The sequence below is a fragment of the Drosophila sulfurigaster genome, chromosome 4, assembly GCF_023558435.1.
Source record: "Drosophila sulfurigaster albostrigata strain 15112-1811.04 chromosome 4, ASM2355843v2, whole genome shotgun sequence".
In the NCBI taxonomy this organism is placed as follows: domain Eukaryota; kingdom Metazoa; phylum Arthropoda; class Insecta; order Diptera; family Drosophilidae; genus Drosophila; species Drosophila sulfurigaster.
The window spans coordinates 1,470,909-1,615,087 of NC_084884.1; the positions used below are offsets into that span (position 1 = coordinate 1,470,909).

The 144,179-nt window shown below is 34.6% G+C and overlaps 11 protein-coding genes and 3 long non-coding RNA genes across 18 annotated transcripts in view; 6 read left to right on the forward strand and 8 right to left on the reverse strand.

The window, feature by feature from the left end:
* The first annotated feature begins 11,499 nt into the window (after positions 1–11,499).
* Positions 11,500–12,619, forward strand: LOC133846989 (ADP-ribosylation factor 2). Its single transcript, XM_062281696.1, is given in 6 exon segments — positions 11,500–11,672; positions 11,674–11,696; positions 11,905–12,167; positions 12,242–12,275; positions 12,278–12,366; positions 12,431–12,619. Coding segments are annotated over 6 exon segments (537 nt in total). The 5' UTR covers positions 11,500–11,631; the 3' UTR covers positions 12,518–12,619.
* Positions 12,620–17,352: 4,733 nt separating this feature from the next.
* LOC133846981 (transcription factor E3-like) lies at positions 17,353–38,719 on the reverse strand. 2 transcript variants are annotated; one of them, XM_062281686.1, is made up of 6 exons: positions 38,408–38,719; positions 23,727–23,747; positions 21,304–21,463; positions 20,235–20,476; positions 19,977–20,174; positions 17,353–18,447 (listed from the first exon to the last, which is right to left on the reverse strand). In XM_062281686.1, exons 1-6 carry the CDS (start codon positions 38,717–38,719, stop codon positions 18,274–18,276), a joined length of 1,107 nt encoding a protein of 368 aa, XP_062137670.1. In that variant the 3' UTR covers positions 17,353–18,273. The 2 variants fall into 2 exon arrangements, with proteins under 2 accessions (XP_062137670.1, XP_062137671.1); XM_062281687.1 differs by lacking the exon at positions 23,727–23,747.
* LOC133847002 (uncharacterized) lies at positions 29,394–29,781 on the reverse strand. Its single transcript, XR_009895109.1, has 3 exons — positions 29,719–29,781; positions 29,541–29,673; positions 29,394–29,439 (listed from the first exon to the last, which is right to left on the reverse strand). It is a non-coding gene; the product is annotated as an uncharacterized LOC133847002 (long non-coding RNA).
* Positions 38,720–38,903: 184 nt separating the features above from the next.
* On the reverse strand, positions 38,904–43,216 carry LOC133846988 (uncharacterized). 3 transcript variants are annotated; one of them, XM_062281693.1, is made up of 3 exons: positions 42,686–43,216; positions 39,434–39,755; positions 38,904–39,021 (listed from the first exon to the last, which is right to left on the reverse strand). In XM_062281693.1, the coding sequence occupies exons 1-3, from the start codon at positions 42,859–42,861 to the stop codon at positions 38,947–38,949; spliced, it is 573 nt and encodes a 190-aa protein (XP_062137677.1). In that variant the 5' UTR covers positions 42,862–43,216; the 3' UTR covers positions 38,904–38,946. The 3 variants fall into 3 exon arrangements, with proteins under 3 accessions (XP_062137677.1, XP_062137678.1, XP_062137679.1); XM_062281694.1 differs by lacking the exon at positions 42,686–43,216 and adding an exon at positions 39,868–40,511; XM_062281695.1 differs by lacking the exon at positions 42,686–43,216 and adding an exon at positions 39,872–40,508.
* Positions 43,217–43,386: 170 nt separating this feature from the next.
* On the forward strand, positions 43,387–47,576 carry LOC133846980 (phosphatidylinositol 5-phosphate 4-kinase type-2 beta). 2 transcript variants are annotated; one of them, XM_062281684.1, is made up of 10 exons: positions 43,387–43,566; positions 43,920–44,070; positions 44,172–44,269; positions 44,526–44,775; positions 44,835–44,965; positions 45,019–45,187; positions 46,893–47,044; positions 47,105–47,199; positions 47,264–47,328; positions 47,389–47,576. In XM_062281684.1, the coding sequence occupies exons 2-10, from the start codon at positions 43,933–43,935 to the stop codon at positions 47,503–47,505; spliced, it is 1,215 nt and encodes a 404-aa protein (XP_062137668.1). In that variant the 5' UTR covers positions 43,387–43,566; positions 43,920–43,932; the 3' UTR covers positions 47,506–47,576. The 2 variants fall into 2 exon arrangements, with proteins under 2 accessions (XP_062137668.1, XP_062137669.1); XM_062281685.1 differs by lacking the exon at positions 43,387–43,566 and having other exon boundaries at positions 47,268–47,328.
* Positions 46,675–57,130, reverse strand: LOC133846933 (uncharacterized). The gene is given in 14 exon segments (XM_062281645.1): positions 46,675–48,001; positions 48,087–48,168; positions 48,232–48,377; positions 48,606–49,082; positions 49,513–49,632; positions 49,634–50,004; positions 50,007–50,126; positions 50,189–50,298; positions 51,365–51,421; positions 51,487–51,538; positions 51,541–51,628; positions 56,848–56,940; positions 57,015–57,065; positions 57,119–57,130. Coding segments are annotated over 14 exon segments (1,833 nt in total). The 3' UTR covers positions 46,675–47,947.
* Positions 57,131–62,239: 5,109 nt separating this feature from the next.
* Positions 62,240–67,018, reverse strand: LOC133846903 (dual specificity tyrosine-phosphorylation-regulated kinase 2). The gene is given in 6 exon segments (XM_062281616.1): positions 62,240–62,776; positions 63,000–63,356; positions 63,613–64,255; positions 64,322–64,395; positions 64,398–65,156; positions 66,062–67,018. Coding segments are annotated over 6 exon segments (2,442 nt in total). The 5' UTR covers positions 66,357–67,018; the 3' UTR covers positions 62,240–62,462.
* Positions 67,019–67,641: 623 nt separating this feature from the next.
* LOC133846891 (calcium-dependent secretion activator) lies at positions 67,642–100,842 on the forward strand. Its single transcript, XM_062281601.1, is given in 33 exon segments — positions 67,642–67,864; positions 73,948–74,259; positions 74,262–74,301; positions 74,752–74,872; positions 74,943–75,110; positions 76,012–76,087; positions 76,090–76,186; positions 76,260–76,491; positions 78,312–78,384; positions 78,387–78,467; positions 78,470–78,560; positions 78,733–78,963; positions 79,021–79,145; positions 79,148–79,164; positions 79,220–79,244; positions 79,247–79,325; positions 79,559–79,734; positions 79,814–79,852; positions 79,855–80,019; positions 82,550–82,686; positions 82,763–82,950; positions 83,015–83,242; positions 83,244–83,302; positions 84,130–84,242; positions 87,792–87,843; positions 87,846–87,908; positions 87,911–87,946; positions 88,018–88,159; positions 94,063–94,236; positions 97,409–97,718; positions 98,212–98,592; positions 99,043–99,182; positions 99,251–100,842. Coding segments are annotated over 32 exon segments (4,344 nt in total). The 5' UTR covers positions 67,642–67,864; positions 73,948–73,985; the 3' UTR covers positions 99,462–100,842.
* Positions 100,843–104,238: 3,396 nt separating this feature from the next.
* On the reverse strand, positions 104,239–109,636 carry LOC133846979 (NADH-ubiquinone oxidoreductase 49 kDa subunit). Its single transcript, XM_062281683.1, is given in 8 exon segments — positions 104,239–104,396; positions 104,399–105,005; positions 105,062–105,156; positions 105,159–105,248; positions 108,807–109,008; positions 109,071–109,180; positions 109,250–109,371; positions 109,443–109,636. Coding segments are annotated over 8 exon segments (1,401 nt in total). The 5' UTR covers positions 109,538–109,636; the 3' UTR covers positions 104,239–104,316.
* Positions 109,637–110,221: 585 nt separating this feature from the next.
* LOC133846978 (uncharacterized) lies at positions 110,222–118,808 on the forward strand. The gene is given in 7 exon segments (XM_062281682.1): positions 110,222–110,582; positions 111,094–112,079; positions 113,860–113,897; positions 113,900–114,169; positions 114,243–114,803; positions 114,806–114,907; positions 117,283–118,808. Coding segments are annotated over 6 exon segments (1,623 nt in total). The 5' UTR covers positions 110,222–110,582; positions 111,094–111,699; the 3' UTR covers positions 117,555–118,808.
* Positions 118,809–119,208: 400 nt separating this feature from the next.
* On the reverse strand, positions 119,209–121,290 carry LOC133847001 (uncharacterized). The gene is made up of 3 exons (XR_009895108.1): positions 121,234–121,290; positions 121,001–121,175; positions 119,209–120,923 (listed from the first exon to the last, which is right to left on the reverse strand). It is a non-coding gene; the product is annotated as an uncharacterized LOC133847001 (long non-coding RNA).
* A 1,386-nt stretch (positions 121,291–122,676) lies between these two features.
* Positions 122,677–123,546, reverse strand: LOC133846949 (uncharacterized). The gene is made up of 3 exons (XR_009895079.1): positions 123,381–123,546; positions 123,096–123,311; positions 122,677–122,975 (listed from the first exon to the last, which is right to left on the reverse strand). It is a non-coding gene; the product is annotated as an uncharacterized LOC133846949 (long non-coding RNA).
* A 947-nt stretch (positions 123,547–124,493) lies between these two features.
* On the forward strand, positions 124,494–137,896 carry LOC133846948 (43 kDa receptor-associated protein of the synapse homolog). The gene is given in 10 exon segments (XM_062281658.1): positions 124,494–124,710; positions 124,788–124,870; positions 126,040–126,098; positions 126,101–126,232; positions 132,808–133,458; positions 133,585–133,663; positions 133,666–133,682; positions 135,166–135,357; positions 135,429–135,628; positions 136,444–137,896. Coding segments are annotated over 10 exon segments (1,878 nt in total). The 5' UTR covers positions 124,494–124,672; the 3' UTR covers positions 136,871–137,896.
* Positions 137,897–139,059: 1,163 nt separating this feature from the next.
* Positions 139,060–144,179, forward strand: part of LOC133846997 (homeobox protein onecut) — a 7,843-nt gene continuing 2,723 nt past the window's right edge. The window contains 3 exon segments of the mRNA XM_062281706.1: positions 139,060–139,495; positions 140,713–142,659; positions 142,662–143,497. Coding sequence (XP_062137690.1) covers positions 140,822–142,659; positions 142,662–143,497 — 2,674 coding nt within the window. The 5' untranslated portion in view covers positions 139,060–139,495; positions 140,713–140,821.

Genomic DNA, 144,179 nt, shown 5'->3' on the forward strand with positions numbered 1-144,179 from the left:
GGCCTCGTCTGCTGTCTTTGAATTAAGATGGAAGAGTTTGTCAAGTAATGGAAAGGAGCCGGCAACTGGAGGGAGCCGGCAGCCGGGAATACACAGGAGGCGCGGATGCATCACTCATGACTCGCCCGGATACTTGGGTGATTTGCCCTTATGTACTTATGCTATATAACGTATATATAAGAGGCAATGGCGCGAACTTAGAAAAATATATATAAAAATCGGTATTGCCGGGGTCGAGAGTGGAGATGAACCAATGAGTGTGGTCGACTAAGTAAGTAAAACACTTTTTTAGAATATTTTCTTTTTTTAAATCACGTTTATTTAATACTTAGCGAAAACACGTGGAATTGCAGAAAACACTAAAAATAGCAGGGAGACCAACACGAGGTAAAAGCTAGATCAGTGTGACTGCGCGTGTCACAAAGTCATACGCACAGTATACCAACATATGACAAGCAATGTTAGTAGTTCTTCGTGGAAAGAGAAGAGGAAGAAAATTCCTAGTGATCCTAACCGGAACCGCAAAACTAATTTGACTTAACAGCTCCAAAAGTATTTAGTCTCTGAATGAAAACGGTACCTTGCATGCTTCTACGCTCATTAAGAGAATGAAAATTTAGTAAAAAAGTCTACTACGGTAAGGTGGTAATCTAATATTAGAGTTCCAATTTAAACTACGAAGAGCACGTATAAAAAATTGTTTCTGCACCGACTCAATCCTATCTTGATAAACCCTATAATGGGGCTTCCAGACAAGAGATCCATACTCAAGTATAGGACGAACCTGTGAGGATCGCTGAATTCTTTCGACCAGTGTTTTATGTTTATCAAATTTTAGTTTTGCATTTTAGTTTTGCATAAAGCAGAACACCTAAGTCATTCACGGATTCTATTCTCTCTAGAGGAGTATCATCTAGAACATAGTTATTTACCTGGGGAGATCCCCTAAAGAAGGTCATAAGCTTACATTTATTGCAACTAAGATTTAACATATTTATTCTGCACCAATATTCTAGACGATTAAGGTCACATTGTAACAGTGAGCTCGCAATACTATCATTAAATGTCAGGCAAGGCTTAACATCTGAAATGCTCTCTAACCAAAGGAAGATCATTTATGAATAAAGTAAACAATAGAGGACCCAATTGACTACCCTGGGGCACACCAGAAGTAACTTGGATAAATGTAGAACCAAAGAATCGTTATCATATAATAAACATACTGGACAACAGCTTTACTAAAATCGGTGTAAATGACATCCGTTTGCATTTTATTTTCGAATCTTTTAATTACAATAGAAGGAACTCCAATTAAGCCTAGATTTCACAAACCCATGTTGGTAAGGTGAAATTATAAATTTAAACAGATGTTTCAGTTGAGAAGTTATAATTTTTCAAATGCTTTCGGAATCGCAGACAAATTAGATATACCACGGTAATTTTGCACATTTCATTTGGTCCCTTTTTTAGAATAGGTATAATTTATAATTTTTTCAGATTTTTGGAAAATAGTACGAGTTAACGGATCATTTAAGCAATTTATGAAGCGGTTTACAGATACTACAAGCGCAATACTTTACCACATACAACTAGGCACTTCAAACGGGCCTGCCTTAAAACAGGTTTTATTCCCAATAGTTCAGCTAAAATATAGCTTTCTGTAATTAAAGGACCAAAAATACAATTAGATGAATTTTATCTGATGAGGATAAGAGAAATAATTTTGAAAACATGGAACAGAATATGTCGTTTGGGAAAAGTCCGCAAATAAATCGGCAACATCATGACATAAATGCTGGCGATGATGCGGATCTACGCTTCGAGCTAACGAAATCATAAAATCGTTTTGGATTGCGCTGAAATGTTATTAGTTCAAAGTAGTATAATGTTCCTAGAAAAAGAAAGTTGCGACCAGTCAGTTTGTGATATAAGCACGGCTAATTTCTCAAAATCGGTTTTCCGAAAGCAACGAGAACGTTCATCAAAACGTACACAAGACTCTGATGAGTTATATGGCAGCTTGAGCAAAATCTCTAAAGTGGTATGGCAACGATCTTTAGGAGAGGATATTGGAGAGGCTCTCGATAGAGTACAAATAGATAAAGTGGGATTGTATCGATCTTCAGGAGAGGATATTGGAGAGGCTATCGATAGAGTACAGGTTTAGGTCAAATCTAAAAATAAAATAATAATAAAAATAATATCATTACTCGGATACAATGATACTCCTAAAGGACTATCAATAAAAACATGAGATGTAGAGGGGCACACTCCATTAAAATTCTTGTTGAACTACCATGAGATACCTGCAATATTAAAGTCCCCAAGGGCTATAAAATAATCACGATCAGAAAACATGTTAGAAATGTAAGTAATGGCGGGATACAGATATTAAATTAAAACTTTTAATACTTACACGTTGGAAGCACTTTAGCAAGGCATAACGAGTCTTGCTAATGTTACCAAATCGAGTCCCTCGCTTCTGATTGTCATTAAGTTTAACCAATAACACTAACAATAACACCCACGTCGAAACGTGCTTCCGGAAATTAGTCCCTTGGAAAGTGCCTTCTGTATAGCATCCATATATCCGTAGTTGAAGTTAAATATTATATTTACTTGCAGTAAATGCAATGACGGATTAAAGGCAGTACAGGGACTATTCAGATATTGAGAACAAGTAACAATTTACAGTCGAGTGTGATCGTGTGGGCGTGGCAAAAATTTGAAACAAACTTAATCTGCGTACAACCATAACAAATGCTGTCGAAAAAAATTATTGCTCTATTTCTTATAGTCTCTGAGATCTATATGTTCATTCGAACGGACAGACAGACGGACATGGCTAGATCGTCTCGATGTTGATGATGCTGATCAAGAATATATATACTTTTTAGGGTCGGAGATGCCTCCTTCTACCTGTTACATACATTTCCTGCCGGCACAAAGTTATAATACCTTCTACCCTATGGGTAGCGGGTATAAAAATGTGTTGCAAAGTGAATAATATATACAGTAGATTCCGGTTATAGCGACTTTCAAGAGACCGACGATTTTACGTTCGGAATACCTGGAAGACGCACTAACCGAAAGGAGCAAATTTTGTTTTGTTTTTTTATGGTTGCCATTAAATAGCATGGTTTTTCCATAATATATCGTATACCTGCATGTTCCTTAGCATAAGCTAAGGCGTCAGCTAAAACTAACAGAGAGTAGTGAGAATGTAAGAACCTTCGTGTCGCTCCTACGCACACAAGCAAGAGTGCCGATCACTGATAAATGCATACATTTCTAACAGCGTCGTTTGATACTTCAATCTGTTGGCATTATTTCGCTGTATTTTTTCGTCCCAATATCCGGTTGAATTGTGAAAATTATATATATATATATATATATATATATATAATTTTCAGTATATAGTAGTATATAATAGTATAGTATATATATATATATACTAAGCGGAGGCCCTTTCATATAAGGTTGTATGGGGACCAACCAAGCCATCGACTTTTCGTCACAATAACTGGACGGACACTATAAGCGGAGCCGTTACTGTATGTGGGAAGACACGATTGTTGCGCAGGAGATTTCTGTGAATCTTTCTCTTCCATGATCTAACGTATTGAGCTGCACGCAGCAAGTCGCCTGTGTGATGTTTACTGTTGTGTCTTCAGAAACTGACTGGCTTCAAGCCGTTGCTCTCCTTCTCTATTTCGTCATTCCGCACATCTATTTCACCATTCAGCAGAGCTATTTCATTATGATCCTGTATTACGCAAATCAGCTGAACAACACCTGGCGTCATGCTCAAAAGAGCTGTACTCTAATGATGCTCACTTAATTTAACAGGATGTCAACATACATCTTTATTTAACATCAGGTTCTTAATATAATTTCTCTACCACACGGCCTTCCTAAATTTCACGCATCCGCGCGTTTCGTATATCGCAATATTTCTAAACATAACAGTGATTTTCATTCATTATTCTCTTGATTTTTTTTTGTCTTAACTTAACATTTAATTACATATCGTCTTATTCATCTAACATTTAATTTCATTTCATCTTATTCATCTGTTATAAATCAAGAACGGCACTTATAGTAATGAATAACAGTAGTAGGCAGTGAGCGTAACTTATCATACATTTATGTACGATATTATGTATTTATACATTTATCTACAGTCAGCAATGCCGCGAGCAAGACGATCGAATCTTTCCCGACAAAGCCGTTATGCAAGAATAATACGAAATACTCGACTTCGTGCCACACGAGAAGCGAACAACAGAGATCAACAAATATATAATTTGCTACGCAGACCAAATATCTAGTGCTTTATCGAGCAGCAGCGTTTCGATACGATAGCAGCAAGGATTTCAGCTTGCATTCTAGCGTTGGCATTGGGCAAATGGACGTTGTTTGTGAGTATTGTGGTGAATTAGTTTTCCGGAGAAACGGCTGGATTATGCTGCCTTAATGGTAAAGTGAAATTGCCGTTGTTGACTCCGCCACATGAGCCATTGTATTCATTGCTTTGTGGCGAAATACAAGAACCTCGCCAGTTTCTTGCAAACACTCAAAAATACAATATTTCTTTCCAAATGACGTCACTTGGGACAAATATTATCAAAGAACTAGGATTTAATCCGACATTTGAGGTATTTATCCCACTCAAAAATATTTGCTAATTCGGAACTCTACCGATATGCCGTTTGAATTTAAAAGAATTAAATTTCCGATATGTCTTGCATTTGCCATGACCATCAACAAATCACAAGGCCAATCCTTAAAAGTTTGTAAATCTAGCACATTCATATTTTTCCCATGGTCAATTACGTGGCATGTTCACGGGTCGGAAGACCATCTGCATAGTTTGTTTTGCGCCTGATAATAAAACAAAAATGTCGTCTATCACAAGGTACTTAGGTGAAGAGCAACCTATGTACTAAAATACAGAAATGATAATGAATGATATAATACAAAAGCACAATCCTTATTGTCATAAGGGCAGAAAAAAGTTCGCCGGGTCAACTAGTATCAAATAAACATTACTTTTAATTTAAACATAGAAATTCAAATCAAATTACTTTTCTTTTAAAGTTAGAAACTTAAATCAAATTATCTGTCTTTTTTTTACTTGTCACATCACTCTTCATTGTCATTCTCTTCTCGTAACTCTTACTCGATATGTTTCCATCAATGTATACTCTCAGGCAATTGCTGCACACCATGCAACGCTCACACGTGCCTCCTGTGTTACGGTCCCTCTGCACCCACATAGCCCCCGCCATGCAGCTACTGCGCAGATAGCTACATGGTAGACTTATAAATGATTTAACTCGAGTCCATGGTACCTACGGCGGTCTCTTTCATTGATCTACATCAGTCTCATCAGGCATCGCACTTAGCTGTTCGTGGGCATACTTATACGTTCGTTTACTTGACAGAGATCTCCAAACATATCGGTCACCCTCAAGCTTTCACATGATGACAAAGGGTCCTTTATATTTCGGATATTTTGTTTGGTGTTGTTCTTCATTTTTTATCTGTTTTCCAATTAATATATCTAACAGACTAACTTTGGTTACCCTATGGCCGTGCAATTCATTGCCAACTGCATCTATTTTAAAGATTCTTGCCAAGGCCGCTCACTCATTTCTACCGCTGCACATTGGGATGCCTTTATTTTGGCCATAACCATAATTTTAAAGCTAGAAAGTTGAAACTTGGAGAATTTGCTGCTTATATTATTTATGAATTTCGGATTTTCTTATTTTTTATTTATTTTTTTTTTTTAGTTTTTATTAATTTTTTTTTTTGTTTTTAATCACCTCTAAATTGTTTTCCGGAAAATCATTTGGAATTACCCAGTCAAAAGAGGCCTTGACATTGCGATTTGTATCCAGCCAAATTTTTAGTTAGTCACCCCGACGAAGAGAAACCTTGCTTGTATCTATTGAAATATTTAACCCCCCGCAAATTCCCGCAAATTATTTAAATGCTACCTGAATATACACATAATAACTCATACTACCACATAAGTTGTTATTTGAATCCTGTTGTATCTTGCTAGATTATGCTCCACGAAACACAAATATTTTAAGGTTAGAACCAACAAAACTACTGCTTACGTATTTCATTAAAAACATGACAACACAAAAACACATATAATTAAAAACTTATACAAATATTTTCTACATACCATGAAGAACATTTTCCAATTTAAGGTATTTTAATAAGTCAAACTGTTAAAAATACGACAACGCCAAAATTAAGAAACTTGACTAGTCAGCAAGCTTGCACGCACCACGTGGCAAGAACAGCTGACTTTAAACAGCTGGTGCAAGACGAGGACTGCGCAATAAAATTCAAATTAAATATTTTCGATGTCTAGGGACATTTCTAAGCTTGAAATAATTGCAACGTTATTAATATATTAACATGAACTTTTTAGGTTTTGCCAAAATAAAGGCATTTCATCCCAATGTGCGCTGTCAACATTGCCTTCATGGTTCTATGACACGCTCTACTTGACCATTCGCGCGGCTAGCACCTGTTGCTATTAAATGTAAATCGATTTTTAGTGATGAGCAGAACTATTTAAAATCAATACTGGCAAAGCTACGGCCTTGGTCGGCAATCACTCGACTAGGTATTCCAAGCATGCATATGGTAGATTTTAGTGCCGCAATGCAGCTATTTGAGTTAAGGCGAAGTGTGTGATGCAAATGAACGAATTTAGTTAAAGCATCTATCTGCACTATCACGTACTCCATTATGTAATTTTTACCACTTGCCACTGATAACTACCATGATCGACATTGATTTCGTCCATTTCTCGCAAGAGAGAAAATTAACATGAGCCCTGCTATTTCCCTTCCTATACTCAACCTAAAACTCAAAGGTCTGTAACGATGGACCCTAAAACTCAAAGGACCAACGATGGACCCTCGCCGAATTCGTATTGGTCTTCTGTCGTAACAAATGATGTACCACTCACCATGTCAAGACTTGAGAAATACTTGCCGCCGAGCAGTCTATCAATTTGGTCTGATATTAGGGGCACGGGTATTTATCTGAGACGATATTAGCATCAAGTTCTCGATAATCGATACACAAGCGATCACTACCACCCTTCTTTTTACTGGTAACATCGTACTCGAAAAGGGATGCTAAGAGTTCCTGTATTTTGTCCCTCACTACTAATTTTTCTTCTATGCTCAATCTATGTATATGGGCGCCTCATTACCGTTTTATTGGCATCAATCAGACGGAGTCTTTGCCTATTATGCTGTTGCTTTGTCTTCGTCTTTCGTGGTTTATGTTTTTGCAAAACTTTTAATTTGTAAAATTAATTTTTTTATTTTTCCCTTTTGAATCATATTTGATTTTGGTAGGTACTTGGCAAAAGTGAGTGTTTCCACGTCTCTTTATTTTTAGTATGGGGTGCGCAGGTAATGGAGCCAACGCAGAAAATTTTTTGATAATATGTATAATTATGAAAATATCCTCCATTCTTTCTTAATATATTACTTTTACGTATATAAATATTAAAATCTTAATAAATTACATTAAACAAATATGGTTTTTAATTTTGTATCGATTGTTCTATGGGAGCTATAGGATATAGCCGTTCGATATGTCAAATTTTTATTGTTATATTTGTTATAAATTTCAGCACACTATGGTCATTATTAGTATTTTTGGCCGCTGTTTTATACAGGCGGATCCACAGTGAGACGTTGCCCTAGTGTTGGTGGCACCTTACTTTTACAATATTTGAGAATCATTTTTTAGCTCTTATTGAGGTGGAAAAATGTGATGCTCTATCGATTTATAACGCCATCATAGTGTTCTTTTTGACAACCAAATACCTCTTAAAAATCTAAACGGCTTGGCAACAGATGGTGCTAATGTTATGGCTGGAGGCCTTAATAGCCTTAAAACTTTAATTAAGTGGAGACACCAATGTTTTTTTTAAATGTACCTGTCATTCCTTACACATTTGCTTAGGATGCGCCTGTAAAAATTAACGTCCGAAATTGAAATGCTGTGCCGCAAAATATATTCATATTTTTCGTTTACTCCAAAAAGAACATCGGGACTAAAATAATTTCAAGAATATTGTAATATAAAGCCCCATACAATTTTAGGAGTAGCCATGACACGTTGGTTAGCTTTAGAGAAGGTCATTTCGCGAATTCTGGAGCAATGGGATGCTTTTTAACTCTTTTCTTGTCCCAGGTAATGAAAGTTAATAACATTAGGCCAAAAAAATTGCTCAATTAAATATTTCTGATATAGAAATATATTTTTTGCCTGTTGAAGAAATATTCTTATGGTTTAGTGCACAACAGTGCATCTCTGTCTTTAGTTGACTAGAAGAACAATCTAATAGCATAAGTAATAATAAGACAATTTTATTTGGAACTTATTGACCAAATAACACATTTGACTTCTCAAGAAAGGTCAAACGAAATTTGGTTTTAATAACTCCTGCCAAAGTTCTTTCCGCTGAGGAGTGGAACATTGTTCCACAGCTAAAAATTTGGAATACCTCTGCGAATCCGAGTTTGACAAAATAATAAATCAGTGGAAAATGCTGAAATTATCAAACGATACATTAAAAAAAGAAACTGATATAATTTTATTATGGGATAACATTTTAATGATTACAAATGGATTAAATGAAAGTGTGTTTAATCATCTCATTAAGTTTGTACACAACTTATTATCACTCCCACACAGCTCTGCTACTGCAGAGCGACCACTTTTTGCATTTAGCCTAATAAAAACAAAATTAAGAAATAAATTAGAATTTAATACCGTTAGCATCATAATGCTATGTAAGGAATTAATTTTAAATATTTGTCGCACAAAGATTTAAATTAAGTTAAGATAAGATGCTCATGATATGTCTGACAAAGACTTAAAAAAGACTGAATATGTTTGGTCTCAGAATGACTTAAATTACCAAGTAAGCCTTAGCTGTTAAACTGTTTTATTGCAGAAAAATGTTTTGTTATGTTTTTGTTGATGTTTTTATGTTACTTTGACAAAAAAATTTTAAAAATCAAATTAAATAATAAATAAAAATTTGGCTCTAAATTAGCTCATTTTTAATGCAATATTTTGATTTAAATAAGAATATAAAATTGTGTATATTTAATAATTACAATATTAAATAGAATATTAAAATGTAATATAAACTTTTATTTATAGCTTAGTTGATTAAGTTAGTTATTTTCTACAAGTATTTAAAGTAAGGGTGTTTATTTTACACTAACGTGATCCGCTTTGGGTCAGCTCTGGCCTGACTGGTTCCGCGCTGGTTCCAGTAACTCGATGCGCTTGCGAAATGAACTTGTTTTGGCGGGTTAACAAAAGATCAATTTTCTGAAAAACTTTTCTAAGGATTTCAACCAACACTACTATTCTTCTACTATATTCGACATCTTCCTTATATATGCATCTACAAACCCATAATGCGCGCTATGGCCAACAAGACAGTCAAAAAAGCTAATTATACTTTTCCGAAACATCTCGAAAACATATCTTCATAGAAATTTATGATTTGTTGAGTGTATATTCACAAAACTATACTCTATAACTTGTCATAAGCCGATTTGGCCGACAACTCGTCCAATCCGATATATTGGCAAAAATGTTGCATTTGAACTTTTTAAATTTAAGACTAAATATCACGTAAAAAGCAAAAATAAAAATTTTTTATCCGATATTTTTTATCGATATGTGACGCTAAAGTTACAGAGCTATCTTGACGTAAATTTGAAAACATATATTTTTATATTTCTTTTAAAAGCGCGGGTAAAAACTTTCTTTACCCCTTCAGAAATGTCGATCTATCAAGGATTTCTTTACCCAAAATATAGGAAACATCAGTGTTATAGCCTATTACCACTGCACTCAGTTTTACGTTTTTCAAAGTCCCATTTTGGGGTTTTCATTGGCACGATCCGAAAAATATGAGCAACGGTAAATTTCTCAATATGGCCGCTCTAAAATGTGAGCTGTTGAAATATAAACACGAGTTGGCGAACAATTCAAAAACAGCACGCGCATTTCTAAAATGGAAAATTTTCTTAAATTGCAAGATTTTGATGAGGATTTTAACGAAGTGGAGGAAGTATAGGTCATTGCCAATAGTAAAGAAATCGCCATAAGTTTGGGTCTATGTAAGTTGAATTGCTGGCAGCAATGTAATATTTACATAAATACATTTACTTTTAGCATCGCCATGGGTGTTTTTGGGAGCGCAATATTCCTGGAAACAGCGAATTTTTTTTTAGATAATTTTCAAATTAATAGGCGGGAGCGGCAACAAAGCCTCGTGGATGCCACTCTACGATATCGACGGTTTGGCTCATCTAAATTATAAAAATTTGCTTTAAAAGCAAAATAAAATTTTTATTTTTATGTTTCCATACCTTGGCGCACTTGAATGTCAGCTGTTTGTTTAGTGGTGAGCTCTTTTTCGTTGTCACATCGATAAAATATCGCGTAATTACCCAAAAAGTGCGTTCGCTATTTCTACGTAGCTCGCGAACGTAGAAAAACCGATTTTTCTTATGGGTTTTACATGGGGCGAACGTAACATTCGACCTGTACGGAAAAAATATTTTAAGTCAGTTTCTGCGTTGTAAATGGACCTCGGTATATTGTGTTCTATCGTGGACGGTATCTAACGCGCCCACTTTTGGAGTACTTTATAAGCTTCCAAAATTACAACATAATTTATAAAATATATTAGTGAATTAAATATTACATTTTGAATACATTCTACAGCTTTTGCGATTGTGTAGAGAGAAGGACGTCTAATTGAGCCGCATCGTTGATCATGCAGCAATGATTCAGAAAATGTGACGTTATTTTGGCTCAGATTTTGGTATACTTATTGACCAAAGTGCGATATCGATGGAAATTAGCTGATTATTTCACTTGCAAATTTTCGCGACTCAAAATTATTTCAAATTTTTTGCAATTATTTATAAAACAATAATCAAAATCCAAAAAAAAAAAGCATAGAAATTTACTTTTTCACCCCTTAATAGCTGTTCGCGTGATGCAACTTTGGTGTAAGCACTTGCGTCATAGAATGGCATGATTGAAGTAAAAAGAAGAATTGACACATTCTCTTATTAAATAAATGAAAATATGCTTTGCCGATATTAGTGTGAAGAAATGGGAAACTATTTTGTGTTTGTCGAATAGACAATTTTATATATGTTGTACTGGGAACTGCGGAAGATATTTTTAGTGTTTTTATATGGAGTTTTGCGGAAAAACTCGATTTCGTTCATTAGGGAACAGCACTTAACTAAAAAGTTTTTTTCTCTGAACGCTCCCATTAATGGGGAAAAGTTGGGCAATTAAATAAGGATATGCCTTTATATGTATTAATCGATCTTAAATGCTTGAACTCTTATGGAAATTTAAATTTCAATTGTGCGATTAATATAAACAAACATCGATATTTTCAGTATTATCGCTTATTCGATTGGCATTTAGCTGCAGGTGTAACACGTCAATTTTTGGTGACAAAGTTTATGTTGTATTCCTGAGTCTTGTGAGGTTTTAATAGCTAGTTGTGATTAAGGGAAACTTAGTGCAATGGGATTAACAATATCAAGTTTACTGACGCGGCTTTTGGTAAAAACAAATGCGCATATTAATGGGTATGTTGCTATGTAAATTTAATATACATATGTACACGATTATCGTGTGTATGTGATGAGCAAGCAAGAACTTCTTTTATAGGAGTTACAACTCATAACTTCACATACATTTGTATACATGTACATTACACATATTCATTCAAACGTAAGTCTTCATGTAATGCAGTTTGTTAATGTGGAAAGCAATGTTTTTAAATTATTTGCATAGTTGGTCTGGACGCAGCTGGAAAAACAACCATACTCTACAAATTAAAGCTGGGTGAAATTGTAACAACAATTCCAACTATCGGTTTCAACGTGGAGACCGTCGAGTACAAAAATATTTGTTTCACGGTGTGGGATGTTGGCGGTCAAGACAAAATTCGACCTCTATGGCGTCATTACTTCCAAAACACACAGGGGCTTATTTTTGTTGTCGACTCTAATGACCGTGATCGAATTAATGAGGCTGAAAAAGAACTTCAAAATATGGTATAACTTTTTTATATAGCAAATTACTTGAATGCCTAATTAAATAATTTACTTTTAATTTTTGTTTGCTGAAGCTCCAAGAGGATGAGTTGAGGGATGCTGTGCTGTTGGTTTTGCTAACAAACAAGATCTTCCGAATGCCATGAGTGCTGCCGAGTTAACAGACAAGTTGCATTTAAATCAATTAAGAAACCGACATGTAAGCAATAAGAAACATTTACTTTTTCAGTATTTTTACATTAAGTTTAATATTCGTTATACAGTGGTTTATTCAGTCGACTTGCGCTACCCAGGGTCACGGCTTGTACGAGGGACTTGATTGGCTATCAGCTGAACTGGCCAAGAAATGAGTATTTATCAAAACGTCAATGTTATCCGACCAAACGCAAAGAAAAAAAAAGAAGAAATTAAATAATCATTAGATTTTAAATAAATACATATGTGTAAATTAATTTTTTAAACCATGAGCTATTTATTTTAACCTACATTATTTAAATTAATTTAATGAATATACAAATGCATTCACAGTTCACTCTTATTATACCTAACTACTAGCCAGCTTTCCCGTAATTTATCTTCATTTCATTAACCGACTTAAATTGCGACTCCAGCTCCTGGGTTTGCTATTTCATTGCTTGTTTAAAATGCAGCAAAACGCAAATAAACGTCACCCGCAGGGTAGAAGGACATATGGAACTACGTTGACGAGAAATGCACGTAATGCCCCATTTCCACAGCCAATCAGTTTTTAAAATTTGATCGAACCCCGTTTTCACATAAAAAAAATTAAAACAAAATGGGCAACGGTAAATGTCCAATATTTTGGCATCTTCAAAATTTTTGTTTGTTCCATATTACCAAATTGACCTTATTTTCTGAATTAGAATTGTTAAAGAACTCTAAAGTTTATTTTTTTAAATTTTTGGACTTCGCTGGTAATTTGTTATTTCTCAAAATTTAAAGGCTACTATTACATGTCCAATTAAAAAAAGTTAGTTTTATCTTGAAATTATAAACAACACAAAAATTAATTACAATTAAACCTGGATTATTTGCACTAAATGTTTAGACGATGTAATATAGTGTCCAATCGTACAATGTGTTGTTGGTATGTTTTAGGTCCCTGCTAACAAATGTATCTGTGTTTCTGTGGAGTGTAGCTTGTATATCAAGGCAATTTTAAAACTAAATGTTATTAACTAAACTGTTAACAATGAAATAGTGGATAACATTTTTCCGATTTTCTACAATAATCGCTGTTACAGTTGTTTTGACGTCATTCAACGTTGCTTGATATTTGTAGTAACCACAACCGCCAACGAGCTGCTGTGAAACAATAAAATGAAAAGTTAAGCTTAAACAGCTTTTGTATTAATAAACAGTAACTCGCCAAAATGCAACAGAAAAGCATGCGCAATGACTTGCATCCTCGTTAAAAATTGAGTTTCCAAAAATGAAGTTCAACGCAAATGGGGAAAAGTTTGGCAATTAAATAAGGATATGCCTTAATATGTATTAACCGATCTTAAATGCTTGAACTCATATGGAAATTTCAACACTGAAGCTGAACTAGTCAATGAAACAGAATATGCAATGCCGCTGTTGTTGCATACCGTTTTGCAATTCTTTTTGTAGAATTTATATAGCTATAGTACATATTGTGAGTATAAGGTATGTCCATCAAAACTTAAAGTATGTCGGAGAGTGAGTAAAGCAGCATCTCGTGTCGGCACATTGACACTGCGTAGTTGTAGGTGCGTATCGACACATAAACACTGCGTAATTAAGAGTGTGCATGTTAGATTGCATCATTCTTTATTTGCGCTTTGTTGGTTGTCCGCATTTTGTCGCTTTGACAAGTACAGTTATTGCGGGGCAACAGCGACGACGCTGTCGCTGATTATGGTTCGATGGCTATGGCGTAGGCAGTAAAAGGATCGAGCGGGCAGTGTGCTCATGCAATCGCCTGTGAAAGCATCGAAACTCGCTTCGCGATAATGAGTAAACAGACTTCGGTAGAACAGACAAGTATATACCTTATATATTTATACATACGAATATACCTTAAGTAAGTTATAGCTCTTTTTGAATCTTCTGATATGAGCATTCAAGAAAATGGGCATGCAATGACAAAAAATGCGGATATGATAGATACCTCAGAGTTGGAGGAAGATTTTTGGGATGTTTTAATCATGAACTGGGCATCAAAGTGTGGAGTAAAAACTTAATAACTAACGCTCTAACTAATGAGTGATTTAAGTTTGCAGTTCCAAATCAACTTTTAAATGTGAATTTGCTAAAAATACATATATTACAATACATTTCAAGAACATTTCCTTAATATGTATATTACATTAAAATATTTTAAAACATAATTGTAGAAAAAATTCGAAAACCCTGTGATAAGGTGGACAGGAAAGAAGACGTGGTCTACTTGGAAAAACAAATAAATCTGAAATTATATCAAAAGTCGTTGTAATGTCAAGAAAACTGTCCCTATAGAGTATGGCCGCTTAGATGCAAAACAATGTAAACAAACTTTAGCCACCAAATTATAGACAAGTGAGTTATTTTACAATTGTGTGCGATACTTTCACATAGCTCACGAAAGTGAAAAACCGAGCGGAAACGAGCATAAAAATCAGAAGTCTATTGCCCCATTTCCACAATATATAGTATGTTAATAACATTCGTGAGCTACGTGAAAATATCGGACACTAATTTTCGGAATACTTTTTCAATCACGCGATATTTTATCGAGTTGAAATTGAAACGGAGACCACCATAGCAAAAATTAATAATAAAAATGCGCGAAGCCATACAAATTACACTAATTTTTGAAAATCATTCTGTTTCTAGTGTTCGATGATTTCAATCGCTTACTTATCAAATTTGAAAAAAACTGAGTTGCAGTGGAACTCACATAAAAAATGTATGACGTTTTCCTAAAAAAAAAAACAAAATAATAGTGTATTTATTACGTTTGCGGGTTTGACGACTGCAAATTTGTCAAAACATATGTGTGTAATAACTTTAGCATAGACTTAAATTAAATATTTCAAACAAAATATATGTATATGTAAAACTAAACTAGTTCGCAATTATTTTGAACCATGATTTTTTTTGTTTTAGATCAAATTATAATGATTTGGCAGCTTCCTAGTCATCGATGTGATCAATATCTAACGTATCTGGCGTTAAGAGCATGGGCTCGCTGTGGGTTGACTCATCCACCAATGAAGATAGTGAACATTTCATTTTTGAGCCTGCTAAGTTCACCTGCTGCTCGTCATATCCACCCCTTCACCATGCGACCGTTGCGATGATGAAAGTAACGGGTCGTGTCCACCAGAAGAATCACACTCATTGAGCATATTAAATGGAGACGCTGGTGCTCTCCTCACCTTGATTGATGACTAGAGTGTTTTCGACACCGTCAAATCACTCCATTATTCAATTGTTCACAACTAAGCTGCTGAATAGCTGTTGCCTTTGGTCCAAAGCTATTACAACACTGTTGTAACTGTGTTGAAATAGGGAATGCGGTGTCGATAGCAAATGGCTGCTATGAGATGAGAGCATTGGATCTCATCCCTGTACAGGATGTTTACAATCTTCCATCATCAGCTCATCAATTTGATTTAAGCCCATGTTACGAACGTTACTAATAATGGAATCTAATGAAATCTGTAAAAATATAGGCAAATTTGTATTATTACATGTTACCATTATTATTATTAATTCGCAGTTTCGCCCGCGTTACATTTTAATACAAACACATTTTTGTGGTTAAAGATAATAAGTTATGCGTTTACTATATATTATATCGTGAACCTAATAATTGGCTTCGGTTTGGATGTCTCTTATTGTTACACGTCTGAAGACTATTTTAATCCTTTAAATATAAAATAAAAATATAAGTAATAAAAAAATTGTTTGAACTAGATAAGTTAACATTTAAAATTGATTATAACAAGTAAGAAAGTTACAGCCGAGTGTGCTCGACTGTGAGATACCCGCTACCCATTTTAAATAAAAGCAAAATAATGCGCTATTATTTTCAAAATATACCGAAAATATTACAACGATGCTAAAATATACCGAATTGTGTATATGTTATATCGATATAGTACCACATTCAAAATATACGATAGACGGCATAATATACCAGATTGTCGGCCAAAGCAACTAAAACCCCTAGTAAGTAGGCGTTTTTGACCATGCAAAACTATTTGTTTAATAACTTCCACAATTTTTGTCTGATCGCAACCAGGAATCACAATTACTATAGTTATTATTGTACATACCAAAAATCGCAGCTCTAGCTCTAAAGTTACGCTTGTTATTTCGCTTTGATTTGCGGGGGCTGAAGTGGGTGTGGCAAAATTTGAAACAAACTTGATCTGCGTGCAAACATGACAAATGCTGTCGAAAATTATAGCTCTATCTCTTATAGTCTCTGAGATCCAGTGTTTCATACGGACAGACGGACATGGCTAAATCGTCTCGGTTATTGATGCTGATCAAGAATATATATATTTTATAGAGCGGATGTCGCACCTTCTACATACATTTCCTGCCCTATGGGTAAGGGGTATAAAAACTGAGTGTCTGTGGAAACAGGGCATAATAAAATAGTGATTAAGTTTTGTTTACACTCTGGGCACCTGTTTTTCGTCGAAGCCACCTCAGTCAAACTAACCGTTTCTAATTTTTTGCGGTGGATCAACAGGAAATAGGTCATTAAATGTACTCTATGGTTATCGATATATTTTAATATTTTTAAGAATTGGGTCGAATTGTTTTTCTTTTAATAAATAACGGGTATCTTACAGTCTTCCAGTGTGCTCGACTTGTTGGTTTTATTTATTATATTTTTGATGTGAGTTGACATGTCTTTTTGGCATATTGTAAAATGCTACTTGATTTGAAAACTAACGTTCTTTTTAACTTTAATGAGCGGTTTAGGACAGGTAGAGACATTTTTAAAAACTTAGCCTATTTGCACGATGAAAAAGTACTGTCTTGTATAAAAATCTCTAGTGCATATATCACGAAAATGTGAGGAAAACCAGATTCCGACGATGCATTAGAGGATCTAGTGAATTCAGGAAATATTTCGAAAGATGCATTTGATTCATTATATTAATGATTTAGTCCCAATTAATAAAAAAAAATAATCGCATAAATTGGCTAACATTTTATTTTCTTTTAACAATCAACAGTATCCAACTACGCATAAAAACAGCAAAAAATATACGTAGCATTGGTTGCTTAACAAATGTATGACTTTTCACTAAAAAAAACAATAGTGTATTTATTGCATGGGTGGCTTTGAGGACTGCAACATGTAATATCTTTAACATAGATTTAAATTAAATATTGCAACAAAATATATATATATATATATATAAATATATATTTACATAAATATATATTAATGACAAGCATATTTATAAAGTATATCTGGCTATTTTGATTCAATATTGGAATGCAATAGTATGGGCTGGTAAATATGTATGATTGATTAATTGATTTGAAATGTGATCTCTCTTGTCTTTGTAAAGTAACATCATATAGGTAATACAAAAGATAAAACATAAAATGTTTTCATAATACTTATGCCAATATATACACCTAATTCATGCAACACTCTAGGATGCAAGTGATATAATACTAAACTAGTTCGCATTTGTTTTAGTTCAAATTATAATGATTTGGCAGCTTCCTAGTCTCCGAGGTGATTAATATCTAACGTATCTGGCGTTAAGAGCATGGGCTCGCTGTGGGTTGACTCATCCACCAATGAAGATAATGAACCATTCATTATTGAGCCTGCTAAGTCAACCTGCTGTTCGTCATCATCTACCCTCCACCATGCGACCGTTGCGATGATGAAAGTAACGGGTCGTGTCCACCAGAAGAATCACACTCATTAAGCATATTAAATGGAGCACCATTATGCTCGCCGTGATGATGGCGTAGACGCTGGTGCTCTCCTCGCCTTGATTGATGACTAGAGTGTTTTTCAACACCGTCAAATTGCACTCCATCATTCAATTGTTCACAACTAAGCTGCTGAATAGCTGTTGTCTTCGCTCCAAAGCTATTGCAACACTGTTGCAACTGTGTTGAAATAGGGAATGCGGTGACGATAGCAAATGACTGCTATGAGAGGAGAGCATTGGATCTCCTCCTGTACAGGATGTTTACAATCTTCCATCATCAGCTCATCAATTTGATTTAAGCCAATGTTACGATCGTTACTAATTAATGGAATCTGTAAAAATATAGGCAAATTTGTATTATTAAATGTTATTATTAACCATCATTATTATTAACTCGCAGCTTTTTTTGCTTAAAGATAATTTGTTATGCATTTACTCTATATGTTATATGGTAGTATTGTGATCCTAATAATAGGCTTCGTTATGGATGTCTGTTACTGTTATTTGTCTAAAGATCTTTAATCTTTAAAATATAACTAAATTATAATAAACAATTCAAAAATTGTTACAACGAGATACGTCAACATTTAAATAGATCAGCAAATATGCGAAAAAATTTTCCTTAAAGAGTTTTAACTTTTTTTTATGATTATTAAAACTATTGTTTTTGTTATGCCAAAAGTCGAGACTAACATTTATAATAATCGTGACAAAAATCTAAAACAATTAGACATATCGTCAACATGTTCGGTAGTCGTAGCTTTAATTGTCGCTGCGTCAAGTTCTCACAAACAGAACGAGAGACGGTAATATTAATATGTGTAGTAATTGGTATGGAAATTTTTACCATATTAAAATTGTTTTTACTGTAAATAAAAAATTGTTTGTTTGCTGAAAAATTGTCAATAACAGATTACTGCATCTTTCTTTTCTTCTTCAATTCAGCAATGTTTGTTGGCTTTGTATCAATCTGTACATTGTAATTAAGCTGTGTGCTTACGGCTGATCTCATTTCCAAAAGAACTGGACTTGAGTCATGTCAATAAGACTTGTAGAATGGGAAATTCAATAAGTTAAGAAAATATACCAAATGGTATATTTTTTATTTTGATATAGTACCACATTCAAAATATACCAAAGACGGCACAATATACCAGATTGTCAGCCCAGCACTAAAACCCCCAGTAATTAAGCGTTTTTGCTCATACAAAAGTATTTCTTTATAACTTCCACAATTGTTATCTGATCGCAGCCAAATTTTCAGGTATCATAATTACTATTGTTATTATCGTATACACCAGCTGTAGCTTTAAAATCACGCTTGTTATTCGATTTTATTAATTTTCGGGTGAAGTGGGCGGGCAAAATTTGAAACAAACTTGATCTGCGTGCAAACATAACAAATGCTCTCGAAAAATGATAGCTCTATCTCTTGTAGTCTCTGAGATCCAGTGTTAACCAGTGTTAAAGTCAACTTTTAACTCTTGTGATTCAACTCATGAATGTAGTAGTAATGTGTAGTCTCCTCTCTTTACTAAAAAGTAATCCAAAACAATCTGTTTTTATATATCAAACATTATTTTTAGATTCCTTATTAAAAACTTTAATATTAACGCACGCATATTAAGGTAAGTATTTAATTTGCAAATATTGTAACCTTCTTGTATTCATTTCAAATTTAAGTCTTTACTATTTCCAAGCTCCTATCTTCTATTCACGTTGTATTATTTTTTGCATTGCCGAATCTATCTTTTCGCTAGCCTCGCGACGACGTCCGTCGGTTGCTTTGAAGGGAAGAATCATTTTCAGTATAAATAAAAATGTTATAATTTCCTTTTTTGTTAACAACTAAGAAACATACCGTACTCTCGATGACATCCTCCATTTGACCAGCAGTGGAGTGGCGGTTTTGCAACATGGAAGTTGACAAGGGTGAAGGAATGGAGCGCGAGCCCTTAAGATACGCCATGGAGATGGCTGATGATGTTGGCGCCGATGCTGATGTCAGATTGTGTTCAGACATAGGGATGCCATGGGATTTGGCCTGCATTTCCAATTCCTTCGAATGAAATGTTTTTTTAAATGAATTAAAGAGGTAATTGAATTACTATAAAATTACCCGTATGCGTGAAGTAAGTTTTCGGTTTTGAAGTTCCATTTGGCGTTGTCTGGATTCATTTTGTCTTAAACGGGATACTTCGTGCTTTAAGCATTTGATGTAATCGACAGAGGATTTGAGAATCGTACCCTTATTTGGGCGAATATCACGTACAACTTCGTAGAAAGCTTCACTGCCCTTGGGCAGTAGTGTGCCTAGCTCTTTGATCCTATCATTTATGTTAAAGCGACGCCGTCGTTCGACTTGTATAGAGAATACAAATATGAATTTCAGTTTAAAGATAAATATATATTCAGGGGTGCCACAGAAATCACTAGTGATTTGGGAAATAACATAACGTAAAATTACTGAAGAATGTTCGTCATGCTACAGAACTCCCAGGGATTTGCGTAGCAAAAACCTTTGTGATGTGAGTTTCAAAAACTGTTACATTGCATAATCAAAAATCCCTTTACGACCATTATCAAATTAGGACGGTGTAAATATTTTGTAAAGATACAGACGTCAGTGTGCTTTTCATGAAGTTGAGGAATCAGATTGTTGAGGCGTGCAATGTGTTGCCCTGCATAAAATATACAAAATGATCACATAATCTTAACAATTGCTGCAAATGTTTTTTCAAATTGCACAACCTATTTTAAATAAATTAAATGTTTCTTTACTTATTTTTAATAAAATGTACCATAACTTTGTTTAAAAGAATTTTTGCAAACACTTGTGTTCCGGAATCGGATTTAAAAAATGCGTCATTAGTAATCAAAATCAGCGTCAGAACACTGAAGTCGCGACTTACATAAGTGATGTTACTAGGGATTTACAAAAATTTTAATTTACTCCACAGAATATAATAATATTTAAACACAGTTTAATCAATTGAACACTTTATGAATCAATGCCATTTTTCGTAAAAGTCAGGCTTCATTACTGATTTTAGCAAAAGCACTAATAAAATAATCAATGTTTTTGAATCCACTGAAAAAGGGGTCTGTGGCATCTACAAGAGAAATTCGAGCTGAAGTGTTCTCTGTGGTACCCCTGATTGGGGCCGTTTTCAAATTAATTTACTCACTCATATTATGATTATCTTTTTTCTGCCGATCCTTAGCCAACGCGTTGATTTCGGCGTCTGTCAAATTTTGTGGCTCCTGTTTAATTGATAACTCAGAACTAAAATTTTTATCAAAATTGAAAGAATCGTTTTGCAGAATGTCGTCAAAGAGATCCTCTGCCTATATATAAAATAATAGAACAGCAACAATCGAATCATTAATACTATGAATATAAATATATACACTTGGCCCTGGCTTAACACGGGGGTTACGTTCCTAGAAATCCTCGTGTTAAGCGAAATAGTAATAAGCGAAACATGGATTCAGTAGAAAATAAGGGGTTACGTTCGCAAAATTGAAAATTGGTAGCAACAAAATTTTTGTATTGTTCAAATCTGGTCTTTTTTTTATTAAAAATTCATACATTTGTTCAAAATTAACCAAAAGCCTTTAATAAATGTATAACATTCATATTTTCAAAATTATAAGTTTGTATTAAATCAAAAAAGTTGCTTCATATAATTAATTAACAGGTTAAACTTTAGAGAAACTTAAAAATGTTAAAAAATAAGGAGATCATATGTTTCTATTCGTGTAAGAACGAGGTATTTAGCGTGTGGATGGCAGCAAATTTGTAACCGTGTAAGACCGAGTTCGTGCTAAAAAAGAGTCCATGTTTATTAGCGAGGCCCAAGTGTATATATATACATATATATATATTTTAAATTTATGTATGGGATTGGGCCAAGCTGGATGTGGTGGACAGTAATAACATTCCGCCCATGCCGAATGCATAGGTCCTGTTCCCTATAGCCGTACATAATCCTTCGAGAGGATTTGCTGTACAAGCGCAACGGGAAGATGGCATGGGTCTTCGGGAGTGTGTACCTTCCCTCAAAGAACTTATTCAGACCGACAAGGACGCGACGGAGGCGGTAGGAGCGGACGGGTCCACCGTTTTGGACTAGGAACCGTGGATAGTGAAGGGCAACACCGTCGCCAGGCTGAAGCTGCCTAACTACAACCTATACGTCCCGACTACGGAAGTGTTTACAAGCTTATATACTACCTAATTTTAGCACTGACGATCTAACCGTGATGGTACTGGAGAGCTGTGAATGATCCTAGGATTCTGCTACATGGCCCACGACGGACCCGCTCCACTGGAAGAACTGTGGTGATTGGTGGACATGGTCTGCTTCTCTAATAAATAACTAATAATCGGTACGGACGCCAACGCTCACCATAGCGTTTGGGGAAGTACAGACGTTAATGAAAGGGGTGAGTCAGTAGTTGGGCTTATCCTAAACTACAAACTGAGGCTAGCCAACAGAGGTAAGGAATCTACATATATAATTCCCACCTTAAGAAACGTGCTAGACCTAACTCGATACTGAATGCACCCGTGTAAGAGAGTGGAGAGTCCTGATTAGACTCTCCTTCTCTGACCATAAGTACATTCAGTTTAAAATTCTTTTATTTTTTTAATCCCCCGTAACACCCACTGGCTAAAGTTCTCCAGACTTGTCACTAACTCTCTAAGTCCGCGGAATACAATCAACTAGGTGCAGGACTTTGAAACATCTGTAAACGCTCTCTCAGCACGGCTAATTTCCGCGTTTCGCCAATCCTGCAGGCTCTCTAGACCGACGAGAAGATCAAAGCTACCCTGGTGGAATGCAGATCTCTTATCGCTTCATAGTGAGCTTACTAGCATTGCTTGCTTATAAGGCGGGCAACGTCTATGTCTGGGTCAAGTATAAGTTTCTTCTGTAGACCTGCAAGAAGATGATTCGGTCATCTAAAAGTTCCTAATGGCGAGCCTTCTGCTCAATCCTGGACAACATTAAAGACACCTCCATACTGAGGAAGCTGCTGTCCAAGCAGGCTTTTATTCACAGTACAAACTGTAACAAACTTGATCTGAGTGAATATCTAATGCTGTCGAATATAGCTCTATCTCCTATAGTCTCTGAGATACAGTCTTTCATACGAACATGGCTTGATCGTCTTGGCTGTTGATGCTGATCAAGAATAAATATACTTTATAGGGTCGGAGATGCCTCATTCTACCTATGGGTATTTGATCTGCCAGCAAAAAAAAAAAGTGCTGTCAAAAAAATTACATCTCTATATCATATAGTATTTGAGATCAAGGTGTTCATATGGACAGACGGATGGACAAACGGACATGGCTATATCGTCTCAACTTTTGATGCGGATCAAGAATATATATACTCCATGAGCCCAGATATGCCTCCTTCTAGCTGTTAAATACATTTCGTACATTCACAAGGTTGTAATACCCTTTACCCTATGGGTACCAGGTAAAAAATGTATAAAAATCCTGACAATGAGATTCTGATAGCTCAGCATTCTCGAAAAGAATGTTCGTATACGTTATTTTATTTTATCGGTATTAAAGATTTTCAAATGCACTTACGTCGCTATCAAATGAGGGCAGCTGAAAGAAAAAGATATACATTTTAATAATTATTTAACTACATGGTTACTTTAAGTAATCAAATGTAAAACCTTTTTAAATACCGTTACGAAATCTAGAATAGCAACAATTTTTCCTTGTTTGGTTTACTTAATAACTAATGCATACGGTAGAAAATGTTTCAAAACTTAATTTTATACCCGCTACCCATAGGGTAGAAGGGTATTATAACTTTGTGCCGGCAGTAAATGTATGTAACAGGTAGAAGGAGGCATCTCCGACCCTATAAAGTACATATATTCTTGATCAGCGTCAACAGCAGAGACGATCTAGCCATGTCCGTCTGTGTGTCTGTCCGTGTGAAACACTGGATCTCAGAGACTATAAGAGATAGAGCTATAATTTTTTCGACAGCATTTGTTATGTTTGCAGATCAAGTTTTTTTCAAATTTTTGCCACGCCCACTTCCGCCCCTCAAATCAAAAAATCAAATAACAAGCGTAACTTTAAAGCTAGAGCTACAGCGAATTTTGGTATATACAATAATAACTATAGTAGTTATGATTCCTGAAAATTTCATTGCGATTAGATAAAAATTGTGGAAGTTATTAAAGAAATACTTTTGTTTGAGCAAAAACGCCTATTTACTGGGGGTCTTACTTGCTTTGGCTGACAATCTGTTATATTGTGCCGTCTATGGTATATTTTGAATGCGGTACTATATCGATATACCAAATATACCGTTTGGATTTTTTAGTATTTTTGTAGTATATTCGGTATATTTTGAGAAAATATTCAAAATTGGTAGTGGTATCTCACAGTCGAGTACACTCGACTGTAGCTTTCTTACTTTTTTATACTTTAGTTTTCCTCTATCGTATTAAAACTTTAACTTATTTTTAATTCACAATATTCTCGTCATTTTCAGTTTCGAAACTAAAAACATGGACTTTGTGCATTCATACTAATTAAAATATATTCAACTAAGAAACAAATATCCAAGCAACCAAATTACATAAAATAAATGAAAACTATCATTGGGATAAAGGATAATGTCTTCATGAAAAAATGTAAATAATCAAATATCACTAAAAAGTAATAACTTCGTCTGTCAAATTCGTGAGCTACAACAATTTTTAGCCTACTTAAGGTGATATAGTTAACCTGGAAGACTAAAAAGTCATCTTTAAAGGCTGCTCTATAGCTCAAAAATAACTCTCACATGTCTCCGAAACGCAAATTACATTACAAATGCATTAAAACCAAATTTTCAGAAATCACGAAGACCTATAGTCTTACCAAAATTCGTTGTGGAAGTGGGCGTGGCATAAATTTGAAACAAACTTGATCTGCGTGCAAACATAACAAAACAATTATAGCTCTATCTTTACAGTCTCCACTTCCGCCCCGGCATTCGCGATCGACCTCTTGCTGAGTGCAGACGTGCCTACTCAAGCATTGTCTTCTGTTCAAAGTCTTTTCGAATACAACAACAACTTTTCTTATCAGCAGCGCGCTGCTGCTATTGGTTAATAAAATCGCGTGACTCTGCGCAAGCAACTAAATAACTGTTCTGGTGCGCATGCGCAAAACAAGTGGCTTTTCTTAAAGCACCTTTTGGTGTCTCACCACCGGGTGAGATGTGTGACGAAGGCGTGGCGTGTGTCTCTGACACAAACCCAGTGTCATGGCAAGTAGTTTCATCCAAACGGAAAGAAAGAAGCCCATCGATTAACGAAAGAAGAAAACTAGCCAGACGTTATAGAAGCCGCTCATCAACGATCTCGATAACGGACAGTGACGATAAATTCATCCAATAGCTTTGCTATGCTGGCTACTCAGGACATCGACCCGGATCAAGCTGCCTCTCCATCAAATCAAGCGCCAGTCGTTCCGCCAATACCCAAGCCGCCACCGATATTTATACCAGCTGTTGCCAACATAACTGATATGGAAAATAGCATAACCAATCTTGTTAGTAGCGATGGCTATATCTACAAAGCTGGTCGGGACGGTCAAGTCCGCATAATGGCTAACAGTGAAGCAAACTATAGAAGCATAGTCAGAATGCTTACGCTAAAGAAGGAGTTTCACACTTATCAGCTTAAGCAAGAAAGAGCTTATAGAGCAGTCATAAGAAACCTCCATCACAGCACACCACTTGATCACATCAAACACGCACTGAGTAAAATTGGCCACTCTGTCCGCCACATAACCAACGCCAAAAATCACATCACCAAGGCCCCGATTGCTATGTTCCTCGTCGATTTGAAACCCGCCACCAACAACAAATCTATATTCGATGTCAAAAGACTGTGCAACGCAATTGTCAGCATTGAACCCCCAAAGAAGTTCAACGACATCATGCAATGCCACAGGTGTCAAGAGTTCGGCCACACTCAAAGCTATTGCCGCAAGTCATACCGTTGCGTCAAATGTGGTAGCAACCACAAAATCTCTGACTGCACGAAACCTCGCGAAGATCCAGCTAAATGTGTCCACTGCGGAGACAACCATACCGCCTCCTATAGAGGTTGCAGGATTTACAAAGCTGCTGTACAAATGCGGGAACAGGGAAAACCTAGGCAAACAGTACGTAATTACGACGCTCGGCCTGCTCCTTCAGGCATGACATATACGAACACTAACACAGAAACCAATAATGAATCCTACAGCTACGCTACTATAGCAGGTGGGCATGGTAACAAATCAAAGCACGCTTCAAATGAGTCAGATCAATCATTAGTTGCCCAGATACAGTCAATGATGCAACTTATGCAAGCACAATTTGCGCAGATGACGCAAATGATGAGCGCGATTCTTGCTTCTCTATGCAAATAGGTCTTAAGCTGGTACTCTGGAATGCTAACGGCCTATGTAAGAGTAGGCCTGAAGTTAAAATGTATATAAAAGAAACAACATTGATGTATTACTAGTCTCAGAAACTCACTTCACTGACAGATCTTACTTTAAAATCAACGGTTATAACACAATTCACGCCAACCATCCCAGTGGCAACGCGAGAGGTGGTGCAGCAGTACTCATTAAATGTAACATCAAATACTCAGAGCGTGCCCCATTCTTGAGCACTGGTTTCAAGCAGCCGTGATGTCGATCGACACTTCAACTGGAAGTCTGGTACTGGCAGCAGCTTACGCACCACCAAGGCATAACATAACGACAGATATGTTTACCCAAATTTTCACACAAATGGGACGCAGGTTCATAATTGAAGGGGATTTCAATGCAAAACACACATGGTGGGGATCTAGACAATGTAATCCGAAAGGAAATGCACTTCTATCCTGTATTCATTCAATGCACCTCAACACACTTTCGTCTGAAATCCCACCTACTGGCCAACGGACCCAAGCAAAGTGCCTGACGTTTTAGATTTTGCAGTGACTTGCGGAGTAAACAGAAATCTAGTACATATTGAGAACGATCCAGACCTGCGATCACTGTGCTGTACTACTGAAAATGAACGTACCCATACTGAAGCAGAATCGAACAACTAGGCTGCTTAGAATTAGCTCGAACGTTGAAATCTTCAAAGAAACTTTAGAGGAAAGGCTGAATCTCAATCTCATACTGAATTCGGGTGAAGACATTGAAGAAGCTGTGGAAATATTCACGCGCAGCATCCATGATGCAGCAAACCTCTGCACTGCTCCGCATCACATTAGCTCAGCGCATCCACAGAGACCAAGAGGAGACAGACACCTGCACTCTGATGAAATCACAGAGCAACTAACACTAAAACGTCGTTTACGAAGAGTTTGGCAGCTAAGTCGAAATCCAAGAGACAAGGCTGCTCTTAACCGTGCAAGCAAAGACTTGAAAACCCTCATCTATGAACTGCGAAATGAAGCTCTAGCAGAATACCTTCGACACGCTGAGCCTAATGGGTTGGAGCACAATCTCTGGAACAACACCAAATATCTCAAGAGACCAACCAAACGGATTCCAGCTATTCTAAGTTCAACCGGCTCTTGGTGTCGCTCTAACGAAGAAAAAGCAGAGACTTTTGCTCTTCATCTGCAGAAAACATTCACGTCCTTCAACTTATGCTCTGCCACGGATGTCATCAACACACAAGCATTCATAGAGTCGCCTTGTCAAATGGATCTCCCGATTTGAGCAATTCAGGAAGATGAAGTTATAGGCATAGTGTCCAGCTTAAAAACAACTAAAAGTCCCGGTTACGACGCTATCGATGCTGCAACTTTAAAATGTCTACCTCCATCTGCAATTGTGTTTCTTACGGTGATCTATAATGGCATCATTAGGCTCCATCACTTCCCTCACAATGGAAGTGCGCGGAGATCATAATGATACCAAAACCTGGGAAGCCTGAACAGGATCCTGCCTCCTACCGTCCCATCAGCTTACTGGCTATTCTGTCCAAAATATTCGAAAGAATATTTTTGGCCAGGCTAATGCCGGTGCTGGAAGACGGCAATCTAATCCCAGAGCACCAATTTGGTTTTGGGAGTCATCATGGAACCCTGAGCAATGTCACAGAGTCTCACAAACGATTGTAAGTTCATTTGAAGACAGGAAGTACTGCTCCGCAGCGTTTCTAGACGTAAAACAGGCGTTCGATCGAGTCTGGCATTTAGGCTTGCTTTACAAGCTCAAGTCGCTGCTACCAGCTCCATTCTTCCTGCTGCTGAAATCTTACCTGCATAGGCGCCTATTCTTTGTTAGATGCGAATGGGCTGAGTCCGAAATTTTTGAAATAAAAGCAGGTGTACCCCAGGGAAGCGTGTTAGGACCTATTTTGTATACCCTCTTCACTGCAGACCTTCCAGTGCTTGAAAGAGATGATCTCGTTATTGCTACATACGCCGACGACACAGCATTTTTAGCCACCTCAACGGACAATGTAGAAGCATCAGCAATCCTACAACTACAACTTACAAAATTGGAACCGTGGCTGCTAAGATGGAACATTGTCGTCAACGAAAATAAATCAGCACACATAACATTCGCCACCCGCCCTAAAAGCTGCCCAGAAGTCCAACTGAATGGTACTACACTGCCTGTAGTCAAAGAAGTGAAATATCTCGGGCTAACACTTGACAGAAGTATAACCTGGGCAGATCACATCAAAAATAAAAGAAAACAGCTGAGTCTGAAACTTCGACAAATGAAGTGGCTGGTGGGCTACAGATCCTAACTGAGCCTCAGAAATAAAGTCTTGCTGTACAAAGTGATATTAAAGCCTATGTACGGGATTCAGCTTTGGGGCACAGCCTCAACTTCAAACATCGAAGTGCTGCAACGTTTTCAAAGCATTACTCTGCGAAGACTAGCCAAAGCACCTTACTATGTAAGAAACCAGGTCATCCACAAGGACCTTGAGACTCCGAGTCTAACTGAAGAAGTGAAAAGGTACGCTTTGAAGTATCAGGAGAGATTGATCAACATTGTAACCCGCTGGCCATTAACCTGCTTGACAATAGCCAACATCGCCGACGGCTGAAAAGCACCACCCCCTTGATCTCCCCTTTAGACACCCCAAAGAGTGGTAGTAAATAAAGTTTTGTAAATAATCTTGTAAATACACTTAAAAATTAAAAGTTTTCTGTCATTCTATTTGTCATATAATTTACTTATTATCTTTAGATAGATAGATTGTAAATAAATAAAGAATATAAAAAAACTTCCGCCCCCGCAAACCAACAAAAATCGAATAACAAGCATAAATCTAGAGTCCCAAATTTATATTTATATATATGTATATATAATAACTATAGTAATTGTGATTCTTAAAAATTTGGCTACTTCTCAAAGCGACAAAATGCAGACAACCAATCACAGACACAAATAAACGACCTCGTGTAGAAAATAACACCATTAGAATTTCTTTTTCTTTATTACAGTCTGAATATTAAATAGTTTCATAACAAAAGCCAATTTTCTTATCTTAATTTATAAAGAACTATCATGTTAACAATTCCACAAAACAATATTGGATTCCATAAACGTTATTTTATATTTTTTATATTATTCATTATCTTTATTATTCATTCTTCTTCATTACAGTCACTTTGGTGGAAAAATTAAATGAATATTTTTCGCCGATACGCAATTTGGTATTTGAGCGACATTTTTAACGTGGGATAGAGAATGTTTTACCAAATTTTTTATGCGATTGCGTCAGCAGGTGAGAAAGTGTAATTTTGATACTTCCAAAACAGAAATAGAAGAGATCTGCTTAAAAGTTGGTGTGAACTGAGCAGTCCTTGGATGAAGTCATATCTGCTTGTCTACTTAAAGAACAGGTGAGCAAGCAGACGCAATCAAGGAGTAAGGAGATACAAAGCGACGCTATGTAGATGAAGCACCGGTCCGAGCTGTGAGTCGCGCTTAAAAATGTAACAATCCGTTTCCGAGTTGCGAATGATTGTGAGATGGGTGAAGTCATTTCTTGCCAAGTTGGTGGTTTATCAATTCATCGATTCCATATCCAAGTATTACAAGCAATGGGACGCACCCCAGCTGGCATTAAGGACAAGGCAAAAGAAGAGCTAGAACCGGATTTAACTCAATATATAATAGAGTCAGTACATGGACCAAGTGAATAGATTTCTCCAATAGTTATCGAATTCAAAGGTGATGTGAGCAATACAAAGGGAAAATTACCCATTACCAACATTCGAGTCGTTTTTAACGAAGCTTAAGGACGCTAAGTATTTTTCTCGACTGGATTTGAAGAGTGCTTATCAACAACTCGAGTTGCATCCAAGTAGTCAAGAAATTACTACATTTATAACACCACAAAGTCTATATAGATACAAGCGTCTACTCTGCGATGCACCTGAGGTATTTCAAAACAGAGGAGGAACGATTAGCGAAATGCCCGAGTGCATTAAATTATATTGATGATGTGATTGTCGTCGGGAGTTCATTGGAGGAACTCGACAAAATGGTGAAGATGGTAAATGTTACTTTGAAGGAAAACAATATACATAATTTCTTAACAAAGATAAATGCGTATGGAGAACACAGCGACTTAAGTTCCCCTTAAGTTCCTCCTTAAGTTTCACGAGTTTCGGAGTTGGCATATTTTAACGTTAAATTAAAACTCGTTTAATAACTGATGCCAGTCCAGTAGCGCTGGGAGCGGTCTTAATACAGTTTGATGTCGGAAATAATTCATTTATCATATCGTTTGCAAGTGGAACCAAGGACGACCCAACATTGCTGTGTCTGAAAAGACCGTACCCAAACTGGACGGACTGTAGGAGGGGCCAAGCTAGACATGGTGGACAGAAATAATATTCCGTCCATGCCGAAGGTGAAAGTCCTGTTCCCTATAGTTGTGCTGGGCGAGCGGGCGCCTTAGCTGCTTAAAAGCAGAACCCGGCCATTCCGACGAGTGATTGGTCCGTGCTGAAGGTTGATGAACCTTTACCCCGTGGTGGACAGCACGTGATCATTCAGATCAATAAGAAGGCCGAGGATCTGCTGTATAAGCGCAATGCACGCAAAGCACCGACCAGGACACCCACACGCTGAGGTCAGGAAAAATTGAGGCGGATCTCGGTCTTGAGAGCGAGACCGACGCCACCCTGCACCTCAGCTTGACTGACGAGACGGAGGACGTGGGGAGGAACTGTCCATGCAGACGGAACCCCCAATGATGATCTAATCAATGTATGCTGCCGGCATCCTGCTACATGGCCCACGACGTACCGGCTCCACCCGAAGGGCTGCAGAGACTGGTGGACATGGTGTGCTCCTCCAAAAGCAATTAATAATCGGAACGGACGCCAACGCCCACCATAACGTTTGGAGAAGTCCCGAAACGAAAGGAGTGAGTCAGTTCTTGACTTTATCCTAAATTATAAGCTTAGACTAGTCAACAGAGGTGAGAAATCTACCTATGTAGGTCCTTCCTCTCGTAACGTGCTGGACTTAACTATTGCGACTAAGTGCACTAATGTAGAAGAGTGGAGAGTCCTGGATTCCCTCCTTCTCTGATCATAAGTACACTCAGTTTACCATTCCATTAAACAATGTACCTGCGGGTGAGCCGTTCGAAATCTAGCCTTGTTTCCAAGTCTTTTGGTCCGCCGTGCACCATCTACTCGGTACAGGACCTAGAAACAACTGTTAATGTCCTCTCAGAAGGACTACTTTCCGCGTTTCGCCAATCCTGTAGGCTTCCAAGACCGACGAGAAGATCGAAGCCACCCTGGTGGAACCCAGATCGCTACGTGGGGCTTACTAGCATGTTTCAACATGCTAAGAAGGCGGACAACGTATATGTCTGGGACGAGTACAGGTCTCTCCTGAAGTCCTACAAGAAGATGATCCGATCATCTAAAAGGTCTTCATGGAGAACCTTTGCTCAGACCTGGACAATATTAAAGACACCTCCAGACTGAGGAAGCTGCTGTCCAAGCTGGCTATCAGTCCTAGTCTGCTTAAGTCGAGCGATGGAGTGTGGACGGACAGCAGTGCTGAAACTCTTGAAGCATTGCTCTCAGCTCATTTCCGGGATGTATTGGAATAGAGAACAGTGACTGGCAGCTCTTTCCTAGTCTCACAGTTATGAGACCCCTGCCGGTCTAATTACAGACAATAAAATATTTTGGGCTATCGACTCCTTTGCGAAGGTCAGGTTGCCCGTTCTCGATGGACTTTCGCCAGCAATGCTGCAAGCCAGCAAGCCTACGATTGTTCCTTGGCTATCGGGAATCTATTCGGCGTGCCTCGCATGGTGTCATATCCCCACTCTTTGGAAGGCCTCAAAAGTCATTTTCCTGACCAAGGCGCCCAAATGCAGTCATGTGGTCCCAAATGACTTCCGGCCTATCAGCCTAACCTCTTTCCTGCTAAAAACTTTGGATAAGCTACTTGATTTGCACATTTGAAGCAAGTCAATGCATCTGTTGTCCCCAAATCAGCATGCGTATACTAAGGGCAAGTCCATTCAGACGGCTCTCCATGCTCTAGTAGCCTCCATCGAAAAAACAGACCACTTTAAAAAATATGCCTTGGGTGCATTTCTAGATATTTCAGGCGCCTTCAATAACGTCACTACTGACGCTAATATGAAGGGTCTTACCTCAGTACACACGGCGCCAGCGATCCACAGGGAGTAAACCGCCTCTTTTGCGACAGGCGGGTGGTGGCTACGTGGGGTGATGCAGCCATTACAAAGGAAGTGCGAGGTGGCACTCCCAGGGTGGGGTTCTCTCGCCTCCTTTGGAATTTGGTCGTAAATCGTCTTTGGTTCGAACATTTGATGTAAAACTTAAACCCTGCAATCGGTTGTCAAAGCTTGCCAGCAACGCAAGGGTCGCAGACACAGCAATCTCTTCGTTTTCCATTTGGCGCACTTTCTCTGTTAGTTCGGTAACCATGCGACTTGCATGAACTGCCTCTCGCCATCAGTCGGTCGATTTGATAGCATATTAAGAAACATTGCAGCTGGTGTTTCTATAGTGTCTAAGCACTGTATAAACATTTCTTTAAACTCAAGACATGTAATATCAGCGTAGCACACATGCGAATTTCATTGCGAAGCGCTTCTTTCCAAAGTTGAACCTAAAGCGATAAACAACGCACTGCCTTTCAATGCATTTTCTTGTAAAATTATTTCAACAGTAGTACATGATGCGTTGGCGCCTGGATTGTTTATGTTGAATTCGGGTAGATTCGTTCTGCCCTACATCAGGTACACATGATTTTATGGCTCGCACAAGTTCAATTGGGTTTTATTCTGAAATTCCATGGTCCATCTAGTGTTGAGGGCCAGCTCCCACTTATAATGTCGAAGTCTGTTCGTTCATTATAGCAAAGTGCGCTCCGGTGCTTTCACAGGCGAATGCATGTGCACACTGCTCACTCGATCATTTTACTGCCTACGTGTGAGGCATCGAACCACACTCTGCAATAACGTTACTTCTCAAAGCGAAAACAAATCACAGGATAAAGGATGATGTCATATTAACGTGCATACTCACAACTACGCAGTGTTAGTCAATGTGTCGATACACACTTACAACTAAGCAGTGCCAATGTGCCGATACGCACCTACAATTACGCAGTGTCAATGTGCTGATACGTACCTACGACAGTGTCAATGTGCCGACATACAAGTACATATATACCAAAATTCGCGAGCTTTAAAATAACGCTTGTTATTCAATTTTTGTTGATTTGCGTGCAAACTTAAATGCTGTCGAAAAAAATGATAGCTCTATCTCTTATAGTCCCTGAGATCGAGATGTTCATACGGACATGGCTAGATCGTCTCGGCTGTTGACGCTGATCAAGAATATATGTATATACTTTATAGGGTCGGAGATGCCTTATTCTACCTGTTACATACATTTCCTGCCGGCACAATGTTATAATACCCTTCTACCTTATGGGTAGCGGGTATAAAAAGCTATAAGTTCATACTCAATAAAATTCATAATGGAAAACCAACCTAATATAACCGCCTACACGTCCCTTCCATATACCGTCAACACGAAGCTTCCATATACACGTACGTCAACAAGTAATGGCCGGGGTATAACATTTCCATTCTATCCATTCCATTCTAACTTGCTCTGCTTATATCTCAAACTGACTGGTCCCAACTTTCTTTGTCTACGAACTTGGATATAGCGGTTGAATTTTTTATTCTATTTTGAACTCACTATTTGATGCTTGTGTTCCATCAAGTATTCCACATTTGTCTGTTAAATCCTTATGGTTTACTATCGAATTTAAAAATCGTAAGTCGAGACTTTACAAAAAATTCAAGGGAACTGGCTCTTCTTTTGATTTTCTCCGCTATACTGTTGCTCAAGCTGCTTTTCGCACTCATAACAATGAGTGTTATAATAATTATTTGAGTAGGTGCAGAATAAGATTTCAGCGTGATCCAAAGCGATTTTACGACTTCGTTAACTCGAAGCGTAGATCCGTGTCATCACCAGCATTTATGTCTTTGAAGAATATGACAGTATCTAATGGTCATGATGTTGCTGATTTATTTGCGGACTTTTTCCAAACGACATATTCTGTCCCAAGTTCTCAAAATTCCTTTTCTTATCCTTATCAGTTAAATTCATCTAATTGTATTTTTAATATTTGACGTTGACGTACTAACGGCAGTACCATCAAGTGGCCCAGCGATACCAAGCACGGGCTTGTTGACGCGCGGACAAAACAAAATAAATTTGTAAACAGCATGCATTAAACGAAAACCGCGAATAAATATTAAAAGACGCTGGACAGCTAATTAATTTAGATTAAAAATATGTTAGAATAAGTGTATAATAAAATAAATAACAATTAAATACTCGATAAATAAGCTAATAATAAGGTTTTAAGCAAAGGAATAGATTTACTAGAGCAAACTACGTTATTGAGATTATTATAGTTCACACACAGAATACGGAAGGGATTATGGCAAGCAAAGTTAGTAGATCTACGTGAAATGACAAGAGGAAGAAAATTCCTAGTGATCCTGACAGGAACTGCAAAACTAATTTGACTTAACAGCTCCAAAGAGTCTATTTCACCATTAATTAGTCTCTGTATAAAAACAGCACCTTGCATAGTTCTACGGTCAGAAAGAGAAGGAAGGTTTAGTAATAAAAGTCTACTTCGATACGGTGGTAATCTAATATTAGGATTCCAATTTAAACTACGAAGAGTAAATAATAAGAATTGTTTCTGCACCGATTCAATCCTATCTTGATAAACCCTATACTGGGGATTCCAGACAAGAGATCCGTACTCAAGGATAGGACGAACCAGTGAGACGTATAAAGTCTTAGTGATGTAGGGATCATTGAACTCTTTAATTACTGAAAGCTCTATTTCTCATGTTCTTTCCTAAAATCTGGAAAAAATCATAAATTATACCTATCCTAAAAAAAGGGTGTAAATCTAAAGTTCAAAATTATCGCGGTATATCTAAATTGTCTGCGATTCCGAAAGCATTTGAAAAATTATAACTTCTCAACTGCAACATCTGTGTAAATCTATAATTTCACCTTACCAACAAGGGTTTGTGAAGTCTAGATGTACTTCTACTAACTTATTGGAGTTCTCTTCTATTGTAATTAAAGGATTCGAGAATAAAATGCAAACGGATGTCATTTACACCGATTTTAATAAAGCTTTTGACTCTGTTAATCATCACCTCTTACTATATAAGCTTAATGTTTTAGTGTTTCGTCATAGCCTAATTGAGTGGATATCCTCATACCTTTCGAACAGAATTCAGAATGTTTATTACAATGGTTTTATATCTAAATGTGTCCAAGTCACTTCTGGTGTGCCCCAGGGCAGTCATTTAGGTCCTCTATTGTTCACTTTGTTCATAAATGATCTTCCTTCTGTTATTGAGCATTCCCGTGTACTTATGTACGCCGATGACGTTAAGCTTTGCCTGACATTTAATGATAGTCTTGCGAGCTCACTGTTACAATGTGACCTTAATCGTCTAGAATCTTGGTGCAGAGTAAATATGTTACATCTCAACTGCAATAAGTGCAAGTTTATGACCTTTTGTAGGGGTTCTTCCCAGTTAAATAACTATATGTTATATGATACTCCTCTTGAGCGAATTGAAGGTGTGAATGACTTAGGGTTCTGCTTGATGCAAAACTAAAATTCGATAAACATATTCTGTCTGCTGTAAATAGGGCCATGGGTGTTCTGGGATAAAACGCTGGTCGAAAGAGTTCAATGATCCCTACATCACTAAGACTTTGAACGTCTCACTGGTTCGTCCTTGAGTACGGATCTCTTGTCTGGAATCCCCAGTAGGGTTTATCAAGATAGGATTGAATCGGTGCAGAAACAATTCTTATTATTTGCTCTTCGTAGTTTAAATTGGAATCCTAATATTAGATTACCACCGTATCGCAGTAGACTTTTATTACTAAACCTTCCTTCTCTTTCTGACCGTAGAACTATGCAAGGTGCTGTTTTTATACAGAGACTAATTAATGGTGAAATAGACTCTTTGGAGCTGTTAAGTCAAATTAGTTTTGCAGTTTCTGTCAGGATCACTAGAAATTTTCTTCCTCTTCTCATTTCACGTAGCTCTACTAACTTTGCTTGCCATAATCCCTTCCATATTCTGTGTGTGAACTATATTAATCTCAATAACGTAGTTTGCTCTAGTAAATCTATTCCTTTGCTTAAAACCTTATTATTAGCTTATTTATCGAGTATTTAATTGTTATATATCTTATACATATATTCTAACATATTTTTAATCTAATTTAATTAGCTGCCCAGCGTCTTTTAATATTAATTCGCGGGTTTCGTGTAATGCATGCTGTTCACAAATTTATTTTGTTTTGTCCGCGCGTCAACAAGCTCGTGCTTGGTATCGCTGGGTCACTTGATGGTACAGCCGTTAGTACGTCAACGTCCAAATATAAAACAAGTAAGAAAGTTAGAGTCGAGTGTGCTCGACCGTGAGATACCCGCTGCCCATTTTGAATAAAAGCAAAATATTGCGGTATTATTTTTAAAATATACCAAAAATACTACAAAAACTACTAAAAATACACCGAGCGGTATATTTGGTATATCGATATGGTAGTACCACATTTAAAATATACCACAGACGGCACAATATACCACATTGTCGGATAAAGCAACTCAGACCCCCAGTAAGAAGGGGTTTTGCCCATTCAAAAGTATTTATTCAATACCTTCCACAATTTGTATCTGATCGCAACCAACCAGCATTTGTTATGCTTACACGCAGATAAAGTTTGTTTGAAATTTTTGCCACGCCCCCTTCCGCCCCCGCAAATCAAAAAAATTGATTAGCAAGCGTTATTTTAAAGCTATAACTATAGTAGTTGTGATTCCTGAAAATTTGATTGCGATCAGATAAAAATTGTGGAAGGTATTGAATAAATACTTTTGAATGGGCAAAACCCCTTCTTACTGGGGGTCTGAGTTGCTTTATCCGACAATGTGGTATATTGTGCCGTCTATGGTATATTTTGAATGCGGCACTATATCGATATACCACATATACCATTTGGTATATTTTAGTATTTTTGCAGTATATTTGGTATATTTTGAGAATAATACCGCAAAATATATTGCTTTTATTCAAAATGGGTAGTGGTATCTCACAGTCGAGTACACTCGACTGTAGCTTTCTTACTTGTTATTAATTGTTTCAGTGAGCCTTAATGCCAAATGCAAATAAAGTTGGTTGTTTTTAAACAAAATTAAAATCAAGGACTACCTGTACAGTCTGCAGCGAGCATTAGACTAAAAGCGATAAAAGGGTGGTGTCGTGACATCCTTTACCGGAGCTCGGTAAGATTAAACAATGGTAGATTTTCATTTTTTAAATTCTTTTGAGCTCTCCTTACAGTTTACTAATTTTCACAGCATTTTTAATATACAAAAGTTTTTTGTGTATTCTGGTATTTTTGCAGTATATTAATTTGGTATTATATAGTCTCACAGTCGAGCAAACATAGCTAAAACTTTCTTACTTGTCTCTAGTTATTTAACAAACGATCGCTACAAATTCTACAAATCTTCTTTTTCTGTGCGTCGCAAACATTTTCTACCGACACGAAGCCAAATATTCTCTACCATATGTATGTACGCAATGTTTTATGCAAAATTAATATTGAAATAAATTTGGCTGAAACGAAATCACTTGCATCACTTACCTCTGAAGCGCTTGTTGCGACTGAGCTTAGACTTGGGGACATTGGGGCCGATGTAGATTGCAGAGGACTCGGTGTACTCACTCCCGGAATGTTCGATATGCGAATTGAATTAACTAGGCCACAAGTTCGGTTAATTGTTAAATTCGTTTTGCCCGAGGAAACAGCTCCTCCACCATTTAAGGCTGAACTTTGGTAGTCCATGCTGCTAGCAGTGCCAAAGAAACTGGAATTGCAGTTGCCGTTGCTTGTACAGCTACTACTAGTAGTGCCAACGAAGGGTGACAATTGAATGGAGTCCGAGTCTGAGTGCATCGATTTGCGCAAAACCGCGTCACCTCCAAAGCTATTTGGTCGTTCATTTTATTAACCATCGAGGTGCATTGTAGATTCCCAGTCGACGCAGAAGTATTTTCTAATTTATTCTATAATAAATTGCAATAATTATAGTAAATAATATATATACTCTAAGCTATAAGGTAATAAAAGACTGACTTACTTCAAAATGTTGGCAACTCCACGCCGATGGTTTGAACGATTCGCTAAGATATTGCCTCACTTGATTTTTTGTTTTGAATGACATGGTACCTAGTTGGATTCTCAAGCACCGTACTAACCTGTAAAAATATTCAATATTAATATTAATTTTGTAAAAACTTTAAAATATTAACTGTTTGGTTATTCCTTTGTTTTTAAATAGAAAATATTTTTTGTATTATTGCCTAAAATTTTTCAAATTAATATACCGAAAAAATATTGAAGGCTATATTTGATAAATCTATATAGAACTCCGTTCAAAATAGTCTATAGAGTACAAAATAAACCAGATTGGCAGCGTACCAAAATTTAAAACAAATTTGATCTGCGTGTAAGCATTACAAATGTTGTGGAACAAATTTAGCTCTATATCTCAGTCTCCGAGATACAGTGTTTCATATAGTCAGACGGAATATATCGTGGCGGCTATTGACGCTTTTAAGTTAGTAACGTTTCTACAGTTTAATAAAATATATATTAAAGAATAATTGCCTGTAGCACTTGAGGAGGAACATCGACACCAATGCTTTGCAAGGGCACTTTGAGAGTAACTGGACTGGAGACAGGTAATCGATCTTTATGATTTAATTGTGATTGTTCAAAGCTTGATGATCCACTGCCACATGCACTGGTGCCAGTGCTATCAATAACTTCAGATTCCATGCAATCGTTGGCCATACTTTGGAGCGCGTTGTTTTGGATTACTGCATCCTGCTGTTGATGCATTAACATCTGCTGTTCTTGCTGTTGTTCGCGTTGGAGCTGCAGCTTAAGTTGAGTACGAGACGTGGGTGTTGCGGTTTTAAAAGTTGGTCTATAAGTATAAAATTAAAAGTGGCCATAATTAAAATACTAATTACATTAATGTTGTATAAAATATACAAGAGTTCATATTATATAAAAAAATTGCATCAATGAATACCTACCCACCCGTTAGTGGTGGCAATCCGACAACTCGGGTATCTGTGGTTTCTCTAACTCCAACAATTTCATCACCCAAGTCTACAATACTTGGATCCATTTCAAGAATCATTTCCAAATCCTTATCTATACCAACGGTAACGCGAATATTCGTTGTTTTGGAACACTTCGCTTAGTATCTGTATTGCTGATTAGTGGAAGAGTATTGCTTTCGTCAAACTCCATTAATGATGTTGGCTCTACACCGACTTCGATTGTCGGGATTCCTAAAGAATTCTTTTCAGACAGTTCTTGATTTTGGGTTGGGTGACATGGTGACATCTGCAGTGTTTGGACACGTCTTAAAAATTCTTGAAATTCCGCAAGCCGATCGTCTGAAGACGGTGACAATGATTTAGCATTTACACTTTGTATTGGATTTTGTTCCGCTCCTTGACAAAGATCCTTAACATTAACCGATTGTTCAATAAATATAGCATTTGAATCTGGGTCTTTAGTATGCATTTCTTCGCACTTTTTCGTTTTTTTCCCCAATAAGAAAACATGTTTAAATACTAAACTTTAGAAATCATTTGGAAATATATCAGTTTTATTTCTTTAACGGTTAAATCCAACTACAAAGGCCTTGATCTTGCATTGGTAGTCAAATGCGGAAAAACTTATATTTCTGTGAGAGTACAGTTATATGTTGAATTTTCTATATATACTGAATTCGAAAATCCAATAAAATGGGTGTTTATTAAATTTATACATTCATATCCCAATTGACGAATCAAGTCTTAACGTTGAATAGAAAGTAAAACTTTCAAAACATTAAGAAAAACTGTGACCAAGAAATTGTGTAGAAATTGATTTTAACTTTGTAATATAATTTATTTTTGAGGACCCTGTTTTCCACGATCACCTATATCATTCGTAGCATATGCACGATGTTGCATATACATACATCTAGAAGCTTATAAATACAAATCTGGCTATTGTACGCGCATGCGTATTATTTATAAATAACTCATATTCACGATTGCCACCTGAAAATAATTACATCGACCAATATTTTTACTAAGCAAACAATAAATCTTTTTAGTCTGAATTTAGCTAATCCGAAAAATTGATCCTATTTATGATTTGTAGCTGCGTAACCTAATTCTTTGATTTGATTTTATAAAATAAAACAAAATTATTTAAATTTCAACGGAAGGTAACGTTTTAGTCATTTTATTTTCTTTTGAACTTTTCTGCGATTTCGAATTTTTAATAGGTATTCACTTTCGCGAACTGTCACTGTGAGTGGGCAGCGCAAACCAATTTTTTTATAAAATCCAAAAATAACATTACTTGTTATGTTCTTATAAATGCAACCACTGTGCACTGTGGCCATGGTTTAGAAACCAAAACAAATTGTAAAATGTATTTGTATTTTATAGAAACATTATGTAGTACATTTAACTTTCTAAAGAAAACATCAAAACACCTCCGACCTCATAAAGAACAGTTATTCTAGATCATCGTTAATAGCTGAGTCGATATAGCCATATCCGTCTGTCTCTTTGTTTTACCGTAGTAACATCTACTATAGATCTCAGAATCTATAAAAGCTAGATAATAATAATTTTTTACAGCACTTGTAATTTTTACACACCAATCTAGATTGTTTGAAATCTTTGCCACGCCCACTTTCGACACTGTAAATCGAATAGAAGGAGTCACGATTGCATACATACAATAATAACTGCAGTATTTAATATTGTTATCAGAAAAAATTGTAAAAGTTATTTAAGAAATAATTTTATATGACAAAAAAAGGCTACGGTGGGTCAATATTGCTTTAATTATACTTGTTCACATAGTCTAGTTGGAGTGTGTACGAGTGAACGAGTATGAAATTATAGTCTTCCCTTTCGTGTTTCCCAAAATTCCTTCTCCAACTACTTTAAAAGTATGATTCAACACCTCTCTTGATATTTAAGAAACATACTACCAGTCCGATTAGGTGATAAAATTTTTATTTAACGTTTTTAGAACAAACGAAACAATTTAAGCACTCATTTATTGTTTTAAAAACTAAAACAATTGCTTTAATCAAAATTAAATAATAATTAAACATTATTAAAAGTTTTATTAACTCTAGTTAAGTTTTTTGGTATAAAAATTTGATAATAAGAGAAAAATAAACCAAATTAAATTCTGATATCTATACATAAATACTATTGTAAATATAGTCGATGTGCAAATTTGTTTAGCACATTATGCCGAATAGCAACACCATGGTGATCTTCAATAACAAAGTCTCCAGCGTTAAACATTTGGTGCGCGCCCTTAACATATGTATTTGATACATCCATATGTACATACATATGCACCTACATATGGATATATACATATATTGTATGCATATACCATATAAGGTGATTGGGTTTGATCACACCAAATTGTAAACTTATTTGATAGTTAGCTTCAATAAAATATACACACTTACATACACATGTACATATATGTTTGTAAAAATTTATTTAAATATGTGACTATACATTTTTGCTTATATATACATACATATATACAACATATACATACATATATTTATACAAGTGTGTGTATTGATATACACTTATGTATGTATGCATATACATACATACACAAATACATAAATCCCCGCGATTGGCGATAAGATAATAAAACCTTCCAAATAATTTAAAAAAACAGCCAATTTTATACAATTATGTATGTCTACATGGCAATTAGAATTGCAGATATTGCATATATGTATATGTAGAGTTATTAATTATGTATGCACATACATATGTACATCTATGTATATCTACTTACATTTCGTCAGTGCGCAATGAACGCGTCGACTTCAATTCGTAGAACTCCACATTATCCGTACTGCCAGCTACCATTACGTTGGGCAAAAAATCCATGTTTGAATCGCTATCGTGCAGCAAATTTAGATTTAAATCAAATTCTAAATCGAAGCCCAGATCAATACCAGACTCAGCCATGACTCTGGAGAGATCGTACTTTGCTTTTGTATGTGAACCACTTCTTTTTATAAACGAGAAACCAAGTCGTGCATACGAAATTTTGCGATGTTTAATTAAAATCAGTAATTAAATCTGATTGAAACCAGTTGGATGGACAGTAACATTTTCACAAAAATATTTTCACGCGACTTTAAAGCTGCAATTCCATAAACACTAGGATTGAATACGTTAAACCAGCGGAGGCGAGTGATCGAAATAACTCTAAAATATTAGTTAATCGGTTAATAATTATTAGGGCATTATGAAAGCTGACAACTATCTCTTTCTAGCCAATAGTTATTATTATTATCGTCAAAGTCGAAAGAAGAGTGTTTACCCTGTCACACTTAATTACTGTACGTAAACCCAAAAATACAACCTTTTATTATTACACCATAGTGACATCGATAAGATATCGATATATACCCGATAATGGTGTCGCATTAGGCTCACTCAGTCGATATTGAGATTTTCTTTTTAGTATCGATAATTGTATATAAAAATTTTCATTATTGTTTGGTGACAGTGTCGATAAAAGTTTCTACTGGCAATAAAAGAAATATATTAATTTTGCAATTTAGTTATATTTTAATAATGTTTATGTCATTAGTTATATTGCTGATATAGGATATTTTCGTTTTTCTCATTGTACATATTTATATCGACCGGCAGTTGCATCTTAATGTACGTCATTTCTGAGAACACATATTTACATATGTACAATATTTGCATTTGGCTAAACGTTTTTGTATATGGTTGTGTTCTTGTATGTTCATACATACAATGTGCGTGCGTCCAATAAATATTGGTCATCAAAGCTGCTCAATCCTAATCAATAATTTTTTTAATTTTGTTTTTCCTTTTTAATATTCATATATGACTTCAATTGCATTTTTACGCATGCAAATATCTATGCTGTGTGATTACATATCATCAGCCATACAAATAGATTCATATACATATATATGTATGTACATTTTCTAAAAATTTATTGAATAGATGACTTTAATACTACTAAATAACTTTCTTTTAAGCAGCCAAGTCTGGAAAATGGATAAAAAGATCTCTTCAACTTCACAGCCACGCATTTTAAAAAAGAAACATTTCCGGGTGAAGCATCAAAAAGTCAAACTTTTTCGAGCCAATGAACCAATTCTCAGTGTATTCATGTGGGGAATAAATCATACTGTAAGTCATGAATTGCACTTACATGTTCACAAATTTACAATCTATACATCCATATATATATATATAGCAGTATGTTTAATAACAATTTGTCTCACTTCCAGATAAATGAATTAAGCCATGTAAACATACCAGTAATGTTGCTGCCGGACGACTTTCGGGCGTATTCGAAAATCAAAGTTGATAACCATTTGTTTAATAAGTAAGAATGCATTTATACCTATGTCTACGTACATAAATTACTTTACTTATTCAGTAAATCATAGATATTTGTAATTTTGATAGCTGATTCTTAAATGAAAACAATTCAGAATGCGTGTTAATTTATCACTGCTGAACACGTAAAGTTTTAAGCCACAAGAATGCATTCAGGCATACGTATGATATACATACGTGTATCTTTTCATTGTACTTACATTGTAATAATTCATAAACATATATATTTTGTATGCATTTAGAGAGAATATGCCGTCACACTTTAAAGTAAAGGAATACTGTCCTCTTGTATTCCGCAATTTGCGTGAACGTTTTGGTGTCGATGATGTTGATTATCGTGAATCATTGACCAGATCACAGCCTGTGCAAATTGATTCATCCGGTAAATCAGGAGCACAATTTTATCAAAGTTATGATAAATTCTTTATAATTAAAAGTTTAAATTCGGAAGAAATCGAACGCATGCATGCTTTTCTCAAACATTATCATCCAGTAAGTTAAAATTAGTTTTTTGAAACACTGCATAAAATAATATCTTTTTTCGCAAAAAGTACGTTGTTGAAAGACATGGAAAAACGCTTTTGCCCCAATATCTGGGCATGTACAGGATTACTGTGGAGAGCGTGCAATACTATTTTGTTGTTATGCGCAATATATTCAGCTCTCAGTTGACAATACATAAGTAAGAAAAATAATTCCTGTTGGCAATACGTGTCATATATTTCTTTTAAATAGAAAATTTGACTTGAAGGGCAGTACAGTTGATAGAGAGGCTTCTGAAAAAGAGCTGGAGAAACATTTGCCTACACTTAAAGACAATGACTTCATAAAACAAAAAGTCAAGTTGGAAATTGGAGATGAACCTAAGAAAAAATTACTGGATACTCTCAGCAACGATATTGATGTAAGTATTCATTCGAATATACTATACGAAAATGTAGTTAGAAGTGAAGTTTGAGTCGATTCTAATTTACTGGGAGGATTCGTTGGAGTGGTGCACTCCTTTACCACAAACGAATTACTCTTTTCTTCGTAAATTTGGTAATCCTCTTATTACTTACAACTTAAAAACAAGTTTTAGGGAAATGTGGAAGTCAATTATTTGGAATTATTTCCTAAGATATATAGCATACTTATTAAAGGCTTTAATTAAATTAAATGAGCCGAATAGGCTCTGGGGCTCTAATTGCAGCGCTCGGCTCTTTTGGGGTCGCAATAATGCTGTTGCAAATGATAGGTTTTTGCTTCAAGACAACGACTATCTATATATTATATGGTTAGTGATTGTAGTTTTAAATACTTTTGTGACTGCTACTCATAGTGTAGAATTTTTTATTATAACTTTATGACTATATGAAATGTATATATATTCTTGATAAGCGTCAACAACTGCTATATCCGTCTGTCTATTTATGCCTATGAACACCTAGATCTGAGACTAAGAGATAGAGCTAAAATGTTTTTCGACAGCTTTCGACTTTCGCCATTTGAAATTATACAAATTTAATAGCAAGTGCGAATTTAAATCTACTATCGCGATACTATAATAACCACTAATTATGTGTTTTGAATTGTGATCAAATAAAAATTTTACAGCGGGGCTCTGGTTTTCCATTTCACATTTCGTTTTTGAAAACGAAATCCAAAAATTTGTGCTCCAGTTTTACTTTCACAAGTTTCTTTCGATTGCAAAACCGCAAGTTTGTCTTATCGAAGTGCAAAGCAAATGCCTTTTCTTACATCAAATCAGATCTTATTTGCAAAAGGAAAAAAATTGTTGAGTCATTGGTTTATTAACGTTCATTTAAGAACGCAAGAAGATCAATTAAGCTTGAACATATTTTTAAAACAACTAATTTCTAACTTCTCGAATTTGGAAAAATAAATTTTGCCATCGGCAACAACAATTTAGTTTTGGGTGAGTTATCGCCTAAACTGCCGTACTTTTGGTGGAATGAAAAAGAAGTTACAAATACTTGTATAATGAGACGGATGGAATTAATTTTGTTAAAGTTGGTTAAAATATATTTTTTTTAAATTTATGTTGTTGAATTTTTGTTTTAATGTAAGTTACTTCTGACTAAAATGGCTGCTTCATCTGTAAGAAATGGAACGTTCCCATAGCAAAACTATGAGCAGAAAGTTGTGAATACGGCAGCAACTAAGAGCAAAACGAAAACGAAAGGTGAAAAACGGAGCACGCCTGGTAAAACTAATTTTATATGGCAACAAACGCTTGCTGCAATCGGCTCTTATTTTCAATGGTTGACGATTGACATTTTTGCATAATAATATATATTGATATACAAACAAAACATAGCATTCGGAATATTTCAGGTTTTTTGGTATTTTTGAGGAAAATTTCCGCAATGTTTTGCTTTCATAAGAACTAAAACAAAAAAGATTAATCATTCTGAACAATGTGGCAATGCGAAATTTTTCAAGGATACGACGTTTTGTGTATTTTTAAATCACTAGTGATTTCTGTGGCATGCCTAATTAATTTAGTAGGTTCGTGAGAAAGAGCTACATTGCTCTATACACTCTGAGCGAGTTTAAGCAAGAAAGATTATCAGATGACTATTAACGTTAATGGTATATTGCTAAAGCTTCTAATAAAGCTGCACATTATGGATTATTCTTTGCTGGTTGGTATACATGACTGTGTGCGAGCTGAGGAAGAGGCTCTCCATGGAGACAGCACTTTAGCAACTGGACGCAGTGAGAATAGCGAAAGCGAAGAATGCGATAGTGGTGAACGGTAAGTTGAAAAATAACTTTTCTTAGCTATAACTAAAAGTACAAAATAAATAATTTTAAGCTGGACGTATAACACACCACCCGATTCGCCAAGAGGTGCGCAATATAAGGAAGTTGTTTATGAAGTCGACATCTATGCTATTCCAAGTATTGAAGGTATGTTATCGAATGCGAGTATGTTATATAAGATGGTCTAAACGAACAATGAACTGGTTTACAGAAAGACGAGAAATCTATTTTATTGCAATAATCGATGTTCTCACACAATATGGAGTCAAGAAGCAGGTAACAAATCCAAACATGCATTTATTTACTAATCTTATTTTAATTTATATGGTATATTAGGCAGCAAAAGCGGCAAAGACAGTTAAATACGGTAGTAATGTTGATGGAATATCAACATGTGATCCTGAACAATATGCCAAAAGATTCCTGGAATTTATGGATAAAGCTATAGAATAGAAAATATTTAATTGTATTTGCCACATTTAAACTACACATCATGAATAAAATAAATACATATGTCGTTGCAATATTTGAGTTTTATAGTTACAATAATGTTTTCTCATATATAGAAATATGTATGTAATTCATTCAAAATATACTTAAAACAAAAGAACACACCATGAAAGTTGAACCCATCTAAAAGAAGTCGACGCTTTATTCAAAATATTGTCAATATCAATAACATATTTTATTAGTCATGAAACTTGGTTGGTGCTGCGTTTAGAAAACGCAAATCTTATTGTGGAATATTGAGTTGATAAACATAAACACGAGTTGAAAGAGTAGCTTTTTCGCCATATTATGGTTCTAAGGTCGCTGTGGATTATTTAGTATATCATTTAAGATGTTTTAATTTTCATTTTTGGCAGTACTCTGTTTCTATGAAAGATATTACAAATCATTTGAATTCAGTCAGCACAAATATTTTTCGGTAGACATAAATTAATACGTTCTCTTTTACTGCATGTTACTGAAATATACAAAACAGAAAATAAATTAAGTAAGGAAAATAAAATAAATAAAAATCAGTTACTTACGACAAAACGATTTATCGGATTACGTGGTCCACTTTGTGATTTTCTTTCGAAGGTTGCCATATTTTCAAAACGCTCGCGAATTCTAAATATTAATGATATATTATCCTTTATGATATATTATCTCTTAGTTTTATTTAATGCTCACGTCTTGGCGCTCTCAATTGTGGAATCGTCTGAAACCTGCTGTGAATAAATATCCACCAAACCTTCATTTAGCTCTCGTTTGATTTCATTGTCTTGCCATTTTTCAAATTTGGCCCGAAGCTGCTTTGCCCGAGCAGCATTTTTTGCCTAATATAAAAGCAACAAAATGAATGTGTATGGTTTTAGTAGGCTTTAAACATATACATTATTTAAGTGGGGTAAGTATGTAGTATGTAGTACACACCATTATATTCAAATAATAATAGAATACATAATACATTGTACTTCCTGTTATTCTTTAGAGTTATTTCATGAAAAACATAATATCTTACAACGTAGAATTTTCATCAAAGTTCATATTCAAATCTGAAATACCTCCATGAGCGCAGCGTCATTTTTAAAATTAAACACCAGAGCTTCATCGTTTTCACATTCATCACTTTCCTCCTCAACCGTATCCTCTTCGCTTGAAATATTATAATGATGTTCATCGTCAAGTGGAGGCGGTGTGAAACATTTTAATGGTCGTGGTCCCATTAATTGAGGACCTCTGGTTTTCTCCAGCTCCATTTCACGAAATTTATTTAGCATAGTGGATGTGGTTTGGGTTTTCTGTAGCACGTTATCAAAAAAGGATGATTTCTGTTTCTGGTCCAGGTTTTCCGTATCGAAATTTATTGCTGATAGCTTGGCAACTTCCCGTGGTGGCGTTGTGCGTAACAGTGATGTGTTTTTTATATTATCGTTGTCCCGATACGTTTCAAAAAACTTAAACTTTTGACTTAATTCATCTGTTGCAATTTTTACGTCTTCTGCTTGTGTACTACATTTGACAACATCAATATCGGCTATCTGTTAATAAATATGTATTATTATTATTATTAAAAGCAATGAAAATACAAATACAAAACGCACAAGTATATAACATAAGTTATATATTATAATCAATTATTTAAGGGCCAAAATCTAAAACAAATATGAGAGATTTGTGCTCGGAATGATTAATAATTATCAATAGCACTATTATTTGCCATTCGAAATTTTTCTATATTCAAATGATAATTTTACCAAGAGTAATAAAAGAGCATACCTCTTGACCAAGTTGTTTTCCACTAAGCTCTTTTACCAAATTGGTTGATCGTCTTATGTGTAAATCTCTCGGACCATTTGTACTTGTCATATTAGCGTCAATCTCCATAAAAATACTTCGCGATTTTTACTTATCCCTAAACACGAATCGAATAATAATCAAAAGTATGCATCAAAGTATATTGATATTATGCATACCGGACTCAAACACTTCGGCGTCCTCATTCACATTCGATCTCATAGAGTCCACTGATTTCTCGGCAAAAATTTCGCCATTCTCAAATTGGTTTTGATGGAACGCGCATCCATCAGGCCAATATTCACATCCGGTTTTTTCCAACAGACGTAATTACCTGCTCTGACTCGGCAACAGCTTGCTGATACATTTCTTTTATTTTCGCTTGCTTGCCCAAGAATAAGCGCGATCTTATATTTTGAATTTCGTGCTTGCGTTCTTCGCGGCGTTCTTCCTTTAATTGCGTGTTACCGTTCTCAAATCGAGTCTTGATATCATTCATGGCATCGCCAATGCCAATAGGCCGCTCTCTTTGTGTGCATTTCTTTGAAAGTATCAAGTCAGCATCGTTTTCCGCATCTTCACTGTCCTTGACATCGAACTCGCTATTGCCATTTGGATTATTTTCGTTGAAGCGGAATTGTTTTAAAACGGAATTGGTTCGTCTAACAAACACACTTTTTGGTTGTTGATCTTCTTGTTTTTCTGTTGTCCATTTTCAAATACTTGAAACCTTGAGCGGACATTTAGTTGATGCAATTCATCTAACCCCAAATCCGGTTTATCCGATGCTGTAATCAAAACATTTTTAAAAATTGTACATTTTAAGCACACAAATAAAGAATATGCTTACCACGCACAACGTCAGGCGGCAGTTCAGTGGGCTGACTTTCACGAATTATTAGTTCCGTTTTCCGAGGCTTGGGCTCATCTGCATTCTCTACAACTTTAGGTGCAAAAAGCCTATAGAACAGTTTAAATGAAAACAACAAGGGTAATAAATATTGAACTATTTACTTTTACCTAAGAATTGTAAAGTTAATATATTATTTGAAGACATGCGAGGTTTGCAAAATTGCAACTTAACCCTCCAAATCCCGGTTTTGCTTGTATAGAAAATCTAAATTCTCAAAACTCGCACTCTAACTGCATTAAATATTTTAACTTCATTAAAGTAAATAAATAAATTTAGTATGAAATATATTGACTACGACAATAGACAACAATTTAACAATAAAACAAGTAAGAAAGTTACAGCCGCTACCCATTTTGAATAAAAGTAAAATATTGTGGTATTTTTTCAAAATATACAAAAATACAAATATACTAAAAGTATTCCAAACGGTGTATTTGTTATATCAATATTGTACCACATTCAAAATATACCATAGACGGCACAATATACTGATTGTCGGCCAAAGCAACTAAGACCCCTAGTAAGTAGGCGTTTTTGCCCATACAAAAGTATTTCTTTAATAACTTCTACAATTTTTATCTGATCACAATCAAATTTTCAGAAATCATAAATACTATAGTTATTATTGTATACACCATAATTCGCTGTAGCTTGAAAATAACGCTTGTTATTCGATTTTATTGATTTGCGGGAGAAATGGGCGTGGCAAAAAATTGAAACAAACTTGATCTACGTGCAAACATAACAAATGCTGTCGAAAAACAATATAGCTCTATCTCTTATAGTCTCTCAGATCTAGATGTTCATACGGACAGACACACAGACGGACATGCTTGCACAAAGTTGTATTACCCTTCTACCCTCTGGGTAACGGGTATATAAATTATATGCCATGTGATATGGCATATGCCATGTGATATTTTATATGTGATTTGATCGTGATTTCAGGTCGACTTTTAATATGATAAAACCATCAAACCCCTTAATAAAAGGATTTCAGTGTACCCGTTATTTGATTTATATCACAAAGACATTGTGTGACCCTTATAATAATTAAGTAAATGCATGTATGCATAAACAAGGAGGATATCAAGATTGATTTGCTGCACTTACAATTTGAAATGCACCATGCAGTATAGATTACCTTCGTGGCTCTGATAATTATCGAATCTAGACAGAATTGGTTTGAATTAGCTTTTATCCTTTATAATTTATTGAGGTTTTTGAATACGTACTTTAATTGCTTCAAACAATCCTTGCATCTCATGCAGGACTTGTGATAGATACCTTTTCTGTCTTAAATTGAACGATGATTTCCTCCATTTTGTACACAGGTTTAAAGCATTGTCTACAGTTCACTTGCTGGTCGGTCTGATCCTGAAATATATTTTTATTTTTTTCAAATATGTTTGACATATTCAAAAAGTCAAACATATTTGAAAAAATTATAATTATAATTATAGCATATTATTATATACTATTATTGTTAAAAATATCAATGTACGCATATGATAAGTATTGATAACTAGAAGTAGCAGTGCATTAACATTAACATCTGCACTGCACATAATTATGTAAACTAACATTTAATATACACAGTTGCGAATAAATACTTAAAGCAGTACGACGTGTTTTATTTTACGCTTCAGCCAAGACTTTCTTGCCGAACCAATTCGGTTCAACAGGTTATGGGCCCAGGCACGGCTTGGTAGTGAAGTGTGCAGTTACGAACTGTGGTGAAATTATAAAGACTTTCGCAAGGAATTGTGGTGTGACACAAATAGCAAAATGAGTGCGATGTATCAAATAGAAAAGTTGGAGGACAACAATTATGATGCTTGGAGCATCCAAATGAAGAGTGTGCTGATACATGCAGAGCTATGGGATGTTGTGTCCGAGGATCCACAAGGAGGCGCATGCGAAGGCGCCAATAGGACGGCAATGGATAAGAAGGCATTGGCCATGATCATGTTGAGTGTGAAGACATCACAATTGAGTGCTATCAAAAGTTGTATAGCGGCACGTGAAGCATGGAATAAGCTGAAGGAGATCCATCAGCCAAGTGGACCTGTACGTAAGGTTGCGCTTTTCAAAAGGTTGCTCAACTTACACATGACAGAGGGTCAAAGTATGACAAGTTTCATAAATGTGTTTTGTGAAATTGTCGATCAACTCGCTGCGGTTGATATACAGTTAAATAATGAGCTACAGGCCATTATATTGCTTTCAAGTCTACCAGAAGAGTTTGACAATTTTGTAGTCGCCATAGAGACGCGCGACATTCTGCCTTCTATTGAAATTCTGTGTATCAAGCTGAAGGAAGAAGGAGAACGAAGAACGGGTGTAGAGATGCAAGGAAAAACGGCGGTCGCTTTTATTGCGACGCAAAACGAAAGGCGCCAGACAGACGCCAAGAAGAAGAAGCACACAAACGTTGTCTGTTTTAATTGCGGCGTAAAAGGGCACTTTAAAGCGAATTGTCAAAAGAGATCGGTAAAGCAGGACGCAAAAGGGAAAGACGAAAACAAGCAGTGCAGCTTGTTAAATGCATTGATGCAAGCAGTTTTTCCAAATCAAACTGGTGTTTGGACAGTGGCGCAACGAGCCACATGTGTTGCGATCGGCAGATGTTCACGATGTTCGCAGAACATAGCGAAATGAATGGATTGGCAGACGCAGGTTTCTTGGAAGCCAAGGGCAAAGGTGAAGTTTTGCTAAAAGCAAAAGTATACATTAACATTGCTGAATGGTTTGTAGTTGCCAAAGTTGACGAGTAATTTTATATCCGTGAGCACAGCAGTGGCAAATAATTGCGTCGTACATTTCGGGCTGAAAAATGCAAAGATTTCACAACGTGATGAAATAATTCTGGTAGTTAACAGAACTGGAAGCCTGTATACGGTTGAGTCCGAGCCTAACAGATGTTACGCTGCCGTTAAGGCTGATGCAAAACTGTGGCACAACAGATACGGACATGTTAATTACACAAGCTTGCTGGAGATGTCAAAGAAAGGATTGGTACGTGGGCTGGAGAAATTGATATGCCATCAATTGCCTCATGCAAGATGTGCATGATGGGCAAAGTTCATGTGCAACCTTTACAAAAGGTCAGTGAGAGTCGTGCACAATTGTTGCTAGGAACTAGTTCATACAGACGTATGTGGACCATTTGAAGCGAAGTCTCTTGCAGGATCCAGATATTTATTGACATTTATTGATGACATTATATTATTTCCTGAAAGGCAAAGACGAGGTCTTTGACAAGTTCGTGGAATTCAAGAATTTGGTAGAACGGCAAACCGGAAAGAAGATAAAATGTATTCGAAGCGACAACGGTCGGGAATATGTTAACAAGTTCAATAACTTTTGAAGAGCAATGGTATTGATCGGTAGCTGACAGTGCCATATACCCCACAACAGAATGGAGTTGCCGAAAGGGCAAATCGCACGTTGGTGGAAATGGCAAGATGTCTATTGGTGCAGTCAGGACTAAGTCAGACATTATGGGCAGAAGCAGTAAATACGGCTGTGTATTTACGTAATCGTGCGGCTACACGAGCGTTGCCCAATATGACGCCTATGGAAGCGTGGACTGGTAAGGTGCCAAGTATAAGTCATTTAAAAGTTTTGGTTCCGTTGCAGTTGCACTTGACAAGGGGCATCATAAGAACAAGTTCGCAGCGAAGGGCAAAAGAGTATCGCATGGTCGGATATTCTATGCAGGCGAAGGGCTATAAATTATATGATGCGGAGTCAAACCTGGTGATCGAGAAAGTGGCCTAGAGCAGACAAGTGACCGCGTCGTAGTACTTGACATGCAACCGGCAAGTCAATGGCAATCTTCAAATTCAGACGATGAAGATGATATCCAGCTAAGGAAGAAGGAGCACAAGGCTTTGATGACAAATGAAACATGGCAGCTTGCAGAATTGCCAAAGAACCACCGCGCAATTGGCTGCAAATGGGTTTTAGTCTAAAGCGAGATGCGCGCGGCCAGATTCAACGTTTTAAGGCAAGATTGGTAGCGAAAGGATGTTCGCAGCAATATGGTGTCAACTACAGCGAAACGTTTTCACCGGTATGCAGACTAGAGAGTATGCGTTTGGTCTTAGCGTTGGCAGCGGAGTTGTAGTTATATTTGCATCAAATGGATGTATGCACGGCATATTTGAACAGCGATTTGAGAGACACGGTCTATATAAAGCAACCGCAAGGGTTTGAAGAAGTCAACAAGGCAGCAAAGGTTTTATTGCTCAAGAAGGCGCTTTATGGATTAAAGCAATCAGGAAGAGAATGGAATTCGATGCTGGATGGAGTTTTGCGTAAACTTAATTTCGTTCCATGCGATAATGAGCTCTGCTTGTACAAACAAGAGACAGGAGGTAATCTTTCACTAAAACTAGTATATGTCGATGCTATTCTTATAGCCTGCAAGTCAAAGGAGGATTTGAACAACATTAAGGCAGCCATATCTAACACATTTGAGTGTGTTGATAAGGGCCCATTGGAGCTTTTCCTTGGTATGGAAATCAAACGTGATGGCGACCTCGGCGAGATAACTTTGGGTCATTCACAGTACATCAAAGATCTACTACGAAGACATGGTATGGAGAACTGCAGAGCGGCAGCAAAATCTTTGAAAAACAACAAGGCACCCGGACCCGATGGGATTCCATCCGAAGCACTAAAAGCCATAACAGACGCACGCCCGAAAATCCTGCTAAACATGTATAATGCTTGCTTGATGGAGGGAATTTTTCCAGAGTTGTGGAAGCGACAGCACCTAATGCTAAAAGATAAAGCGAAAGGAGACCCAGCTACCCCAAGTGCATATCGCCCGCTATGCATGCTCGACACAGCGGGAAACTGCTAGAAAGATTATTAAAACCTCGGCTATCTACAGCCATAGAAATGGCAGGTGGCCTATCAAATAGACAGCATGGCTTTCGACCAGGTAGATCGACAGCTGGAGCGCTGCAGTGCGTCATAGAAGCGGTAAGCGATGCACAGAGAGGAAACGCCTACTCCAAAAAATAGTGCTCCTGGCCGCCCTTGACGTTAGAAACGCCTTCAACAGTCTGCGATGGACTGACGTCATCGACGCGCTAGAAAATCGCTTCGGAGCACCAGCCTACCTGATGCGCATGGTCAGCAGCTACCTAAGCAAACGAGAGCTGATATACCAGACGCAAAGTGGGACCAGGCGAAAGAACGTCACTTCGGGTGCAGCACAGGGCTCTATTCTCGGCCCGGACCTGTGGAACGCTAGCTATGACAGCATCTTTTCAATAGAAATGCCAGACGACTGCAACCTGGTCGGCTTCGCCGACAACATCGCCGCCATCATTAAGGCACGCGACATGACGGAAGCGCAGCGGAAGCTAAACCAAGTCATGATGCGAGCAATGGCTTGGTTCGAAACCCATGGTCTAAAGCTCGCCACAGAGAAGACAGAATTAATAATTTTAACAAAACGGCACATCCCTCTCGAAGTGAACATGCACGTGAGCGATGACATAATAAAACAAAATTATCACTCAACTACTTAGGCATCCGTATCGACCCAAGAATGACTTTCTGACCCAAATAAACCACACAGTGGAAAAAGCGTCAAGGGCAGTGGCATCACCAGTAAGCTGATGGCAAACGTTGGTGGCCCAACTGAGGGCAAGCGTAAACTGCTGATGTCAACAGTAAACTCAATACTACTTTACGGCTCTGCAGCATGGGCAGACACCCTGACCATAAAACAAAAATGCCGTTCAGAGGACGGCGGCACTTAGAGTAACGTCCGCATACCGGACAGTGTCGACAGCAGCAGTCTTGGTGATTAGCAGCGAAATCCCTATAGATCTGAACGCCAGAGAGCGACGGCGCACCTGGCTAAAGCGCCAAAATAACCAAGAATCTGACACCGACCCCAGAGAGGAAACTATGCAACAGTGGCAAGATCGCTGGACAAACGAAGCAACCGGTAGGTGGACTGCCAAACAAATACCTGATGTAAAATATGGAGCAACCGAGACTTCGGCGAAGTAAACTACTATTTGACACAGCTGCTTTCTGGGCACGGATACTTCGGAAAGTACCTGCACCAAAGAGGACTACGCCAACAGCCAAGCTGCGTGTATGGCGATGCCGATATAGATGACGCAGAACATACTTTTTTCTCATGCACTCAGTGGCAAACAGAAAGAGAGCTGCTTGAATCGCAGATCGATGGAATCTGGAGGCCACAAAACGTTGCCAAACTGCTCGTAAGTAACGAGCAAAACTGGAAAATAATAACGATACACGTCGAGAGAATCCTCCGACGCAAAAAGAGGCGCCTGGACGCAGGTGAAATGATGAGCTAAGAACACCAAAACGCGCAGCCTGAAGTTATGCGCACTCAAATGCGGTTCCGGGCTGGAAAATTCCGCCCTGAAACAGCGAAAGGGGAGTTTTTAGCGGGTCAGCATGCATATGCGATCCCCGCACAGCCATAGTTTGAGACGTCGCTATGGTGGTGTGTAGACATTTTCTTCCCTACCTCAAAAAAAAAAAAAATTATTATTATTATTATTATTATTATGTACTAAATGCGCTTTACTTACATGACAAATATCTTGACCCTTAGTACATTCCCTTGATCGGATTTCAGTTAAGTTTCGTTTTTGAAGGGCGTCAAACTTATTTAAACTGCTTTTCTAAGAGAAAATTATTATCAGTTAGTATGTACTAACCTGCATATTGTATACCATTTATAGCGTAATTAATTTACCACAGATATATTTTGAGTATCATATTCTTGTCTCTTCGATTTTTTGATTTGCTTTTACGCTTCATATCAATTGATTGGTTGCTGGATTGATGAGGTATTGAAACCTCGTTATTCATAGTTTCCGTTTTGTCAACCGCACAATTTTCTTTGAGTTTAATTGTATTTTTTGTGGACTTGGAAAATAGATGCTTCGCTTCTATAGTTATTAACTAGAAAAACATTATTTAGAAAATATAATATAATCCTTATTCGCCAGCATATTGATAAAAATATTTTTATTTTTACTAATAGCGTAAAACTACTAAGATTTACAAAAATAAATAAAACAAGTAAGAAAACTACATACATATATTTATAATCCTAATTCGCCAGAATTTTGATAAAAATATTCATTTTTTTACTAATAGTGTAAAACTACTAAGATTTACATATATAAATAAAATAAGTAAAAAAACTACAGTTGATTGTGCTCGACTGTGAGATACCTGCTACCCATAAATACCTTTTACAAATAATATTTGATCGCAACCAAATTTTCAGGAATCGTATAGAGTATAGTTATTACTTCAAAATTACACTTAATATTCGATTTTTGTCGAAATACAAGGGCAAAAGTGGGCGTGGTTAAAAATTGAAAAAAAACAAGTAAGATAGTTACAGTCGAGTGTGCTCGACTGTGAGATACCCGCTACCCATTTTAATAAGGGCAAAATATTGCGGTATTATTTTCAAAATATACCGAAAATACTAAAATACTAAAAATATACCAAAGGGTATGTTTGGTATATCGATACAGCACACCATTCAAAATATACCATAGACGGCACAATGTACCAGATTGTCGGCCAAAGCAACTCAGACCCCTAGTAAGTAGGCGATTTTGCCCATACAAAAGTATTTCTTTGATAACTTCCACAATTTTATCTGATCGCAACCGAATTTTCAGGAATCATAACTACTGTAGTAATTATAGTATGTACTAAAATTCGCAACTCTAGCTTTAAAATTACGCTTGTTATTCGATTTTTTGATTTGCGGGGGCGGAAGTGGGCGTGGCAAAAATTTGAAACAAACTTGATCTGCGTGCAAACATAACAAATGCTGTCGAAAAAATAGCTCTATATAGCTCTATCTCTTATAGTCTCTGAGATCTAGGTGTTCATACGGACAGACACACAGACGGACATGGCTATATCGTCTCGGCTGTTGACGCTGAAAAAGAATATATATACTTTATAGGGTCGGAGATGCCTCGTTCTACCTGTTACATACATTTCCTGCCGGCGGGTATAAAACCGCACTCTTAAGTATTTATTAAATAACTTCTACAATTCTTAACTGCTCTTAGGATAAATTTTAATCTGATCGCAACCAAATTTTCAGGAATATTAAATACTATACTATACTAGTTATTATAGTTTAAAAATTACGCTGGTAACTCGATTCTTCAATATTTTATCGTATCGGCTGTTGACGCTGATCAAGAATATATATAGTTTATAGGGTCGGAAATGACTCCTTCTGCCTGTTACATAAATTTTCCCCAGGCACAAACTTATAATACCCTTCTGCCCTATGGGTGTTGAATATAAAAATGCCATTTACGCTCGCTTAGTGCATAGTAGACACTGGAGTGGTGGTGCTTCGTACGTGAACTATCAGAAAAGTGGGCGAGTATATATTTTTGTACATTACTCACATTTTTGATTCCATAATGTCAGCAGTGATCTACTTCCAACTGACTCTATATAAGAGCAACACCTGCAAATTTCAATATAAATGTTATTACAAATCGATGCGATTGACAGTATTTATAAAATTAAGTAGGATTTTAGAACACAGGGTACTAGACCACATCAGAATAAACAGAAGACGGGTTCACGTTTATTTATACAATGTCGTCCACGATTAGCTGAGTTCCACACATTGCAGTGTTCGAAATTCGGGCATCTCTATGTACGACTATATATAAATATATATATATGTATGTTATAAAAAAATGTTGATGAACAATTGAATGTAAATGGACACCAGAACCGATATACATATTTCGTTTCAAAACTGTGGGAAGGTCTGATTCTTATGCGTCCGCATCATCCGTCAAATCTAGTCTTTTTAACAATGGCTGATTGAAAATTTTGACTATTCGAAAAAATGTTTGTTAATATGTAAAGTTGTTTCGTCTTGTTTTATAACAGTGCTCACTTAGAAACCTACCCAAAACATATCTGTGTGTAATTTCGATGCATACATACATACATATGTATGTATATATGTATGTACATATACAAATATTGCAGTGTTTAAATTCTTTCCTATTTTTGCTTTTAGTTCACTAGCGTTTTTTTTATTTATTACACTTTATTAACTACACTTTTAATTTATTTAAAATGTGACATACTTTTAATTATATTGACATGTATAAAATTTCTTTATTATAGTAAAAAAATTTAATTACAAACAAATTTCAAAATAATGAATAAATTCATGAGAATATGAATCTAATTAAAAGTAAATAATATTTTTTAAGTTTTCTAAGTATGCATTTCTTGTTCATTTTGTTTACCTTTATTATTATTATTATTTATTTTGTTAGTTTTATGTACATATGTATATTAAAGAGTCAAAATATAATCTAATTTATTTGCTTGTTACCTTTGGTAAACTAAAAGTAGAAAGATTTCCACTTCTGTTTCCAACTATTCGAACTGGCAACTGATCCAAATATAAGAGCAGACAACTAGCTACCTTGACCAGACTCTGTAAGCTTCCAAAGGCAATGCATATATGTACATACATATGTACATATGTAGTACACATGCTTAAAAGCTTTTCAGATATTTTATTTCATTGACAAGAAAGTTTTTCGAATGATTCTTTACTTTCTTCGGTTTTAATACAAAAAAAGCACAAATGTAATTAGTTTAATTTGTTATTGGCAAAATTCGGGAAAAATAAATTCCATACAAACCACAGTTAACCTATGTGCTCAGAACAAAGTCAAAAGATTATAGTTTTAACACTTTATTTTAACATGTTTCTAATAAAGCAATTTGTATTATTCACGAATGTTTTTTTTTTTAGATAGAAGTATTTGTTAATTTCCTAATTTACTTAATTTAAAATAATAAAAGACGTAGGATAAGCAATGTTTATATTACAAATAATAATAAATGAATAAATATTAATATGATGAAAATTCTTTTGTTTGTTTTCTATTAGTTAGAAAATAATTGGGAACTGTTGGCTTAAAGTTTGAAAATTTTAGGTGTTTATAACGCTATTTATTTAATATTAGCCATTTAAGTCCAATCTATGTGGTCTAACAAGAATCACAGGAGTGAATATAAGGCAATGATAGACAGTATCAAGAGTTGAGACACGATTTGATAATACTGCAAGAGATGACTTCGGAGTGTAAAATAAAAATGCAAATACTTTGTTAATAAATTTTTAGTTTAGTTATAAGCCATTTTTTGCAGTATTCAAATTTGTATATCATTGAGGATGTAGTAAATATTATCCTTACCGTTTCGAATGACGATTGATATCTTTTTACTCGCTACCCATAGGGTAGAAGGGTATTATAATTTTGTGCCGACAGGAAATGTATGTAATAGGTAGAAGGAGTCATCCCTGATCCAATAAAGTATATATACTCTTGATCAGTGCCAACAGCCGAGACGATCAAGCCATGTCCGTCTGTCCGTATGAACACCTAGATCTCAGAGACTATAGAAGATACGGCTATAATTTTCCACAGCGTCTGTCCGTCTGTCCGTATGAAACACTGGATCTCATAGACTATAAGAGATAGAGCTACATTTTCTTTGATAGCATTTCTTATGTTTGCACGTAGATCAAGTTTGTTTCAAAATTTTGCCACGCTCACTTCCGCCCCACAAATTAACAAAAATCGAAAAACAAGCGTAAAATTAAAGCTAGAGTGGTACATGCAATAATAACTATGGTGAAAATTTGGTTGCGATCAGATAAAAATTGTCGAAGTTATTAATGAAATATTTTTGTATGGACAAAAACGCCAACTTACTAGGGGTCTTAGTGGCTTTGGCTGATAATATGGTATATTGTTATGTCCACGGTATATTTTCAGTGTGGTATTATTTCGATATACCAAATATACCAATAAGTATATATATTTTTAGTATTTTTGTATATTTTGAGAATAATACCGCAATGTTTTGTTTTATTCAAAATCTGTAGCCGGTATCCCGAGCTTTCTTCTTTTTTATAAGGTTGAGTTTAACCTTAATCTGCAGTTAATAGTAAGGATACACAATCGTAGTTCACCGGGATTACAATACTAAATAAAAAGAATACTAAAAATTATGATTCATTTATTTCAGTTATTTTGTCAATAAACGGAGTAAAAAGACTATAAACTTAATGAATTGATATTTAAAATTAAAAAACATGAAAAGGAATATGTAACTGGAGTATTAGATTGGCAGGGAGATGTTAAAAACCTATTAAGTTAGAGGCGAATTAAATCTAATGATACAAATTTAAACTATTTGGATTATTAATTTAATTATTGTTTTTCATATTTATTACGTGATTCAGACAGTTGAGATCGTTGCCTAATATTTAATTAGGTGTGTTCCTAATGTATCATGTAGGCGCTAAATTGGAATACATCCAAATCCATGGGAGTTGAGGCTACAGTCGAAATTATGTACATTTTCATTTATAGGAAGACTGCCATAAAGGAAAATCTAAAGAATCTAACATTTTATTACAAATTCAATATAAAATTTAATTTTTGAGATACGTCCTTTATATATGAGTAAATTTGATCTTAAATTAGATATTGAAAAAATACTTGAACAAAACCTATTTATTGAAACATTTTTTTATTACCATCACCCCTGATGCGATATAATTTTGTTATTTAACATAAATATCTACAATTCTAATATCTATGTATAAAATAAATAAAATGTCTATTAAATAAATATACATACATACATTGATATTAGATTTGTAGACATGCTGTAGAATGCAATTCATACATTTTTGAAAATTAAATATTGTACACACTCTTTAGAATAGCTTCAACAAATATGCTAAAATAAATATAAAGAAAGTCTTGTAGAATATTTAATTAAAAGTTAAACTAATTTTACATAATAAAAATCTTTCATTTGCACACAAATGCAAAAAATTCGAGTCCTGATTTTTATTACTTCATTTTATCTAATTTGTTTTTGTTTATTTTATTTTTCGAAACTATTGCGGCATCTATTAAATCATACACAATGATAGACTTGCAGTAAATGAAAGTTACATATAAATAGCATATCTAGGAATCTCATATGGCAGCTTGTGTTGTTAATGGAGTGTCTATCGTCGTATACAGTAACAACAATCACCGCCTTTCGTTGATTAAACCTTCAGATACATTACAATAAATTTGCATATATTTTGCTATATATTCTGCGGCGATTTTAAATTTTGTGCCTGAGCCTGAGCGTTCAATTGTTGTATTGAGCTCGGTTTATGCACCGGCTTAACAGCAGTATAGACATTATAGGAATTCATATCCATGTTTAACAAAGCCTGTGTATCAGACAGATTATTAGCAATACATAACTCAGTGGCAGCGTTTCGAATTGGTGTCGTAGTAGATGAGGTACTATAAACGGCAAATGAACCTGCCATTGATTCCGGCAAATGACTTAGAGATTTTGTGACTCCGCCCCCATTTAATACGGAGTTTATTGAAGAAATGTGCGACAGGCCTGCAATGAAAAGCACAAGGTAAGCAAAATGTTATAGTGTATATACCAGCTTTGTATGGTCAAAAAATAAATAAAAAAATTAAAATCGATATATTCCCCCAAACTTGATGCTTGGAAGGGCATATAGATGTAAAAATTTTTTTACAGTTTTTAATTTAATGAAAAAATAATTTATATTGCCTAATAAGTTTAGAGATAATTGTGGATCTTTTAAATATCTTACGTTCACATTCATTAGCTGTATAGGGCACGTGTGATGATAAGGATGAATGGTATCTGGATGTCATTGAGCCGTTGTCGGTATCAGTAAGATTATTAAAAGCTCGCTTGCTTGCTGCAAAGTCTGCTGCATTATTCTGTAATGCAATTAATGGAGGAGCACCAACAACACTTTCCGAAGATGTATTAGAATGCACGGTTGTTTTACTTAGAATGTTGGTTAAAACGGAAACCGTTGGTAAGCTAGTTGGAGAGGTTACTGATCCGCTTAACTTGGCGCTTACACCGCCATGATGCGTTCGCTCATTACAATTACTTGGCTCTCTGTCACTCGCCTCAGTTACTCCAATTATGTTAATACCTGAGAAGAAAAAAGCCAAATCTAAATACTATTGTTAAGAAAATATTGTATTAATATGTGACATTTATTTGATTCGTTAGGGAAACACTTTCTTATGTATGCAATATTTTAGGTTGGCAGCAAGGAAGAATATTCTTTTAGTCCTATTAGTAATGGCCCTTGAAGGTGTTGACCTTTCTAGTTTTAAGGTTAGATCGTGCTCTCGCTAAACCTTTTAAAAGCATTTTGACTCTTTAAAAATAAATACAAAAGTTACCTGTGACTGGCGATTGCTCGCCACTAATGCTGCCACCTCCTGCGCTGCTACCGCCACCAATGCTGCTTGATCCGCCTCCTACTGCTCCGCAACCGGCACTTGTACTACTTGGTGGCCTCGGTAGTCGACGACGTAACCACGGATGTTTTAGAGCCTCAGATGGTGTCAGTCGCTTATCAGTATCCCATTCCAGACAACCGCGAATGAAATTAAGAAACAAAGGATCCTTGCAGCCGTCTAATGCTTTAGAGAGGCTCTTCGAACAGGGTGGACCACGTGGTTTGCCGCGGCGTGATTGTCCGCCGATTAGAACGACCATGCCGTCGGCCATTGTGCGAACAGTGCAATATCGGGGATATCCTTTTGGGCTAAAGAACGTTTTTGTTCGTTTAGCGTTGGCCAAAATCGCTTTACTCGGCATCCCTAGAACTTCAATAATACAAGCCAATTGATCGCTTTCATTTTCACCCGGAAATAAAGCGTGTCCCGATAACAGTTCCGCCAGTATGCAACCCAAAGACCACATGTCAATGGCCCGTCCATATTTGGCTCCCAATATAACCTCAGGAGCACGATAAAATCTCGACTGAATATATGTGTAAACACGCTGACTTTCGAAGCAGGAAGATCCAAAGTCAATAACCTGTATGGTAGTTGACATGTATATATATTTATTTAGAGTATGTAATGTAAAGTAGTAAATTATTACCTTTATGCCGGATCGACCTTGTTGTTTTAATAACACATTTTCAGGTTTCATATCACAATGGATTATTTCATTTTATAGAGTGCATCCAAACATTGAAGCAACGAATGAGCAAATTTCCGGACCAATTGTAAGCTAAAGCCCTTAAAACCGTTCTTTTTAATCAATTCATATAAATTTATGCTTAATAGTTCGAAAGTAATACACGTATGATTGCGAAAAGTGAAATAGTCAAACATGTGGATAATATTCATTGTATTGTATTTGTCATGTCGCCTCAAGTGATGTAAGATTCGTATTTCCTCCTGAGCCTGGCGATGGAAACGTTTCTCATTGCGCACAATTTTCAGCGCGACATGCTCATGCGTCTTATGATCGTAGGCTTTAATTACTTGTCCAAAGCTTCCCTTTCCAATAATTTTTAGCATTTCATAACGATAGGCAACGTGATCGTGTGGTATATGAATATAGGCGCCCTGTTCATTATCATAATCCGAATTATTTGGACCGTAAATCCCGGGACGTTTCTTTGCATTGGCGCCTATGAAATATATTTGCGGATAGGCCAAAATTTCACTGCGTTCGTATGGCGTTAATTTATGCATGTAGAGAATCATCACTTGTTGTGGAGATACAACCAAAGCTTTTGGTTTATCTTGTAAAGCACTTTTTTGTTGACCAGACATAATTATTTGTTCATGAAATGAGTATTGCTCGATTTTAGTGGCTACTAATGACTTCGATAGTGAACATTCCATTCCAGTCTCTTTTAGCGGTAAGCTTGATGGTTCCAACTTTATTAAGGGTGAGCCCGTTGATACTTTCAAATGTAAGCTGCCTACAATGATTATACATTAAGTAAATGCTCTGAGCTGACACTAAATATGCTATTTGAAAGAATAATCTTTTAGATCTTCGTTAACTTGTATCAAGCGCTCTCATCTAGTATTTTGGGACTCTAGTATTACGATAGTCCTATTATATGCAAATTTGTTTTAACTATTATTGTTTAAAACATTTATATGTTCGACAATTTCCTATTAATTTTTTCTCTGAGAATATTATTATGAGCTAACATTTGGTATCAAAGGGTGATCAATATATTTTATATTATCTTTACTTTAAGTTATGTTTATATAACATAGTGTTTTTCTAAAGAGTCAAGGTAACTCTTTTCAAGGCATAGATTTACTTCAAGTAAGAAATCTCTAGTCGTGTGTTCTCTTCCTTGAAATAACCGATACCTATTTTGAATAAAATTAAAACTGTGTGTTATTTGTATATACATAAGTATATCAAATTAATACAGAGAAAAATACTACGATATGACAAAAATACTAAGATTTATTATTAAATTTAAATTATACTTTAGAATATAAAATATACCAGATTGCCAACTAAAGCAAAATAGTATAGATCGATAGCAGTAGTCTTTTTGTCAAATTCAATTTTTTCTTGAATATCATCTTCAATCATTTTTATCTGATTGAAGTTAGAAACATGCAGGCGAGTGAGCTCGACATGGCTTTAAAATTTCTAAAACAAACTTGATCTGCATACAATATTAACAAATTATGTCAAGAGAGTTGTGGATCTTTCTCTTAAACTCTATGAGATCTAGGTGGTCACACGAACAGACGGACATGGCTTTACATGGTCTTCAGAAAATATAAGTGCGTGATTAAGGCTCCGACAAATATAATGCGAGAAACGCTGTTTTAACTTAAAATATTAAAAACTTACCTTCAGCCCCAGCGCATCCATCTTGAATATCTGCAGAAAAATTATTGCTGGGTATATCATCTATTGCAGGCGTTGCTTTTATCGTTGGTTTCGCGATCAGTTTATGATCATGAAGCATTATAGTCGTGCCATAACTACTGCCAAAATACGGAATGGTAGCCAAATTATTTGCATTACCATTTTCCAATTCCAAACCCAATCCCATGGCTATTCCTTTGTCACTGTCAGTTTGTGTTTGGTTTAATGCGAGCAGCGCAGGCGGTGAAGTTGCTTTATCTATGCTCTGCATGTTCATTGTAGGGTTGATCGCTTCAAGTCCGCTCCGCTCCTTATTGAACTTTGTTGTTGTGTGCCAACCATTTCGTCAATGGAATTATTGTTGAGCTGCGAGTTTGTTAGCTGGGTATTGTCGCTGGTCCAATCTTTATTATTAGTGAATCTGTTGTTTTAATTGTGCAGTCTGACTGCTTCTGTTTGTGATCTATTACTAAAGATTGCATTCAAATTTCTTTGATTGTATTAGCACTTTCTCGGAATATCATTCAAACAGCATTTTTGTTTTACTTGACCATGAGCGAGCGTACATACATATATTTTATAGCACGTTTGTCGTTGAAAGCAACACCGGCCCCATAACTAAGAGCGTTTAATACATTTTGCTACAGAAATTTGGAAATAGTTTCCTGCAACTTTAATTTAATTTATTGGGTCTGTTGATGTTGCTATATTCACTACGACCCCACATCAAGTACAGGCAGGCAAAATCGCACCACTCCTATTTTGCCTTACTCTGCAATTATTGTTTAGTTTGTGTTGACGCATAAATAAATGCTAAATTAACAAACTTCGAATGCATGTACAAACCAATAGTATTATACATATTTTCGTATTACCATTTAATTAGTTTATACTCCCAGGCAACTCGCACTTAAGAACAATCAATTTACAGCACAATCTGTATATGAGTGAAATAATATATCGATATATAAGTTTCATAATATCGATAGATGCATTTTAATTTTACTGAGCTCTTGTTATTAAACCTAATATGTACAATGCAGAATTCGATATAAATGCATTATTGTTTGAGAGTTCAAAATTAAATATCACACACAATTTATATTTAATTCTCTACTGCTAGTTCGGGAATACAAATTTTTAATTTATTACATTTAAATTAGAATACTTCTACCAATAATTTTCCTTTAGGTAAAGTGTTCTAGTTTTAGCCAACCCTGTCCTTTACACACATACATATGATTCAATAATAGGGTTGCCAATTCGTTAAAAATAGTAATACAATTATTCCATATCATCATTATTATTGATACGTTGAACTCAAACATTTTTAATTATACTTAATTTAAACGTGTTGAATTAAATTTTTATATTACCTATCACTTAATAAAAATATTGTTAAAACATTGTTTATTGTTCACAAACGATAAGTCGATATTATAGCATTGGCATTTGTCCCGCATAGTTGTCAAAAGTTTCAGTTGAGTGTAACATGTCTATCGGAGACCCACCACAATCTACTAAATTTGTATAAAAGTTTGTAATCAATATTTATTAAAAAACCCTTATCGAAATTGCGGAATATTAAGTCTCACGTAAATCTTGATTAAAAATATTAATTTGACGATTTTATATCCTATTTGCTTATCTTGCCAATTTTTTCACAAAAATATCAATCACAAGGATTAGAGCGAAATCTACATTCAAACCTTGTATATTTATAACCACGAATTTGAGATTACAAATTTAAATTATGCATACAACTATAACATATTAACCTAAACTGTAAGTAAACCATTGATAAATTGATAAAATCATCGTGTGATAATTGCATTTCTAAACGTATTGTAAGGACAGTGCTGCAATGTTGGTTCACTTACTTATATATAAATATGTGAGTACATATGTACATGTATACATATACATATGTATGCATGGGAACTTTATTATAAATGTACTCATCAAATTTATATTGTTAAACATATTAATTGGTATTTATTATATTTCTACATCATTGTTCCATTTAATTTTCGGTTGAACAATTTTCACCCTTATGGTGTTAAATCTGGTCCAAGATGGGTTGGGGATGACATTGGGGTTGAATTTAGTGTGTGATACACGTTTAGTGTAGTTGTACATAAATAAATACATACAGTGACTCCATCAAATAATCGGACACCACTTTTGCAAATCTAGAGTGCGCTTTAACTACCTACATATATTTATTTACCTACATTTAACATTTTTGGTATTAAATGATAAATCAGGATTTTATCTAACTGATAAGTCAATATAAACCTGAAACTTGATTTCATAACTATTTTTATACCCGCCACCTATAGAATAGAAGGGTATTTTAACTTTGTGCGAGAAGGAGGTATCTCCGACACTATGAAGTATATATGTATATTCTTGATCAGCGTCAATAGCCGAGACGATATAGCCATGACCGTCTGTCTGTCTGTCCGTCCGTCTGAGCACCTGGAACTCAGACTATAAGAGATAGAGATATATTTTTAGCACATATGTTTACACGCAGTTCAAATTTGTGCCACGCCCACCTACACCTCTGCAAATCGATAATAATCGAATAACAGGCGTATTTTTGAAGCTAGAGACAATTGTTGTACAAAAACTTTTACTTACTACGAGTCTTACTAGCTTTGGGTCACAATCTAGCATATTTTGTACTCTATGATATATTTGTACCCTCTACCCATTGGTATAAGGGTATTTTAACTTTGTGCCGGCAGGAAATGTCGATCTGTCCGTCCGTTTGTATGAACACCTAGAGACTCACTCAGAGACTAACATATGTATAAGAGATATATTATATAATTATTACATAAGAGAAATATAATTTTTTCGACAGCACTTGTAATGCTTGCACACACTTATTGACTGGAATGGCAACAATATCCCAAGCATATATTACTGCAATTTGGTTGCAATATTTTTTTAATTTTTAATTGCATATCTATTTAATTAATATGATATATTTAATATGCTATTAATCTTTTCGAGAAAATGCCTCAGACATTTTATTTTTAATTGGTTTTGTAATTATTTACCTTGATGATTCCCTTCACTTTGCCGATATGAATTCGGAATAATAATTGTGGAACTACTGGTTTGTTCAAGTACATTCCAGTATCCGAGTATCGATACACATACAAATTTTCTTGTGCTGGGAACAAAATGTCACCGCGAAAATTTTTCAAGGCCGTTATTTTTAATATGGAGTTGCACAGAAAAAACCGCCATAATTTTGAACTTAAGATTTGTTCCCATTTTTAGGATAGCTATAATATATGGCTTTTGGAAAAGATCATGACTTAACAGATAATTTAAACAATTTAAGAAGCGGTCTACAGATACTACCAGCGCAATACCTTAGCACACAACTAGGCACTCCATCCGGGCCTGCTGAAAAAACAGGTTTTATAGCCAATAGTTCGGTTAAAATAGTGCTTTCAATAATTAAAGAACTAACAATACAATTAGATTAATATACCTGATAAGAGAAGGGATTTTGAAAACTTGGAACAGAATATGTTGTTTAGAAAAAGTTAGCAAATAAATCGGCAATGCCACGACCATTAGGTATTGTCATATTCTCCAAAGACATAAATGCTGGCGGTCACACGAATCTACGCTTCGAGTTAACGAAGTCATAAAATCGTTTTGGATCACGCTGAAATCTTATTCTGCACCTACTCAAATAATTATTATAACACTCAGAGTGCGGAAAGCTGTTTGAGCAACAAAATAGCGGAGAAAATCAAGAGAAGAGCCAGTTTCCATGAATTTTTATACCCGCTACCCATAGGGTAGAAGGGTATTATAACTTTGTGCCGGCAGGAAATGTATGTAACAGGTAGAAGGAGGCATCTCCGACCCTATAAAGTATATATATTCTTGATCAGCGTCAACAGCCGAGACGATCTAGCCATGTTCGTCTGTCCGTCTGTCCGCCTGTGTGTCTGTCCGTCTGTCCGTCTGTCCGTCCGTCCGTATGAACACCTAGATCTCAGAGACTATAAGAGATAGAGCTATAATTTTTTCGACAGCATTTGTTATGTTTGCACGCAGATCAAGTTTGTTTCAAATTTTTGCCACGCCCACTTCCGCCCCCGTAAATCAAATAAATCGAATAACAAGCGTAATTGTAAAGCTAGAATTTTGGTATATACAATAATAACTATAGTATTTATGATTCCTGAAAATTTGGTTGCGATCAGATAAAAATTGTGGAAGTTATTAAAGAAATACTTTTGTATGGGCAAAAACGCCTACTTACTAGGGGTCTGAGTTGCTTTGGCTGACAATCTGGTATTTTGAGCCGTATATGGTATATTTTGAATGCGGTACTATATCGATATACCAAACATACCATTTGGTATATTTTTAGTATTTTTTAAGTATTTTCGGTATATTTTGAAAATGATACCGCAATTTTTTGCCTTTATTAAAAATGGGTAGCGGGTATCTCACAGTCGAGCACACTCGACTGTAACTTTCTTACTTGTTTGTAGTGTGTCTGTCGACTTACGATTTTTTAATTTCGATAATTTCTTAGAAACCCATAAGGGTTTATCAGACAAATGTGGAATTCTTGATGGAACACAAACATCAAATAGCGAGTTCAAAGTAGTATAAAAAAAATGTATCCGCTATATCCATGTTCCTAGACAAAGAAAGTTGCGACCAGTCAGTTTGAGATATAAGCAGGAAAAGTTTCTTAAAATCGGTATTCCGAAAACAACCGAGAACGTTCACCAAAACGTACACCAGACTCTGTCGCGTTATGTAGAAGCTCCAGAAAAATCTCTGGGATGATAACGATCTTCAGGAAAATATATTAGAGAGGTTCTCGATAGAGGAATATATGAGCAGAAAATAAAAATTTTAAAATTACCAAAGAATAATGTGAAAAGTATGATCAATCAATTCTGAAGCGAATTGAGGATCTACTGCACTTAAAACCCCACCACCACGACGTAGCTTGCGATCACGTCTGTATAAGAAAAATTAATTAAGAAAAATTTCAGTATCAAGAATGCCATTCTTTAACCATGTTTCAGTAAAGGCAATAACATTGCAAGGAAAAGATAAACTATTTAAGTATAGGTAAATTTACTGTAAATGACTGTACCTTTTGGTAGCCAAGAAGTAAAGAAGTAAGTTTTTTTGAATTGACAGACATAGAAGAAGGCTTTGAATTAGAATTACGACTGTTAGAAAGCGAAACCGGAGACCGATTTTTCTTTACAGTAAAACTTTCAAAATTGTTCAGCAGGTACACTTATTTTAAAAAGATGAAAGTTCACGGTAATACGAGAAATTAAATTCGTCCACCTTAACACTGGCTCGAGATTTGGACTTAATATAACTCAGAATATCATAAGATATCGTATCAGGGGCAAGCCTTGAAACAAACATGTCTTTTTAGGCGGTGGCAACTAACGTGTTATGGACAAATAAAGTAGGAGCTGGAGGCGATTATTGAATCGTTACAGGACTGATGGTCTCGTCAGAGGATGGTGATGGTTGAATTCTTCAACCGTCTCCAACTCGACTGAGGGTAAGGGTGCGGAGAACTAAATGGCATTAGTTCACTGGGACAGAGAGCTCAATCGGGGCAATCAATCAATCAGTTCGCGTCTGCCCTATAAACCCATCGATATCGTGTTTAGAGTCCATGCAGTGTACTACGTTGTCGCACAACCAGCACCAAACAAAACAAATTTAGGCACCAACTGAAACCTGGCATTTTTGACATACTAACATATAGCTAAAAAACTAAACAAAACAAAAATAAGAATTTTAAACACAGTAGATAATTGATTGTCAACTAATATAATTTGTTCTTACAAAGAGCACAAAACACAAGCACAGAGAGTAAGCGCGGATCGAGCGAGACGCAAGATAGACGGTTTCCAACTACAATACCAAGAGGGAGAGTTAACTATTGTAGCAGCGGCAACGAAAATACATGTTGTCTTGCAAGCAAAACAATGCAATGCAAAGTTTGACCACCAGTTTGTTGTTATATTTTAATTAAAATGAAAATAATGTAATTAATACAAGTAGAGCCACTGTAATTTAACAATCCGTAGTTAAACACAGGTAAGAGAGTAAATTATCGACAACTATATAAATTTAAAGGAATGTTAAATTGATTGAAATAATACATTTTAGTAGGAAGAAAAAAACACGTCCGACTGGGAGCGAATTATTATTGTTATACAATTAATATATACAATATATATATATATATATATATATATATATAAAAATAATATTAATTTCAATGGAGCAATTTGGCACGAAATACCGCCTGAGGGGGTATCGTATACCTCTTGGTGAAGGGGATAAGGTTAATTTTGTCTGTATTAATTCTTAGCCCGGCTGCTTCGGCCCATGACTTAACTTCCCGTAAAGTAAGTTCCATTACGGAGCTGAGGGTGGTTGGGCATTTCCCAGTAATCAAAATGCTTATGGAGTCGGGATAGCCAATTAACTTGGGGTCCGTCTAGTAAATTCTTGTAGCAGGCTATTCACTACCAGATTCCAAAAGAAAGGCGAGAGAACCCCACCCTGGGGAGTGCCACCTCGCACTTTCTTTGTAATGGTCGAATTGACCCACGTGGCTACCACTCTCCTGTCGCAAAGAAGGCGATTGATCGCTGGTGTCGTGTTCACTGAGGTAAGGCATTATTGAAGGCGCCGGAAATGTCGAGAAAATCCCCAAGGCATATTCTTTGAAGTGGTCTGCTTTATCAATGGAGACTTAAAGAGCATGGGGAGCCGTCTCGATGGACTTGCCCATCGTGTTCGCATGCTGATTAGAGACCAACAGGGGCACTGAATTTATTCTGATGTGTATAGCAACTTTTCCAGGAAAGATGTAAGGCTGATTGGGCGGAAGTCATTGGGGACCACGTGGTTGCGTTTCTTTACTTTCGACAGAAAAATGACTTTAGAGGTCCTTCAAAGAGTAGGGATATAACACCATGCACGACACGCCGTATAAATCTCCGATGGCTAAGTGGGTGGTCATGCCTTCTCTGCGCAATTTTGGAGGTGCTGTCGAATGGCCGAGGCGAAGAAGACGTTTCTGCTTCGCTGTAGAGATTGACGCTACGCTGTTTTTGTCCAAGGCGGCTCAACCTCCCACCCACTGAACCCACCGCATCAGAGGTGTAACCGCTGGCGACACGCAGCCCCCGTCAGCTCAGTCCTCAGCTAGGATCGGCAGTTCCTAAAACGTCGACGCATAATAGAGATCTGCTACCATATGACAGAGGCTATGCAGATCCTACCCAAGCAGCACTCTTAGGGAGGGTTCAGTAGAGGATTTTGCCAGCCTAAAATTGTCGAAGTTATTAACACTTTTGTATGGGCAAAAACGCCGACTTACTAGGGGTCTTAGTAGCTTTGGCTGACTAACTCGTATATTTTGGCATATTCTAAATATAGTACTCTACAAATTTACCATAAATACCATTTAATGCATTTTTAGTATTTTGCTGCATATTATTTTGGAATATTTTAGGAATAATGTCGCTCTGATTTACTTTTATTCAAAAGGATAGCGTGCATCTCACAGTCGAGCACACTCGACTGTAGCTTTCTGACTTGTTGACTTTGATGTGAAAAATTGGACAGTTGTATCTTACAATTATAATTAATTAAGAAAGTGTATGACGACTTTGAGCTATTGAGGGCTATTTTGGGGCCTATTGAAAGAGATTATAATAATGTAAAGCTTTCACATACAAATAATAACAATAATGAAGCTAGTTATTGAATTTATCTCATGTCCATTATTATTTATTATTAATGATGTAAATTTAATATTGCAGATTCTTGAAAAGTCACTGGATTGAGCAAATTTGCTATCATGATAGACCCAAGCTCTAGTGAAGAAGAGGGAGACGAAGATAGCGTCATTAATCTACCAAGTAAAGGTCGTGTCTCAGCTCCACATAAAGCAACGACACTTGCCGCAGGACCATCATCAACAAGCACTGGGACTTTACCAATTCTGACAACCGTTCCGAGCGTCCATAATGGCGATTTTATTGGAAGCCACAGACCGTCGGCATCAATACCTGGCAATACCAACGCAGGAATTGGAGTCGGAACATCAAAAATGATCAAACTCAATTCAACACGGAAAGTTCTAATCTTGAAGTGCCCAACAATGGAATTCCAAGGTATAATAATTTAAAAATGTATTCTGCTGATGGCAAATTCAAATTCTGTGTTAAATAGGGGAGATCAGATTGTTTACAATTTTATCTGAGAGTCGTTAACAATAGTTGCATAATAAATTAAAATAAGTTATATATTCGATTGCATATATTCCTATATTTTCCGGATGCTTTTAAATTGTACCGGAGCAAAATCTGGACAACCCAATCTTTAAAGTTAGCTTCGAAATCAGTCGTAACAAAGAACCCAAAGTCTTAACGAAAGTCTTTAAATATTATATGTTCTGAAAAATTTCAGTGTATTACATATTGCATTTAACATACCTGTATAGTTAAGTCAGTCAAAAAAAAATAGGATATATGTATGTACAAACATTGCTTGCACAATTCCCGAAATATTTCAAATGGTAGTCTTATTCAATAATCACAAATTTATTATTATTCATTATTTAGTGGTATTTCCCAAGAAACATTAAATCAAAGCGTCGGATCGTCGAGAGCCAACTCGTTACCTCGTCCACTTTCACCATCTTCATCGCTTGCTAGTGATAAACATGATGCCGGAGATCCTCACGTTAGTATTATGTTAAAAATTATCTTTCATCTGGTCAATAATTAAAAGTTACCTTCTCTTAAATAAATAGGAGAAACACGAGCGTGAAGAGGAAGAGCGGAAACGTCGTATTCAGTTGTATGTATTCATATCACGGTGCATATCTTACCCATTTAATGCTAAACAACCAACGGATATGACAAAACGGCAACCAAAAATCACAAAGCAACAGTTGGAGATAGTCACACAACGATTTCAAGTATGTTTTTATAAAAAAACATAATTTAACTTTGATTTTTATGAGCTTACAATTACTATAGACAAATATGGCTATCAATTAGATAGATAGTTTTGTAATTGACAATCTCTATATCACATCTATTTTTCAATGACCTCATTTAACTTAATTATCACAATTCGAATAGCTTTTATATTTATTACCTCAATATCAAGCAGCGCAAGAAACGACTATCTTTATTTCAGAAAATCAAATCTCTGAAAAGTGTCTTAGATGACTAACAGAAACTCATAATTGGCACAGACCACATTCTTGGCGGCATTAAAGTTAACCAATTAATGGTTATTGAATTCTCTTCCATTGGCATCTTGACACCTTAAGCTTAAGCAATCTAGAATTCCGATGAACACATCAGCTTTTTCTCATAAGCCATCGTCGAGTATTTAGAGCTCGTCCTTAGCTCTTTTGCATTTAGGTTTATAATTTACATCCAAAGTGTGCTCAAGCCCATAATTTTCCTCCATCTTGCGGCAATCTAATCTCTGCTCTGCCCTTAAATGAAATTAGTATTGCTCTTTTCCGGTTACTGCCTGAGTAATTTGAAAGGAGCACAGCGGATTAGAGATACTTTCGTTCGTTTTTCGAATATGGCAAAAGAAACAAGTAAAAATGCTAGAGTCGAGTATGCTCAATCATGCGGACGGACGTAGTCTATATCGTTAAGAATATATGTACTTTATAGGGTAAGAGTTCATTTTTACTGTGTGTTAAATACATTTCCTGCAGGTAGAAAGTAATACTACTCAATGGATAGCGGATATAATAATAAATTTTAAATTTTTATATTTTCAAAATTAATTTTTTTTAAGCTTTCGTTAACAGTTGTTACATAAACTTTATTTTCCTTATTTATTTTTTGAAGGCCTTTTTAAAAGGAGAGACACAAATAATGGCTGATGAAGCATTTCAAAATGCGGTTCAGAGCTATCACGACGTCTTTTAAAATCGGAGCGTGTTATGAAGATGGTTCAGTCAGGGGCATGCTCACAACATGATTTTCGCGAAGTATTTCGTAATAACATTGAAAAACGAGTAAGGTGAGTTTTTCTTCTATAATTATTTGTTATAAAATCAATTTTAAATATATGCTGTTATTTTTCTCCAATTTAGATCTTTACCTGAGATCGATGGCCTCAGTAAGGAAACAGTGTTAACATCGTGGATGGCAAAATTCGATATTATTCTTAAGGGCAGCGGCGATGAAGATACAAAGCGTCCATCACGTATGCAGCAGTCCTTAAATAGTGAGCTTATTCTATCTAAGGAACAACTCTATGATATGTTTCAACAGATTTTATCTGTGAAAAAGTTTGAACACCAAATCTTGTTTAACGCCCTAATGGTTAGTATATAATCCCAAATTTTACTTACCAAGGAAATAAGGAGGGTTTAAGGATTAATATTGTACTTGTCCCCATACTGTCGTGTTTATGGAATAGCTTTTAAGTTTATTATAAACTTATATATTAAGTTGTTTTTCAAGACTGATTGATTTATTAAAAACCAAAAAGCTTAGATACTAAAATTCTGAAAACATCGAAGGTTTTATTTGGCATATTGATAAAGTAGTACTTCATTATAAATATATAGAAGTGTGCAAAATATACGAGCTTGCCAGCCAAAGCAACTAAGACCCGTAATAAGTAGGTGTTTATTCCACACAAAAGTATTTCCTAAATAACTTAGATTTACAATTTTATCTGGTCGAAATTAAATGGTAAGGAGTTATAAAGAATATAGTTATTATATAACGCTATAACTCACGAACGACTAAAACGAACAATAATAAACGAAACACGTGTTAGCGCGTGAAAAGAGCAAAGACACCTAGCGGAAATACCGAAAGACTTTTTGACAACCTTATAGTATGTACCATAAACTGTTATGTTTGCACGCAGATAAAACTTGACTCAAATTATTGCCACGCCCACTTCGCTCCCGCAAATCGATAAATCGTTTTTGGTTGTAGTCAAAAAAGGTATTTAACAAAGTTGTTTTATATAAACAAAAACACCGTTTATTACGGAGCTCAGTTACTTTGGATGATAATCTGGTAAATTTGACACTACATAGTATATTTTAAATATAGTAATGTGTAAATATACCAAAATTATAGCATTCAGTATATTTTAGTGCATTTATGGTATATTAATTTGGCATATCTTAAAATAAATACCGCATTTTGCTATATATTTACAATATGTGTCGAGTGTTTCACAGTCGAGCACACTCGACTTTCTTACTTGTTTTTATTTAACATTTATCTTTGCTAAAACAAAAACTATTATCATAAATTTCATAAATAAAAGTAAAAATATAAACATTATTTTTCTCTTGATTACTGCAGAGTTTGAACAAGAAGATTAAGGAACTGGTTAGAGCAGGACTTAAACTTAACATTGAGAGATTAATAAATCAATCGTTTGGAGATTAACACATAGTTAATTAACTTCCTAATCTGATTTGAGCACCAGTACCTTTATTAAATTTGTTATTAATTTTAATAAGCTTGAAATTGAAGACCCACATAGTTTGGAATTTGAGTTAAACTATATTAATTGTGTCTTCTGCTCAAACATTGGCTTTATATAGAATGAGCCAAAACAAAATAAACTACCACAGAAGTTTGAAATAGCTTTTCGGAGAAACTTGATTTAATTTTGAATAAAATGTACTTGATACATTGTTGATCCCATAAAGCATAAAAGAATGATGTATATCATCTGTCTGTTTTAACTACATCTCAAAGTCTCTAAAGATCTATGGGTATACGTGCATCAAGCCTGTATTAGAATTTGACTTCCCGTTTGGAAGTCAAAAAGAATATAATTTTGGTGCATAATAGGTCTTAAAGACTCATTAAATAAATTATATTATTAACAAAAAGTTAAGCTCAACTTTATAAGCTACATATGAAATTTAGTTGAGAACAAATAAAACAATTAAGATCGTAATCATTTGCAAAAAACTAATGTTAGTTAGTTTCTATTGAGGACTGCTTGAAATACTTATTGGAATTTAAGAAAGTCATCCTATTGCGTCTATAGTTCAGTTAGTAAAACAAAGAAGAATTTACATACTATATACATATGGATTTGTAATTATTCTATTCAATTGCGTTATTATTTATTAAAAGATTTTATTTATATTTTCGCGCATTAGCTCGACTCTGCAGATGAGCAAGCGGCGGCCATCAGGCGAGAATTGGATGGTCGTATGCAAAAGGTTGGAGAAATGGAAAAAATCGAAAGCTAATGCCAAAATTTGTGCTTAAGGAAATGGAATCTCTTTACATTGAGGAATTAAAGTCTTCAATTAATCTTTAATGGCAAATTTGGAGTCACTACCTGTATCTAAAGGTAACATGGATAGTAAATATGGCCTACAAAAGTTAAAGCGTTACAACCACAGGTAATACGACATCGTCGATGACTATCAAATGTGTGTATAAATTCTGACTTGTTTCAAATTTCGGTTGCTCTCTTTTTCAAAATTATTTATAGCACACCATCTTTTTGTAAGTTTTGTTGAGAATTTGTAAACTGATCTTATATAATTAGCTTTTGCTTTTTTTTATAAAAAGAAAAATGATTTTACGTTCGCATGGATCCCTATCGAAGTTAGAGGGTGACTCTGAAGATGGTACCACTCAATTGACCAAATTGGACGTTGTTCTCACATTTCAATTAGAAGTGATTGTTATGGAGGTAAAAGGGCTCAAATCATTGGCACCTAACCGCATTGTTTACTGTACAATGGAAGTTGAAAACGGTGAAAAACTCCAAACTGATCAAGCCGAGGCTTCCAAGCCTATGTAAGTTTATATTTATTGCAATATTTTATATTATTTTAATATTACTCTACGATTCAGGTGGGACACACAAGGCGATTTTACAACCACTCATCCTTTACCAGTAGTTAAAGTAAAGTTATACACGGAAAATCCTGGAATGTTAGCCCTGGAAGACAAAGAATTAGGGAAAGTGACTATAAAACCTTCCCGTTATCATCAAAGGTGAGAGACAATAATAAGTGTAAATCCGAGAACATATGGTTAATTTTGCTTTTAGTCACCAGAATGGCATCGTATGATAGTTTCAAAAATGTACAAGATCAAGATGTGCGAATCAAGATAGCATGCCGATTAGACAAGCCTTTAAATATGAAGCATTGTGGGTATGTAAAAGTAGACTTTACTATTCTATTAGTTAGATAAAACACTGCAACTTATTTATATCAAAAATCAAAATAAATATAAAAATAAACGCTTTAAGGTTTAACATTTAATTACAAAGGAAATATTTTATTAAATTTACTTACAATAGTAATTACCTACAAATTATTGATTTAAAATAGGAATTGTAATTTTGTTAGTATCTTAATAAGAATAAGAATATACAATTTTTCAGGAATCTTTACGCAATTGGGAAATCTGTATGGAAAAAGTGGAAACGACGTTATTTTGTTTTAGTGCAAGTTTCGCAATACACATTTGCAATGTGCAGTTATAAGGAAAAGAAGTCTGAGCCATCCGAGATGATGCAATTGGATGGATATACGGTAGACTATATTGAAGCTGCAAGTGGTGCGTGTATAGTCATAATTGAATGAATCGGCTGTTATCATGAATCTTGTTTGTTTTTGTTTGTCTTATATTTTATCAGCAAATTTAATGTTTGGCATCGATTTGAACGGGGGTCGATATTTTTCAACGCAGTACGGGAGGGTGATAGCATCGCATTCGCGTGCGATGATGAAAATGAATGCAGTCTCTGGGTAATGGCAATGTACCGGGCAACCGGGCAGTCGCATAAGCCAACACCACCTATAACACAGGATAAAAATTCGGCAATGTCCAAAATTCAAGGTGGTAAGTATAATCTTATGCTTTTGAAATTGAAATGTATGTATTTTATCCGGAAGTAAGATACCAAAAATAACAGTTCGACAGTCTTAATATTTATATATTGTACTACCTAAATTAGTCCGACTTTTTGTCTGTTAGAAAATGATAGTGGGTATTTCACAATCCAGCACTCTTTACTGAAGCTGACACTGATAAAATATATACACTGCCGCTCATTATCTAAGGGGTAGAAATTTATCTATAATTTCTAAACCAGTTTTCAAAAATTTTTTTTCTTTAATTCTTAAATCATATATCATATCATAATCAATAGGTTCACCTTAACAAATTGAAACAAGTTAAAAAGCTACAGTCGAGTGTGCTCGACTGTAAAATACCCGCTACCCATTTTGAATAAAAGCAAAATATTGCGGTAATAATGTCAAAATACAGTAGAATCCGGTTATAACGACTCCGCTTATAGTGTCCGACCGGTTATCACGACGAAAACTCGATGGCTTGGTTGGTCCCTATACAAACTTATATGAAAGGGCCTCCGCTTAGAACGTCTCCACTTTTAGCGACTAACCGCTTATACCGACGAAATTGTTCAGAATTCAACCGAATATTGCGACGAAAAAAAAATCGGCGAAATAATGCCACAAAATTTAAGCATCAAACGACGCTGTTAGAAATGTATGTATTTAACAGTGATCGGCACTCTTGCTTGTGTTCGTAGAAGCGATAGGAAGGTTCTTATATTCTCACTACTGTCTGTTAGTTTTAGCTGACGCCTTAGCTTATGCTAAGGAACATGCGACTTATTATGAAAAACGATGATATTAAATGAAATATATACATTTTTTTGTTTTGTTTAAAAATTAATTTGTTTTATCTTAAAACCCTATTACAAACATAGCAACCATAAAAACAAATAAGAAAGTTACAGTCGAGTGTGCTCGACCCGCTACCCATTTTGAATAAAAGCAAAATATTGCGGTATTTTATCAAAATATACCAAAATATAAATATATTAAAAATATACCAAAATTTATATTTGGTATATCGATATAATACCACATTTAAAATATACCATAGACGGCACAATATACCAGATTGCCCCTAGTAGGTAGGGGTTTTGCCCATACAAAAGTATTTCTTTAATAACTTCCACAATTTTTTTCTGATCGCAATCAAATTTTCAGAAATCATAAATACTATAGTTATTATTGTATACAATATATATATTATACATTACGCTTTTTATTCGATATTACTGATTTGCGGGGGCGGAAGTGGGCGTGGCAAAATTTGAAACAAACTTGCTCTGCGTGCAAACATAACAAATGCTGTCGAAAAAGAAATTATAGCTCTAACTCTCATAGTCTCTGAGATCCAGGTGCTCATACGGACAGACGCACAAGGCTAGATCGTCTCGGCTGTTGACGCTGTACAAGAATATATATACTTTATAGGGTCGAAGATGCCTCCTTCTACCTGTTACATACATTTCCTGCCGTCACAAAGTTATAATACCCTTCTACCCTATGGGTAGCGGGTATAATTATATAAGTAACTTAAGACATTTTCATATTTTTGCACTTGGCTTTTACTTAAGTACATTTATAAAGTAATTTTTATTAAGTTTAATAATGAGTGAATCCGCAGTTTTTCTATATAACTTCATTTAAACGATCGGTAAGCGAGCTATACACATTTTGCAGTATTTGCAGCGAAACTGTCCAGGTCGTTTTAATTGCCACAACTAAAGTTATTTTGCAAACAAATTGTCTGCCTCCTTCATATACCATGCGGGATGGCAACCTCCATACGTTTTCCATTTTATTAGGGTCAGTTGAATATTGGGGCCATTCGATCAAGTCCACATTTTGAGCTTTAATCCACTCTATTACCACCCTAGCTATATGAATAGGAGCATTATCTTGCTGGTAAGTCCATTTAATATCGTAAAAATGTTGAAATAATGAGGAAGCGCTGTCTGTATGATAGATTTGTATATGTACGTACATACTTTAAGGGGTGGCACAAAATTATATGTGTATCGTAGAAGGCCGTCGTTTCCGAGTGGACAAACGCGCAATGCAAGAGGGAAAGAAGATAATATAAATGAATGAAGTTATTTAAGAAAAACCAGCTCCCGTAATATGTGAAAAACAAGCTTTCTCCAAAATTACAATTCTTTCCGACCTTTTTACATTGGTTAAAATCTAAATTAATTTTATTTTTTTTTACTAATTTGCATTTTATATCTTATTAAGATACCAATAAAGTATCCAAACTGATTAGGAGATTTTCAAGACACATAAAGCCCATAGCAATATAAATGTATACACTGCTGTTTACGGCAGTGGTGGCCGAAAGATTCACACAAATATAAAAGGTTACATACAAACTACTTGTATATAATTTTTATACAAAAACTAAGATTTTAGTTGAAACGGAATGTCTGCAAATGTCTCAGAATTTCTAATAAAATATATTTTTCTGCTCATAATAAATGTATATAATTAAGTAATTAATAATTATAATTTAGATGCAGATAAAGCTCGTAAACATGGCATGGAGGATTACATAAGCGCCGATCCGTGCACATTCGATCATGCCAATTTATTTAAAACCTTGCAAAACTTAACGCTCGAATATAGATTAAACGATCCTTATGCATCTTTGGTAAGTGTTTGTATTGCTTATCCATCATACCTCTCGAAATGAACTCATTAAACTGTCATCTGCTATATATTTTTAGGGTTGGTTTAGTCCTGGACAAGTTTTTGTTTTGGACGAATATTGCGCGCGGTATGGTGTACGTGGATGCTATCGACATTTATGCTATCTTTCCGATCTTTTGGATCGCGCTGAAAAACATCATATGATTGATCCCACATTAATCCATTACTCGTTTGCATTCTGCGCGAGCCATGTCCATGGCAATAGGTAAAACTACCATTTAATTGCATTTGTCTAAAAACGAGTATGCTAAAAGCTGTTAATTTTATAGGCCGGATGGAGTAGGCAGCATAACACAAGAGGAAAAGGAAAAGTTTTCCGAAATTAAAGAACGTTTGCGGCAATTGCTTGAATTTCAAATCACGAATTTTCGATATTGTTTTCCATTTGGACGACCAGAAGGAGGACTTAAAGCGACACTATCATTACTTGAACGCGTTCTGATGAAAGATATTGTGACACCAGTACCACCAGAAGAAGTGCGTCAAATGATAAAAAAGTCTGGAAACGGCCGCACTCGTCAACTATACACGACTTTCGGCTGAAGCAAAAATCGAAGGTTACAAAATTGTTATACTTACTTATATTTTATGTTCAGTGAAGAAAAAGAAAAATGTTTTCTATCCTCTCATAAAAGGTAATACGCGAATGCATAGTATGCAGTGCATACTTATGTACTTGTATGTTTGTTTGCCAGTACTTTTGGCTACCTGCTTAAACATCAAAACAAAGTCTAAGAAATAAGACATAAGTGACTACAAATTTTCGCCACAACGAGTCAACATATCAGTATCAATAGTCGAGGCGATTTAGACATGGCAATAGGCAAAATGATTTACCAAGCCTATCTGTATGTCTATATCAATCATATCAATAATAGAGTTACAATTATTATTGGAAACAGATCAAATTTTTGGTTTTATTTAGATATTATTCACGCGAACTTCCGCCCCTCAAATTGACAACCAGATGATCGCAGTTAAATTTAGAAACATGAAATCGCAGCCAAATTTTTAGGAAACATGAAAAAGGCTGTTATCATGTTTCTTTAAAATTTGGCTGCGATCTAATGTTTCTAGTGGTATGTATATGGCAAAACCCCGCTGAAGTTGTCCGGTTAATTGGCACCCAAGTATATTTTGTATTCTATTGTATATTTTGAATGTATACATAGTAAGTGTATCGGTATATGTATAAAATATTAAATTTTATTTATTTAGTATTTTATCTGTATATTGGCGCGGACAATAGAGAGTAACAATATTTGTCGGTAACATTTTTTTATAAATTTATTAAATTTAGTTTAACTCAGTCTTATAGAGGCTTCGTTCTGTAGTAATGTTTAATTGTGTAATACTTAAGTTTTACGCTCTTTTTAATTTCTAGAGGATTTACGCGGAGAAATGATTGTACCGCCACCCAAGAAATTGGAGGACCTTATTCATCTCTCTGAACTTTGCGTTGATTTATTGCAGCAGAATGAGGAGCATTATGGTGAGGTAATGTTGAAAATACGTTTAAATATTTGTTAGTCAATATTTAAAAATATTCCCCAATAACTCAGTGAATTCAGATATATACTTTAATTTTTTATATACTGTATCGTTAATCTCAGAGGTAAACTAGTATCCCATTTTTTTTTTTAATTTTTGTTTTATTGATATATATAATTGTATTTTTAGTTGGTATAAGTAAAATTAAAATAAAAATTGATTAGGTGACCACAGTTGCCGAGGTTACGGTTATTAAGGTATACCATTTTTTCTCGGGTGCAGGGTCACTATAAGCATTTAATTCATTTTTATATATGTAAATATATACGTGTTAATTCTTATTATTCTTGGGATTTCTTGTGTTTGTATCACTTACATTCTATTACTACTTGTGTGATATTTGTATATGGACTAAGTTGTACGGTAAATGTTACATTAAATGTTGTCTTTTACAAAATACAAATTTTCATGTAAAAATGTTTGCAGTCTGATACATTTTATAGTATACATACCAATGGACAATTCATAAGCTAATATTCGGTTTATACTGTTAAATGTATTTGCAAATTTTCAATAATAATTTTAAACAGCCTCAAATGTTGTCGCTTCATACATATGTTTCTATATCATAATGCATACTTATGTATGTATGTATAAATTCAATTTTAATTTTTTCTTCTAAATTTAAACACTATTAATTTTAAATATGTCTATTTTATTGTTATGTCTAGATTATTCAATTTTGCTTAAATATAGAAATATGTATGTTGTGCATAATATTATTTTCGATTTTCGAAATTTTATTTTAAAAACTTTATAAACAATGAATGAATGATATATATATATATCCTGTCCCTATGCAGAAATATTTGTAGCTTTTAAATTATTTGTGTTATAAATAAATACCAAATACAGAAAAACAAAAAATGAATGGAGACTTAAGAAGTTGACCACAGCAAGGATTTAATATAAATTATATTTATGATATTTTATTTTATAATTATATTTATTTAAAATTTGTAAAATGGCTCGCACACAGAAAAGAGGTTCTTATCTTATATATACTAGTATGAGAAAGAAAACTGAATCTATATGCCATATGAAGATTACACAATATTAAATTTCCGATTCCAAACGCGTCACCCGCAATTTAGAAAATATAGTTTATTTTATCTAATTACTACCTAGTAAAGCATGACGGTTATCGAATGAATACATTTGTGGATCAAACTAAATATAAATACAATGATTTCCAAAATATATAAAATATAAAACCACACAACCGACAAAAAATATTTTTCAGTTATGGTACAAATGGAATGTGTTGATTTCACAACATGCTGAGATAACTATTCCAGAGACGAGGTTATTGCGTAGCTAAATATTCTTGACTTAAGTATTATTACTTATTAATAGCTCTCTATTTTATTTAATATATATATTTTTAAGTTTTATTTAATTATGATACATGAAGAAAATCAAAACATCAGTATCTTAAGATTTAAGTTTCTCAAGATAGTTTGAAATTACATACTACAATTTATATCAGAATTAAGTTAATTAAAAATCCATTTTGAATTGTCTTAATATGTGAAAATACCGCTTAATGTATGGTATGTAGTACATTTGTATTTGTATACTCGATTTACATAATATAGCTGCGCAAAAATGATAAAAAGGATAAGGTTAAGACAATCAAGGAAGGCGGTGATGCTACACAAGATGATGATCGTAACGATGCTGAAATGACTGGTACTAATAATGATCTGGGATCCACAAGCATGGACCAAATTACAACATCTTCTAAAGGCTTATTGATGCTTCTGGTGGTGTTGGTGTTAGTAATGGACCGCCCCCATTTCGATACTGTATGCCCACACATGCTGTGTACACATCGCCAGTACCAACGGCACGTACTCCACTTTTAAAACTATACTACATTTTCAATATTCTACAAAATTCAGTTCATATTTCTTGAAACAACTTAGAATGATTTTAGAAAAGGTTGTATTCTGCGCATATAAGTCCAAACAAACTTAATTCCGTATATTAACATCTGCAATATTGATGTTATTATACGGATATACTCATTTAAGGAGATCTTTTATACAATTAAATTGATAATACTAACTATATTTTTGCAAAATTAGCAAATTATTTGTTTCAAAGTGTACAGAAGAATCATCTTTCAAAAACAATTATTTACAAATTTAGAGCTAAATAGAAATTTGGAATAGCGTATAATACACATTCTAAAATAAAATTTACAATATCTATACATGTATCATAGATCAGTTTATCAAGCAATTGTCAATTTAGTCACAAATATCAAGATAAATATAATATAACAAAAACTGTCACCTGTTACCTCCACAATGGTAATTATTTTAACACCAATAGGCCAAATCAGAAAGATATATAAATATTACTAATTTACACAGATTTATGATGTAGGCCTTAGATCTAATTTCATGGTGAAATTGTTAGTTACATTTTATTAGACTGTTCGTTAATATTAACTTTTGACTATATAATAGAAAAAAAAAAAAATTATTTAATGAAGCAGACGTCGATATACCTAGGAATTATATTAAAAGACAGAAGTTTGGATTAATTGTACCAAAATTGCATGTAGAAATGATGGACAAACAGGACCAGGGCATGAGCATGTCTCAAAAGTGTAAATGTACGTGGCTTCTAAACTTTCTTTTGCATCAATCTTACACTCTTATGTGTTTACTATGTATGTATTTCAGTAAATGTGGTGTCATAAAAGTATGAAGAGCTAACGCCAATTCTTCAACATAAGTGTATCTTCCTCTTCTTTCTTTGTTGACACTCCGATTCTGATTTCATGTACTAATTTTTAACTAGGTGTGCTCAACATGAATATCTTTAGTAATTTCTCTCCTATGCATGTGTGGTAGGATCTTCTCTTTTGTTTCCACTTGCTTAAATAGAAATATAAATAATTAATTACAATATGTGTCTATATGAAGAATTTTGAAAAGATATAAATCGAAGTATACATATACAAAAGAAACTTATAATATGTGCATCTACGCTATGCACGACATCATCTTATTAGTACCAATTGTAAATTTATTACAATTATATAAAATCAATTTTAGTTTTTCCTTTTTAAGTTAGATTTATCGGTGTGTTATTTGAATTATCGAAAGCCTTATAAATAGTTTGAACAATCAAAAAAATTCCCAACCAAAAAGTCCAAATGTATGCCTTCTTTTGGAAGGTATAATTAATTCACATCGAGCGACTTAAAATTCTTACCTATCCTTATAGTGGGAGGCTATACAGTATAAAATAATTCATTTTCATGTAAGTTTTTGTATTCTTAAAAATGCGGGAATAGTATAGTCACGACGGTAGCTTTCGTATTTATTTTTATAACTTATAGAGTCAAGAAACTAATAAAAATTACGGTTAAAATTATGTATCAGTAAAGTTGCTATTATTAATTTTAGTTATTATTTAGTTTTTAAATTGAATATTATCTTATCGAGAAATATTACTTCTTCCATTGTTGTTATGTAGGCGTTTGCTTGGTTCAGCGATCTGCTTGTTGAGCACGCAGAGATATTCTGGTCCCTTTTGCTGTTGACATGGATCGCGTACTATCCGAACAGGCACCAGACACTTGGGACTCATTCCCTTATTCCAAATCCTTAACGATTATTTACGATCTGATGGTAAGTTTTGGAGCATATAGAAAGTACTTGATGAATAATTTTGATATTTCATCACTAATCTATGTGTGCAGATAATTTGCGTAATGGGCGATTCCACCAGCATTTGCGTGAGACATTTGCACCGTTGGTTGTGCGGTATGTGGATCTCATGGAATCGTCTATAGCACAATCTATTCATAAAGGCTTTGAAAAAGAGCGTTGGGAAAGTAAAGGGTGAGTTTCAATCATTCAAATTAAAATGTTCCGCAAATGCATCAAAGCTCTCATTTAAATAATATGCATTAGCGATTCTACATCAATACACCATTCAGTATTTAAAATATCTAAAACTTATCCAGAATAGACATATGTATGAATATCGAATCGATATTGATCTTTTTTTTTTTGTAATATTCAGTTAAAATTTACTTGTAACTGTTTCTTCTAAAAATTCTCCATTTTTACAATTATGTATATACATACATACAAAAATTCTTTGATAATATTCATTGGTGAAGCCGGTTTTTATTTAGTTGGTAAGTTCGCAACGCTCTAATAGGTTCAATACTTTTGATTATAACAATTAAATACACTTTTCCTGCCTTATTTTTGATGAAGAATTCTATTCAAAGATTTATACCATTAGTTAAGGTATAAATATAATTAATATAATATAAAAAAAAGATATTTTCAATATTCTTTATGCCCTCTTTAGATATGACTGAAATTTTCATTTAAAATTTCGTTTAAGTATAGTGTGCTGATGCACTTATGTGATGATGCGACAATGATTCTAATAATGTGGCCGAATTTTGACAAATATTTGTTAATATTTATCGAGAATAGTGCGATATCAATAATTATCTAATAATTATTCCACTTACAAATTTGGCGTTTTACAAAAAAAGTCACAAAAATAGTAAGGGCTTTATTCGCTGATTAGAGTGAACTGCATCATTGAAATTTCCGTTAAGTAGAACATTCCGCCCCATCATCGATAAGCGGCTGTGTGTAAGAAAGGGTCGGCTAATGAAGTCGCATCATTGATATTGCAGCCATAATTCCGAAAATTTGGACGGATTTTGGCTAATATTTTGGTGTACTTACCGAAAAAGTGCGATATTGACGTAAATTATCTGATTATTCCACTTACAAATTTTGGCGCCTTGAAATTATTTTTTCTTAAAAAAAAAAAACTAAATATGTCGAACAAAAAAAAAATAAATAGACAGAGGTAAATTTGTTGTCAATTGATGAATAATAAAAAAACTTATATATTCCTTTACTTTTGAATCCCATCAGCGATGCAAAACTTATTGAATTGCTAATTTTTTCATTTGATTTGTCTATATTGCCTTTGTTATTCTTCTTCTTCCTGCCTGAGTTTTTTACTTTTCACCATTGCACTTGGTCTAAATAGAGCATTAAGAAAGTGTTTAGCGAAAATCGCCAAAACGATCAAATTGTCTCTTAATGCAAGAATATTATTTTTACAGAACGACTTAATATGATTAAAAACGGAAATAAGTAGATTGAATTAATGAATAATATATGAAATACATATGTATAAACTTATACGTCGACTAATTTATTAAATTCTTAATTTTAATGATTTATTTATTTGGAAGTTGACGTACTAACGGCAGTACCATCAAGTGCCTCAGCGATACCAAGCCCGGCTTGTTGACGCGCAGACAAAATACAATAAATTTGTGAACAGCATAAATTAATCGAAAACCGCGATATAAATATTATTAGATATTATATTAATAGGGAAGTAAATATGTTAGGATATATGTAAAAGAAGATCAAAAACAATTAAATACTCTATAAATATGCTAATCATAAGGTTATAAGCAGAGGAATAGATTTACTGGAGCAAACTACGTTATTGAGATTATTAAAATTCATACAAAGAATACAGAAGGAATTATGGCAAGCAAAGTTAGTAGTTCTATGTGAAATGAGAAGAGGAAGAAAATTCCTAGTGATCCTGACTGGAACTGCAAAAATAATTTGACTTAACAGCTGCAAAGAGTCTAATTCACCATTAATTAGTCTCTGAATGAAAACTGTACCTTGCATAGTTCTACAGTCAGAAAGAGAAGGAAGATTTAGAAATAAAAGTCTATTGCGATAAGGTGGTAATCTTATATTAGGGTACCAATTTAGACTACGAAGACCAAATATCACAATTGTTTTGCACCTAATCAATCCTTGATAAATCCTATACTGGGGATTCCAGACAAGAGATCCATACTCAATGTGAGACCAGTGAGACGTACAAAGTTTTATTGAATATGAATAGTAGGGATCGTTGAATTCTTTCGAACGTACAGTGCCAGTACACCCTTAGCCCTATTTACAACAGACAGAATATGTTTACCAAATTTTAGTTTTGCATCAAGCAGAGTCATTCACAGACTCAATTCGTTCCAGAGGAGTATCATATAAAACATAGTTATTTACCTGGGAAGAACCCCTACTGAAGGTCATAAGCGTACATTTATTACAATTGAGATGTAACATATTTACTCTGCACCAATATTCTAGATGATTAAGGTTACATTGCAACAGTGAGCTCGCAAGACTATCATTAAATGTCAGGTAAAGCTTAACGTCATTACGTAAATAAATACAATTATAGATTTACTCAGATGTTGCAGTTGATTTTTTCAAATGCCTTCGGAATCGCAGATAATTTATATATACCGCGATAATTTTGAACTTTAGATTTGTTTCCTTTTTAGGATAGGCATAATATATGATTTTTGGAAAAGATCATAAGTTAACGGATAATTCAAATAATTTAAGAAGCGGTTTACAGATATTACCAGCGGTTTACATATATTACCAGCTTAGCACACAACTAGGCACTCCATCCGGGCCTGCTGAAAAAAAAGGTTTTATAGCCAATAGCAACTAATTCTTTGACTAATAGGTGTTTCGGCCAAAACTCTTTATTGCACATCATGCTAAATTGTTCAGCAGGAATACTTATTTTAAAAGATGAAATTTCCACCCTAACACTGGCTTGCGATTTCGACTTAATATAAGTCAGAATATCATCAGATATCGTATCAGGGGCAAGCCTTGAAACAGACATCTCTTTTAGGCGGTGGCAAGTAACGTGTTATGGACAACTAAAGTAGAAGCTGGAGGCGATTATTGAATCGTTACAGGACTGATGGTCTCGTCAGAGGATGGTGATGGTTGAATTCTTCAACCGTCTCCAATTCGACCGAGGGTACAGGGTGCGGAGAACTAAATGGCATTAGTTCACCGGGACAGATAACTCAATCGGGATAATCGACAGACGCGTATTGGCCTCTTTACGCCTCGAAGACTCTGTCAAGAGCTTCAGTCTTAAAGCCAGAATCCAAAGCGGAGAAGCTATCAGAGAGATTTTAAAGCCTGCAAATACATCTTTCAAACCAGTTTGCGTCTGCCGTATAAACCCATCGATATCGCGTTCGGAGTGTTCACAAGTCCATCTCAATCCTGACTTGGCTGAAATTAAATCAATAATGCGGCCGTTAAAGCCAGCTCATTTCTCATGCGTTACGTTGTCGCATAACCAGCAACAAACAAAACCCATTTTGGCACCTACCGGCACCCGGCATTTTTGTTATAGCGAACAAACATAGACTAAGAAAGCTAGTTAAACCAAACAAAACAAAAATAAGAAATATAAACAAAGTAGGTAAATTAATTGCAAACTAATATGATCTGTACTTACAAAGAGCACACAACACAGAGAGTAAGCGCGGGTCGAGCGAGAAGGAAGTGAAGGCCAACAAAAATAGCTAGATTTCTTCCAAAATAGTAAATTAAAATAGCCTTTAGTTTTAAATAACAAAACTTATATTTTTGTACATTAAGTGTTGATTATTTTATGATACTGATTAAGGCAAATGCCTTAAAATTTGACCAAAATCTATCTTCTCGGAACTCAATTACTTTTTCATTGTGTCAATCTGGGAAAGAGATTTATGGGGACACTCGTTGCAATCCATATCTAAAAAAATTGATTACTAAAACCTGGCTAAAACCTCGTTCTACCATTGCATTTGACCATGGTAAGCTTAGGAGCATGATAGAAAATGAAGCCAAATCGTTAAGAGGATTGTTTTCTTCAGCGTCTTTGTACAAATTAACTTCGGTCTAAAATAATTTGTTGTCTCCACTATTTACCCACTTAATCAAATGAATATTAGCATAATAGCAGGCGTGTTTAAGAATTTCAAAATATTCAATACTACTACTCCAAACAAATGTATTTTTTCAAGATTTCAAAATTATCTTGCAGTCTGATGTAAAAAGAAAATTAATTTATTAGAATGTAACTGTATTCATTAAACGTCCATAAATTGGGAATCCTCCAACCAAGCATCGCGAACTTTTTGATTATACATTTAAATAATTTTTCGTAAACGACCGCATAATACAAAAATCGGTGAATTTGAGATTTCCAGCGGGAAACGATATTGAGAAAATACCAAATACCCAAAAGCTACAAAGGGATAAATAATATTTTAGTATTTAAAGTACACAATTCGGTCACGCTGGGCGATAAACGAGATGTGAATGTATCGATAGCCACAAACAATGTCTCTATTGATAGAGCATTAAATTTTAAGGTCAACTGGTTTTTAGTTGACTTTAAATAAATAAATATAATCAAATATTAAAATGTATTTAAAATAACTAAAAAATAGCAGATTATTTTTGTTAAATAGTTAACATAACAGGCTCCTGCAAAATTGAGTGGTTTCCAGTTTTAGGTCATGCAAAATAGCCGAACTTGGCTAGAAAATAGCTAAGTTGGCAACACTCGCGCAGGTCGAGCGAGACGCAACTTGCGTCACGCAAGATAGACGATAGCCAACAACTTCACCAAGAGAGGGAGGGTTAACTATTGTAACAGCGTTGAGCGCACAAGAACAGTAATTGTATAAAGAGCGCGTTTGACCACACAGTTTGTTGTTATATTTTCGTAAAAAAAATAATATAATTAATATACGTATAAACACTGCGATTTAACAATCCATAGTTAAACACAAGTAAGAGAGTAAATTAATGTTAAATTGATTTTAAACAAATATTAAATTGTCTGAAAAATCAAGAAGTTTTAGAAGGAGGAAAAAAACACGTCCAGCAGCGACTGCAAGAGAGCGATACAACGATCCTTTGCCTTTGATATAATTCTTCCAGTCTGCCTTTTGCATCTCCTAAACAGCAGCTTAAATAATTGTACTTTGGCGTAAGCACTTGCATTATAGAATCGCATCATAACTATAAATATGGTATTAGGCGTGACGAGATTCTAAATTTGCATTTAGTACCAAGTGCATCTTCAATGATGCGATTCTATGCAAAGTGTTTACACCAAAATGGCAGAAGAAAATCACCCGACAAATATTAATAAAATTTAAACGTTCAAAATCGATTCTAGCTTCAGCGTGGCAAACATTTGAAACAAATGTGATATGCGTGGAAACATACACATGGATAGAACAGATTTAGTTTGTTTTAAATATTTCCATTGTCAAGTTTGTTTTCCTATTGTTCTGAACAATATCTGAAGTGGGCAGTAAAACATAACCTAAAAAACATTGTATGTGTGTAACTGCAGAAAATATAAATATATATATATTGTGTGAACATTCGAATCGCATTAAAGTGAAATGTTTTACTAAGTACATATGTAAATGGTAAATTAAAAAACTTCTGGTCGTAATACTGCAAATTAAATAAATTTATCATTGCTTTTACACTTTTCAAGAAGCAACAGATTTAGTTGTACATACATACATATGGATTTGACTATCTTCTAATTTAAAGAAGTCCAATGTGACAGACACGTATTGAACCTATTCAAGTGATGCGAACTAATGCACTATGTTGGAGTGAATGTATGCATGACTAATTTGTTATTCGAAATTATCAATTGACACTTTAATAAAATTTAGTGAGTAGAAGGGAAGCCCACCGCTCTTTAAGAAATTCTTTCGACGTTTTTCGTCTAGCTCATTTTCGACTCATATTTTATGTCTAGAATTTTAAAATTTGTTTTTATATTTTGCTTTAAGTACATACTACTACTATTTACGTATTTTTGTAAAAACAAAATTTAGGATAAACGCCGCTTTGAATCCAGTTGCATTAAACAATGCAGCGCAGGCGCTGAATACGGCAGCACTCAACCCGGCGGCATTGCTCAGTGGCAAGAAAGAACAAGTCAATTTCTATGTGCCGAAGCTACCTAGGGGCACAGCTAGTACAGCTGCCTCTACTAGTGATGAAATGAGGTTTTTAAATCACCTGTTACTTATAGTACATCGATGCTTTTAAAGCTCCACTCAAATATATATTCTCTTTGCATTTTGTGTTTTGCTATTTGCATTATGTATCAGCATAGCCAAAGAATATGATAGCATATCACCAATTTTTAATTGATTAATTATTTATTTTCATATACATAAGTGCTAAATTCTTACCATATTCGCAATAGAAATAGCAATTGTTTATCTTAATTTTAAAGCTTTGCATTTACGCATTATCCATAACTCATAACCTTGATATCTGTCAGTTTTCCATGGAGATGTTTTTAAAACAAGTAAAGCATACAATTTAAGTTTTTGTTTTAAAGTTATCGAGTTATGAGGCCCGATTATTCTGTTTTGTACGTCGATATTACCTTATTCAAAATCTTAATCTTAATACTCCTAATTATGAATATTATCATCACAATATGTTTTGGGATATAAAAAGGGGTATACTCTTATAAATAAGTATGCTATTCGCTAGGTATGTTCCTCGTCGAAATGTGACAGAAATGAAAACTAAATTTAAAAAGAACGTCAATTAATTTTGAATAATTATTCTTGCATAATATCGGAAAATTAATTGCATTTAAAACCTACTGTAAAAGCATTTATCGAATATTATTTCAAGCATACTTGCAAAGTTAAGGTTGCAAGAAAGTTATCAGTCGCTTCATAAGCTTAATGGCCGCTTCAAAAAATATAATTTCCCTTAACAGTTGTATTTGGCCTAAAAAGAATAACTAAATTTATGTGTGAGATATAATGTTATAAGCAATGCAGGGCGGAGTTTCGAATTTAATTTGCCCTTTTTCTGGCTTCTTTGAGGTTAAATTTACGCAATTTAGTTTTGTTAGATATATATTATTTACCTTTGTGTCGGCAGAAAATTTAAATAAGAAGGCAGAAAGGTTAAATCTAAAGTATATATATTCGAAAGTCTTTCCATCTACATATCTGTCCATATGAAACACTGGATCTAAGAGACTACATATAAGAGATAGACTATATAGAAATATATTTTTTTGTTATGTTTGCACGTAGATCATGTTAGAATATATATTAGAGGTGGGCGCGGGCCTGTATTTTGAGGCCCGGGCACGCACGAAAACAAACTCTTTTTTGAGAGGCCCGGCCCGGCCGAACACGAAACATTTTCATCAAGGCCCGGGCCCGGCCCGGCACGAAACTTATTTACACATATAAGAAAACATTATTGCCATTATAATTAACGCAATCGAAAAGCTTCCACACTTCACTCCTGCCCTTTTCATTTTGTATAAATTTTACACATTCACTTTTTTTATTTACAGCGTCCTGAATTGTTTGTCGCGACATTTTTATTTTTCACAGATTTGCTAATTTCACAATAAGCCGCCAATTTTGAATTAGTGGTGTGCAAACAAATAAAATATTGTATAAGCAAATTAATAGTAGCATCGATAAGCAATTAAAATGCGACAAATGGCGGTTTTAATTCGATCAAATCAAAATTTTTCGGGCCTATTTCGGGTTTTACGGGCCGGGCCTTTTGGCTAAGGCCCGGGCCCGCACGAAGCCCGTACGAATCTTAATTTTAAGGCCCGGGCCCGCCCGAACCCGCTCCGGGCCTGTGTAAGCCCGCGGGCCACGAAAAAAGCCCGGCCCGTGCCCACCTCTAATATATGTATATACTCTATGGAGATGCCTCCTTCTGCCTGTTACATACATTTCCTGGAGGCACAAAGTTATAATACTTTATACACTGTGGGTATATTTTTGTCAACATTTTTAAGACTTGATATTGTATAGGCGCATGTATTCCTCTGCGAAACCTATTTCCGAATTAAACTTAGAGTTGTCAACACGTTGAAATATAATTAATCTCCTCTTAGATATAAATTATATACATACATATATCAAAAAATTTTTAGTATAGTAATATATTTAAAGCATTTGACTGGATATTTAGAGAAAAAGAATGAATGTAATTAGTCATTTAATATATTATTATTTGAGATTGTCGATAAAAATAACGTTTTGAGATCGAAATTTAAAAAAATAATAAGTCAATAAACTCTGATCCATTAAACAAATATTTTAGAGATTCATTTTGCGTACTTTTTGGGATCTCGACACTTTGTTGGCAAATGCCAAAATATAATAATTATAAAGAATCCATTTTGATATTTTTAAATTGTCTTAATTACAACTAATGCTATTAAGGAAAACAAATGATACAAGAGAACGAATTTACAATATAATTAAATAAAAGAAGAATCGTCGATAACCTTTTCGCGAAGCTCTCAAAGTTTTTTTTGTGATTATTTATGAATCATAAGTAAATTGCTTTCAATTGTTGATACCTTTTGTAAATTAATACCCAAACTGATGGGCATTTAATTCATATATATGTTTTATTTAAATTACTAACAACAGATGAAATCATATTTGCATCCCCTACATATTAACACGTAAACTTACTTGGGACTCGATTAAAAGCTCTTTTTAGCGTTCCTTTTGAGTAGTGCAAAATATTATTAAAATATTATTTTATTTAAAGATCATTATTTTAACTTCATAGAAATGTAAACACTTTTATTAAAACTATTTCTAATGTTGTAAATTGGGCCTTGTTTAAATATTTACGTAGTGACATATGCTTGCTTACAAATAATAATTAATTGATGTTTATAATACATGTATTTACATGATTTTCTTAATGAATAAAAATGTCAGAAAACAAATATATGTGTTTTTGCTAATCACTAGGAGACGAGTATTCAAAATCGAGATAGTTATTAAATCATAGCGCACATTGAACTGTCTTAAATTGAAATTGATAATCAATTCCAAACTGTATAAAATGAAGTAGGAAGCAGAAAAATAATTTTCAATCCATTCAATAGTGGAATGCCTTTGTTAACAAACAAGTTAAATGCACTACATATTGAGCACCGTGCTAATTTAAACCAGATTTAAATATTATAGAACTGTTAATTATATATATCATATAACCAAACATTAATATATAGTTACAATTGCGATAGTAATTGTATATACTTTTATTATAATTTTTTTAATTAAATAAATTTGATATTTTCCTTTGAAAAATATTTGTTGAGCATATTGCTTTAATTTGATTCTGTATTTCTTACTCTTCTTATGTTGTCCTTAGAAATGGTTGCGCTACTTCAGAAGATCTCTTCTGGAAATTGGATGCACTTCAATCATTCATCCGAGATTTGCACTGGCCAGATGCGGAGTTTCGTCAACACTTAGAACAACGATTAAAGATGATGGCCGTTGATATGATAGAACAATGCATACAGCGAACAGATTCAATGTTCCAGTCATGGCTAAAGAAAAATGTTGCCTTTATTTCAACCGATTATATAATACCGTCAGAGATGTGCGCTATGGTAAATGTGATATTAGATGCTAAAAATCAAAGCTTTAAATTAACTACCATCGATGGTATTGATCTGGTAAGTGTAACGGAACTGAATTGTAAGTGTTTATAATCGCTCCCTACAAGTAAGAAAAAGAGAATTAATTTTACCAACAACCGAGACCATATAGTGAAATCTATCGAGCTATCTGTTTATTTTTCTAAGTTCCAAATTTTCGATTTAAAATTTGATTAGTTCCCTCTTATTCTAGCAAATGGTCTTATCCAAATATCAAAGATCAATTTGAAATTAGTAACAAGCGTTAAATCTTTTAATATCAGTTTTACCTATTGAAGATAATATTTTCTCTAATGTAAAAAAAATTGTTTCTGCCTTTTATAGTATTTTTTCTTTTAATTTTATGTATCTTTAACTAAGCGATAAAAATGGAACTTAAATTAAATCAATAACGAAAAATTTAAAAATGTAGTTAATGTTAATATTGTAACAACTTTGCAATAATAGGGAAAAAAGTAAAATATTGATTTAATTTGATGTGATAAATAAATTTTATTCAATTTAATTATAGTACAAATTCCATGCGAAAATCGATGATCAAATCGACAAAGCGAATGTAGCAATGACACAAGGTCTGAGTGGCAAACTTATGTCAGTGCTAGAGTCGACTTTGTCTAAATTGGCACGATATGATGAAGGCAGTTTGATTGGCTCAATCCTTAGCTTTACAAACGTGTCGAGCTCAGGGAAGGATCTTGGACAAGGCTACGTTAATTTCTTTCGTAACAATATGGATCAAATTCGTGGTAAAATTGGCGATGATCTATGGACCCTTAATTTCTTCGAACAGTGGTATGCTCAGCAAATCAATATGCTATCCAATTGGCTGTCGGATCGAATGGACCATGCGTTACACTATGCGCAGATTACATCCATCTCACACATTATTAAGGTAACTGCGCAAAGCACATATAATCAATGTAAAATGAGGGGTAAGCAAAAATAATGAAATACCTCAGGAATGGACATATTTAAGGGCGGGCTTACAATGAAAACAAATTTTATTTTGTTAACACTATGATTTCATTTCATTTCACAAAGCAAGTAATTGAACAATTTATGCCAGGTTTCTACAACTTTGTTCAAATGGTAAATTTCACTCGTGAATTATTAATTAAAGCGGTGTTTGATGAGTACAATTTTGGAAGTGCGGAGAAGCGATAATAACCATTAACTTCTTATAAGCAAATGAATTGTAGTATTCACAAAATTATAATTTCGCAAAGAAAGTTGGAATGAATATTATTTTCTACTTTTGCTATTTATCATAAACTCAATATATTGAAAGTGCACTGTACTTCTTTTATATCGTTATAATTAAAATTTTTGTTTATATTATTAGAAGATTTATTCAGACTTTGAGCTGCAGGGTGTTTTGGAGGATAAACTTAACTCGAAAGCATATCAGACAGTTGCCCAACGAATGACGGCTGAGGAGGCAACTTGTGCTCTTTCAATGCCCGATGTTGCTGATGGAGATGAGTAAGCTAATTTAAAATTATATTCAATTTTTGATCTATAGAAAGCTAACAATACTTTCCATACTTTAGACATATTGATGATATTCATAATGGCGATGTGGAAGATGGTGTTGGCGATGAATCTGGCGGCCATGCATCGTCACGGAGCCTGCCAAAGCCAAAAATAGCAGCCGCTCAAGCAGCGGCTGTCACCAACGTAGTCGCTGGCCGTGTTGGCAATTTGCTTGGTAAAGGCATTGGTGGACTTAGCTCAAAGCTAGGAAGTGGTGGTTGGTTTTGAGTCGCCAACATTCGACACTTTCTGCATGTCTGTCCTTATTTAAACCAGGCGTCCAGTCCACTATATAAAATTTGCTTTGTAGTTTTCTGAGCCAAGTCCACAGACGTCACATGATTGCTTATTTAATAACAAAATGGATAAAATATACTATAATACACCAATCAATCCCTACTTATGTATATGTAAAAAATAGTCTTTAAAATGCATTCCAAATATTAAATTTTACACTTTAGGACTTTGAAACTAGTCAAAGTTTAAGTAACTAAACCAATGTATATCTATTTCCGTGTTTTTTAATTTTTGTGCTGATATAAATTAAAACATATGAAACATTGTATCTTAGCCGATTATTTTAAACAAATACATAAATTTATATTCAATACTTATATGTTACATACATAACATTATTACCTCTTTAATTATTACTATAAATAATAACATTTTTATTATTATACTATAATGTGAATTGGCTTCAATGCTAATTTCTTTATCAACGCAATAGCAAATTTGAGAATATAAGTATAATACATATGAACGATATATTAAAGATATCTTCTTTACTCATACAAATGTTTAATTAGTATGAGTAATACGTTAAATACAGTTAAAAACTTTGGTATTTTATTTGAATGAGTGATAAAAGGAATATGGACGATCTACATAAGTGTTTTGTTGGCGTTTTGTCGGTTTCAAAGTAATGTTCATCAGTCTCAAGCAACCAGAAATTAAGAAATTGAATTGAATCTTCTCCAAATCAATAAAAGATATCGGTTAACATTGTTACCTATGTAGATACATAAATGATATAAATAGAGAAGGATTATCGTGATCAGTCTTCTTGAGTATGTTAAAGACCAGGGCATGCAAAACATTTAAATGCATAAATAGTCAAACCAAGTCATGCAAGCAGATCACAAAAACTGACTTGCTTTTGTATATACATATGTAATGAATTTAAATTGTTTTTTGTTAAAAAATATTCTCATTAAAAATTTCGTTAATGGGTATTTTGTGAATTTAATCTGCATCCTTTCTATGTCCATATATTAAGCAAATACATAATTATAATGTTGTATAGAACGTTCTGTCCCCTTATAATATATATTGATAAAAATTCTGTTCATTGGCGCACTGGTCAAAGTTGGTTTTTTCTACAAATTGATCAACTCATAAAATTAAATATGATTGAGTATGTATGCAAATATTGAGTATACAAAATGCAGTAATTAAAGTTAAAACAAACAATCTTTACCAAAAGAATTACAGTGCATAAAATATTTAGTTAGTTTAAATAAAAACATATATGTAGATTTACATTTATTAATTTAAAATGCATCTAATAAACTCTAAAGCATAGCACATTGTGCCTATCGGAGTTAAATAGGGTCTTTATTCGTTATGTAAATCAACAGCTATGAAGATAGCAGCCAATTGCATTTTCTTACTAAATATTGTATGGACTTTAATACAAATGACATAATTGGAAGCGAAGCGTGGTTCAGTGTAAAATTCCACTAGTATACCACCCTCAACCACTAAGTTACAGTTATATGGGAACTTCGATTTAAATTTGTTACAACATTAATAAAACTTTACATACAATGTTTTCTTTGGTTTTAGTAGATTCAGATAAAGTCCAAATAAACGCTTCAACCTTTAAGCCATGAAGCATGCAACCCGCCGAACAAAACGATTAAAAGAGTAATTGTTGAGTAAAGTCCAGAATTTTCAGCAACTGTTTCCATTTTTGTCGGCAAACTGTTATAAAAATTACATTGATAATTTAAACATTTTTCAGTACTTTTGAAATATATTGATATAAAAGCCTTAGGCTGATGTCAGAGTGCGCGCGAGAAGCGATGCGATAATATTGGGCGAGAACGAGCGATAAACCATTGCAACCTTTTCATATGCAATCGCTCGAAAGATGTCAGAGTGAGAGCGAAGCGAGTTGCGAGTTCAAGCGAGAAAGCGAGAGCAAAGCGAGAGCAGTTTGCAACCTGCTTTATCGCTTCAACTCTCTCAGAGCGTACGATTGTTTTGTTGCATTCTGTGATTTAATTACCGCTTATTTTCAAAATTTGGCCAACGCTTCTCCAGCCGACTACTAATTTTATTTAATATATAGTCAAAAGTTGAAATAGATATCCTTGAATAGTTAAAAACTTTTCTGGGTGGTTTCTCAAGTCATTATATAAATTTTTGAACTCTCCTTTTTCGTTTCTACTGCAGTTAAGCGGGTGGACGCCACTTTTTTAAAACAAAGTTAAATGTTGCACTTCAAGCAAAAAATCTTCGTCCAAATCCATCACCATCATATTAATAACTGAAAAATAGAACAATGTAGATCGCTCTCGCAAAGCTCTCACTCTGACATCTTCTCGCTTTGCTCATCGCTTCTCGCATCGCTTCGCTTCGCTTCTCGCGATGAGCAAAGCGAGAAGATGTCAGAGTGAGAGCTTTGCGAGAAGCGAGTTACATTGTTATTTTGTAAGGTTTGAAAATAAACGGTAATTAAATCAAAGAATGCAAGAAAACAATCGTACGCTCTGAGAGAGTTGAAGCGATAAAGCAGGTTACAAACTGCTCTCTTGCTTTGCTCTCGCTTTCTCGCTTGAACTCGCAACTCGCTTCGCTCTCACTCTGACATCTTTCGAGCGATTGCATATGAAAAGGGTTGCAGTGGTTTATCGCTCGTTCTCGCCCAATATTATCGCATCGCTTCTCGCTCGCACTCTGACATCAGCCTTATAGTCTCTGAGATCTCGGTGGTCATACAGGCGGACAAGCAAATGGACAAGGCGGACAAGGCGGACAAGCAAATGGACAGGGTTGCAACTATTGTGAATATATTTAGCCGAAGTCGTTTTGTTGTCCAGCCTTTTATACCCGCGACCCATAGGATAGAAGAGTATTATAACTTTGTGCTTCCCGAAAATATATGTATGTAACAGGCAGAAGTAGGCATCTCCGACCCTATGGGTCGCGGGTATAAAAAGGCTGGACAACAAAACGACTTCGGCTAAATATATTCACAATAGTTGCAACTTTGTTACATATGAAGATGATGGACTACTCGAGCACAGTAGAGATGGACGCGCATAGGCGCTACACAAAATTTGCAAAAATTTGTATATTTTATTATTTAACAGGTGTTCTGCTACCTTTTGGCAGCTTAAGTTATTAAGAAAGCTTCTCGATCCACAAAAGTATCTAATTAGTATGAGCTCATTGTATTATATACAATATGGCTTACTGGGTAATCTTACGATCATGATGCTCAATTTTGTGCGGCTGCAGTACAACATTAAGATAAACAAAGCATTTTAATATTAACAAATACTTTCAATATAAAATATTCTTATAAAATGATTAAGGGATCCAATGAACATCCAAAGCCCCCAAATAATCAAACATAATCAACTCGACGACCCCTACCCCTAAGGTAATTACTAAATATATAGACAGCCTCTAAAATGTCTATATATTTATTATTGTCCGTATAAAACCTTAGACTTTCGAATTGCAATTATTTTCAAGTGAATTTTTAAAGTTAAAGGCGCATTAGATTACTTAGAAGTTATTTCGGAAAAATGTTATATAATGCATTATAATAGTGAAAAGCGGCTGCAGTTTTAGGGTTTATTTCTTTGCTTTATTATCTGGTATATACAATAGAATATGGACAGCAGAAACGAACTGTTGATGTAGGGGACCGCATGCTGGTTTCAACGTTTTGGAAGAACACTTGCTGCCAAATCGTAGAAGCTTCACTTCTTCACTTCTGTGTGCACTTTACTAGCTTATGTTTAAGATATTCTTATAATTATGCTTAAACAAAGCTTAGCCTAAGCGGCCGCTTTTTTCTCACTAGTGGAGAGAGAACTGAGAACTATGTTGCAGACATGACCTGTGTAAATGCTGCGTATATTAGTCGGTAAGTGCCTGTCATCCTCTTAGTAAGTTCCAACGAAATAGGGAAATAAAACATTTGGAAATTAAGTAGATGTTAAAAATGTTTTTTTGTTATGGAAACAGCGGAATGCCGCAGCGTTCGGCTTTTCTGACTCTTACTTTTCTCTACATTTTGAAGCTAAATAAGTTTACTTTTACAGACAGCATTATTGCAGCCCCAGAAAAGCCAAATGCTATGATTGGAACCCCAGAGCTTCTTCGAGAAATTTCAAAATTTGAAGTTTAAGGGCAGCGCATCACACCAGTCACATCAGTTCATTCGCAGATCGCATTTTATGATGACGTATTTCGATGATCTGTACTTTAGTTTGTATGTATGCGTATGTTAAAAATGTGATTTACATTATTTAGTAACTAAATTTTAGTTGCTAAAAACTCATGCCAAAATCGTAATATATATTTTTTCTCAACGTGTCGCGGGCGACACTATTTATAATGAAAAAATGAACTTAAACAATTTTAAAAATAAGTTAAGGTTTTTCTTTTAGCTCTCGATTATTTATATCTATTTAGAACTAAGATTGATTTTAGGATCGTTTTGTGTTTTACCATAAATTCGTTCATTATTCGGTTTGCGTACGAATTCGGTAATTTTTCCAATTATCTTAAAACAGAAAGTAATTTCAAAGTCATTCTTGGATTAAATTAAAGTTCTAATCAAGAGTTATTAGATTCGTCCTTACTCACTTTAGATGGTGTAGCGTGCGACATTTTCGCCAGAGAATTACCCTTATATTGTTGTTAATGCTTATATATAAATTAATTTGTACTTTCAGTTTTGCAAGCATTTTTCAAATTGGCGTTAATGATTTGACTAAGATTTATTTATTTGTATTGTTTACAATTCATTGTATAGCCAAAACCGTATTGAATCAAAAGTTCATCGATCAATTTCGCCAAAAACAACATCAAGAGTGCCAATAATTGCAACAACATCGGCCAACATATGTTGCTTTCCAATTTTTCAAGTGCAGCCAAATGAGCAAATCCGGGGGCTTTAATCTTGCAGCGATATGGGCGGCTTGAGCCATCGGCTACCAAATAAACGCCGAACTCACCCTTTGGAGCTTCAATGGCTGCATAAGTCGCACCAGGCGGTACTTGATAACCCTGGGTAAATAATTTAAAATGGTGGATAAGGGCTTCCATCGATGTCTTCATTTCAGAGCGCGAGGGCGGCGTAACTTTAGCATCATCCGTCTTAATTTCACCGGGTGGCATTTGATTTAAGCACTGATCGATAATGCGTAGTGATTGGCGCATCTCTTCAATGCGACATAGATATCGATCATAGCAATCGCCTTTTGTACCGATTGGTATATCAAAGTCAACCAAGTGATAAGCATCATATGGTTGTTGCTTTCTCAAATCCCATTTGATGCCCGAACCTCTTAGCATAACGCCACTGAAACCATAGTTGAGAGCTTCCTCAGCTGACACAATACCAATATCTTCAGTTCGTTGTACCCATATACGGTTCGTACTAAGCACATCCTCGACCTCATCTAAACGTTCAGAGAACTTAGATGCAAATTCATAAATATCATCCATTAAACCCAATGGCATATCCTGCAAAAAATGTTTCGACGTTAAGAATATATTAAATGTATAAATATTTAAATTACTAATGAGACTCCGCCTGGTCGAATATAAGCGGCATGCATGCGGGCGCCTGAAACACGTTCATAGAATTCCATCATTTTCTCACGTTCTTCAAAAGCCAGAAAAACGGAGTCAGCGCACCAACGTCTAAGGCATGAGTGCCTACGGCCATGATATGATTGAGAATGCGAGTTAATTCAGCAAACAGTGCTGCAATGAAAAAAGATTTAACAAAATTAACTAATTATACTGTGATATCGACAAATTAGATACAGTATTTATTGTTTTATTTTAATCTATATCAAAATGTAACATCAAATTTTATTTTACCGGTGTATTTATATGTATATTCGTTTGTTGATGACTAAAATGTGAAGCATTTAACGACAGTATTGTTGCCCTCAAAATTCAGAAAATTATTCCTTCGTCAATGAGTTTTATCAGATTGACAGCGCCTCTAAATTTTGTGTATTTTAAAAATAATACAGTACCTATTAATCCTGATATTGCTGATTTTTCTTAATTGCATATTCTATATTATTCATTTTAATAAAGAACAAAATTTGTACTCCCCTTTTCATATTCACAAGTTTCTTTCGATTTGTAAAACGATCAACTTCTTTTGCCGAAAAAGTAAATGCTTTTTTCTACTAGAGGTGGAGAACAATCAAATGCACTATCGATGGTTGTCGCTATCGAGCCACAAACCATAGCAACAGACACTTCCGAGAGTGACCCAAATACTATCGATTGTGCCATCGATAGCTGGCGTCTCTGCAATTAAGAATAACAAATACATATGGATTGCTGTGTCAAAATAGGCATGTTTAATATATTTTTATCTATACACCTAGAGCATTAAGTATTGTATGCATCATCACCATTGTCTGTGATTCTGTCATTGAAAAAATCATACTTTTCCCATTATTATAAATATATATGTAAGATGGAAAGGGCGATGAGTCGGTGTGAACGGACATCGATATATCGGTATGAGAAGATATCGATTGGTCGACGTGAGGAAGTATCGAGTAGCCGGCGAGAGTAGAAATCGGAGTCGACAGAAAGGAACAAGCGTCAGTAAGAGAACAGGCGGCAGTACGAGTAGAGCAGCAGTACGAGAACAGCAGTAATACAAGCACAACAGTAGTACGAGCAGAACCGTGATCAGCAGTAAAGCAGAACAGCCGTGCGTGTCATCGTATTCAGCAGTATTTAAATTATCAATAATCAATTATCTTAAACTTACATTATAACTTACTATATAATAATAAAACTAAGGCAACTAGCCTTATATATATATATATATATATATTATTATAAATATAATAAATAATAAAATAACGTATTCAATTTCAACGACTTATTTCAAATTATAATTATTAAAATTGAATAGTAAAACAAATCTTTTTATAACTTAGAAAACGCAAGGTCATTAAAGACACCAGTTATAAAAAGGTTTGTTTTACTATTCAATTTTAATAATTATGAATTTGAAATAAGTCGTTATTTTGTATTTTTTTGTATAGGCAATCTATTATCAACAGATAATTTGTTTCTTAAATTTAATTTTTGTATGTTCAAATTAATATTCATATTTTTTACAATGTATATTGTTTATGAACATAACTCAATAATATACCATTGTGGGCAAAAATTAAGGTGAATTTGTTTGTAAAATGAAAAATCTTTATTTATTCTTCTAAATCAATTTCATTCCCTTCAAAGTAATCCCCTCCCGATAAAATACACTTATTACAACGTTTTTTCCAATCCTCGAAACATGCCAAACATGCCATCCGGTATAGCCATCAGCCCTTTCTTCGATTCAGCTTTTATCTACTCAATCGACTCGAAACGCGTTCCTCAAAGTTGTCTCTTCAGTTTTGGGAATAGCCAGAAGTCGCACGGAGCCAAATCAGGCTAATACGGTGGTTGTGGGTCGAATTTTTGGCGAAATGGTCAAGAAGAACGTGTACAGAAATTAGTCGATTTGGTCTTTCAAAATGGTTTTCACAGATCCTTCTGATATTTCGATCATATCAGTAATGTCTCTAATAGTCAACCGATGATTTTAACGCACTAATTCCTGTTCTGTTGACCTCGATTGTCGTCCGGAGCGCTCCAAGTCATCAACACGTTCTCGACCCTCTTTGAAGTCTTTGTACCACTTATAAACATTTTTGTGACATGGTAGAATCACCAAAGGCCTTCCGCAACATCCTCAACGTTTCCGCAGCCGATTTGATGGCACTCAATTAAATCAGACATTGTAAAAATCGAAAAACGCACTCTTCGTCGTTTGGAAAACACAAGCGTAAATATATTACTGATAATGACAATCACATGAAATTTGTCCAAGATGTCATCAACAGTCCTGGCAACTCAAGAAAAAGAACTATCTCGAATAGTTAGGTTAGTTAGTTGAAAATTCACCTTACTTTTGCCCACAGTAGTATGTTATCATTCTTTTAGTTTTTTATAAATTGGACAGATGGTTTCAGGAGCCGCATGTACACGTCGCAAAATGTAATTTTCCAACTACGCGCATAGCCTCTAACGTCAAAAGCAAACGCGCAGTGGCGAAAGCTCGCAGCCGACGGTACTATCTTCTATAATTGTATCATGGACGTGGGCACTACACTGTGAAGTTGACACGATACAACCGTTATGTCTACCACGAAAACAAAATCGGGTTATTATACTGCCTTCCGGTAGAAGGGTATTAAAACGTTGTGCCGGCATTTTACAGGCAGAAGGCACCTACGACCCCATAAAGTAATATATTCTTGATCGGCGTCAACAACCGAGACGATCTCGCCATATCCGACTGTCCGTCTGTCTGTCCGTATGAAACACTGGGTCTTAGAAACTATAAGAGATAGAGCTATAATTTTTTCGACAACATTTTTTATGTTTGCACGCAGATCAAGTTTGTTTCAAATTTTTGCCGCGCCCACTTCCGCCCCCGCAAATATACAAAGATCGAATAACAAGGGTAATTTTAAAGCTAGTGTCGCGAATTTTGGTATATACAATCAAACCTATAGTAATTATAATTCCTGAATTTGGTTGCGATGAAATACTTTTGTATGGGCAAAAACGCCTACTTACTAGGGTCTTAGTTGCTTTAACTCAAAATCTGGTATATTGCGCCGTCTGTGGTATATTTTCAATGTGGTATGTACTATATCGATATACCAAGCATACCATTTGGTATGTTTCTAGTATTTTTAGTATATTTTAAAAAATAATACCGCAATATTTTACTTATATTCAAAATGGACAGCGGGTATCTCACAGTTGAGCACACTCGACTGAAGCGTTCTTACTTTGTGTTATATATACAATATTTCAATAGCTTTTAGTCGAGTGTGCTGACTGACCTGTGGTAATTTGAGCATTTGTAAAAGAAACAAAAAAATAATAAGCTATTGGTTATTCAGGGCTATTAGCTATTGCCCAAAGAACTGGGATTGACTAGTGTTGTGAGTCATGGACCATATAATCATTAATCTGATCGGTAACTTGAAGAAAATAAATGATGATTTAATGCTTTGCATATTCAGTCTAATAGCTTAAAACTTATGGCTGAGTATCCAAAAGCCAAAAGGTCAAGGTTATTTTCCTACCATCGTATAATCCACCTACGACCCCGTTGGTCTCCGATTTCATGTGCATTTAAGTTAAGATAAAATGATAATTTGGTTGGTATTTGAAAATTAACAAGTTCGATACCTTACTAAATAAAAAAATTAAGATACATACTTCGAATGTATTTGGCACGCAGAGGAACTTCGATGTTGAGTAGCTTCTCGACGGCCAATGAGTAGCATTGCTCATTGCACATCATCGACACGTAATCCAAACGATCAAAGTATGGCAGTGCTTGTGTATAGGTCTTGTACTCGATTAACTTCTCAGTGCCACGATGCAGGAGACCAATATGGGGATCTGCTCGCATCACCGTCTGTAAATAATACAAATACGGCAATTCATAATAATAATAATAACGAAGAATATAATAATAACCTCGCCATCAAGCTCAAGCACAAGACGTAGAACACCGTGGGCTGCCGGATGCTGGGGTCCAAAATTTAAGGTCAAATTGCGAACTGATTTCTCAACGGGTACTACTTTGCCTGATATCGAAGAATATGAAGTTTTACAGATACAAACGTGAAATTGATGTAAACGTGGACTAAACATACTGTTCCATGGGGGCACTTGCCACAGTGCGGTAACTTCATCTGGATACATCACTGGACCGCTGAATTGTTTCATAAATTCAGGATCTGGATACCATTTAGCTGCTCCTCTGTATTGATTCGTACTAAAATAAAGGAAATTTGAGCGCCATAAGTATGGATACTGATTATGTAAGCGTAGGGTTCTTTTGCCTACCTAAGCACACTGCCACCAGCCGCTGTAATCTGCGATTGACCTTTCAAAAAGTGAATTCCGACACTCGTTGACCGCTTTACAATATTGCTAAACATTTTTAAAGTTTAAAACAATTAGTTGACCCTTCACTCAAACAAAGCTATAAATGAAAAACCCAACGTTCTAACAGCTGATGAGACGAATGCAGAGTGACTGAAAACTAAATTTAAAATGGAATATTTTTGACAAAAATGTCAAAAATATACCACATCCATAATTAGTATATTATAAAGTAATGATTGTTCTCAAAAAAAATAAAAATTTTAAACATACATATAATTAATATCAGCGTTCACAAGTTTTCTATGTAATTTATTTTTATGCGAAATTCACTCGATTAATTGAACTGCTAAGTCACAGAAGTGGTTTTGGTTTTACTTAAATATTCAATCGAAGCGAAGAAATACTGATGTATCTAAAAATACTTGTCTTAAAAATAGCTTTTAGATACAGATACTTTTCTGATACACTACCACACTGAATGCTCCGTATTATTCTTTTTACGCTTAGCATAGCTCATTAAATACGACATCAATTTTTAAAATTGTTTATATTAAGTGAAAAAATTTTGAAATATGTATGTGGTGGTGATTAATAATATAATATTAATATTAACCTGTTTCAATAGAAAGATGTGATTCAGTGCCATGTAAAATATATTCCATAATTTACCATTATGTATGAATAGCAATATGGCTCAAAAGTGTTTAAAGTTCTGTATTGAGTGCTAGAATTTACTCCGAGAATGATTGTAATTTGTTTATACAATAATATGCCCGTGTCACATATCTGCAAATTATTTGTAAAGTATTCCTAATAAAAATAAGAGAAGTTTACATAGTTGGCGAATACTCTCATAGATTTCTGCGGCTGTGTATGCCCGTTTATACGAGTGTGCGTGCAAATGTATTATATGATGTGTGTATACAGAAAATCGTCACGTTCGATGTTAAAAAATTGAGTCTGTTTTAAGGGGGAGGAAAATCGAGAGAGCAAGAGAATGAGTGAGAGAGAACCCCTAGTGTAAGGCAGCAACAACAAAAATTATCCTGCCAAAACAAGCCATAAAAGTCAGGATTGAACAAAGAATAGAATGGTCATGTAATTGCTTTTATAACTTGAATGTAATTAACATTATACACTGAACACGCATGTCAATCAAGGTTCTAAATTAAAAATTAGTGAATATAAATACATACATATGTTGATTGTGTGGTGTATGATTGCGTTAGCTGTTGTTAAATGGGAAAGTTTATTAAATAACTAACAGAATAATCCCATACAGCTAGTAAAATCATTGGAATTTGACATTTAATGAAAGTTGTTCAGTGAAGACAATTTCTGAATTTCATAATTATTTTAACTATTCCATTTCCCATATTGTCACATACACCGTCAAAACGTTATATTATTCACTAATTTTTAAATGTATATCCATAATTTTGAAGGAACCCATTTTTATATTGATGTGATATTTTTTTAAAATCACTAGTATTCGAACGATTTTTTGTTTTGTTTTACTTCCAAAAATACTATTTTTTGTTCATTCTAATCTAGCAATCGAGTTAGACTATTGATTTAACTATAACGCTTCTTAAATTGTTTCTTATAGAAGGTCGAAATGTTTCCGGATCCAAATTTAATTGTGTGGCTGAATGGTAGAACTTGACATTTGCTGAAGTTTCAAACTCCATAACGAAGTTAATATCAATACATCAAAGGAGACGCAACAAGTATCGACGGGTATGCACAAGCCGACAACCCACAATAATGAGAAGTCGATGGTAGCAGCATCAGTAAACCATTATAATCAAGTGGTTATAGTCGCCAAAAACAAACTCGATGTCAATACCAATACCAACATTAAAACAAGTAACAAGTCGAGAACAATCACACTCGAGAGTAGCGACTAATGGTAATGGTTTATTATCAGTCACATTGTCGTCATCATCGCAGTGCTACTGCATGAAGTACTGCCAATCACCAACTGGGATTCACGATTGGCGGGATTGTCAGGTGCCTGGAATAAAAATTAGCAAAACTACAAATGCATTTCGATCTACAGCCCTTGATAACTGTACACGCACGTCAGCAAAGAGCGAGATCGAAATCAGACTAGAACAACCACACGTTTAAACCCAACGATGCATCGAAAACCAAAAGTAAATGCAAGACTAAATCCAAGGAAACTGTTGTCTCTGAACTTGTGTCCAGTGGGATGATCCCTCAAATTAATCATAGGCACTACGATATTGGCATTAACCATAATAAGCCCCAACAAGAACCTCAAATTCAGGAAGATACCGAGCAGCCGACAGAACATACTTCCACCAAGATTATGGCATCTACTCAAAATGTAGAAAACAACCTGAGGAGGATTACGGATAGCACCAATAACACCATCAGCAATAATGGCAACACCAAGCAAAGGAAGAAGAGCACTCAATCGCGATTTAAAATGTTAGTGCCGATACCCACGTTGGGCACCACTTCGTTCGTCACTTTCCTCACAATCATCTGCATAGAAACCGTTCTACTTTCGACAATGACTAGCTGTGCTAAAACATTCTACATGCATTGGAACACGTCGAACAGCATGTGAGTAATTTTTAATTATTTGATTTATTAACGAGGTTACTAGATGCATGTATTAAAACCACGAATATTGTCATTCATGGTTACTCTAGAAAAAATCTTGCAAATACACAACATTTATACTAATATATGTACATGCACATTTATACAAATTAAAATGCAATTTAATAAAATATCTGAAATTTCCATTGCTACATGTGTCAAAAAGTTATTGTGCTTGCGGAATTAACATAAACAAAAGTTTAAGTAGTTCTAAAACCTTCAGACGTAAATATATAAAATTACGTATGTATGTATGTATGTAGGCGTTTCTCCCTTGGACGCAAGTTACTGCTATGTATACGCATTACCACGCACTTCAGTTGCAACTTGCAACAGGGGCTTGACAAGGAAATTGTGCACGCACAAAGAGTCGGGGCAAACACCTTATTTCCACCCTCATCCACATCCTCGTCCATGTCTTGATAGGAACACTTCCGTTGTATAGGTAACTTAACAATTGTTCGTGATAGCCTTTGCAATATGGAAATACATGATGCAAATGCGTTTGCCACATTTATAGATATGTTTTTCTGCACTTTTGCAATATTACTATTGTGTGAGTTCTCTATAATATTTGTATACCCGCTACCCAAAGGGTTGGAAGGAGGCATCCTATATATTTCTTTTTGATCAGGGGCAATAGCCCAGACGATATAGTCTTGTCCGACTGTCCGTTTGAAGCACTGGATCTAGCACACTATAAATGATAAAGACGCCATTTTTTCCGACAGCACTTGATGTGTTTGCAGGCAGATCAAGTTTGTTTCCATTTTGCCACGCCCACTTCCTTACCGCAAATCTACAAAAGATTTTTGGTACACACAATAAAACAATTGTATTTAAGATTCCTGAAAATTTGGTTGCGATCAGATAAAAATGTCAAGTTATTAAAGAAATACTTTTGTATGGGCAAAAGCGCATACTTACTACGACGGGCCTTAGTAGTTTTGGCAGAGAATATATTTTGTACTCTATGGAATATTTTGAATGTTGTACTATATCGGCAAATCAAAAGCATATATGTATATAAATAAGGAATATAAAGCAAATAAATAATCACTCATTAAAGGTGTTTTGTTATGTGAGCATTTTCTTTTTAAGAATAAAAATTATAATTAATTAAAGACCACTTCATTTAATACCATGTCACCTAAGTTGGGGAAGCATTAATGAATTTAATCAAGAAAAAATGTGTGAGTGTGCTTGATCTTCTAACAGTTCTCAACGAAACCAAAACAGTCGAGTATTATAATTTTAATACACCAAATTAAATGGCACATTAATATAACAAGTATTGTCTATGAAAATTTGGCTCCATCTCGAATAGTCACTGTTGATGGCAGAAGTGGCCGCACTAACCAACTGACGGTGTTGTCGCGATCCATATATCGAATTGTTATCGATGGCGAAAAAGTTGGTATATTGTGCGTGTAATCTCGATGTTTATACGGAAGGACAGACAGACATGACTATATCGATCCATCTATTGATGCTGATCAAATCGAGATGCCTTCTTTTATCTATTGTATAAATAACCTGTACCACAAAATTATAATACCCTTCTACTATATGGTGGTAGCGTATAACAAGAGGGGCATGCAAGTAATTCAAATGAATACCTTATATTATTAATAAAATTAATTTTTATCTTTTAGATTTTACCTATATACATATTATTTTGTTTAGTTGCAATAAAAGAATAATAAAAAAATAATTGCAATTTATGTGAATTTTTATACAGATTTCGGATTGACAACACTGATCACATTATTGACGTGAATAAGGAAATCTAGCCTTTGAATTTGACCAAGTGCATATAATATGTCCAGTTTACGAACCGGGAGCATTTGAGAATGAAACAGAGAAATATATCATATACAATGTTTCGAAAGTAGAGTATGAAACATGTCGCATAACGAACGCCGATCCGCGAGTAATAGCTATATGTGATAAGCCCCAAAAATTAATGTTTTTTACTATAACTTTCCGGCCATTTACACCGCAACCAGGTGGTTTAGAGTTCCTACCTGGAAATGATTACTATTTCATTTGTAAGTATAACCTTTTCGGAGTATAAGTATAATAAACAAAATTGTAAATAAGTAGTTTTGTTTTTTTTTTTAGCAACTTCATCAAAGGACGACTTGTATCGACGAATTGGAGGCCGCTGTTCAACAAATAATATGAAAGTTGTATTCAAAGTGTGTTGTGCAGCAGATGAGAAAAATCGAACATCGCAGGAGACAACACTTGGACCAGCAGACAGTGGTGGAGTGTTATCTGTTGGTAACGGGGTGGTGGACAATACTGGTGTTAATACTGATCACAACTCAAATGTAAATGTTAAGCTTGCCCACGGCCACGGGCATAATCACAATACGATTGGGATCAGTAGCGGCAATACTGGCTTAGTGCCACCAATTGGAAACGGTGGAGGCCTTCAGCTAAAGCCAATTAATGGATTGGGTACATCCATCAACTCCAACATTGATCAATTTAATCGCGTGCCCTTGCAACCAAACATAATTAGCAACAATATTGGTACTGATATTGAAAACGGGGCTTCAATTGGCACTGGCGTTGGCAGTGGTGGCATTATCTTATCACCTGGCCATGGCAGTATTAATATGTTGCCACCTGGGCGTGGTGGAGGCGTTCATTTGCCGGCCCACACGGGTCACCATCACATCAAACGGGAATTCGCATTAATAATGTGCCAACGCAGCAACATAATAATCAACAACAACATCCGCACCATAAAAGCAGCAACAACAATATGAACTCGAATGGTAAGGATACAACAATTAACTCAGATACACAAATATCAGAAGTTGATCAGAACTATGTGCAAGAAACTGTTGGCGGCGGCTCGGTTGGCAATTTTCATGGTCAATATCAGTTGTCATCAGCTGTTGATATAAATCATAGTAATGTTGTACAAAGTACCATCACCTACTGGCCGCCAATGATAACAACATCGTGGGGCACTTCGAATGCAAATACATCTTTATCTACCATATCTTACAATAGCAATAAACAATTCTTAAACTACCCAATTTCATATACAAAACAAATTGTAACTAACATAACAAACACAATCAGTCAAAACATAACTCGTATTAGAAATTACACAACATCATCCCCAGTCATGGTAATAATCAGATGAAAAGTAAGTAGAAATCATCTAGAAAACGTATTTGCATTTTCCCTAAACGATTTAAAGTCTCCCATTCAAAAACAAGAAAATTATGTTGGAAAAATAATTGGGAATATTTTATGGAAGACTAGTGATATTGAACTAAAACAAGTAAGAAAGTTACAGTCGAGTGTGCTCGACTGTGAGATACCACTACCCATTTTGAATAAAAGCAAAATATTGCGGTATTTTTCAAAATATTGCAAAATACAAATATACTAAAAATATACCAAACGGTATATTTGATATATCGATATAGTACCACATTCAAAATATACCATAGACGGCACCCGAAGATTGTCGGCCAAAGCAACTAAGACCCCTAGTAAGTAGGCGTTTTTGCCCATACAAAAGTATTTCTTTAATAACTTCCAAAATTTTTATCTAATCGCAATCAAATTTTCAGAAATCATAAATACTCTAGTTATTATTGTATACACCAAAATTTGATGTTATTCGATTTTATTGATTTCCGGGGGCGGAAGTGGGCGTGGCAAAAATTTGAAACTAACTTGAACTGCGTGAAAACATAACAAATGCCGTCGAAAAACTTATAGCTCTATCTCTTATAGTTTCTGAGATCTAGGTGTTCATATGGACAGACGGACAGACAGAAAGACGGACATGGCTACATCGTCTCGGCTGTTGATGCTGGAATATATATAAGTATAAAAACTTGTATGATGCATTTGATTAAAACGCTGTTATTTTAATGCTTAGCTGGAAAAATGTTTCCGTATGTTGTTTCTATTGTTGAAGCTAAAAACATCAATTTTAGACGGGCAACAGTATAGGGGGACTTTCCGAGAGCATAAATGTTTAAATGTTCCTAAATAAAGAAAAACTTTGTACTTGGAAACGCTTGTCGGGCAACTGCATTAGATTGATTTATGTAATTTACTTAAATTCTTAAAAATAAAAAATTAACTTAAGAAGTCCCCTAGATTGTCAAAATCCTATAGTGTGCATCGTCAAAAGTAATGTTTCTTAGCTTATAAAACCAACATAAAACCAAATGCTTAGTTGCAGACATTGACAATGCCAAAACAAAAAAAACATTAAAAAATGACATTGACACTAGATATTTACCGTGTCTTTCGCTTATATTTAAATTTCAGTTGCAAAACGATAAAACTAACAATACAATTCTCTAAGAAAAACGAAACACCCATAATTCTTTCATGACATTGACTTTCATGACAAGATTGTTTGATGGTCGATTAGTTGATCGCCGAAGCAAGCGTTTGCGGTCACACAGGCCCACTTGCATATTAGAGTAGCTGTTCATCTGCACTTGAAAAACCGAAAAACCGAAAAACCGAAGAAAAACTATGCTGCTGGAGAAAGCAAAGGGAGAGCTCTGTATTTGATTCACAGAGAAAAGGTTGTTTCAAATTTTCGCCATTTTCACTCGCGCCCCTACTAATCGATAAAAATCGAATAACAAGAGTATATAACTCCTTACATTTAATCTTTAATCTTACAGCATAATATTTAGTTATTTTCATTTTTAATCTTTTTAGCATTTTAAGTATTATTACCTAATTTTATTATATGTCCGACGATTAATTGATTGATGGTTTTCGTTGTTCAAAGTTTATCTATCTTGTTTGTTCGGGCGTTGACAAGACCATGTTGCTGCGCCAGTTAACAGTACTAATTAGTCAATGTACAAACCAAAAAATTCTTGTAAACCAATCATAGCACCCATGGTACATTTAATAATTATTTGTTGGTAAAGGTAAAATGAAAAACATTGTTTTGCAGTTCATATATTTTATTGGGGGTTGATAAACATCTCTCAAAATGATCCAGAGAATATTAAACAGATCATAATCATGATTATGAATAAAATATTTCTAGCATTTAATCCGATTACACAATATTCATTCAATGTCAACTAACGTCCCAATTTTATGTAAAATAAATTTATAATTTCTCATCATTAATAAACTCAACAAATTGCAGATGACCATCACAATTATGATAAACATCCAAATGAGGTAGTCAAGAATGAGGAACTCACATATAACAGTGGATCAACGCGAACTAGTGGAACTAGTAATATTCAAGGATACGTCTGGTCATGGATTTGGATGGGCTTATCCACTTCTCTCAGCACTAATGCTATTAATTCAACAATCGTGCTTGCTTTGCTGGTGGTAATAATATTTAATCACCTGTTCAAGGCTCATCAAGCAACTTCTCGTCATCGTGAAGAAGAACCCATTAGCTGTTGATCGCTGAATTTAAAAACAGTTTGACATAGCTGCTTCATCATATTGAGGGCCATTAAATTATACAATACGTATTGGTGGAATTACATATAGATAATAATTTTATAGCGGACGGAGTATGGAAGAATTTTCGTCAATAGAATTAGTCGATTTGAATATATATCGATACGAGAAACGGATAGTAAAAAGAAGGAGAAAGGTGAAATAGTAATAAAATAAGTAATAAGCATATGAAAATTTCAACCGCATTAAAACATAGTTTATAGCGATTTTAGGTTTAATGCATACTTTTTAGGGTAAACAATAAAAACGGACAGAACGCCGATATATAGATTACTGTTTGCATATTTTATAAAGATCTTAAAATCGATTCAAAATAATTAATACCACATGACCTTATATAATAATGAGAGTCCAACATAATTCAAATATTTTAATCCCAATTTTTTTGTCGACATTAATTAAATGCAAATCTATCCATTATTTATATGCAATTTATTTTGAAGTTGATTCTGATTCAAATTATACGATAACCACAAAATGGGTGTGCAGTCTAATAAAGTAATTAGAGTCAAGAAATTAATTCCGAACAGTATTGGCAAGACACGCTCGTTAACTCAATTCGATAACCAATAATTCCAACACTCATACAAATAATTCTGTCGTCTTGAAAATGCGAAGACATAAGGTTTATTGACTGAAAAATTGAAGATAGTATATATGCATTACGTACATTTACATACATATAAAAAATATTCTCATTTAAGTAGTCCATAACGTAGTGCACGAGCAAATAAAACGTACATATATACAGATATTAAAAATCCATTTAAATGTTACAGTAAAAGTCGTGTATGTAAACAATGAAATTTACATTTAAAATTACTATTATTATATATATTTATATATATATAAGTAAGTAAGTATTTTGAGTATGGGAAAGGTGAAATTCAAAGAACTCAACTGTAAGTTTTATGTTCTTTTTAAGTATTAAGTTTTTAATTTTTGTTTTTCTTTGTTTATCGATTAAATTGTTTTGTAGATTAACTAACAAGGCACACACATATATATTTATATATATATATATATATATGTGTGTGTCATTGTATTTTCAAAATATGTGACAAATTACATGTGTCAAATGACACAACAAAATCTAGGTGAAATTGATTGTATATTTAACTATAAATATAAAAATGAAACAAATTTGTATATCATGTATTGAGGCACATTCGCTATATTAAAAAAAAAAGAAAACTGTATTTGACAAATATTTATACATATATTTATATACCAATACTAGCGAGTTTTACAAAAGAAGTACATAAATTCATAGAAAAATTTGCACACCTTTTAACGGTCATAAATGAAATATGTAAACCCCAATCCAGCATTACCTTATTGTTCAAGATGTTTTGTCTTTTGGTTTGTACAAACATCATTAACACATTCTTTTTATATCTTCACACAAAGAGTATACATCAATTGAATAATTCATCCATAATTATTACATTAGTAGACTCCACTAATCTTAATAACCACAATTACAAAACAATAGTAATTTAATAAACCCAACTAATACTTACGACTAAACCGAATTTACATCATCCAACCAACAGCCCAATTCAACTCAGTTTCAAGTTTTTTCATATGAGGAGCTTCGAACTTCATTGAACACATTAAAAATCATGCAGTACTATATACACATACACATTCAACAATAGTATTAAATTTAGATTATTCATATAATACACTACAATAAAATTCCGTACACATTAAAACTCAATAAAACCAAAACATATTTGAATACTCAAATAATCTTTTAATGAGTTATTGAAGTGAGAGATAAATCTTAAATTACAAAGTTTAATTATGTGCATTGATCTTGCAGAGATACTTAGTTGTACAAACCATTAAAAACCTTGTGGCAAGCGTCAAAACCTTGAAAATTTATAAAATTGCTTGATTTATATTATTTTAAAACCCAGAACAGCTTTCTCGATAAGTATCCAATTACAGTGCGTAATAATACAACTGTGTCCATGTTGTATTATAGATCTTTAATTTTTGATATATATTTTGTATTATATTACAATAATTGAAATTATCACTAATATTATTTATTTTGAACCATACAACTTAATTTTTCTCTTAGTCTTATAATTCTGATCATTGGGGTGTAAATCAGTATTGTGGTTTTAATAAGTATACTGCATCGTGCATAATAAGACTACTGATTAAGTGCATTGCTCAGTCGAAAACGTTGTTATGCTCCACCGCTTTTATCAACTTTCAGAAAAATGTATTAAGGAAAATTGCGAAATTATGTTATATATTATAAATTCAACTTAGAATACAGTACAGTGTTCTTCTAAAATTGGCATACAACTTGAATACAAAAAACATAAAATACAACCATCTGATTATGTACAAATTTGTAAGTCATAAAACATGCAGTCCTCTTTAACAATGTGTTGTTTAAAGACACACGTGCCTATTCAAATATACGTAAATAGAATTGAATGTTAACCATCATAGTTTTTCTATTTATAATTTTGTTTGTCATTTATTGAAATATTTACCAGCCATGCGCCAATTGATTATCCTCCCAAGCATAAAAACCAAAAATTAAGCAAACATGAATTGTATAGACATTTAAACAGTTACACAACCACACTCAGTCAGATTCACCGCTGCCACACTATATACAGTATTATTCTATCCAACTGACAACTGAAATATTTCAAGTTTTAATGTATAATTTTACAGAGATTGGTAAAATAAAAGAAAAGAGGACTAAATCTTAGGTTTTAAATGTAGCACAGCGTATTTATATACATATAACATAGTACTTATTACATTTAAGCTTTTAATTTAAGTCGGTTGAAAGCAAGCGAACATATAGTATATATGTGTGAAAAAAGAATCAATACAAATAAAAAATTTTAAAATAAGTACTCCAAATGATCCGGTTTTAATTTAGTTATTATTACGAATCTTAGGAATGTCTTTTACTATCAGTAGCTATATACTAATTAATTCTTTTATATGATCGCTGAAACTGGTTAGAAATCACAAAATTTGATCGAGCTATAAGGTTGACAATTTCAAAACTGACAAGCTAACCAACATTTCGGTAGCTCTCTTTTGAGTTTCACATTACGTTGCACTTGTCCTATTCTAATGTCTTTTCACTTTCACCTGCTACCCATAGGGTAGAAGGGTATTATAATTTTGCTACGGCACGAAATGGCAGAAGGAGGCATCTCCGACTCTATAAAGTACCGAGACAATATAGCCAGGTCAGTCTGTCTGTCTGCTGATCCATCTGTATGAGCACCAGTGTTGCCGTCAGCTCGTTACAGAAAAAGGCTAGATTGATTATAAAAAATGATAGAAAAGGACAAAAATTTAAAAAAGGACAAAAAAGACAAAATATTTTTCCATACATTTTATGTAATATCACTCTTTATTGCTTGCCAACTCGTTTAGAACATCGTCAATGTCATCATTGCAAACTTCTAAACTTTGATTTTTGTAGATTGGTTGCTTCCAATCATTTTTAAATATTTCTCAGGAATTTCATATTCATGGCAACATACGCCTTTCCGGCGTAGCCCAAACCTAAAAAGAAAAACAATTTTAATAAATGTGTGAAACAAAAGAGTATTAAATTATTTACCTGATCGATAAAATCGCATTTAAAGTTTCTATTTGCAGTCGGTTGCGCAATTTGGTTTTACTAAATTAGCTTTTGGTCACGACACATCCACTGCACCAGATCCGGCTAATTTAGCCATGAATCACGGAACTTTTGTTTATAAGCTTCTTTTGGCATCTTTCCCGCACAAATTTCACAATAAAAGTAACAACTGATAGCACTGGATATCGATATATACGATTCACGATTACATTCATTTAAAAGTGCTGCTATCGATATAAAAGTAATGTACATTTTGATTACTTTTCAGCACTTTACACAAAAATAAGAAGCGGATAAAAAGGCCAGGTCAAAATAAAAAGGACAGATAAAAGGCTAGGGATGTTTTAAATTTTTCCGGCTGACGCAGTTAAAAACCGGACAGATCTGTCCGGAAGAAGGATAAAACGGCAACACTGATGAGCAATAAGAGATAGAGACATAATTTGTTTTTCGACAGTACTTGTTATGTTTGCAGGCAGATCAAGTTTGTTTAAAATATTGCAACGCCCAATTCCGCCTCCGCAAATATACAATCTGGTATATTTTGCACTCTATGTTATGTAATGTAGTACTGTATCAATATACCTAAAATAGCGTTTGGAACATTTGTGGTATTTTGCGGTGTATTAATTATGTATATGTTGCTTCAAAATTATTACTGCTTTGCTTTTATTTAAAATGGGTAGCGGGTATCTCAGTCACTCAATTGCACACAAACGGAATCGAATAATTGTAATAATTGCTTTAAGAATAGTCAAAGTTATCGTGGAAAGTGCCTCATGCTGCCTAATCTTCAATATATCAATTGAATAGGGCTCCGACAATTGTTACCACATTTGGCTGTAGGGCTTGAGAGAGTTTAGGGTGAGCTCATTGGCTGCAGCATGGACATCACCTGGCCCTATAATATTCGACAAATTTGCTTTTCATAAAACAGTGCTATGAGTGAAGCTTCCTATTAAAAGAATACTTAACGGCAATTATACGCTATTGACATGATATTTAAAGGATTCCTTATTAAAGGATGCAGGTATACATGGTTTGGCTTTTAAAATCCAACTTCGAAGTGTCATGGTAGAGAACAATAAGCAATTGTTGTAATGAATTACATGGATGTGCTCGATAAACATCTATCAATTCAATAAAGCAGCTTTTGAAGTATTAAGACATCAAACCAGTTGATTTCCATCGATATCGTCTATTTCGATAAATATACCAAAATATTAGCCTAAATACGGCCACCTTTTCAAAATCATTAATGTGATCACTGATGCAGCTTCATTAGTCACCCTCTCTTACACAAAGCTGCTTATGGAATAATGCAGCAAAAGATTGTACTTAACGGAAATTTCAATGATGCACTTAAGCCTATTTAGACCAAGTGCATCAATGATGCAGTTCTATGATGCATGTGCTTACACCAAAACTGCATCACGCGAACAGCTGTTTAAGGGTGAAAAACTAAATAAACTGAAGCTGGGAGAAGAAGGATACCAAAGGCAATAAGTCATTTAAATGATTTGAATATATGTAGGTACATAGTAGCAAGATTTCCGAAAATATAAACAAATTATTTTTATAAATTATTATAACTAAACGTTAGTAAATGATGTATTTTGCAATATAATCCAGTCCAATCGTTTTTATTGTTGTGTGCTCTTAGTCCAAATTAAAATATAGTGTTTGACCTTATTTCTATCGAATCTTTCTAGTTATGCGAGCTTGCGTAATAATAAAGGCTGAATGTTATTAATAAAATAAAAAACCATGACATACTATTCTCATTTTTGCTCCATTTCTAGAAGCCATATAATGTAGTTGCAGTCACATTATCTACATACTTGCCAGATTCGTCAGCGTTGTATTTTGATATTTGCAAAATATTTGTTAGTTTTTAATCTCATTGAGATGTAAAATGTTAGCCTTTTCAAATTCTTCAAACTACCAAACTTTCAAATTTTATACAATTGTAGTCTTGAGCTACATTCCCGCTCACCTTCATGCTGCATGTGGACTCGATACATCTGGTTTATGTTGGGGCCTCAAATAAGTTGTTTCTATAAAGGAAATATGGGTCTTGCATGTGCGACCCAAAATTATATATGTATATAGATGCCTTGCCTTACCAAGTATTAGTTCAAAGAAAAAAAATATTCCTAACAATATTTTTAAATTTTTTCGATGTGACCATAAAATATTTATAGTTTGCCCTATAATATTTAAAAATGTCAAGATTTGTGAAAAGGTCTTACTGAAATGACGCTTTAGGTGAACACGGGTTTCTAGTTTAACCTAGATAATATCTGACAGAAGCCGTTTTATTTTGATTAGAAGTTATAATTTGTGTACCAAAATAAAAGAAAAATTTATAACTGTGTTGCGTATAGACTTTTCAGTTACTGATTAGATTTTCATATAAAAGTAACGGTATTTATTTCATACCAATGGAAATCAAACGACGAGGTCACACTCTTTTAATATTGGCTGGCTAAAATATAGAAAATCTCTTTTGGAACATTTCAGTATTTTATGAATATCTCACCTCCTTGAGCTGTGTTGTATTATCCAAAATGTTAATTTATTTATAAAAATTAATTTTTTACAACCAACACAAACATAACTTAAGTACAATATTAGTTAGGTTATTTTTTATTTTATACGAGTCTGGTGTACTAGATCTTGTGTTAAATTCTTGCACTATAATGACAAAAATAAATGTCGATTTTCTCTTAAGTGGCAGAAGAGAAATATAATCAGTGTCACCCTGTGGGCTCTTGGAAGTTTCGCATTTAGTAAGGACTTCAATATACGAGAGAGTGACTAGATGAAAACATTTAATCTCGGCAAACTGTTCTATTTCAAACTTTAATATTGCATTATAAAAAATGTGCTCATATACTTTATAAGTAAATGCCATAATTATTCATTATGTTGTTTTTAATTACTTCATTAATGAATGTGTTATCTCGTGAATATGTTTATAAGAATAATAGCCTCGTATGGCTTCAGAATATGTGCATTCATTTGTAAAGGACTCTTAACTAGCACAAGGTCAATTGTTCTAAAAAGAAGAGTAGTGTCCCGAGTAAAACGAAACTGCACTATATCTCCTGTTTTAAGATATTATTTTTGTTGATAATAAAAGAGTTTTTGAATTAAATCATCGACCAAAAACTAATATTATAACTATATATTAAATTTAACATATAAAGTTATATTTAGTCCAAAAATAGTGTTTATAATAAAACCTAGTATTGAAAGATTCTTGGGCCCACGGATATCAGAGAACATCTCAACAAGTCAATTTTTCATTATTAGCCCCTCACACAAAATTAATAAATGTACCTAAAATAGAAAAAATAGGAAAAAGTGGCACTTTCTCAAAAGAAAGGGGTTAGAAAACCATAAAACAAACACTATGTCATGGGAGAGCATTGTATCAAAAGATCTACTCAGGTGTGTGCTAATTATTTAATATATCATTCTATTTGTATATATGTGGCTCATAAGTTAAATTATTTTTATTTTTATAGCATTCCACGGAGTACTAACTTATCAGCAACACATTTACTAGCCTCACCAGATGGATCACGATATTTATTGGATCATTCAAACGGTCTGTTGGTTTAATTGACCTGTATAAGTGCATATTTTTTCCATTTAACCTATATTAAATAACACTATTGTTAACTACTAAACCCATTTTCAATAATTCAAAATATATTTGCGTTTTCGTTAGCCTCATTTTGAAATGACATCTACTTGAAATTCTGTTTAAACATTTTCCTCATATAAAAATATGTATATACTATTTGTATGCTTATATAAATATCGAATATTCGAAGTAAGCTACAGTCATATTTTAGGTGTGTCATACATGTTTTAAACAAAAATAAGAAAGCTATTGTTGGAGGGTGGAATACAGTTACAGATGCTACTATATGATAACTTAAGTATGTGACTAAATGTAGTTAGAACGGAAATTTAAAGAATTCCGTACCATCAAATTATGTTAACTGCAGTATGTGTAGTACAAATCAAGCACTTTTTGCTCGGAATCTTCATACGACCTTAAGTCAGATTTAACAAGGTTACATTTTTAGCTCTTATTGGTTTAGCTGGGTATTGATAGGGCACTTAGTGCATCAACCAGTTATTAACTCAGCAATATGCAATATCTGCATAGTTTTCCGAAACTGTCATTTTGCTGTAATAAACATCCGAAACTCTCATTTTTTGAGTAATAACTCATGACATTTCAGAATGATTCCATCTTAAATCATTGGAATGGCTATCAGCAGGTGCTCTCTCTAATATCGTCTAACCAATACAAAACTGTTCGCACCAAAATATAATTAGAAAAACTATAATAATCCTGAAGACTCATTCTTACAGTAGAAATTATGAGAACAAAAATTTGTGTGTGAAGTGAACTGTCATATTGTTTATTAACATTTTTTTAAATAAATTTAATTTTTTTCGCTACTGATTTTTGATACATACAATAATAAATGCAGTTTTTATGACACCTTTAAATTTAAGAAATAATTTGGTGTGGTAAAAGAGGCTGGCGGCTCTTACCAACTTACTTGGTATATTTTGTACACTAAGACATATATTAAGTGTAGTACAATATCGTTATACCAAATATACCTTTCGGTATTTTGTTTTTTTGTATATTAAGTATATGAGTATAAGTATATATTAAGTATTAAGTATCTATATTATATGAATAACAGCGGGTATCTCAGCCTTTTAAAATCTAAAAAAATGTTTTTTCTGTAGAATTATGTCAATTAGAAGAGAATTACTCGAGACTTGCTGGTTGTGGATCTAGCCCAGAAAATGGGGATCTCGTTCTTTATGGATACGGCATGGTTTCGCGAGATCTGATTCGGGGAATACTGTTATTAGTTGCTTTTGGGCATGTCAGCGCAGCTTACGTCAATATATAGCAAAACGAAAGGTAAATATAAATGTCATTGGATTTTCTAATTTCTTAAATATTACAGTACTTGGACACTTATTTACTAAATAATAATAATAATATTTTTATCTGAAATGCCGTCAAGTGAAAACTTTTGTTTGTTCTTCCAAGATGTCTCCTTGACCCCTTGAATCACTAAAAATAAGTAAAACCGGTTTTTGGGTAGTACCCTTTACTCCCCTTGAATTTGATGACGTTGTATTCAATTTTGTTTGTCGCTAATGGAACATATTCTGGCCAGTATGCTCACAATAAAATAATTGTCCGTCTGTTTCTAGCACCTCTAATGACGGATTATCAATTACTTTTCATGATTTTTTTGTACATATGTGGAGAATCCCCTTTTCGAGGACGTCCTGGTAAATTCAATATATATGATTATTTAAAGGCCTTTTACATTTACATTTTGGACGTTGACGTACTAACGGCAGTACCATGAAGTGGCCCAGCGATATCAAGCACGGGCATGTTGACACGTGACCAACCAAAATACATTTTGGTTTGCATTACAGGAAAACCGCGAACATTTAATAAGACGTTAGACAACTAACCAATTAAAACTAATAAAAAATAAGAATTAAAATATTGTAGGATTAACGGCTTAAATTGACGAAATGATTTAGTAGAGAAAATTTCAGTATGGAGATTATTGTGATTCCCACACTGAATACGAATAAACATAGTTAGTAGCTCTATGTTGAATGAAAAGAGGAAGAAAATTCCTAGTATTCCTGACCGGAACAGCAAAACTAATTTGACTTAATATCTCCGAAGAATCTATTTCTCCATTAATTACTCTCTTAATAAGAACAACACCTTGGATAGTCCTACGGTCAGTAAAAAAAGGAAGGCTTAGTAATGAAAGTCTACTACGGTAGGTTAGGTGGGACAGGCTGCCCCTGTACGGGGCAAAGCATAGACCAGTGGAGGTCCGTAGCTGTACCGGTAGCATATCTACGTCTCAGAAGTCGCGCAGTATGGATGCATTTTTGGCAAAGGCCAGCAGCATCCTAGGAGGTAGCCGCGAAACGTTCCGAAGATCGTTGTGGCACGGCGAATTAAGGTATTTCAGCCGGAGTCGGGATAACGCTGGGCATCTACAGAGAAGATGCTCGAGTGTTTCCTTAACCCCGGGCTTGTTGCATTTCCTGCACTGATCACTGCTCGTGATACCCAGCTTTACAGCATGGACAACCGACAGACAGTGACCAGTTAAAATGCCTAGCATTAGCCTGTAGTCTTTCCTTGAAAGCTGCATGACGAATTTGGTTAAGTTTTTGTTAGTAGAGGCACACATCACCCTTGCAGTTTTGCACGAGTTGGCATTGCCCCAGCTCGCGTCCCACTGAAGTATAGAGCGCACCTCAATTTCCCTGCCTAGAGTTCGCAGGGACATCGGAACATTGCACATGTTACTGACATCGAGCCCCACTCCCTCTTTGGCGAGAGTGTCTACTACGGTAAGGTGATAATCTAATATTAAGGTTCCAGTTTAAAATACGAAGTGCAAAAATCAAAAATTGTTTCTGCACTGAATCAATTCTGTCTTGATAGACGCTATATTGGGGATTCCAGACAAGAGATCCATACTCAAGTATAGGACGAACCAGTGAGATACACAAAGTCTCAGTGTTATAAGGATCGTTGAATTCTTGCGACCTGCGCTTTTTAAATCTATGAATGCCCATGGCTTTATTTAAAACAGATAGATTATATTTATCGAATTTTTATTTTGCATCAAGCAGAACACTCTTTTCGCTCTAGAGAAGTATCATATAATACATAATTATTAACGTGAAGATAACCCCTAAATATATAGTATGACTTTCTTTCATTAGAATTACATCGGAAAAACATCGGATTTTTCCGTTCAGGTCGAATGTTACGCCACGTGTAAAAACCCATAAGAAAAAAAAGTTGGTTAAGAAAACTGAGTGGCAGTGGAAATAGGCTATTACTGTGCATCAAAATTCAAGATTAACATATTAAGAACAACCGTGAGCACGCAAGACTATCATTGAATGTCAGGCAAAACTTAACGTTATCAGCATAGATATGAGGAGATCCACTGAATTAAGTTATGAGGAAACTCTAAAAGATTAAGTATATTCAGCAAGAGATAATAACTCACCGAAACAAAAGCCTTTCTGTAATCGGTGTAAATAACATAAGTTTACATTTTGTTCTTAAATCCTTTAAATAATTGATGAGAACTCCAATAATTTGGATGTGGAATTCAGAAAAACATGCTGGTGGGTTGAGAAGTTATGATTTTTTCAAATGCTTTCGGAATCGCAGACAACAGAAATACCGCGATAAATAGATCTCCAATATCACATCATTAGTTTCTGTCTTATTTCAAAAGAGAAGAAAGGATGCCGATCTACGCTTCGATTTAACAAAGGCGTAGAAGAGTTTAGGATCATACTGAAAACTTAATCTCTCAAATATTTATTATAACTAAAATTAAATTATTATGAGCAGCTTGAGCAATAGTATAGCAGAGAAAATCAAATCAAAAAAAATCGAGTGACGATTTTTTAAGTTCCAGAATTTCTTAGTAAACCATAAAGGATAATTAGAGCTATGTGAAGTGCTTAATGGAGCACAAGCATCAAATAGCGAGCTCTAAGTAAATTAAAAAATGTAACCGGTATCCATGCTCCATGCACAAAGAAAGTTTCTTAAAATTGGTTTTCCGAAAACAACGAGAACGAATACAAGACTCCGACACATTAGATAATAGCTAAAGAAAAGTCTCTGAAGTGGGATGGTAAGAACAGGATGAATATGTGAGCAAGAAATAAAAATGTTAAAACTACTACTGCTAAAACTACTACTACTGTAGAACCGCCAGCTCAATATCTGAAGTGTAATCGATCAGGTTAGAAGCAATTTGAGTATATACCTCAATTAAAACATCACCACCAGGACCCAACATGCGATCACGTCAGTATAAGGAAAATCTACTAGGAAAAATTTCACTAGAATGTCACAAATTTTTCAAGAATGTCACTCTTTAACCATGTTTCAGTAAATCAATCATAAACTCAACAACAAATTATTTGATTAATAGGCGTTCAGGCCAGAAATCTTTGCAACAAATCTTGTTAAATTGTTCAGCCACTTATTTTAAACGACGAAATTTCCCGTTCGACCTTAGCCCTGATTTTAATGAAATTAATTCAACTTCGGCCGTTAAAGCCATGCCGTTTCTCATGCACTACGTTGTCGCACAGTCAGCAACAAATTAAACCCATTCTAGCACCCTGCATTTGGTGTTATAACAAACAAACATATTGATAAAGGAAAATTAAAACCAACTCGAATTGAACTAAACAATCAAAAATTAGAATTAGAAAAATAAAAATATATATGGGCATTTCCACGGGTCGTACGCGTCAAATTAAAAATAAAATTGAAAACAAACGGTGAAACTTTTTTTTGTTTTTCTATAGTATTTTTTAGCTCTTTGATTAGTGTACATTATGGGGCTTATCAAGTTTTAATTTTCATAATATTTACAAAAATATGCGGTTGCGGCCCAATCTAGTAAAATGCAAATCTGCGAATAGGGACGGAATATTCTAAAGCAATAACTTTTATTTTAAAATAGATTTATGTAGCTTTCTATCAAATCTATTCCCAAGAACATATCTCAATTTATTTATTTTTAATTTAATTAGGTACTGGTCGCGAATTAGGTACATGTTGCTTTATTATACCCGCTACCAATAGGGTAGAAAGGTATTATAACTACGTGCCGCCAAATGTATGTAACAGGTAGAACGAGGCATCTCCGACCCTATAAAGTATATATATTCTTGATCAGCATCAACAGCGGAGACGATGTAGCCATGTCCGTCTTTCTGTCTGTCCGTCTGTCCATATGAATACCTAGATCTCAGAGACTATGTATAAGAGATATAGCTATTATTTTTTTTTCGACAACATTTGTTATGTTTGCACGCAGATGAAGTTTGCTTCAAATTTTTTTCACGCCCACTTCCACCCCCGCAAATTAATAAAAAAGCGTAATTTTGAAGCTAGAGTCCTTGCTAGAGAATTTTGGTAAATACAATAATAAGTATAGTAGTTGTAATTCCTGAAAATTTGGTTACGATCAGATAAAAATTTTCGAACTTATTAAAGAAATACTTTCGTATGGGCAAAAACGCCTAATTACTAGGGGCCTTAGTTGCTTTGGCTGACAATCTGTTATAATGTGCCGTCTATGGTATATTTTGAATGCGGTGCTATATCGATATTACAAATATACCGTTCGGCATATTTTTAGTATTTTGGTATATTTTGTGAATAATATTTTGCTTTTACTCAAAACGGATAGCGGCTATCTCACCGTCGAGCACACTCGACTGTAGCTTTCTTAGTTGTTTTTTTTTTTGTAGCACTTTTTATGAATAACTTCATATTTCTTAAAAAACGGGTTTAGCTCAATTTAATGTGTTTTATAACATTTAAAGCAAGAAATAATTTTTATTAAATATGAAATATGTACAGAAATTTATTCATAACAAGGAAAAAATGTAATAATAAGAAATAATGTAATGAAATATTTATAATATTATGGCTGTTTTAATTTAACATTGCTATCAGAATAAACGGAATGTATACTTGGAATATTCGGTATATCCTTCCATTTCTTAATTAAAGATGTTGACATCTTATTAATTGTATCTGCTTTAATTTATAACAGTTTGATTCCAGTTATGTGTTGTTGGGCAAATTGGTAAAAGTCTAACGCGTCATTTAAAAGAAGGTTCTTTGTTTTAGTAAGTGACCAAACCTTTCTTTTTATAACCGGACCAACGCTGTCGACTGCACCTTTCATATGGGAAAGGATTTACATCCGAAGTTAGCCATTAAATCGGCTAAGCTCCAAAAATGAATTTGTTTTAAACTGGTAGCTACTTCCGTCCGAAAAAACAATATTTTTTCCAAATTGTCATGTTCGTATTTATTTTGTTCAATAATTGTATTAATAAAAAGCAAAAGTTAAAAAAAATACTTACGGTCGCAAACTTACGTTACTTTAAAAATCAATATAAAAAGAATGATTAGAGTAACCTCAATGATTTTTTATATTTAAAATATTTATTACAAAAATAACTTAACACGTGACGTTTCATCCATCTGCCTGCACTTAATGTGAAGCAATTATAATAAAATTATGTTTTTTGGTTGCGAACGTACGATTAGAACATATATAAGAAACAAAATAAAAATTAACAGTTAATTAATATATTTTTGCTCTCTTTGCCTCTTTCTATTCTTATTGGATTGCAATAAAGAGATTTGGTAGAAAAAGTGCAAACATATCTTATGTTTTCCTTGTGAAAAAGTTGCTAAAAGTGAAGAAATTAAATTTTTCCAGTTTTCAGGCAAAACAACTGAGATATGGATCCATTGTATTATGAAAATTTGTCAATTCTTTATGAAATTATACCAAAAAAAATACGATGATTATGAAGATTTTTTTTTGGTCGTGGTTGACATTTGACGGATAAGCCCATTTACAATAAAATACAATTAAATTTGGCACTCCAGGGTTAAATTGCAACTACTACGATCCGTACTTACAAAGAGCACAAATACAAGCAGAGAGTAAGCGCAGGTCGAGCGAGACGCAAAAGCCGCAAAACAATGTAAAGAGAGGGAAAGTTAAACTACCAGCGTCGAGAGCGCGGGATAATAGAAGAAACGGAATTGAGCGATGCAGACAAGTCTAATGTATAATTATAAGGCATTGATTATTATTTGGAAGAGAATTTACTTTAAGGTATTCACAATAAAATTAGCAATAACAATAAAACAATAGCAATGAGACTACCAATAACGATATTTTATCTTACTTTCTAACTTCCTATAATTAAATATTAGTGAAGAATGAGAAGATAATATGTATAATATCCATCAGTTACTTGGAAATGTATGTTAAAGGCATAATGCGGAGTCTCATACCCCATAAAGTCAAGACACAGAAGTATATTTTTGTACATATGTATATTTTTAGATTTTTGTAATACTCACTTCCGCCAGAGCAAATCGAATAGCAACTTTAATAATAACAATAATAACTACAGTATGTATGACTCTAGAAATGTTGGCTCTTATTTAAGAAATAGTTTTTATGGCCAAAAACGGATGTTGCTGTCGGCATCTAGTTGCTTTTGTTGAATATATAGAGTATATAAATATCCGCTATATTGGTTCAAAACTGTATTCAAAACTGTAGTATGTTTTGAATGTAAAATATGGAAAAATGAATTTTACTTTTTAGAATTTGTTCCGTACATTAATTTACTATTCATTTTCAGCAGAAGAATTGCGATTTATTTTGACTTGGAATCGCAATTAATTTTTGTTTAAAAATTTAAAAACTGGCTTACTGAAAATCAAATTTTGTGAAAATGATTTGTTTAAAAATTGTAAAAATAGTTGACAGACAATTATATTGATTATATTCCCGCACTTGTAAAGTATTAAGTACTATAATAACAAATTGAACTTCAAAATTCAATTTATTTTTGTTTTCAGATTGAGAGGGACTTCGGCTTTACGAACAGCATAATCAGACAGCCGCTGTTCGAACATGGCGAAGCGCTTTGAAAGGCGTCTGCCGACGGGAGGATTGTTTTCAGCTACTAGGGTATCTTTATCAGGCTCACATGGATTGGGGAAAATATCGGGACGCAATTGATTTTGGTCATCAACAATTGGGAATATCGGAAGAACTTGACTCACCGAACATGCGGGCCGAAACCTATTTAAATTTAAGTCGAGCGCATGCGAGTCTGGGTGGTCTAGAACGAGCTCTATCTTACGCTCGTCACTCGCTTTACAATGAATCGGGGACAAAATGTCGTAGTGGACTAGTTCATTTGACAGTGGCACGAGTCTATCTTGAAATGGGTGGATTTTCAAGGGCTTTGGAGGGTTTACAAGGTGCTCACAAGATAGCCATGGCCATTGGTGATCCCTCCTTAGAACTTCAAGTTTACGTGGCTCTCTCTGAACTGTTCGGTCGTCTACAGGATAATGACAAGAGTGCAACCTATGCATCAAAGGCCTACGACCTATCGCGCTCATTGCAACTCGGCGACCTTAATTCTTGCCATCACAGAGCAGCGTTATTACGAATGGCAGCATCTTTGCGCAAGCAAGGCGATCTAGGCGATGCACACGATTATTGCATGGTACAGACATTCTTATAAAATAAGCATATACTATATATGTATATGTATATCATATACTCATTTGCATGCATACATAGATATTTTATTGATTGTACTACTTTCTCATATCCATTACATCTTCCAAAGGAAGCAACGAGGCTCTCACTGATTTCCGGCGATCAGGCTACATACATGCGCAGCATTCGCGTCATGGGCGATATTTACCGCAAAAGATGGATATTGATGTAGGTATATGTAAACATATATAATTGATACATTTCCCAAATATGAATATTAAAATATTAATCCTAATAAATATATTGAAGACAGCCATAATCATATCAACTATTTTCAACAATATACAAAAATAAACATTATTCTTGCATGGTATTGTAGTTAAAGAATGCAGACTCCAACCACCACGAAACCGCAATCTTAATATTCAAAAACTTAGAAGTTTGCAGCCCTGGGTCTTCTTCAAATTTTTATTAAATTGTCTTTTTATATTCGCTACCCTTAGGGTGGAATGGTATTATAACTTTGTGCCTTCAAGAAATGTATGTAACTCAAAGACTACGTCGATTGAGTTTTTAACGTGAATACCTGCCATGTTGTCTTAATCTCACGGTGTACAAGCACAGGGATACAAATTAAGCGTTGATCAGCGCCCCGTTAGAGATTGAAGAGCCAGTTGTTTGGACTGGATGCTTCCCCTGTGTGGGGAGCGCGGCCAATCTAAAACCTCTTCAGATCTATGGTTCATAGCAACCGGTTGTTGTAACGCAACTCCACGCAGAGCTCTACCCTCTATCCGCTTTTTATTTAACCACAACCACCACGATACTCCCAGAGGACCGCAACCAAATACCGTGGTACCAGAAACACCTCTGGTCAGGCTTCGTACCACTTTAATTGGTACTACATATATAACTCCAAACTGTTTGCGTTGGTCCCGCATCGCCTCTTACGATAAGTGGAGGTCCACTGTGGTATTATTGTAAGACCCGCCAACCACACGGGCAGTAACTCAGAGACATAAAGACCAAAGTTTAACGTGAGCGCCTGTCACAAGTGAGTAACTCAGAGACTATAAGAAATTGAGATGTAATTTCGATAGCACTTGTTATGTTTGCACACATATTGTGCATATATTTGCAATTCTCACCTCCGCCACGCCTGAATGTCACTAAATTTTTAAAAACTTAAGTCAGTTGGCTCTTACTATAGTAAAGAGTCTGAACTGATATTTAATAATTTTGAAGACTTTGTCACATCTACATGTATGTATATTATTTGTCAGTGGCTGTATTCAGTAATAAAATCATTGCGCACTAAAAAACAGAGCAGTTCAATTAAGCTTTGAGTCTGTATGACAGCAGCAACTCCATAGTCATCCCCATAAAGTTCTTGGCCATTGTCAATAGTTGAAACGATTTAGTCATGTTTATCTGTCCGTATGAAACAATAGATCTCAATCGAATATAATTGAAATATAGGACACTCGACAGTACTTATTATTTGTTGGTCTGTATAATATCAATATACGAAACATTTTAGTATTTTTCTGTACATTAATTCGGTATAAAAGTAATATCGAACTCTTACTTGAAAGTTGTTCTCAAAATCTGTGAAAAGCAATTGGACTTACAGTTACATATATAAGTCAATATGATTAAATGTAAAATGTAAATAAAATTCATCTGTTTTGCATTTAACATAAACAACTAGCGAGCATTTAGACAGTATGAGCAGGCCATGGGAACATCGTCAACTTTTGGCGATCGTATGGCTCAAATGGAAGCGATGGATGGGGCCGCCAGGTGTTTGGAAACCTTGCGCCTTCAAAGTAAGATTTGCAATTGTCGGCCCTTAGAATTCAACACTCGTCTTTTGGAAGTAGCCAGTTCAATTGGCGCCAAGGTTGTACTATTTGCCCCTCTAATAATATTTACCTAATTATGTTAATCATGTTCGTTTATTTCGTACTTTAGTTTTTGGTGCGAAAAATCCGAAGTCGATTAGCTCTCATATATCGCGCACTAGGTGACGAGGATCAGTGTAATACCCACCTTCGGTTAGCCGACCAGACTGACGCAGCTCTAGGTCTTAAATGTGGCGCCTGTGGTGAAGTTTTTGGCCTTCAGCCTGCTAATCTGGAAGCACTGCCTTGTGCACATATTCTCCATGCCAAGTAAGTAAAAAAGTATGTTTCCATATAATTTAATTAATGGAAAATAATAATTTAAAACACCAAATTATTACATTTCAATTGATAATTTTTTCATTTAAGTGCTCGTAGTTTAAAAAAAAATTTGATGGCGTAAGAAAGCGGGTCAGAAGATACTGTCGAGAGTGCCGGAAATATTCATACATATATAGATAGATAGAGTACAATATACATCAGATTATTGATTTCAGATATCCCTATCCTGGTTCATATGTCCATTCACTGTTGGCTATATGCAGCTACAAATCATCTTCATAAAATTAATAGTAAAGGGTCTAAAAATCTATATATATATGCTATATATATATATATATAAGTCAACTCTAAGCCAATTTTCAACATGAGCATTTAAACCCAAGTTTAAATATGCAGTAGAAAGAGGTGCTCAGACGTAGACTGAATATACATATATAATATTTATGAAGTCAAAGATTATACCACCTGTCTCCATAACCCGCTTATCCATACTGTAGAATGGTATTATAATTTTGAGCCCTTAACAACTTATGTAACGGGGACGAGAATCATTCAGTGTTTCTGGATCAACGTATATACAATAGATAGTGCCTTTATTTTTCGACAGAACTTGTTATTGTAGCTCGCAGATCAAGTTTGTTTTACATTTTACCACGCTCACTTCTGCCGCCGCCGTAAATCCAAAAATCGAATAACTGGTGCAAGAATCGCTAACAACAGTCTATATAACTCCTACAAATTTGGTTGCGATCAGATAAACATTACTACTTACTTAAAACATATTTTTGAACGGTTTTTTATAGATGTGCCCATGAAATTTGGAGACACCGGGATAAAAATGCTCCTATGCGCTCTTGTCCAGCATGTCACAAGATACTAAACTCACATCTTCATCTTTGTGAAAACGGCAGCGGTCCTGAAAATGATAACTTCGACCAGAGCAGCCTTTCGCTCAATGCAAATCGTTTCACTCTGGATGGATTTATTACACTGAATCCAGAGAATGTTCTCCCACCACTTCCAAATCAGACCGCAAAGGAATCGTCGGTGATGTTTTGCAATGGCCTCAAAAATAAGTCCATGCCTAGTATCGAGAATACCGTATTTCTATCGACGAATCCATATGCCTCGAAAGCTGTGTATAGAAGCAACTTATCATTGGCCTCCCTTAGTATTCAGGCGTCCAACCTTACCATTGATAGTGGAAGAAATGCAACATCTTCAGTCTAAAGTGGAATCGTGGAAGCGTTTCAAATTTAATGTGTAAGATTCAAGATTTAAAATAGTTAATAGCAACTCAAGTACTGTAGAAGCTTGAACTAATAATGAATTGTTTGATTTTAATAATTTTGGAAGATGTTAAAATTAAACTGAATTATTTACACACAAAATTTGATATCGCTCCAAATATAATAAATCTATATTGTAATCGTTGTTTTTTTTTTTATTAACTAAATTACTTTTTTTTAAATTAATGTGGAAACTTGTTCCAAGTAATTCATAACAATATGTAAAATTTAAAATTGCTTTGAATTGACAATTCTTTGTATCTGCACTAATAAAAACTATATGCATTTTAAAATGAAACACTCCAAACCCCAAGTATATTCGACTATTTCTTCTTTAAATACGCCGAACATTCAATCGTTTTCTTTGCATATTAAGACTAATTATTATATGATTTCTACAACATACATATTTTTATATACACTGTAACAATGTATTTGTGCACCATGTGATGTACATAGGTAAACAAATTATATTACATTGTTCAAAAGGCTGTCGTAATATATGGACAAGAATTTTTCGAATACCTGAAAACTGTAACCTAATACAACATATAAATGAAACATTAGTACGGAAAGAATCACATGTGTCAAATATAATAATTGAAGCAATTATGTTTCTCGAATTCAATTTGTTAAGATAAAATATACAATAAATAATAATAGAATGTAACCAAGAAGAAAAACTATTTAATATTGCTGTGAAAAAATCTAATAAATATAACTGTTGCAAAATAAACGTTACACAGAGTATGGAAGCATTTCTTGGTGTAACTCTAATCTTCAATAAGGTTTAGAAAACTCGGATATATAAGTATATTGATTATACATATAATAACGTTGTTAATTAGCACATAAGTATTTAAGCACATACAATTATTAAGTGCAGTTTAAATTCTGTTAACTAAGACAAAGTCAATCACGGATTAAAATGTATAAATTGTACGATAATTGTTATTGAATAAATATAAATTTAAATGGAAGTATCGGTGTACTATATACATATACATATACATATATATATACATATACATATACATATACATATACATATACATATACATATACATATACATATACATATACATATACATATACATATATACATATACATATACATATACATATACATATACATATACATATACATATACATATACATATACATATACATATACATATACATATACATATACATATACATATACATATACATATACATATACATATACATATACATATACATATACATATACATATACATATACATATACATATACATATACATATACATATACATATACATATACATATACATATACATATACATATACATATACATATACATATACATATACATATACATATACATATACATATACATATACATATACATATACATATACATATACATATACATATACATATACATATATACATATACATATACATATACATATACATATACATATACATATACATATACATATACATATACATATACATATACATATACATATACATATACATATACATATACATATACATATACATATACATATACATATACATATACATATACATATACATATACATATACATATACATATACATATACATATACATATACATATACATATACATATACATATACATATACATATACATATACATATACATATACATATACATATACATATACATATACATATACATATACATATACATATACATATACATATACATATACATATACATATACATACATATAGTATCTTAATAGAGTTTAAGAGCGCATGCCCAATGTATTATGCAACGTCTTATTCGATGTTGCCACATTCGGCACCGTTTTTGCCACTTATACAATTTCTGGATTGAAAGCGTGGACAGGCACAGCTTAGTAAATATGACAATACAAAGTTTAGGAAATTTCGCACATGCAAATGAATAAAAGGGTTGCCATATTGTGAAAATGGATAAAAAGTGGATGGCAACTCTGTGTGCTTACGTGAGTCAATCTAGGGGTGGTTCGTTGGGACTCAATGGAGAAAACGTCAGGGTTGACAGTCGAGGGCATGGATATGGGAATGGGTATTGGTTGCAAGTTTTCTCTTCAGGCAGAGGTATGGAGAACTTTGCCACTGGCGCTAGTTCAACCACGGCTCGTGTGTATACATTACTGTTAATTTGAATTTAGTTCACATTTTGATATATTCTGTGAAAGGCCGAAAATGTCGGAGTGGGCTGACAAACTCTCGTGTTGTAAATTTCTACAACAGTTGTCAATTGCTTAAAATAATATAATATATAAATAAATGTTTGCCCCGCCCTTAATTTCTGAGGAATGTTAAAAATTTGACGTGCGTTCCGGTTGTGCGAATAATTACAAATTTAAGAGCCCAAGAATAAAACATTTCTCACCTGGCTGTGTCAGTGGTAGTTAAATTTTAGTTGTTACATTCAATACGACGTGAATATATAAAATACCGCTAACAATGATTTTTCATAAACATCAAATCAAAGTCGATATGTAGTTATTAATTAAGTATATATGTATTAACATTGAGAGGTAATAATAATATGTACATATACATATCTATCTGTGTATACGCGTATAAATATAAATTATAAGTAGAATAACAACGCGCAACGCTGAAATCGAAATACTTTATACATACATACACATTTATGCATATTCGAGGTCCTTCAGAGTTTAGTTGTGAACGAATTAAGAGAGACAAGTATAAAACCCATACACCCACACCTATGAATATATATATATATATATATGTATATGTATATATATATTCGCCAAACGTTATTGTATAGTACAGTATGAAGTATCTACTAGAAGGAGTAAGAATAATGTATGCGATTATTCTTCGTATTGCAACCGTTGCCACTACATAATACAATATGTACGTTTGTATGGATTTGAGTATATTTGTGGCATGCATGTACATGTATGTTTTGAAAGCCCATATTAACACGTAGCGTAGTATGCTGTTACTCGTCAGCAACCCTTAAGGCTTGGAGGTGATGACAGTGCAACGATGAAAACAAATCAAACATTCACTGCATTTAGTATATAAACATATACATATACATAGACATATACATATACATATACATATACATATACATATACATATACATATACATATACATATACATATACATATACATATACATATACATATACATATACATATACATATACATATACATATACATATACATATACATATACATATACATATACATATACATATACATATACATATACATATACATATACATATACATATACATATACATATACATATACATATACATATACATATACATATACATATACATATACATATACATATACATATACATATACATATACATATACATATACATATACATATACATATACATATACATATACATATACATATACATATACATATACATATACATATACATATACATATACATATACATATACATATACATATACATATACATATACATATACATATACATATACATATACATATACATATACATATACATATACATATACATATACATATACATATACATATACATATACATATACATATACAATACATATACATATACATATACATATACATATACATATACATATACATATACATATACATATACATATACTTGTATTTTATTTGTCGAGTCGTTTTAACGATCCCGAAACCGGGTAAAAGATTACGATAGTAAAAGTGATTTGTAGTATTAAATTATCCCTTTTTATAGTGCTACTACTCATCTTTTGGCTGCTGTTGTAAAGGTAAAATATCATACATAACTATCCATTTAGTTGCCTTATGAGAATTGCTGTGAAATCAGAATTGGAATTGTGGAAATGGAGTCGATAAGCGAAATCATCGATTCAGAAACGTTTTGTCATCAACTGGTTGATGAGTCAACTGAATTCATAGCAGTAGGCCCAGGACGAGGAGATGGCTGCGGAGGAGGACACGCACGTGAACTAGAATGTGAGTGTGAAAATGTTGAAACCCTTGTTGTAAAGGGAGGAATAAAGTATCTACAATATTCAGCAGATGAAAGTACAACAAGTGAAGCGCCAGCAGTATTGAGCAATGTAATGCGAAAACTAATAGGCGCACCAACTACACCACATGATGATAACCGAATACATAGTCCAGACGATGAGACCAGATCTGTTGTAATGGTAATCGATGAGATGCAAAACCATAATGTGGAAACCACGTATCAACTAGTGCCCCAACAATCCTTGCAATTGCAGGGCGGAAGAACTTTACCGCTATCAAGCCTACTTCCGATACACCAACACCAACGGCCTGATCGCATGGTTGAAAATTGTAGTCCAGCTGATTTTGTTAGCACGGATCTAAGTCTAGATGGTCTCACCGTGAGCACATCATCCCAAATAGTTGCTGTCAAAGACGAGGAGGAGCACAGATTGGTCATTGTCCATGGTGGCGAACACTGTGAGATTAGCATCGATAACCCGAATAGCTCCCGTATCGATATATCCAGAACAATTTCAAATATCAATGTCATTGATGAGTTATCATCCGATGGCAGCGAGGAGGTCACACTAAATCAGCATCATCAACAGCTTTTGGAAGAACAGCATCAACACTATAATCATCAGGAGGAGCATCAGCAATATAGTCATCGCCTTATCCATCAACAACAGGATCAGCAGCGTCGTCAACAAGAGGCGTCTGTTCAGTTGGGAATCGGTCATCATAATAATATAGAACACCATCACAGGGAGACGTTATCAGTTATTGTGCAGACACAGGTCGATGTGGGCGTAGACGATGAAGAGGAGGATGTAGACGACGATGATGATGATAATGACGATGAACACGATTCTCCCCTAGCTCTAGGCAGCGTTGACAATTCGTTGGAGCATAGCACGTATCAAACGTTGACTTCGGTTAATAACAATCACCGCATATCACCGCCACCATTTAGCCCGACATCGTATGCAACGTTGACGCCTATTCAACCGCTTCCACCCATCTCTACTATGTCCGATAAGTTTGCCTATTCTGGGCATATCTCTGGGAGTGCTACATCCTCATCTGGAAACGGCAATAATAGCAGTATCAATAACTGTCGCATTAATGGCAGAGGCTCTGCCGATGGTTCCAGTAATGATTGTGCCTCATTTAACAGTTTGCCTAGCTTACCTTCAGCCGTTCCACAACAGAGCGGATCACTGGGAAGCCTGAATTTAAGCAGTTTGGGTAGAGTTCAATCGCCTTACTCTTCCTTACCCTATGACAAGCTACCATCGTTGATTTCTCCTCCGCCGCCTCTTAACTATACACAGTCACCGTCCCATGGCATAGGTGGCATAGTGGGATCCTCTTCACCTGTTGGAGCGATAGCGCCTGTTTGCGAAGCGCTTTCACCACACCACAATTCCGCGTTAAGGACTTCTGGCAATATTAACAACAATCAACAAACTGATCACCAGACTATGAATGTCATTTGCTTGTCACCAGGGGCTCCAGCTAGCATAGGAGACGGTGGCGTTGTCAGCAATTTTAAGTCCTCTACCTTTAGCAAATCACATGCATCCCAGACGCGTGAACTTTTGATGGCCACTGCAACATCTTCATCGTCAACAAGCGATCAATGTTCCCAATCGCGCTCACGATTGCAGCAATTACAACAAATCCCCACGCCCCTATGCTAAGTCCGCATTCCGTTACTGCTAGCGGCTCGGTAATGTCAATATCTCAGCAATCATCACCGCACATGAATGGCGGAACAGTTTCAAATATTTCGGTTGATTTGCCCGTCGTTGATGCACTTTCGCGACGCCTATCTCCACTTCCGCCACCGGCTAGAAATGATGTTTCCTCAATTTCTGTTGCTAATTGCGATCAAAACTTGGGTCAAAGCCTAGAGCAACAGCGACCACAACTACACCGGGCTGGTATCAAAACCGCGGAAAGTAATGCAAATAACGATCACGTTCTAGCCAATATTCCAACTGGCGACAATCTCAACGTATGCATAAGTCAGCAGCAACAGCAAAGACATCAGCCGAATGGATCTCTCGCTGATCAGCAGCAGCAGCCAAAATCATCAACAACATCTGCATCTAATGGCACTGTCATTTCTCGCACTAACACTACTATCAATGAAATGGAGGAGATCAACACTAAAGAGCTCGCTCAGCGAATCTCCGCAGAGTTAAAGCGTTACAGCATACCACAGGCTATATTTGCTCAGCGCGTACTGTGCCGCTCGCAAGGCACTCTCTCCGATTTATTGCGCAACCCTAAGCCATGGTCGAAATTGAAATCCGGCCGTGAAACTTTTCGGCGAATGTTCAAGTGGTTGCAGGAGCCGGAGTTTCAACGTATGTCAGCATTACGTCTAGCCGCTGCGCAGATACCGCAGCGTCAAAGTGGAACTACATCAACAGGCTCCGTGTGCAATATTACACCAACAGAATCAAACACACCGACATCATCGTCAACGGTATCAAACTCTGTATATCTACATGCTCCGAGCATTTCGGCAAACTGTAAGTTCAAAATACTTTTAAAATCTTGTTCAAGCACTAGACTTCTTGAAGCCATTATAAATAGTCTTGATATATATTATATTTTCCGTGTTCTTCAAAATATGATCAATCACCTTAAATTTGAGCATATTTCATTTAACCTGTTTGACCAACCAATAAAACAATAATAATATATAACAAGTAAGAAAGCTACAGTCGAGTGTGCTCGACTGTGAGATACCCGCTACCCATTATGAATAAAGCCACAAAATGAGAAAAACCAAGTCAAATTGTATATTGGTATAGTAGTACATACATTTCTTGCCGATACAAAGTTATAATACCCTTCTACCCTATGAGTAGCGGGTATAAAAACTGTATATAACTGTGATTTACTCAATTCCACTCAGTCCGTGCGCCCATGTAGTGCATGAATTTTTTTATTATACTCTATAAAGTATATATATTCTTGATCAGCGTCAATAGCCGAAACGATATAGCCATGTCTGTCTGTCTTTACATCTGTCCGTAAAGTCTAGAGACTCTTAGACATCAGAGACTATTAGAAATAGATATAAATATTTTTCGTTAGCATTTGGTTTTGAACCCCCGCAAAAATAAACTAGTAAAAAAGCTAAAGTGTGTTCAACTGTGAGACACCCGCTACCCCTTTTAAATAAAATTAGAACAGTTCGGTATTCAC

Excerpts from the sequence above, each read along its gene's own strand:
- LOC133846981 (XM_062281686.1), bottom strand. The coding sequence starts at position 38,719 with ATGCACTCAGACTCGGACTCCATTCAATTGTCACCCTTCGTTGGCACT. Across the intron at positions 23,748-38,407 it reads TCGCAACAAGCGCTTCAGAG|CTGCCCTCATTTGATAGCGA; the intron begins GTAAGTGATGCA and ends TTTTTCTTTCAG. Across the intron at positions 20,175-20,234 it reads AACTTACTTCACGCATACGG|GAATTGGAAATGCAGGCCAA; the intron begins GTAATTTTATAG and ends TTTCATTCGAAG.
- LOC133846988 (XM_062281693.1), bottom strand. The coding sequence starts at position 42,861 with ATGGCTGAGTCTGGTATTGATCTGGGCTTCGATTTAGAATTTGATTTA. Across the intron at positions 39,756-42,685 it reads TCATTGCGCACTGACGAAAT|ACCAACTTTTAAAACCGCAA; the intron begins GTAAGTAGATAT and ends TTATACTTATAG. Across the intron at positions 39,022-39,433 it reads TTCCTCCTCAAGTGCTACAG|GTTAGTACGGTGCTTGAGAA; the intron begins GCAATTATTCTT and ends ATATTTTTACAG.
- LOC133846980 (XM_062281684.1), top strand. The coding sequence starts at position 43,933 with ATGGATAAAAAGATCTCTTCAACTTCACAGCCACGCATTTTAAAAAAG. Across the intron at positions 44,270-44,525 it reads GATAACCATTTGTTTAATAA|AGAGAATATGCCGTCACACT; the intron begins GTAAGAATGCAT and ends GTATGCATTTAG. Across the intron at positions 44,776-44,834 it reads TTCTCAAACATTATCATCCA|TACGTTGTTGAAAGACATGG; the intron begins GTAAGTTAAAAT and ends TTTCGCAAAAAG.